At 32.6% G+C, this 144,179-nt stretch overlaps 2 protein-coding genes and 1 long non-coding RNA gene across 3 annotated transcripts; 1 reads left to right on the forward strand and 2 right to left on the reverse strand.

Moving 5' to 3' along the window:
- The first annotated feature begins 19,958 nt into the window (after window positions 1-19,958).
- Window positions 19,959-32,200, forward strand: LOC306647636. The gene is made up of 2 exons (XR_013760144.1): window positions 19,959-26,724; window positions 26,780-32,200. It is a non-coding gene; the product is annotated as an uncharacterized lncRNA (long non-coding RNA).
- TRIQK (triple QxxK/R motif containing) lies at window positions 29,354-95,691 on the reverse strand. The gene is given in 6 exon segments (XM_079117127.1): window positions 29,354-32,407; window positions 32,409-32,414; window positions 37,611-37,688; window positions 58,967-59,055; window positions 86,248-86,407; window positions 95,497-95,691. Coding segments are annotated over 4 exon segments (231 nt in total). The 5' UTR covers window positions 59,035-59,055; window positions 86,248-86,407; window positions 95,497-95,691; the 3' UTR covers window positions 29,354-32,328.
- Window positions 95,692-101,373: 5,682 nt separating this feature from the next.
- LOC306656814 (eukaryotic translation initiation factor 2 subunit 2-like) lies at window positions 101,374-102,561 on the reverse strand. The gene has a single exon (XM_079132328.1). It carries the CDS (start codon window positions 102,461-102,463, stop codon window positions 101,609-101,611), a length of 855 nt encoding a protein of 284 aa, XP_078988454.1. The 5' UTR covers window positions 102,464-102,561; the 3' UTR covers window positions 101,374-101,608.
- Window positions 102,562-144,179: the final 41,618 nt, after the last annotated feature.

The following is a 144,179-nucleotide window of genomic DNA, read 5'->3' on the forward strand; positions in this document are numbered from 1 at the left end:
TAAAAAGATAGTGCACCATGATCAAGTGGGGTACATTCCAGGGATGCAAGGTTGATTCAACATATGGAAATCAATAAATGTAATTCATCATATCAATAGACTTAAAGACAAGAATCATATGATCATCTCAATAGATGCAGAAAAAGCATTTGACAAAAGACAGCACTCCTTCATGTTCAAAACACTAGGAAAACTAGGGATAGTAGGGACCTACCTCAACATTGTAAAAGCTCTCTATGCTTAACACGCGGCTGCATCATTCTAAAAGGAGAAAAATTGAAAGCATTTCCTCTAAAAACTGGAACAAGACAAGGATGCCCTCTATCACCACTTCTATTCAACATAGTCCTGGAAACTAGCCAGAGCAATAGACAGACAAAAGAAATTAAGGGGATATGAATAGGAAAATAAGAACTCAAACTATCATTTTTTGCTAATGACATAATTCTATATTTAGAAGAACCAAAAAAATTCTACCAGAAAACTTCTAGAACTAAAGAATTCAGCCAAGTAGCAGGATATAAAATAAACACCTATAAATCAAATGCATTCCTATATATCAGTGATGAATCCACTCAAAGAAAAGTTAGGAAAACTCCCCCCATTCACAATAGCCTCAAAAAAATAAAATAAAAACTTAGGAGTTAATTTAACAAAAGAGCTGAAAGACCTCTACAATAAAAACTACAGAACACACACCAAAAAAAAAAAAAAAAAAAAAAAAAAAGAGAGAGAGAGAAAAGAAAAGTAAAGAAAAAGATTGAAGAAGACCTTAGAAGACAGAAAGACATGCTCTTGGATAGGCAGAACTAATATTGTTAAAATAGCCATACTACCAAAAGTGTTATACAGAGTTTAATGCAATTCCTATTATAATTCCAATAACATTCTTCATAGAAATAGATAAAGCAATCATGAAATTCATTTGGAAAAATAAGAGACCCAGAATATCCAAAACAATGCTCAGCAAAAAAAGTAAAGCAGGAGACATCACAATACCAGAACTTAAATTATACTACAAAGTCATAGTAATAAAAACATCATGGTATTGGCACTAAAACAGACATTTAGAATAATGGTACAGAATAGAAGACACTGAGAAAAACTCACATAAACACAGTTTTTGCATACTAGACAAAGGCACCAAAAACAGTCATTGGAGAAAAGATAGACTCTTCAACAAATGGTGCTAGGAAAACTGGAAATTCATATATATGTAACAGAATGAAATTAAACCCCTATCTTCACCCTTCACAAAATTCAATTCAAAGTAGATCAAAGACTGAGGCACTAAAACAGAGACCCTGTGCCTTATAGAAGAAAAAGTAGGCCCAAATTTTCGCGTCAGCTTAGGAACCTACTTCCTTAACAAGACTCCTAAAGGACAAGAAGTGAAAACAAGAATCAATAAATGGAATAGATACAAACTAAAAATCTTCTTCTCAGCAAAGGAAATAATCAATTATTTGAAGAGAGAGCATACAGAATGGGAGAAAATCTTTACCACACACACCTCAGATAGAACTTGTAACTCCAGGATATATAAAGAACTCAAAAAACTCAACATCAAAAAAAAAAAAAAAAAAACCCAATCAATAAATGGGCTAATGAACTGAACAGACACTTCACAAAAGAAGATATACAACTGATCAACAACTGTGAAAAAATGTTCAATATCTCTAGCAATTAGAGAAATGCAAATCAAAACTAAGATTTCATCTCCTGTCAGAATCACAATTATCAAGAATACAGGCAACAATAAATGCTGAAAAAGGATGTGTGGAATAAGGCACACTCATACACTGCTGGTGGCACTGCAAATTGGTGCAGCCACTCTGGAAAGCAGTGTGGACATTCCTCAGAAAACTTGAAATGGAACCACCATTTGACCCAGCTATCCCACTCCTCAGTTTATATCCAAAGAACTTAAAATCAGCATACTACAGTGATGCAGGCACATCAATGTGGCGAGTTCACAATGAGGAGTGGCAGCTAGGGAAAAATAGAGGTACTTTGGATTAGGCAGAGGGGAATGAAGGGAGGGGACAGGGGGGTATGAGGGTAGGAAGCATAGTAGAATGAATTGGATATTATCACCCTATATACATATATGATCACCCAGCTGGTGTGATTCTACAATGTGTACAATCAGAAGAATGAGAAGTTATGCTCCATTTATGTATGATGTGTCAGAATGCATTCTAGTGTCATATATAACTAATGAAAACAAGTTAAAAAAAGAGATGGAGTTTCTATTCTTTCTCATTGTGCAAGCCCAAGTTTACTTTGATATGGATTTATGTGGATGGGAGAGACATTTAGGAACATGAAGATGACCTAATATCTACTGATAGTCTTTGCCATCCACTTTGTCCCTTCCTGGAGAGGACAGGGACAGCTGCTTTTAGCACAAAATTGGCAGTTTCCCCCAGAGAGGTTCAATTAGCAAAGGTGATTTCTTCACCTCCTCTTGGAGGCAGCCCCCACCTGGTAGGCTGCTGCTCCCCAAAGAGCAATGGTAGCATTTCAGCTGATTTAAGTTATGATGGATGGGGACTGTTGGATCCTATCTGTCAGTTCATTGTATCAATAAGATTGAATTCTCCTTTGGGGTGTCCAAGACAATGGATGCAGCACAGATCTCCCACTCTTTTTTGTGAGGAAGAAACATATTCAACATTCCAGAGTGCCTGTTTAATTATCTTGTTAAGTAAAAGAGGTTTCAAACATAAGTTTGTCTTGCACACTGAAACTGAAAAATCAACACAATGTACATAAACTGACACCTCCAATAATCTTTGACAGTGAAAATTTAAAATTTAGTAACAGAAAAATAAAGCTATGTGTGTGCTATAATCTAGTTATAAATCAGAGTCTAAGTTTAATAGTGTTCATTTTAAAGTGCCTAAAGTAACTAATAAGGAAACAGTAAGTATCTGAAACATCCTAAAGATGTCAGATTACAACTCTGGCCAGAAGATACAGTAGTTAGTGAAGTTACCAAAGCACCACTTTCATTTTAATAATGTATCCAGCTCTGCACCCACATACCCAGATAATTTTTTTTTTTTTATTGCAAACATCTGCATCTGTTGGCCCAGGGGCTTTCTCTGACTCCAATATCTTTCTCATTTCAGAGACAAGGAAGGCCTGAAGTGAGAACTGGAAGATGAACACCCCAAATGTCTCAACCTTCAGATGGGTTCCCCTGAGTAGTTCTCTATCCAGTTTTCCAGAAGTCCCTAGGATTGAATTCCAGTCACCCATAAATGGTAACCTGATCATTGACATTCTTGTGGACATTAGTCCCTTTCTACTCTCATGTCTCCACTCTCTACCAGTCCTTCCAATAGTTATTCCCCAAATACATTACTTGTGCTCAGATCCCCATTTCAGAGTCTGCTGCTGAGAAAGCCAATCAAGGAGAAATAAGAGTCTTACGTTGCTAACGCTATCTGATTATAAAAATAACATTTGCTCATTGGAGGTATTTTGGAAAACACAGAAGTTTTAAAGAAAACAAAATAGCCAGAACATAAAAGTCAAAAAAATCTATTATTAAAAGTTTTATTATTTTCATCCATATGAATAAATATCAAGGAAAATGTTTATTAGAGTTTGTATACCTACACCACCCCTGAGATGTTTAACTTAGCAAATTTTACATCTGGTTGCAATTTCTTAATAGCAAAATGTGTGTACACACACACACACACACACACACACACACACACACACACACATCTGACAGAATTCCTATAAATATTAAATGCAATAAAATATGGGAAAGTATCTAATACAGGGTAGGTAACTAATATTCATAGTTATTATTGTTCTTCATTTCAGGAGTTTTCAATGAAATAGAATATCTGGTCACGACTTTCCAAGCCTAGTTGGTAATCGCTAATCAAATCCAAATTTTTGCTACAATAAATACTTAGAAATACATAGATCAGTGCTTAAAAGAATTTACCACTAGATAAATGCTATTTTTCTACTTTAAAAAAAGTATAGTTTAAAAAGAAAATCACCTGGGAAGCTCATTAAAAGGAAAATGTACAGGTTCTTCTAAATCAGTCTGGGAAGAAGGGCCCAGGGATATGCATTTCACAAGAAGCAATTATTTAGATAAAGTCAGAGAAAGCAGCCTGGGAGGTCTGAGACAGTGCTGTGGGGTTCACTTTTGCTGGAGTCAGACACACGGGAGAATAGCCTGAGAATCTGGATAAAGACTTTGTCTACTCTGAAAAATCATAGCTGTTAAAAGCTTGGATTTTGAAGCCAGAAAGACAAGTTCAAATCCTCGCTTAGCACTCACTTGCTGTTGAATCTTGAGCAGGTTGCTTAAATATTGGGAGCCTCAGCTTCCTTGAATATAAGATACAGGCAATGATGGGGAACCACCTCAGAGGATTGGGAGTGGGGGTGCTTAAAAGAGATAATAGGGCAAGTAAGTTATGAACCACGGCACCAACTACACAATAAATGCCCCATAAATGCCATTGTCTTTATTACCACTAGCATATCCTCTAAGGAAAACACTGGCAATATATGACTAACAAAGTGTTTCCTAAAAACACCCAAAAGTGAAGTTGTGGATGAGTTGTCTCTGCAGAGGAACTATATATTTATAAGATAAATCTTGTATTTATTATCCAATTGGACCACTATTCAGGAGAAGTGTTAAAATTGGTGAGATACTTGGACAATGGAAATCAAGGATCCATGCAAACAAGAATATGTGGTCAGCTAATTTATAATCTATTCTTCATTCTGCAAAGAACTTTTATTTGAATGGAAAATACAACATGGCAGAGTTTGTCACTTTCTGATGGTATCCAAAAATATGCATCATCTCTGAGTCCCCCCCAATTGTAGAAAAAAATCCAGGCTAAAACTATGCGCTCCCATTTTGTATTATATAAATGATCTCTTTGTTTAGCAGGTTGTACTTGCTAGATGTGCTACTTTTTAGATTTGTCTCTATGTATAAACACATAATGGATAGACTTATGAAAAGAGTGTCTTAGCAGGTTATAACATAATTTATGTGGTTGGAAGAAGAAGTATGATACGGTGGAGAATCATAAGTATAGATTTAGGAGAGTTTGATTATTTGCTGGTGCTGTGATCACCAGCTGGCTGTGTGATCACAGGGAAATTACTAGCCTCTTCTGTGTTGCACAGCTCTATCATCTACAAAACGAGAAAAATGTCACCTTCCCCGTGTCCCTCAGAGACTGGTAATAAGATCAAATGAGATATCAGGGTAAGTGATTTAAAAAAGTATGACAAAAGAACATTTTTTCTTGGTAAAAATCGGAGCCTCACTTCTTAAACAGAGAGCACCCATATCTCTTTTTAAGCCACCAAGTAGAATTGAAAGAGGCAATGTATAATTATAATATGGCTCAAAAGATCTGGTCTCCTGGGCCTCATCTTCCTCGCCCTCCCATTGTCGTGGCAGATGATTAATCGTCAGGTTTCTTGACTTCCCTCTTTGCTGGCTCGCCATCCTAGGGTCGTAGACACTTTTCAAATCCATCCTTGGGCTTTGCAACCATCCAGGGCAAAAAGCCTTCCCTGGTGTTAGGGCATGCCAGAGCTGAACCCAGAACCCCCATTAGCCTAATTGACAGCACGACTTTCCCCTGGGGAGAAGAGTGATAATCTAGCTATTTATCTTGTCTGTAGGTTTATCGCCACTGGGCTCAGGCAGAGATGTTTAAATATAAAAATGAGGTAAGGCACATTCTTTCCAGACTATGTGCCATTAAAGCCAGGTTGGGGGTCAGAAGAATGAAAGGGGAGCATCTGGGATTGTGGTCCTCTCTGTGCTGCTTTATGTCTCAAGTGGCCTTGGAGTAAGGGGCTGTTCATGAGGGCACCAAAGGACATCTCTTTGTAATTGGGAGCAGGCTGGAGCTGCGTGGCCACTGCTACCCACGGAGCGGCTGCCTGCAAGCGACTAGACTGCTGCTTTTCTGCAAGGCAGGAGAGGCCCATTAGAAACATGAAGGGGCGGTTTAATTCTGCAACAAGATGTGTACAAATGTATGCCTCCTATCAAAAGCCATGCAACAGCTTCCAAAGTTAATTAAAAGCTAATTTTCTAATGAGGTGGCAACACTGGCAACAACATGCTAGCAGTATGAGAGCCACAGCCAGCAGCCGGTGAGGGAACAAGCAACCTCCCTCTTACAGGATGGAACATCCTACCTGCATCCATTAATTAGCCTCCAGCTGTATTGCTTTAATACTAGACACTAGTATAGACTGTCATAAAAATCATAAATTGCTTTGGCATTGCCACACTAGTGTTGATACTTATTGTACAGCAGGACGATTTCTAGCCATAACATCAGAGGCGATGAAATCCAGAAATCCATTCCTGGAAATAGTAAATCTAGGGGCTGTGCCATGGACACTGTTACGTCAAGTGCCATGGGCACTTTAATCCTTTAGGCACTTGTTAATTGTAAGCCAGACTTGCAATTAGCCTTAATAAATAGAGGGAAAGTGCCTTAAATTAACTGCACTTATGTTGGTTTTGCCTCTTGTTTTGATTTCAAACACATAGCCAAGCAGGATGACTCCTGGTCATTATCATAATGATATGGGTCTCCTGGCCACAGTAAGAATGTGCCAGACACCTGTGGCCATTCCTTGGCATTCTTTATGGGAAGTGTGTAATGATGACATGCAAATAGACCCTGAATATCATCAGATGAAAAAAGCATTATTATAGAAACTTAAGATTATGGATACTAAACACATCACTTGTTTGTTAAATTCTATCAACAAATAATTTGAAGACATATCTAGGGCTGCTAAGATAATCTAAGAAATTGAATAAAAGTTTATTTGCTATTATTTAGTAATTTAATGGTGAATAGTAGAATCTACTTTGAATGTACAGCTTCTGCTAATTTGATAGGAAAGTAATTTTTTATTTGTTATTCTTGAAAAATAGGAGAGTTAGGTCTTTTCAGTTAGCTAAACTTCATGTACATCTTATTCTTAGACTTATTCTTTCTCTTCATCTCTCCCTTAGATTGTGTATTCTCATTCTTTCACTCATTCTTATTCTCTACCTCTTGTATCTGTACAGTTTCTCTTTCTCTCACTCTTGCTCTCTTGTACTCTTGCATTCTGTTGTTGTCTATAGCTCTTTGGAACTTAAAATATGATGGTATGGCCAGATTGTTATCAGTTCATAGAAATTTCTAGAAATTCTCCTCACAACTTATTCGCCACTATTATACCTCATGTCTTCACTCAAACCAATCATCAGAAAGGGGAGTGAGATCATAGGCTTAGCTTAGATGAATCAGGACTCATTGCCTGAGAAAGGGATTGGCCTGGCATCCCCAGGAGTAATGGCTGCATGAAAGAGGAGTATAGATGACTAAACAAAACTTGGGTTCTGCTTGGAAGACTGAAGTAGAAAATAGTGGGTAGGCCAGCAACCAGTAATCTCTGAGATTAGGATCATAAGCAGTGTTAAGAGGGAAAGGGGAACAGGATCTGAAGAATAGTTGTCAGGTGTGTCAACTTTACAAGCCAGATGTAAAGTCAGTGGGCTCCTCTAGACAAGAAGATAGTAGAGTTCCATGTTCTGTGAGACCGAGGTGGACACCATTAACAGACATGAGGAAAAGTGATCCTAGGAGGAAGAGGCTTCACTTAGGATTTACTGATCCTTTATTAAATGTTTGCTGAGTGCCTACTGGGTGCCTGGCACTGCAGATAGAATGGACAAGACAAAGTCCTTACTTTCAGAAAACTGACTCTCTAGGCGGGTAAAGCAATAAAGAACAAATGAAACACATAAATAATTGTGAAGAAAGTCACACTGTACAATACGGTGGAGATTCTAATTCTTGGTTTAGGATAGGAGCAAGTGTTGACTAAATATGTCAGGGAAAGCTTCTCTGAGGAATACAAAAATAAAGAAGAAGCTGGCATTGACAATTAACTAAACACTTGGACAAGTGAAACTCAGCTAAAAGGCACTGCCAGAGAATTCTTGTCTTGTAATAGTTTTATTTCTGAAACATTATTGTTATAACTGTGATTGAAATCATTACCAAAGACATACCTTCTGCTAAGAAGCTTGGATACATTATTGACTCATTAAGAGATTTAATCATTAAGCACCCACTATGTGCTATGCACTAATATAACTGAGTTCTAAGGAACAGCTTTAACAAAAGCAAGATGTTCCTGCTACTGGGAAGCTGACATTCCCATCTAATTCCCACCTATTAAAAAACAGACAAGCAAGCAAGCAAATGAACAGTGTGGTAGATTCTAATCTTATTTAGCAGATGACCACAATGTAGTTTAGAGATATCAAGTATCTTGATTAACATTATACTTTAAAGCCCCAAATTTTAAAAATTATCAACATTGCCTTCAATGAACAAACATTATAAAACAGCTGTGGAAGCAAATGAAGGAGGTAACTAAATCTTAGGAAGGCATGAATGAATCATAATACAGACAGACATGAATGCATGATATGAGACTATAAAACAAATTATTAAAATTAAATTATTTATATTAGCTACTAAATTGCTTTAGTAAAATTCCCATAAGTTCAATGAAGATGAAAATGAGAAAATCTCTAATGGGGCTTTTGATCAGGATTTATTCCAGAAGAGTCCATGAATGAAAGTCACTGGTTTATATATGTCCTTGCATGTATATTTGCAATATTTTGGGAAGGAATGTCCAGAACCTTCATCAGATTTCAAAGTGGTTTGTTAATTCAGAACAATCCAGTATTATCAATTTATAAAACACAAATATTCTCAAAGGGAGCTTCCTAATAGATTTGAAAGTAAAAGAGTGTATTACAAAGTGCATTACTCTGTACCCCCTGCTTCTAAGAAATGCCATCATCAGTGAGTCTAAGCCCCCAAATGAACAAAAGTAGGTAAAAATCACTAAGGAAAAGTACTATGAGTTTTCACTTACTTATATTCCAAAGAAGAAGAAAGGGAGGGAAAGTCTGGGTTTTCTGTTGCTCAGGTCTAATTGGATAATACTGACAGACAACAGATAGTGAACAGATCTGATGTGTTCGCATGATTTTTCCACATTCATTGTCAGAGAGAATACTCTTCAGCTAAGAATGGTGGAACAAACACTGGTAAGAGAAAATTGAAGACCCCAAGCCATAAGAGGAATGTCATTTATGTATTTCAGTTGTATTCAGGTTTCCTAGCTTTCAAATGTTGTTTATTTAGAATTTAAGGAAACAAACAATGTTAGTTCATCAATCATCTTGGCTATCCTTAAGGAATCACAAAAAATTGAAGTTTTTCATTTCAATGTTTTGGAGGACTTCAGGTAAGTAAACTTAGTCCTGATGTTCACTAGCCTGTCACGGAACTTAACTCCAAGGAACCTGACTCCAAGCAAGAGTCTACAATGTATTATTTAAAATGTATTTTGAGAGCAATTAAATGGCAGCCAACATTGAACAGTAAAAAACCTATCTCGGATTCTTTATCTTTTGAGCTAATGTTTCTTAAATAAAACATTATGGATGTGCAGTAAATACACTGCAAACCCTGCTGTTTTAATTATTTCCCTGTTTGGGAATATTGGGGGTTTTTTTTTTGGTTTTTTTTTTTTTTTTCTTCTTCCTGGAACCTAGCATATCATGACATTGGATGTTAAATATAAAAACTGGCAAATGAGATGGACATGGCATGACCTTCTCAAACATACCTTTTATTGAAATCAGAGAGATATATAAGTCAAATAAAAATAAGACTGACTCTGGAGTAAGACATTGTTATTTTGGAAAATCGGAACTACTATTTCTAGATTATGACTGAAAAAATTACTTCATTTATCTAAGCCTCAGTTTCTCAGTATAAAATGGGGATAACAATATTATCTTTTTCCCTACCAGATCCTGAGATGATCAAAGAATATAATACACTTAAAGTGCTTACCAATAGGCCTTGGCTGACATAGTGCTCAATAAATGATAACATTTGTTGCTATTATTCCTAGTTAATTAAAGTTAGTAGTTTTGGCACTTGTAAGCCTAAGCAAAGCTCAAAGAAAGGGGGCTAATATAATAGCATAATAAATTTTAAAACTGTTAAAGAAATTATCATATGAGGAATATTAGTAATAAACTCTAATCTCACATGTTAATATAATGCTCCATTAAAATGGTATTAATAATCATTAATGTTAATTTTATTTCAAAGTGAGCTCTGCCAAGGTAGTTAGAGAACTGTGAAATCATACATAATAAATGTCTAAAAACACTGTGAAAACATGTGAAAGAAACAGTATTGGTGTACATATAAATGGTTCATTGAAAGTAACTGAAAGACAACCACTACGATTTGAATATTTGGAAATGTGTTTCTATATATTAATGTTCACATTAATTGGGAAAAGGAATCAATTTCTCTGTGAATCAATGTACATCCACTGCTCAATGAGACATCTCAGTAAGCCCTATCCAACAAGATAGGAGGTAGTCTGCTTAGTCCTTAATTTGAGAGTATGCTATGCAATTCCAGATGTTGCTAACTAAATAACTTTTTTCTAGTGACTGTGCCATTGTAAGGAAACATTCCTGTTTTATTTATTTATTCTTTATTGACACCATTTAATGAGTTCCAGCTATATTCAATGCAAAATAGGAAAGAATTAACTAGGCATGTAGTCAGCTCATGGAGAGACAACAGGCTACATAAATAAGTCTATTACTTATTTGGACTGTGAAAAGTGGCTTGTGAAAGGTATACTTGAAGTGTTCTGAGAAGGAGCAAAAAATGTCTCTTGAGTCTTGAGGCACCAGTACTAGAGATCTGTGACTGGATATGTGGTGCAAATGGGAAAGAACCTAAAAAATGGAAACGGTGATCACAGAGAAAGGGGGGAATGCACAGGTGAGTCGTGGGGAATGAATAAGTTGAACTGAATTGAAACAAGAAGTTAAAGTAGATTAAAGACTTTAAGGAATGCTAAGTGGACCTCAGACTTATTTCTGAGGACCAATGAAGCTACATAATGATGTAAGGAAACATGGCATGACAGATGTCCCCGGAAGAAAGAGCATCAAGCAGAAACTCCACAGGCAGGCAAAGTAAGACTTAAAAAGTGTCCATTGACTCTCTGTCTTCTATTCTGTACCATTGGTCTCCTTGTCTATTTTAGTGCCAATACCATGCTGTTTTTGTTACTATTGCTCTATAGTAGAGTTTAAGTTCTAGTATTGTGATACCTTCTGCATCCCTCTTCCTGACCAGGATTGCTTTGGCTATTCTGGGTCTTTTGTTCTTCCAGATGAGTTTCATGATTGCTTTCTCTATTTTTATGATAAATATCATTGGGATTTTAATTGGAATTGAGTTAAATCTGTATAGCACCTTTTGACATATGGCCATTTTGATAATATTAATTCTGTGTATCCAAGAACACGGGAGATCTTTCCATATTCTAAGGTTTTCTTTAATTTCTTTCTTTAGTGTTCTGTAGTTTTTAAAAAAAAAAAAAAAAGAGTCCATGGAATTGGACAGTTAGGAGGTTACTGATAACCTCAGTTGTAGCAGATGAGGTGGTTATGTGAGGACAGAAATTAAAAGTGCAATTGGTAAAGAGTGGAAAGAGGTTAAAAGGAGAGCTAGTGAGAGTAGATGAACCTTAGGCAAGATGTTTTATACCACGTTGGGTTGTGAAGAGAAGACAGAATCAGTGATGCTAAAGGCCTGACAAAATATGCTCACAGTAAGGAAGAAGAGAACAGGCTGCAAGAGAATAGATATAAGGGAGACAGGATGTGAGGCCAACTCTGCTTGGCAATTGACTGGAAGGAAGGGAAGAAGAATCATGTAGTTAGTGTTATGGTTTAGAGGTGTCCCCCCAAAGCTCTTGTGTAAGACAATGCAAGAAAGTTTAGAGGTGAAATAATTGGGTTATGAGAGTTTTAAACTAATCAGTGCATTAATCCACTGATATATATTAACTGGGCAGTAACTGTAGACAGGTAGGGAGTGGTTGGAGGAGGTGGAACACTGGGGATGTGCCTTTAGAATTGATATTTTGTCTCTGGTGAGCAGAGCTCTCTCTCTCTCTGCTTCCTGTTATCATGTCCTGATCTGCCTTCTTCTGCCATGCCCCTTTGTCATATTGTGCCTTTCCTTGTGTGCAGAGCTATGGAGTCAGCCAACCATGGACTGAACCTCTGAATGTGTGGACCAAAAATAAATTTTCCTCCTCTATTATTGTTCTTATCAGGTATTTTGGCCACAGCAACAAAAAAACTTTTACCAAACAGATATGGTTTTACAGAAAGATGTGCACCTTCAAAGAAGTATGAAACATGAGAAGAGAGCAAAGAAAAAATGTTGATGGAGTCTTGGGATGATCTCAATCTTAGGTCCTTTTAGATCTTATTTTCTAGAGCAATAGTTCCTAAATTGGAGTTTGTGCATTTTAAGGGATTCAGAATATTTTCTGTTAATTTATGGGATTGCCCTGCAGTTTATATGCTATAGTATTGCATGTAGCAAATTATTTAAAAATTAGAATCTCTTTTTTTTTTTGGTACCAGAGATTGAACCCACAGTTGCTTAACTGATGAGCCACATCTCCAGCTCCCCTCTTTTTTTATTTTGAGACAGGGTCTCGCTAAGTTGCTTAGAGCCTCACTATGGTGCTGAAGCTGGCTTTGAACTTGTGATCTTCCTGCCTCAGCCTCCCAAGCCACTAGGATTACAGGCATTTGACACCATGTCCAGCAAAAATTAGAATCTTTATAATACTTTGTAATTAGATTGGAGTTACAGCAAAAAAATCCTTTTATCACGGAAGATACACAGGTTATCTGTATGGTAGTACTTTAAAGGGTGGCAAAACTTAAAAGATGTTGCATTTTCATCTTTTTCAAAAACGCAAATATGCCAAATTTGCTCACCTTTTCTTTGTTTAAACACTCCCTTTGCTTGGATCATAGCATACCTTACTCAGCTGGTTTTTCCTTCTTCTTTACTAACACTTTCTCAACCTTCTTTCCTGGAGTTTTCTTATCTTGATGATTTTTTTTTTTTTTTTTAACATGGACATACCCAAGATCTTTTGCCTAGGATCTTTATTCTTACTCATTTTCACTCATTCCCTGGGAGAGCTCTTCCAACTTCTGACTTAAAATTTTATACTATATGACACCCAAACTTTTATTTCCATCCTTGCCTTCTCAAAACTTGAGACTTAATTATTTAACATCTGCTCTTTAAACATCCAACAAATATTGGCACTGGATTGAACCAGGGTGCTTTATCACTGAGCTACATCACTAGTTCTCTTTTTATTTTTTGAGACAGCGTCTCACTTGCAATCCTCCTGCCTTTGCCTCCCAAATTGCTGGGATTACAGGCATGTGCCTCTGAGTACCAGCATATTTTTTGAACACTTATGTGCCAGGTAATTTTTTTCAAGACTTCAAATATTTTAGTGACTAGGCAAAAAACTCTATCCTTATAGATCTTATAGTCCTTAAAGAAGAGAATGAGCCAGTTGTGGTGGAATATACCTGTAATTCCGGTGACTCATGAGGCTGAGACAGGAGGATGGGCAAGTTCAAAGACAGCCTCAGCAACTAGTCAATATGTATAGTAACTAAGTAAAATATGTAGAATATTCAAGAGTGATATTCCTTAGCAGAAATTATGAGGATAAGTGACTTGCAAGTGCTGGGGAAGGATGGAGTATCAGGTTAAGATTTTAAATGAGGTATATAGGGTGGGTCTTATTGGGAAGATACCCTTCAAGCAAATATTAAAAAGAGGTGAAAAAAATGCCTAATATAGAAGGAACAGTTAGTGCAAAGGTCCCTAGGTTGAACCATTTCTTGGGAAATGAAGAAGAGTCAGAATTGTGGATGTGACAGTGTTTAGTAGAATAAATGGGGACTCCCATTTTCCCTTTTTTCTAGCTGCTTTTTCTCCATATAGCATTTCTTAACACCTGGAATATTATGTGTGTTTGTGTGTGTGTATTTTTTTTGTTTATTTTATATCTGTCTGCCTACTGCTTCATACTCTGTGTGAAGAGGGATTATTAATATTAGTTTTTGTTCACTGCTCTATTTCCATTATTTTAAAAATATCTTGCATGTAGTAGAAACTCAATGAATATTTGTTGATTGGATAAAGAAGAAAGAATATGAAAATATAATGGGTCTGTGTCTCCTACATTTATACACTTTGGTTTAAGATAGCAACCATCTGGGAATTACTATTGTCATGGACAGAGGAGTGGAAACAAGTAAGTTTCATATTTTATATTCATATGAATGTCTCATAAAGTCTGGAAAGCTGAATAGCAGCATAACAAATGCAAATATTTTCAAAGGATATATCAGGACATATAATTTGGGTTTTTTATTAGCTTTTATAGTTGTTCAATAATGAACACATAATTGTATATCAAAGAATGATAAAAGTTTGTATGTGTGTGTATGTATGATAGTTGCTGAATTGATGTGAACTTTTGAAATAGAGATATGAGGATCAGTGTATGTTAAAGCCTTGCTTTGGGATCTCATAATTTTTGGTTCAGTATATGATAATTGTGGTGTACCTCCACAAGCCACAATTTAATGAACCTGGAGCCTCATTTCTAGGACCAAAGAGGACTGGGAACCTGGAGCTCGATAGTGCTGTTTTGTTTCATTAAATGTCCTCACTGTCTGTGTAGGAATAAATGTGACTTTTCCCTGACAGATGATAAAAGGCAGCAGACATCATTAGTGTCCATCACATGACTTCTGACACCTACTGGAGAGAGGGCCTCTGTTTGCTCATGATCAGAAGTAAAATCCTTCTACAGATTGATTTGAAATTGCTTCTTAACTTCAATGTACAGATCTAGCCATGAAGCCAAGAGTGGTTCCTATTCCAACCTTAAAAACCTTCTTCTGAGGTTTTATCATTTCAGCTCTGCATTTCAGTATGTTTCAAGGGACAGCCATGTTCACAAAGGAAGAAGGCTCCGTAGAATGCTTTATTAGAATTTCAAAAAAGTACCATCTCGAGCTGCTCATTACCAGGAACAAGCTGATGCCAAGCAATTTATGATTATTAAAACATATAATTTGCATTTAAATTAAGTGAATTAATAAATAGCAGAGATTAAAATAATGTGTTATATTTTCTTATTGTTTGCCGCTCTAATTTTTACACATGCTAAAATAAAGAATAAAATTTATGGTGTTCTTTTTTATGTAGACGGTGTTAAGAAAAATATGAATTGGAGAAATTAGTCTCCATTATTTCCAGTTTTGTCAGGAGAAAGTGTTGTTAGATGCATGCTTCTTTAAAATATAATTTCTTTTTAGAAATTGAACCACATTTTATTTGTTCTGAAAGATAATTCTCAACATTAATCTATGTAAGAAACTTTAAAAAAGACATTTAAATAACTCAAATGTTTTGCTTATAATTTCCTATGTTAAATGTTTTCCCTCTAACAATGAATAATAACCTTAATAAGCAAATAATTTATGTTTATGGAGAAACTTTCATATGTAAATTATTTTGCCAGGTACTGTGGTGAAAATCAAAATGACAAGATCCTTTTTCTCAGAGTATTGATTTCAATTATAAATAGACAACTTAAAGGCACAAAATCATTTTAAAATGCAAAACACAACAGTCCTATAGAAAACAATTCCAAAGTGATTTTACTATATACATTTCCCCTGGAAAACCATCAGTTCACACTCTATTCCCAAGGAAATTCTGGGACATGAAATAATAATGCTCCCCTGACCCCTGAATCTCTCCTCAAGTCCTCCCACAAAATGATAATGTCAAAAAGGAGTGCAAATAAAATTATAATTGACTGAAGATATTAGCCATGCAAGAAAACATAAAATACTATCAACTTCAAGTTAGCTATATAATTCAGATATAAATAGCACATTCTAACAGGAGTCTTGATATGATACAATTGTAAGCCCAGGTGGGCAGAAAGTGGAAAAAGAGAAACTTTAAAAAAAAAAAAAAAGAAAGAAAGAAAGAAAGAAAGAAAGAAAGAAAGAAAGAAAGAAAGCTTAAGAAAAGGTGGAGTGGATAGACAAAGCACAGATCCCAGAAAAAGAAGCTAAAACAGTAAATGGCAAAAGACTGCATCTGGTATTTGGCAGTCCACAGATTCAGCTATGGGGAGAGGTCTGAAAATTACAAGTATTGAAGATGCTAGTAGCTTCAAAAAGCACTGCCCTTGGAAAGAATCATAAAAAATAGAGAAAAGATCACTCCCTTGGTGATGTAGCATAAATGAGAAAAGAGAAGTTAAGAGGAGAAAATGAAGAATCTTTCAGAGACTAAAATGAAATTAGGCATGCCAGTCCCTACTTCTCCCAACAGCATTCACTAAAGAAACTGGTCTCTGTACTGACAGAGGGATCATTTCTAGACTAGGGACTCTCCCCACAAAAGGCCTGAGAAGAGAAAAATAATAAGGTCTATTCCACAGAAAGCAAATGAGACAAAGAACAGAAAATTTAAATCAAAATGTTTCAGTGATAAAATGTTCTGTACTGAAGAAGAAGAAGAAGAAGAAGAAGAAGAGGAGGAGGAGGGAGAGGAGGAAGAGTTCTGCTTAACTCTTGAATTTAATTAAAAAATCCTCAAGCATTTGGAGATTAGAAGTAGATGATAGATGAAAGACATATATAGAGCTAGGCAGATAGACGTAAACTAGAATCAGAATTTTTAAGACAACATAAGTGGAAAAGGGGGAATAATGCAATAAGTATTGATTGATCTCACCAAATAAAATGAAGAAAAGGACAAGTCTATCTCAGAAATAAGAAAATATTAAAACATACTGAAAATATAAGAGATGACAGTAAAATCTCAGTAAGAGATTTTTGAAGAAAAGCAGGAAATCAATTAATCAAAATGAGATAAAATACAGAAGCTCCTCCTTTTCCAGGAGAGATATCCAAAATCCCAGTGAATGCCTGAACTGCAGATAGTACTGAATCTCAAATATATTGTTTTTTTCTTATACAGACAAGCATTGATAAAGTTTAATTTATAGATTAGGCACAGTAAGAGATGAACCAGAACTTATCTTGGATCTCAGCAACCTCAATAATTTCTTTTCTACCCTTCTTGAGAACTTCCACTTTTTTATTCAAAGGAAGTACTTCATGGCTTCTATTTGGCATCTCTGACTGCCACATCATTATTCTTGTTTTTATTTTACTGTCAATAAAGGTTACCTGAACACAGACACTGCCAGAGCATGATAGATATCTGATAACTGATTCAGATACTAAGTGACTAATGAATGGGTGGTATATATAGTATGAATATACCACAGAAGGGGATGATTCGCAATGTGGATGGGGCAGAAAGTGCAGTATAGCATGAGATTTCAAAATGGTCCTCAGAATGGCACGCAATTTAAAAAATTATGACTTTGCCATTTCTGAAATTTTCCATCTACTATTTTTGACCCACAGGTAACTGAGGGTACTGAAATCACACAAAGTAAAACTGTGAATGAGAGGGGAATACTATAACCAGTAAAGGGTCAAAGAGAAAATTATGGAAATGGAAAACATGCAAAGAAAATTCAACAAACATACAGGACTCTGAAGAAAAGTAAAACTATAAGAACACTTTTTGGTATTAAAAAATTTATCCTTACATATTCAAAGAGCTCATTGTGTGCTTCAAAAATTCAAAAATAATATTCTTGAGATATGTTCTGGAAAAACAGAATTTAAAGACAAAGAAAAATGTAACCAAATATAGAGGCAACTAGATCAAATTACTCACAAAGATGAAAAAAATAAGCTGTAGAGAAAGTAGAATGAAATCATTGATATTTTATAGGTAAAATAGGAGAGTCAGAGGTTACCATGTAAGATCTGTAGTCTCTTAGTAAAAGGTTATTTATGAAAATATATATTAAGGACGCTAATAAGGTATGAAAGAAGAGTAACCCCTAGAATAAAAATGTCTAATTTCGAAAATACCAAAATAATTTCTTCAGTAGCAAAGAAGTAACAAATGGCAAAACATGGTTTATATAACAAAACTAAAACATAAACTTATATGTAGAATTGGTACTAATACATGGCCATATAAAAAATATAAATGAGTTTAACTCATTTATTTCAAGAAAAATTTTCAAATTGACTCATAGAGCAAATATCAACCATCTGTCCTATGCAAGGGATACCTAATGTACAGTGATTCAAAAATGCTTAAATAATAGGGATGGGAAAAAAAATATCAGGAAAGCAAATAATACGACTGCAGAAATTGCTGTATTGACATGAGAAAAAATAGAATTAAGACCAAGAAGCATTAAGAATATTAAGCTGAAAGTTGCAACTCACAATACAATATAATAGCTATTAATATCAATACACCAAATGACAGAGCTACCATCTTCCAAAGGAAAAATTACAGAAGACACGAGGAGAAACAAAAACACAGTAATAAAAGACTTTACATTCCACTCTCAACATAAACGGATGAAAATCAAATAAAGATAAGGAGATTTATACAGCATATTTAATAAGACGGACTTTATATATCAATACTAGATAGCTCCTTTATGATAGAATACATCCTTTTCCCTTGTACATGAATCAGAAAAACTGATCCTATATTAAGGTCAAATAGAAAATATCAGCAAGTTCCATAGAATATAACAAACAATGCTATTACAATGCAGTAAAACTTGAACTTAAAAAATTAAATTTTAAATTAAAGGCCCATCACACACACACACACACACACACACACAAACACACAAATGTTTTAACTCTTGCATGAAAAGGAAAGGTCAAATGAGAATTATGGAATTTCTGAACAATGAATAAACTTAAAACAGAGATATAATATTTGTTATCTTAAAGATTTATTTCAGTAAAAATGAAGCAAAACAAAAACAAAGCATGAGCATTAGGTAAAGAACAAAAAATAGATCACATTAGTATACAAAATATTATTCTTAAAAAACAGATAAATCAGTAACATAAAAGGGAGAAAACCTAAGTATACAACATGAGAATGATAATAAATTGGCATAAATAAAAAATTAAATAAGAGAATATGTTATGCTAATAAGAGACTTCTTTCTTATGTTACTAATTTTGAAGATCTAGGTGAAATGGATAATTTGTTAGGCAAATACAACTTACAAAATCAACCTCAGTAGAAATAGAAACTTAAATGGACAAATTCCCATAGAAGAAAGAAAAAAAAATTCAAGACATACTTCACAAGAGCAATAGGGTTACATGGCTTCACATAGGAGTTCAAGCTAATTCTAAGAAGGAGATAGAAATATAGTATCATAAACTGATACAGAGTATACATAGTACAGAAAAACTCCCCAACTTTTTTTATTAAAAAAAAGTAACACTGATTTCTAATCTGATTTGTAATAATGATGGTTAATCCTTGTGTTCAAACAACAAAACTAAAGACCGATATCATTTATGAATATTATATAAAAATTAAAAATAAGTAACAGATCACAAAATATCATTAAAACATAACCCAGCATGACCAGGTAAGATTTATATTATGCAAGGATTATGTAACAATAAGAAATTTATTATTTTTTCCCTAAAAAAGAAAATGTAATTTTTCTCTCAGAGATGAAACATATGATTATCTACATAGATGCTGAAGTACATGAAAAAATTTAATAACCATTCTAATAAATCTTGAGAGACTTCCTTAACATTAGTATACACTGATATATATCATTTATATTTATTTTTCTATATGTATCAATTTTACATAATCGAGTACTTGTTTTATACAACATTTATATATATATAAAATATAAAGATTCAAATTTCTATGTATTAAATGTATATGTAATAACTCATATATAACATTAATATACATACTCATATTCATTATTTATATATTCCATAACTTTACAAATTAAGTGATAATTTGATAAATTATGTATAATCCATTATGTGTCTTATATGTGATTGATGAATAATTATATAACATTGATTACATATATGCTTACAGGCTAAATTTCCCTAATCTGGAAATTTGGAATCCTACATGCTCCAAAATTTAGCATTTTTTGAATGCCAGAATGATACCACAAATGGAAAGTTCCACACCTGACCTCATGTGATGTGATGAAGGGAACTAAAATATTATATAAAATTACTTTCAGATTATGTGTATAAGGTGCATATAAAATGCAAATCAACTTTGGGTTTAGACTTGGGTCCCATCCTCCAAAATCTCATTATATATATGCAAAAATCCCTAAGTTCGAAAAAAATCTGAAATTTTAAACAGTTCTGATCCTAAGTGTTTTACATACATAATCTGTAAATGTACACACATGCACACACATAGTTCTAAATTAATGCCAGACATGAATAAGAAAGCAACAGAGTAATTTCTCCTAAGGTCAGGAGTAAGGATGAACACTATCTCAACTAGTATTTAATATTATAGTAGTAGGATGACTCAGTCTTCTTAGGCAATAAGAATTATCAAGATAAGAACTGGAAAAGAACACCCTGAAACAACTTGAATTGTATCAATTTACAGATAACAGAAGAGAATACTTGGAAATCCTTAAAGAAATCAACTGTAAGGACAGGCATGTTGGCATGTACCTATAATCCCAGCAGCTCAGGAAACTGAGGCAGGAGGATCACAAATTTTAGCTCAGTCTCAGAAACTTAGCAGGATCCTGTTTAAAAAGAAAAAGAAAAAAATAAGGCGAGGTGTGTGCTGGGGATGTAGCTTGGTGGAGAATGCCTTGGGTTCCATCCCCAGTGTCACTTAAAAACAAAATAAAACAAAAACTATGTAAATCAGTGATAATTGTTTGGCAAAATTGGATATAAATATCCAAATTTTAAGTTATCTAAACACTTGCTCAGAATAACTTAGGTAGCAATCTAGTCAATGTCTCGTGATTGTGGTAAATGAATAATAAAGTGGCACATAAATAAAATATAACTGTGCCAGGGGGTAATAACTGTTAGACAAATAAAAGAGATAAGTGGGTGAGAAGGTCTAGAATGAGTGAAGATTTGCAATTTTAAACAGGGTAGGCCTCACTAAGAAGATGACACTTATGTAAGGCTTGCAGCAACATGACTGAAATGCCTACTCAACATTTGTATGGTACAAGGTGCTGAAGGTACTAGCTCAAACTGTGAGGGTGGGAAAAAGTAAATAGTACTACAGTTGGAGATGAAAAAAATTTATCATTACTTGAATACAATTTTAAGCCCTCATACAAAATTCAAAAGAATCTGCAGACTAATTATTAGAATTAACAGTTCGTTTAACAATATTATTCCAATAAAGTTAACATACAAAATTCCTATTTCTACAAATCGGCAATAAGCAACTACTGTAGTTTAAAAATAAATATTTAGCATAACACAAATGTTAAAAGGTATCTGTGAATAAATCTACCAAAAAACAAAGATTTTTGTGAAGAAATTCATAAAATTTTGCTAAAGTAGTGAAAAAAACCTGAATAAAGGTTGAATATATTAAATGTGATAATTAGTCCCAAGTTGATTTAATGGACTTTCAGTAAAAATTTTGTCAGCATTTGTCAGGGAACCAGTGAAGCTGTTTTGAATACTGAACAGAAGTTGAAAGAATCACAAATAACAGTCACTTCTGAAAAACAAGGTGGTGAACTAGCCCTATAATAGCAAATTAATTATAAAGCACAGTTATTAAGACAGTGTGGTGATGACATGGGAATCCACAATGAAGTATACAGATCCGTGTGTCAGAATACTCCAGCAAACCAGAATACAGAGTCCAGAGGGAGCGATTGTACTTGTTATTTACAGGAGGGAGCAGCTCAATAAATAGTACTAGGACAACAAATACAGAAGTGACATAAATAGCAGTGTTTAGCACTCCTTGAAAATTAAGGCAGGTAAAGGGAATATTGCCCAAAATGTGTAAAGGAATTATAATTTTACTTAGGGCGATCTAGGTAGGTCTCACTGAGAAGATGGTATTTGAGCAAATGGAAAAAAAAGAACTTGACACTATACTAGGCATGATAATGAATTTCAGAAGAGAATTAAGACTTAAATATAAGAGAAAAATCTGTAAAATATTTAGAAGAAAACAAAGAAAAATATTTTCATAGCAGGGAGCAGTGGTGCACACTTGCGATCCCAGAGACCTAGGAGGCTAAGGCAGCCTCAGAAACTTAGTGAGATTCTCAGCAACTTAGTTAGATCCTGTCTCAAATTTAAAAATTAAAAAGGAATGGGGATGTAGCTCACTGGTCAAACACCCTGGGTTCAATCCTCAATACAAACAAAACAAAACAAAACAAAACAAAGGAAAAATATTTTCATGACTCTGCGGGGAAATGCCTTGCTTCTTTATATCTTAATAACTTAAAAAATTATGTATTTGATCACATTAAAATCAAGAACTCTTTGTGAACAGATACCCCAAAGAAAGTGAAAATATGACACAAACACTAATATTATATTTGAAACACACACACACGCACACACACACACACACACACATAGTGTTACTGAAAAGATTAGTCTTGAGATAATATTTAAAAATTAACAATTCGTCATTTTTAAGAAACAATATCAAAATATTAAAAATGGACAATAAAATGATCAAAATTTCACAAAGAGAATATAAATGATGAGTAAAACATAAAAAGGTGTTCAACTTCAACAATAGGAAAGTAAATATTTGACAGTAAAATAATTTTGTACACTACAAAATGCCACAAATTAAACTAACAAGGCAATACCAAATATTGATGTGCTGGGCACTGGGTACCTGGGTATTAATTTTATTACTATTCATTCAACAACATATATTTTTACATGGGAACATATATAATATATGTATTTTAAAAATATCTGAGTCATTTCATATTTAAGAATAAAGAGAAAAGGAAGATCAGAAATAATAATTCCATCCATGAAAGTGTTTACACAGAAAAGTTTCAAAAATTTTTCAAAAGAATCAAATATGTTTCTAAGATATTATTTGGATAGCTATGCATAGAATTTCTTTGGCTGCATTGAACAAAAATTTGTTAATTAAAAATTAGTATTACGATAGAGTCCAACAATTAATGTAGACTTAGGAATGCTTGGACAAAAAAGAATACAAAGTCAGTGGAAATTTCCATTCCAATTTCATATCTCACTCATTGGAATTGCAACTTGCACAGACCTAGGACAGTGGTTCTCAATGGTAGATGGTGGGCTATGCTGATCCCAGGGGAAACATCTGGCAATATCTGCAGGCACTTTTGGTTCTCATAACTGGGTAGGAGAGATGCTACTGGCACCTACCTGCACACTGGCATCCAGATCCTGCTAAACATCCTACAACACACAGAATTATCTGAACTTGTACAAATAATTATCTGGTCTCAAATGCGAATAAAGACAACATTGGGAAAATCTATTCAGGGAATTAGGTATAGTACTTAATTATTCAAAAATATTTAAAATACTATTTAAATAAATAACAGTCTGAAACTGTGTTAGTATGGCAGATGCAGCAATACAACACAGTTTCTTCCTTAAGAAACTTGGAGTCAAGGTGGAGAATCAGTCACATGAATAGATAATTATTGTGCAATAATTTCTATGAAAGACAAAAAAGAATCACCTAACTTAGACTTGGGTGTCAGGAGCTGGACCTTGAGCAGAGTATTAAAAGATAAATAGGAATTTTTCATATCAATCAAGAGAACATGGTTTTAAATCACAGAAAGAAAAGGTTAACAGTGAGCATAAAGGAAACCAACAAACTTTGCAATCCATCCTGCTGCACACATTCTTTGTGACACCAGCTGGAGCAAGCTGGCACTAATAGGCATCTACACTCACTGGTTTTCCCTCATGTGGAATACCTTTCCAACCACGTTTATTCCTGCCTCCCTTTGATGAAACCATCATTATCTTTTAAGATCATGTCAAGTCATTAGACAGGAGTGCTTTATTTCTTTGTTTTTAATATTCACTAACTTGTTATAAGCACAAAGAACAGTCATTGGCATTTAGCAAATCCTCAATATTTTTAATGAAAAAATAAATTCAAATATTCATTCCTTTCTGAAGCATTTTTCAATTTCTCATTGTGGAAAAGCAGAATTGTATATTTCCATAGTGCTTATGTTGAGGAATAAAGACATATTTATTCAATGGGTGGTTAAAATTATGGAAGATAGAAGAATATAATGAAAAAATAGAGACATATCTACTAGGTGTTGGGACTCAAGATGTATCTCTGAAAAATGTTTCCCTTCTAGTCTTCCTGAAGCATGGAAACTGAAGGCTCATTCAATACAAAGTAAAAAATTTCTTGTAATTCATAACCAGAGACAAATACTCCTTATGTCTTGCTAAATATTCTCCCAACAAACTTAAAAAGATACATAAATACACAGAGACATGAATTAACAAATAAAATTATATCACATGTAATGTTTTATAACTATTTTATTTCTCTTCATGTCATTAAGTATAAATATGTATGATTTTAATGAATTCATCATGTTTGTTTTACAGAAGAAAATTCATTTAGAAAGACTTAGGTTGGACATTTACATTACTTTTTCTTTGATGCTACAAACAACGCTGTGATGACATACTTTGCTCATTTTTGCATACTATTGGCATTTTAATCCAATATCCATAAATACTTAAGAAAGTTACAGCTTTGGAAGAATACTGTAAATGCATTTCTAGAAAGTGAAATTACTATTCCCTCAAGCAGCTTACAAAACAGGCTCATTTCCTCACAGTCTTCATTAACAAACACTAAGTACAAGGCTTTATTCAAATTTAATATACTATAACTTAATAGTATTTCCAGTATGGTTTTTGACTCATGAATCAATGTCTAGAGATAACTTTCCCACTAACAGATTCTCAAAATGTGTATCTATGGTTTCTTCTAATAATTTTTATGAATGTGTTTTTCATATAGAAATCATTAACTTTCATCAGAAATTAATCTTGGTTTAAGTCATGGTATTGAGTGTATTTTAATTTTCAAAAGGATACTCAATTGTTAAAATACATTTAATAAATAAGCATTCTTTTCATCTTCACTACATATGATACATTAAGTAAATGTTTATATTTTTGTCTATTACTGGACACTGCATTTTTTCTGGTGGTCTGTCTACATTTTCCCTTTGAAAATATTTTGTTATTATAACTTTATATTGTACTATAAGATTTATAGATTAAGTTTCACTATTTACTTTTCTGTTTCCAGATTAGAAGGAAATTTGTATTTGTATAATTGCATCTTCCTGCCCAGGAAGACCATTGGTCTCTTTTTAATTAAAGCTTCATTACATTACCCTGTAGAGTTTTTTTTTTTTTTATTTAGAAGGATCATCACTAACTTGTTATTTTTTTACATAGTCCATAATTCTAATTGCAGTTGTGAAAGATACTTTTCAATTATCATGTTTAACTAATTTTTATAATTACTGTTTATATATACATAGATAGAAAAAACTATTGATTATCACATGGTTTTTTTCTAAAGGAACACATTATATAAATCTCATTCAATATTTTGTTAATTTTCTAGTGAGGCAAATAATCTGAAAATGTTAGGTTTTTCCATTTTTGCCATTTATTTCTGTTGCTTTCAAAATCCGATTGCACTCACTATTGCTTTACGAAAAACAGAAAATAATGCAAACACATATAACTTTCATGATTTTATGGAGGATACTCTATTGTTAAGTACTACAAAGAATAATGATTATAACATACTGAAATACATCAAATATATTAAATCTATGATTTATAATGACATAATAAAAGCAACAGCAATAACAATGGCAAATCTTCATTAGTCACCTTTAGAGAGTGCTAACACACAAATGTGAAAGGGAGAAATTCAAATATTTATTCTTCTTTTCCTGTACAAGGTACATTTTAGGGTAACCAAATAATTGATAAAGTTATTTTTAATAATTCCACATAAATGGAATGGGATAGTAGTCACTAGACACTGAGAGGGAGAGGGAGGCAGGAAGATGAAAAGAAGTTAGATAGGATCATCAAAACACAAAGAAGAATCAGTTCTGATTTTCTACAGCACCATACAGCAACTACTGATGAAAATGATTCATGTTTGAGGAGATGGAAGTACTTATAACCCTGATTTGATCATTGTACATTGTATAAATGTCTCAAATTATATAGCAATGTACAAACATCATACCTTTATAATAAAAATAATTCCATTTAATCAATGTATAAGGAATGACAGAAAATTGCCATTTTGCAGTGCTTAAAGAGATAATAGATGTACGAAACAATTGTGAATGGATGTTAAAAAGATATAAATAGAATGTTAATAGAAAACTTTATTTTGGCATGAATCAGTTTATTAGTACGTGAACTCACTGATATAGTCTAGCAATCCAGTGAGAAAAACAGATATTATGTCCCTTATTAATTACTGTGAAATATGCTTGGCTTAAAAACAAGTAACAATAACAAATAATCTGTTTGGATCTAATCTAGCCTAAGACCTAACTACAAGTTAAAAGAAAACATGAAAAATAGGAAAAAAAGAGGAATAAAATGAAAATGATGAAAAAGACCAAATCTAGAATACTGTTATATTCAAAAGGACCTATAAATCCATGGCATAAAATAAAAAGGTTTGTTATAGAATAAAAGAAATTTAAGAAATGCTCAATCAAATGGAGTAAAAAGGTTTGTTATAGAATAAAAGAAATTTAAGAAATGCTCAATCAAATGGAGTATGAACTTTGTTTCAAAATCTATTGCAAATAGTTATTTTGGAAACAAGGACATTTTAATTTTAACTGGTATTAGATAATATTAAGGAATTTTATTTGATTAGCTATACTAATGGCTTCCTGGTAATACACATCAAACAAACAAGGAAGCAAGCAAGAAGCAAATTTTCTCTTAGTTATGTGAGCATACTGATTTATTTACAGATAAAATGCTACCATATGTAGAATTTACTTTAAAATACTTCGTTATAAAAAGTGGAGGAAATTCATGTAAGAGTGACAAATATTTATAACTGCTGAAACTAAGTGACGCTATATAGAAGTTCATTATATTATTCTCTCTACTTTTGTGTAATACAAGTGATTAGTAATAAAAATGAAAGCAGTTAAGAAATGAGAGTCAGGAAAATAGGTGAAGAACAGTGAGGATTGTAAGTAAAGGAGCAGAGGTAGTTAATACTACCTATAGGTAATACTGGGTATGCATATTCATGAAGTATGAAAGAGTACTAACCCATCAGAGTACCACTGGGGTTCAAACCAATAGGGAGGGAACTTTGGAGACTGCCCAAACTAAGAACAGGGAGACAGTGGGTAAAAGGTGAAGAGTTGGGGAAGGGAGCGGAAGCACTCAAGTAAGATGCATGAAAGAACAGTCCCTGTGTGGATCACAAACTGGCACTAGCATCATCAATAGTTTTTCACGTGTGGGTTATTTCTCTAGTCTACCAACTCTCACACTGGTGTTTCAAGTAAACCACTCTAGTAGAGGCTAAGATATGATCTGCTGAAGGTCATTGTATCAAGCATTATATCCACCAACTTTTGTTCGTAAAACCTCATCTGAAAAAGAAACTAACGTCGGCAATTTAAGAGACTTTAAATATCTTTAGCTCATTTTATAAGTATAAAAAAAGTAAAAGAAAAAAAAAAAAAAAACCCTCTGAATTTTATGGTACCGTAGGACATACAGAGAAGGCAATCCAATGAAGACCTGCCTTGTCACATTCAATAGAGCAACTGTAGAAGCAATTTGTTACAAGCAGATGGATAGTTGAGCACTAAAAGGGATGATAAACTAGAAAGAAATTAGATATTGAAATCAATTTCTTTTAGGCTTATCTTGAAACTTCAGTTTCACACAAACAATTGTATTTGAAGAAGTCAGAAAAAAAATGCCATACTAAGAGGGGTGCCCGTGAAAACAGAACTTTACACATGCTATAGCCTTATAGTCACCATTTACTTGATTGGTCCAAATATTTATAGTTCATTGTTATGACTGCCAAAACTGGCAACCACAAGGATTGTTGTCTCAATTAGGACAGTAAACAGATTGTCTCTTTTTTTAATGAAAAAATCTAAAATGTAATACTTCACAGTTTAACATGTTTATTCATCTAAACGAGCTAAAAAATAATGGTGCGACATCTGTTCGAGAAGCATTGGTACCTCAAATTTTGGCTGCCTCCCTACCAATTTGGTTGTTGTTTTAAAAAATGAAGAATAGGAGGGGGTACTGTCATCAAAAAAAAAAAAATCTTCTGGCATGTAAAGTATCTTATTTTTCTTGAAATAAGGATCTCATATCTGTTGCTAAGGATAAAAAAAAAACTGTATAACAAGGAGACACTATGCTGAATACGGCTGCAGTTCAATTGTTTTAAATGAATTACTGATCTGCTATGGATATTTCCACACGAGTATAGTTCTTTACATGGTGCTCCAAGTTCCCTGTATACTTACCTTTTTAGTTAAAAACCTCGAAAAATGATAAGAATGTTCCTGTAGGTTCTGAATTCATCTGCTACAATTTTTTTCTATTGGTTGTACTGATTCTAGATATGGTGTCAGAGGAACAAAATCTAGCAAACATCATTCTATCCAGACTACAATGGAATAATTCTAATAAAGAAGGCAGTGCTGCTAAGGGAGAAGGGGTAGGAATCTTCTCAGAGAAGCCTCAGGTAAGTGTAAAGAAGTCTAATTGTTGCTAAGGAGAGAATATAAAATTATCTTAGGTTGTCTCTTGTTCAACAACCTTATGTTATGGATGAAATACATTAAAATTGAATAAGTTTAATTTTAAAAAAGTTGATTTCTGAAACTTATTTAAAACACTAGTCACTCTACTGAATCAACATGGACTATATACTTTTAGAACCTGCAAAATTCATAAACATAATAAAATTTTAGTTTTATTTTCATTTGGAGGGAAGACGCATGCTAAGTTGAATTCAAATATTGAGCATTTTTAAAACAAATATGCATACTTGATTTACTAGAAAAGCCAATGTTTCTATTTTATAGCAACCTTAAGACTAGTTGTCTTAATTTTCAAGAGAATCAGAATGAAAAATACCAATATCTATATTTATATAGATATAAATATATGTATCCCAATACAACCAGTTCATAAATGCTAAATGCTGTTGATCAATATTATGTTTAAATTTTATTTATTAAACTCAAAGAATTTTTGATCATCTATACATCAAGAAATATAGACTGAGAGAACTAAAATACATTAACTTAAATATTAACATGCATTTATTAAATTTATGTGCCGATTATTATGCGATTAGACAGAAATGAGTAAGAAGATACTTTCAGGTCTTACATCATTAGTTGGGGTGAGAACATTTCTTCTGTCTTTTTGAAAAACTGATAAGAGATACTCTATATATTTTGCTCCCTTAAAACAATCACCAATCCTATATTTTTATTGAAATAGTTGGTTTTAAAAGAAATACTAGATGAGGTTAGATTTTTACAATATTTTCCCTCAGATAATTTATACATTCTTTACCCTAGTCTAAATTTACATGCAAAATAAGAACCAGCAACTCTTCATACTTCATTCACAGTATTTCATACGCTGTATTTTAAGTTTCCTGCATTATTTGGAAATCTATTCTGCACAGTATGTTAATAAATAGATTTGAACATTCTGAAAAGTCATTATAATTTTTTTCTGTTTTTTGTCTTCTGAATTATTCTAAGCAGTAAATTATTGCAGGCAAAATAGCCATGTCTAAAATTTGTTTGATGCTAGTCTTAGATGTATGCCAAATGCCACTCACTATTCAAAAGTGCAATCCCCTGAAACAGTAAAAGATATCACCTTTCTGTCTTCAAAGATTCAAACCAGACTTTCAATCTGAGATTTCTCTTCACAATATTGGCTGCTTCCCAGGTAATGTGAGTTCACAAAATTTGTATTTCACAAAAACTGTTGTGTAAACATATGTCATCTCATGTTACCTGCTACTTGCTGAAATCAAAGCTTTTAACCTTGCGGATTTAGGGTTTTCTGAGGCCATCATAAATCAATCAGTCATACAAATGTACTAGCTTTGGACTTAGGATATCAATAAAACTAGGTCATGAAATTTGCCTATATTTACACTATATTAAGGTTAATATTTATTACTATCATTTTCCCCCAAAAGAACTTCATGAATACAACAGAATGATAAAGTTTGCTCAAAATGAAAAAAATTTCAAACATTTCCAAGAACATAATTATCTATTTTAAATACTGTAAACTCAGTTAATATCTCACTTGGATAGGTATCTAATAAGCAATTATTACATATCTTCTCATTTAAATTAAAACTGAAAACCAGGAATAATCTTTATTTAACATGACTGTTTTTAACACCATATGGGAGGGAAATAACTAAATGAAAATTGTTCACGTAAATGTGATGGGAGTGGAGGAAAGCAGTATTTCTTGACATGTGGCATGTCACTCAGGAAAGTAAAAGGCCCATCATATCCAAAATGCCAGCTTGGATATTCCCTTGCCTCCCACTTTGCGAACAGACATACCACATGGCACAAAATGCTGCAACCTTTCCTAAAAATGCCACTTGGATTGGTCCACTGTGGTGAAGATATAAGAACTCTTGGTCTGTCTCTTGAGTTGTGAGTTCAAGAGAGAATCCAGTAAATAACACTGGCTAAATTTTGTCCTCAGATGTTTGGCATAAATAATCTGTGAGGATATTGGAACCTTTGGCTGTTTTCACACTGATGAAATAAATTATGCTACTTTAAAAAATTCTACAGAGCATAACGTTACACTGTCATATTCAACTTTTTGCAAAAGTACCAAAGATTTTTTTTTTAAAGAAACTGCTTATAAAGCCATAATACTTCTAGGGTACTTATAAAAACTTTTGTCACTTGACCAGTATTATAACAATCTGAATATTGTATTTGTTCTTCATATGTGAACACTATGAATCACATTACGCAGATATCTCAAAATATCTATTTTCTATGTATCTTTATATAAGGTAATTAACAACTCTTCTATGAACAGATAATTTCCAATTTTTTAAGCTTTATGTTTTTGTGTCCTTTTAAAATGTAGTAAAATTTGGTTATCAAAAAAATTTTGAATATACTAGGCATTATGCTCCAAAAATGTAAAGTGCATTTGAAAGATCATATAAAAAGAAAATTACATATGAGAGTAATATGAGGCATATATTTTCTCCTATTATTTCCCCTAAAGAATTCTAATTGATTAACTCTTAAGAAATAAAATGTAATTTTGTAAAACAACTTTGTATTGTTCAGATTTAGGAGACAACCCAAGAAAATCATTCTGAATAGGTAAGACTTCTGCTATTCTGCACTGTGAAAAAGACTGCACAATTAAATGACAGATTGTTACATATCTCCCTAACAAGAAGGGCAAACTGATACTGCAGGCAGCAAGAACAACATAATTAAAATAGAATTCCAAGTTTGTATTAATAGAGTAATAAGTTAATTAAAATCAAGATCAAACCGAACTTTCTATTTACACCAGTTCAGGCAGCCCAAGAGGGAAGGAACTCTATTTTAGAGACATATGTGACTCTTTGAGCTTCTGTCATCCAGGTGCCATTTCTGACGGAGCACATGTGCACTGAACAGTTGGCAAAGAAGGAAAAGATTACTGTAGATGTATGTGCAGATAGTCTCTCTAATGATATAAAATATGTCTGGAAAGAAAGCAGGATTTCTTTGTAAAAGAAATATTTCCCATGACTTCTCCATCTTTCCTAGGTTCTGAATATGATTTGGGTATGTTTCTGAAATGAGAATATATACTTTTACCTATGATGTATACAGAACATAAACAGATTGAATAATCTGTAAGTGATGGAGTTACACATGTAAGTTAGGTAAGACATCTGAAAACTTTTGGATATTATCCATTTTATATAAATACAACATGTATAGGGTGCCTGTCAAAGTTGACAGATTTATAAATGTATCTGGTAGCCTACATTACACCACATTGCTACATAAGGTTCTTTCTTGATATCCTATACAAGTATTTAAAAAGATATCTCCACAAACTGAAAGTACCAAAGAAATATTGAAGATGTTGTAGTTTCAGTACTTCAGAAAGTATTCGTCCCAATAGGTGCTTTTATAAAATTATTTCCCTTTCAAATATTGATTGCTGCTCACTAATCTTCATCTGGGTCCAGATCAGGTTCAAACATCCGTGGACAGTCTGAGATAAAAGAAAGCATAGAAAGCCAGCAGGAGGGCCAATATAGCTGCAAGTACAAGCCAACTTCCTGGGGAAGAAAAAAAAGGTAGACTTGAATTGATGGAAAGAGACCGGTTAATGTCATCAGTTTTATAAGATAAAATAACCATATTATTCCACAGTGTGGAATGAATCATTTGAAGCTAATAATCACATTCTTTCTGTTCAATACTTTTTGCTATTAAGAACTTATTTTGCTCATGTCAGTACCCATTTCAATGGCAAGTACATCAGTAGGGTGAGTCATTTCTCGTTATTACTTTCAGTTAATCTACTATTTTTCCTAATAGTAAAATTAAAAATTATTGTTTCAAGAACTTTTCATAGTTTATACATCAAAATGTTGGATGTAAGCAATGTAGTTTGTGCATATACATTTTATCTGTTTTCTATTTGAGTTTATTTGTTGCTTCAAAAATATATTTGCTCTTGGTGATAGCATTTGCACAATTTTAGAAAAACATCATTCTATTTTTAGTGGGAAAAATGGCTACTATAACCAATTTCTAGATTATATATCCTCAATAATTACTTTGTTCAAATTCTAATTTTTAGATTTTAAATTCTATAGCTTATCTTGTAGGTGAACAAAAACTTGGTACTCAACTCATGAAGCATGATAAAATAAAATTTACCACAACTGTGTAGCATGATACTGGATATTTTTATTGGCTGATTTGAAGATTATATTAGTCAACTACATTAAATGACCAAATTTTACCATATATATTATAAAAATCATATTTTTTTCTCAAAAAATGTGTGTGTATGTATTGTGAGGAAATTTTTCTCAATATTACATGTCATTTGGCTTTAACAAAAAAAAAAAAAAAAAAAAGGAACAAATAGAATGCTGGTTTGGTATTTGAAAAGACCCTGATATTCCCTTCTTATTTTCACTTATGTATCACACCCCTTCCCTCACATTGTTTTATGGGAAGGTAATTCATTTGCATTCACAAGAATATATTTTACATTTCATAAGAACATAAAGTAATTCAACATATGCTACTTAATAAACTTTAAGAACATTAAAATGAATTTGGTTTATAGTAAACACAGAATTTTTACCTGAGTGTTGAGATTACAAATAGATATTTTATACAGTTTTAGCTTCATAATTAAATCTATTTATTTATCCAAGCTATGAAACTAAATAATAAAAACCGTGGGGTTGAAAAACTCAGTGTCAATTTTTCTAAGACTTGATTTTTAAAATCTAATATATCAATATAATGTCAAATGAAAGTGAATTTTTCTTTGTTACAGTTTGGAACACTTTGGCATCTCAAAAGGGCAATGGCAGCATCAGACAGGTTTCATTTATTTTCTTATATCCACAGCTGTGCTCCCAGACCCATCTGGTTACACAGCTACTAATTTTAAGAGGATGTAATAAACAAGTGACACACAACTGCAAACTCCATCTGTTCTGTATAGTGGACAAAAAAACCTGATCAACAGCAGTCACCATTCACCCAAGCTTAATACAAAAATAAAGTTTTTATTCTTGATTGGAGGCCATGCTTCTCATCTTATTGATAATCGACTTTAATTGCTACTTTTCAACTCCTCTTGTCTTTAAAACAACTCTGAATTCTTGTTACTGTATACTTCTAGGATATCCAGAGGCATGAAAAAGAAATTTAAGGGTAGAAAGCAGACACCTAATCAATAGACTACAACTTCAGAAGGTCCATTAATTCAATTATGTCTGTTCTACATATGGCAGGGGGATAGTTTAGGAAACATTGGGTGAGGAGGTAGAACAAATAATTTTCTTCAAAATGTCCAAAAATTTGTTGAGGAGACAAACACTGTGGAGAAGAAAGTTTGGGGGGTTTGAAAAATGGTAAAATTTGAGAATAATGCTTTCAGGATGCTGATGACACTAACCATAACTTAAGAAACTGGTAGACTTTTATGACTTCCCTGCCCCTTGGACATTTTTAGCTTTAAGTCAGAAATAACGAAAAAGAACAAACGTAACATTTCAAGCTGCTCATCTCAAGGGGTTGTTGGCAGGAGCTGGTTGACACTGAATATTTTATTTATGTAGCAAAACTAAATTTTTGATCTTATTATGATTATGCCTTTTGAATAAACCTTTTAAACAGCAAATTAACTAACAAATTTACATCCTTTTCCTTCAACATGCTAAGGATCACAGATATTTGCATTCTAAAAAAAATTTTAGTGATGCTGTGATTCTTAAAACATAATCTTTTAATTGAATAGTAACCAAATAGCAAACTTAGCTATGCAAATATTTTAGATGGCACTCATGTCAACCCTCCAGTCTTCATTATTTATTCCTATGGCATAAAGTAGGACATTTATTTACATTTATAGACACAAGAAGTAATGACTTCTCAACTGTAAATTAATTGTAGATTTTAACACAATCTACTCATGTTTTGCTGAAAACACTAACTCCTCCCCAAACCATTTTCTATTATTAAATGTCTACTTACAGAAAGCATATCTCTAGCCTGTGATTTGCAATCAGTACTATTGATTTAATGTGATGCTTAAAATATAGAAGTGACTTCTTATCTAAGTTCTTTCAAGAAAATCACGTCTTACTCATATTTTTTCCATAGATTTTACAATATTGTGATATTTACAGTAATTTCTAAACACATGATGGTTTAAGTAATTTTTATATGATCTTTATAAGAAGGATATTAAGTCCTTTAATGCATTTAAAACATTACAACACTAATCCATAGTACTATCCCACAACAAATCTGACAACATTTTCTAACATATGATAGAGTCATACAATGCAGAAATAGTTTCAAGTAAAGGAAGGCCACTGGCAAACATTTAGGAAGTCTTATTTATACGAACTAGATATGGCTATCTCTAACTGCATTTTCTCAGTCAGCTAACAATTCATAAATGGACTCTATGTGCTAATTCAGTGTTTGATGTTGTACTGTATATGGGGTAAAAGGCATAATCTCCAGTTTACAAATGTTGCAGCCTAGACTCAGCTAGACCATGGCAATGATGAGGACTGAAAAGGGGATGTGTTTCCAAGGCCTCCTCATCATATGTTCAGAGTTGTTTTCACTGGTGTTATTTTCTATTCGCATGCACCTGTTCATATTCTCTATAGATTCAAAATTGTTTAAGTGCATAACTATGAGTCATTCAAGGAGTAAGTAGTAAAGTGATAAAATAGTATAATATTTATGGTCATTCTCTACCAACTAGATAAGAGCCAAACATGTTTGAATGTTCATTAGTCCTTAGTTGCTTCTCTGACTTATCAATAGGATAAAAATCACCTCACTAGGGAAATTAAAAAGCATTAAAATGGCAATTGCGTGAAAGAAATTTTGTTATTTAAAATCCTATGCCAAAATGACAAGGCAATCAAAGTTTGACAGGGCAAACTAATTACTATGCCAGATTTGAAATGTAAAACACCTTCATGGTTCTGATTCTAAAAAGTTTCATATCATCTTAATGGGCTCTTCCACATAAATTTTCAAGCTAAGTAAACAATATTCAAAGTTAAGGTCTTTGTTTCCACAGATTTACAAATCAAAATGATATGCTAGCTTATTAAAAAGGAGTTATATTCTGAATGTCAGAAACTCTTCTGTATGTACCTTAAATTATAAATGAAGTCTAAGAAAACATTCTCAGAAAAAGATAAATTTTATTACTGCTTTTAAAAGGGTTCATTAGATCATTGTACTCTAAAGGAGACTTTATCTCATACTAGATCACAGTTATTTCTTCAAATTAAAACAATAACAAAAATTATAAAGCAAATGAAGAAAAAAGGATGTGATGTATGTAAAAGAGTGGAATATAAATAATTGAACACCTAGACTATTTCTCAACTCCTAATATCTGTTAACTGCTAATTAAACTTTGCCACAAGTGGATTTTGTTACCCCAGTATTTTCCCTAACAAGCAAATAAACAAAAACTCCACTGCACTGTGAAGATAAAAGTAAGTGACATATTTACTGGAGGACAATGACAAAGGGCTGTTGATAGAAGAGAAAATCATCAAGTAACAAAATATAAATTAAAAACCTAAGTACTGCTTCTAGAAATTCACATCATTGAATATTATAAAAGATGAATGAATTTCATATGGAATTAGAAAAAACCTTCAAAAGATTAATCCCTTTTTTCAACAAAAAGATAATTTAATTTTTTCGTTAAAAACTGACACACAGCACTGAGGAGAGTGTGTTGTGAAAACCATACCACATCACACAGCAATGTCTGATCAAAATCAGCAGTCAGAAGCAAAAAGAAGGCACTCTTTCCTGATCATAATAGCAAATTCTGGAAGACAACCAAATATATCATCTGGCAGTTCAACAGCTGTTACAGCTTGGTAGGTAATACCTTGGCATTTTGCTATAAGCCTATAACTTAGAAAAATTGATTTCTCATCTGCCAGATAAAAAACCAAAATCTCCTTTTAACATTTTAATATTTAAATAAAATATATGTACTGGTCATTTTTTTATTTTACACATTAGGTAGTAAGACTGCCAAATTAATTTTTCTAGTTTACCTCAACTCTAGTACTTGGCAAAAAATAAGTAACATGGGTAATTATAGAAATATAATTTTTGTAAAAGTTTATTGTGCTAGCACATTGAATTAATAACTGTTAACATCACTCTCAGTTGCATTTATCCCACTTAAGCAGATAAACACTGGTTTTCTAAAAGGACAAGTTTGGGAATGTCATTAAAATTTAATCAAGAGTACTGGCAACAAGAACAAAATAGTAAAATTATATATATATATATATACACACACACACACATGTATATGTAATATATATGATCTAAGTTTATATAATTACAACTTAACCAACTATAAAATGAAATTCACTGAAATGAAAGAAATTTTTTTGACTTAAGCCAGATATATCATGAAATGTTTGAGCAATACACAAGTAGCTAGAGAAAAAAAAATACATTACAAATTTAAGAATAACTGGTCTTCTTAAGTAACACTGTTTTAATTTAAGAACTGCCCCCCCCCCCCGCCCCAAATCTCAGGTTAAGAAGGATGTTTTCCATTAAGTAAATTCTTTGCAAAATTCTTTAATTCTGGCATGATGTTTAGATTTTGAAATGTCATAAAACATTTAGAATTCATGTTTATGCAATCCAGTTTTAGAAAATGAAATGGCATACACATATCAAACTATAAAGGTTATCAAATAGCGGTCTACCTTATGCCTATTGCTGTTTTCTTTGCTTCTGCTTTTAATTTGGTTGCTCGTAAAATAGGTTTGGTTTTTTTTATAATCCTGTTTGCCTAGAAAGAAAGAGTTTCAGACAATGAGTTATGCTTATATATAATTCAAGCTTAACAGTCATCTGAAATGTCGAAGTATGTTTAAATAGAGTAAAAAAGGGACACAGCTTTGCAAAGCTGTTCCCAGTTGTGATAACCATAAACTTGTTACCCAAAGGTCAACTTCTCCTCTCTTACTTCTCAGGAAGAAAATTCTGACAGACATCTTTTATTTGTCTGACAGATATTTTTGATCTGATGTATAATAAATGTTAAAAAATTATAACTTCTTTTGTAGAATAAGTTTACAGTAAAGAGAGTAAACTACTGGAAAGAAATTGGAAGCAAATGTATACATAAAAATATGTAAGATCCTATTAATAGCTAAAATTAACTTTGTCTTCATAATTGAATAATAGCTAATTATAAACTTTTATAGATACATTTAGTATTCATATAATCAATTTGAGAAATATTCACTAGTTTTCATTGAGACTGAAAAAGGAGTGTGTAAATAAATTTTAGTCCTCCCAAATTCATTAGAAAAATATGCATTAACTTTTGTTTCCTCTTAATATATATGACAGAATTAATGTGTCTAAAGACATAGGACCCCTATATTTTTATATTAGGCTCAATCAATTCTTCCATGTTTCACAGTCAAAAATGAGCAAACCTGAATTATTGTCACAAAATTTCTTTTTTGGTGTACCATCTGGTGACATCACCAATAAGCTACAAAAGAGGGTAACATACAGCCTGGGCAAGAAAATAGATTCAATAACAACCACAAAGGCATTAACTAGATAATATACCTTCAGTTACCCAATCTCTCAACTAGGAACAGAAGCAAAAGACCCTCTAATATAATAGTTCAATATATTGTTCTGGGTGGGAGTTAACATGGTCAGATAATCTATTTCACATTCTAAATTTGCCTTTTAGTTTCCATCTTAATCCTTTTCCCTTTAAGGATCAGTTCCTTTCCAAACCTTACCAATACATCTCCTTATCTAAATGATACAACTTCTAACTTTAATTACACATCTCCCTTGCAGTTTATCTAAAGTATATCATAAAATTTAATGTGCAATAAATCTGTTTCTTATATGTCTTCTAATGATTCAGGAGCATCTTTAAAATTTCATATAGATTTTTTAAATTAGGAATGGCAGAGATAAGAGAATCATTTGGATGGAAGCAATGTAGAAATGCTATAGTTGTATTCACTGGACACATAAAATATGTTTGGATAAAGAGTTATATATTATTATTTTTAAAGGAAGAAGTGTGGTTCTTTCTTTAAGCACTGGAGTATACCAGATATTCTGAATCGATGAGCAGAAGTTTAATAAATATTATTTGATGATGTGGTTTAATGATCCAGAAATAAGCTAATTGTAAAAATGTATATCAAAAGATCTAAATTTAAGTTATGGAATAAATAAAATGCAGAAAAATATCACTTTGACCCATTTTAAATTAGCAACATTTAATTTTACTAAAAAACTTTGACAAGCTTTCACTCTGATTTCACATCTGAACAGTCAAATTATTCATGTCATTATTCCTGCTGAGCTATAAACAGTTTCAGAACAATGAAATGGTGACACATCAAACTCCTCTACTCAAGGTTACAAAGCACATTTCTAATGAAAATCTAAAAGGAAATTTGAAAATTATAAATTTGAAAACAAAAGGTAATTTATTGTTTTATCCTATATACATCTTAAAATAACCTCTGGTGCAATGGAGGAAAAAATAAGTGAAGAAAAAGGATATTTTAACCAATACAATTTCCATGCAGATATGCAATAAGTTGGGTTTTTTAGAACATATCATACAGAAATTTTTATGTCTTTTTAAATTTTTTCCCCCATTTGTTATTTTTCACTGGTACATTATAGTTCTACACCAATGGTAGGATTAGTTGTTACATATTCATACATGCACACAATTTAACAATATATTTAAACATCATTCCCCAGTATTTTTCTATTCTCTCCCCTCTCCTTCTCCTGAGTTCCTTTCCTCTATTCTTCTGATCTCCCTTTGATATTCATGAGATCCACTGCCAACCACCCCTGCCAAGTTGCTTTCCCTTTTTCCACTCTAGATTCCTCCATTGTGCATGTGTATGTATCATATTTTCTTTATCTATTCATCTGTTGATAGGCTGTTTCGTAATTTGGCTATTTTGAATTGTGCTGCTATAAATATGGATATACATGTATGATTATAGTATGCTGAATTTAATTCTTGAGAATAGACACTTCGGAGTGGGATAGCTGGGTCATATGATGGTTCCATTCCCAGTCTTCTGAGGAATCTCCATGCTGATTCAATAGTGGTTGTTACTAATTTATAATCCCATTAACATGTAAAAGTGTTACCTTTTCTTCACATCCTCATCAGCATTTATTACCATATGTGCTCTTGATAGCTGCCATTATAACTGGATTAAGATAAAATCTCCATGTAGTTTTGATCTGCAGATATGTAATATTTTTAATAATTATGACAGCATAAAAGAGACTCAAATATACCTTAAGAGTCAAGGTGAGAATTTATCACTCTACTCCAAGTAGAGTACCATAAAATCATTGGTACATACTGTATTATATTTCAACTAAACTCCTCATCCTCTTATGAGAATAATACTTCTAGATTTGTATTAAAACTTAATATGAACAGTTGAAACTATATTTCTAATAGATGAATGTTAACATGATTGTATACCTGGTAGTTTTCCAAACAATGCATCTGTCATTAATTTAGCATTCTCCTTGCTGACTACGATATCCAAAAGTATATGTTTCAAAATGTGGTTTTGGTCTACTAAGTGAAAACATTGACAGGGGCATCTGTTAAATTCTTCATAAATGAAACTGTCATTAACATTGTAATGACAGAAGTTTACAGCATGTGAATTTTTGTGTCCTTCAAGAGTAGATATCTATGCCTATATTATTAAAAATATAAAATATAAAATTCCCTATTTCCTGAGTACTAATACCTAGAGGGAGAAAAACAATAATCTAGATTTTATCTGTAGACTGTTCGTTGAACTCAGTTATACACATAAGGGAACAGAGGGTGCCGTGCAGCTCAGTGGTAAAAACATGTGGTTAGCATACACAAGGCCTTGGGTTTGATCTTCAGTACCATAACAAAAACAAAGTATCTATCCAACAGTTGCTTATTAAATTTTATATAAAAGAAAAAACTGATATTCAAGCCTATAAAGCCAATCTGAGGCCTCAAGTCATCCGGTTTCTTTGTCCTCAATGATACCATTCATTACATAATTTCTATATTTTTATTTCCTATCAAAGGTTTAGGTAACAAAGTTTTCTCAACTGTACATTTCTGATCAACTGATTTATGCTTCATCCATCCAATCTAATTTCATAATACTGTTTTATTTTGAATTATCATATAGTGAAATTCACATTTTTCTTTTGCTATACATTTCTTTAAAAAGTAATGCATGTATAGATTGATGAACTACCAACAAAGTTAAGATACAGAATAGTTTGCAGAACCCCTCAAAACTGCAATGTATTATATATTTATAGTCACTACTTGTCCACCAGTAATTCCTGGCAACTACTGATCTATCATCCATTTATATAGCTTTTCCTTTTCGACAATGTGGCAATAAAGTGACAACACCTTCATTCATTTAGTGTAAGTACTTTATGATTTATTTGTCATTTATCAACAATTCATTCTTATTTATTGCTAAGTAGTATTCAATTGTATGGAGGTAACAGAGTTATTGATTCAATCAGTGAAGAGAATTTGGGTTATTTACAGTGCTTGGCAAGTATGATTAGAGCTATTATAAACACAGATTACTGTGGTTTTAGGTATGAGGTGGTCCCCAAAAGCTCATGTGTAAGATGATGCAAGAAAGTCTAGAGGTGAAATGTTAGGTTTAGGAGAATCTTAACCCTAATCAGTACATTAATCCACTTGATTAACCCAGTGGTAACTATATACAGGTAGGGCGTAGATGGAGGAGGTTGGTAATGGGGTGTGTGTCTTGTGGGGTTTCTATCTTTTCCTCTGGTGAGTGAAATTCTTTCTACTTCCTATTTCATTTCCTGAACTGTTTTTCTCTGTCATGCCTTCCACCTTGATGATCTGCCTCAATTTGGGCCCAGAGCAAAGAAGCTGGCCTCTATGGACTGAGACCTCTGAAATCGTGACAAATTTTTTCTTATCTAAAAATTGTTCTTGTCAGGTCTTTTGGTCACAATGGTAAAAAAAGTCAACTAAAACAGAAATTGATACTGAAAAGTGGGGTTGTTGCTGTGACTAACCTGACCATGTGGTTCAGAAGCTTTGGGAGCTTTTTGGAATTTGTGGCAGGAATTTTGAGAAGTTTAGAGATGCAAGATGGAAAGGTTTAAATGAAGCTTAATGGATGATTCTGGTGAAAGCTCAAAAGACTCGAATGCTTCACCTCATCTGAGAGCAAAGGAGTCAGCTACCTATGGTCTTGATCTCTGAAACTGTGAGTCCCAAATAAACTTTTCCTCCACTATGGCGTTCTTGTCTGGTCATTTTGTCACAGTGGAGAAAAACCTAACTATGTACAGATTTTTGTGTGAGCACAAGTTTCTTTATCTAGGGGTTAGGCAAATTAGACTACTGAGTCATAGGATCAATATATAATACATAACGTGGCAAGAAACTGCCAGCCGACCCATTTCCAAATAGTTGCATCATTCTTCCTCTTGTTTGCAAGCATATTAGTTAACTTAGACAAAACAGTACAAGTATTAGTGAACTTTGGGTCCAGGGCAATTAGTGATGTTACCATGACTAAACTTGGCACTGTTTTGTCTAGGTTACTAATTTGGGCATACTATTATTTATTGTATTCATTATAATCCATTTTATTTCTGTACACTTATTCCTAGTGTCAGGAATTTTGAATTTTTTTGTCTCTTTTAGGTAGTCTAACTAAAGTTTTAACAATATTTTTAATATTTCTAACTGATATGCTTCTAGTTTTGTTTGATTTTCTATTGCTTTTCTATTCTCTACTTTGTTTATTTCTACTTCAATCTTTATTATTTCCTTTTTTTTGTCTTAAATTTGGTTTGTTCTCATTTTATGGTTGATTTACATATAAGGATATTGATTTAAAATGTCTTAAAATTAATATTGTCATTAACATGTATGAATTTCCACATAAGTAATTGTTAGAGAGCATTTCCAAAAGCTTATGCGTAAGACAAAAATGTTCAGAGGTGAAAGATTAGATTATGTGAATTATAAACTAATCAGTGGATTCGTCCACTTGAATGAGCTAACAGGGTGGTAACTGGACAGATAGGTATGGCTGGAAACAAGAGGTGACTGGAGACATGCCTTTGGGGCTTATATTTTGTCTCTGGCACTACACATGCTCTCTCTCTCTCTCTCTTTCTTCCTCTCTGCTTTCTGGCTGTATAACTGAGTAGATTTCCTCTGCCATGCCCGTTTGTCATGATGCTGTTCTGCACTTGGGTTCAGCATAATGAACTTCACCAGCCATGGACTGAATTCTCTAAACCATGAGCCAAAATAAACTTTTCCTTTCTAAGTTGTTCTCTTTGGGTCTTTTGGTCACAGCAATGAAAGCTAATGAAAAAAGTACTGCTTAGCTGCATCTCTTAATTTTCATTTTTGTTTATACTCAACACAAAGTATCTGCCTTATGATTTCCTTGCTCTTTTGTTATTTAGAAGAGTACTATTCAATAAATATTTTAAATTATATAAACTGCTCCTGTCAGCAATTTCCTAATTTTATTCTTTTGTGTTAAAGAATAAACTGTATGACTTCATTTGTTTAAATTTTTTGAAACTTGTTTTATGGAGAATGTTCCAGTTGAGAATATGTAATCTGTTCCTGTGGGTAAAGTGTTCTACAGTCTAGTGGTAGCAGTTGCTTAATGTCTTCTATTTCCTTTTTGATTCTCTGCCTACTATTCTATTAATTATGGAAAAGGAATATAGAAGTCTTCAACTATTATAGCTTAACTATCTATTTCTCACTTGGATTATGTCAGGACTTGTTTATACATTTTGGGGCTCTTTGCCAGTTGCATACATGTTTATAATTGTTGTATCTTCCAGAAGAAATATCCCTTACCTTTATAAAATGTCCTTTCATTTCTACTAACAACTATTTCATAAAGCTTATTTTGTCTATTTTTATAGCCATAATGGCTATTTGGGGTACTGTTTTCTTAGTTTATCTTTCTCATTCTTTTATGTTCAAATTATTTGGGTCTTGAATTTAAAGTGTGCTTCTTATAGACAAGATCATGTAGTATCTTTTTATTCTACTATTTGTCGCCTTTGGAGTGGAGTGGTTATTCCATTTATACTTAATACAGTTAATGATAAAGAAGGATTTTTGTTTGGATTTTTGTTTTCGATATGGCTTATGTCATTTTGTTTCTCTCATACTGTTTCATGTTGTGTTCAATAGATATTTTCTAGTCACTTTTAATTCCTTTGCTTTCTTTTTTCTCTCTCTACATTTTAAAATGTTCTAATCATGTCTGCTACTGAAAAAATCATCTTGCTTTTTTGTTCATCTAAGAAGGGCTTTTCTTTGGTAGTTGTGCTGATATAGAACTCTTATTTGATAGTCCTTTGTTATCAGGACACCATAAGAAATGGGTACTCTTGTTCCTCTCAATCTTCAATCTCTCTCCTTTTTTTTTTTTTTTTGGTTCTTTTTAGTTATACATGACAATAGGATTCATTTTGATGTAAGTACTAAGCACAGAATATAATTTGTACTAATTCAGTCCCCAGTACTTTCCCTTCTCCCTCCCCCTCACTTCCTTCTACTCTATGATCTTTCTGCTGTGTACTTACAGTTGTTTTTTTAATTAGTGTCTTATGGATGTACATGATGGTGAGATTCACTGTGGTATATTCATATGTACACAGGAAAGTTAGGACAGATTCATCTCACTGTCTTTCCCTATTTCACTTACTGCTTTTATGTAGAGCAGATTTTCAGCCTCCTTCCCTTACTTTTTAATATCATTATATTTGAAGCAATTTTCCTATATACATCCTATATTTGGGTCATTTAAAAAAAGTTCAATTTGAAAAAAAAATCTGTCCCTTTAGTATGCTTAGATCATTTATATTTAATGAAACTACTGAAATGCTTTATTGAGAACTATCATTTTATTGATTCTCTTTGTTCCCTTTGTTTCTTAAACACTTTTAATATTTCATTTAAATCATATATTTTGATTTCAACTATATTTCATAGAATGTTTTCACAGTTGTCTTTGAGACTATACTTTCAGAATTTAATTCAAATAAGTTTTATTCAGTTTCTTATTTTTTAAAATATTACAAGTTATTTTAAAAATTATTTTTAACAATTCAACAGATTTTATATTTTAATATAGTAGAAAGAAGCAGTGAATTGCTCTGTAGTCATAGTTTAGCTAATTGTTGTTTATCTCTTCTGACTTTGCTATTCTTATATTTGAATTCTGTGAACATGTGTCATTGTCTAGAGAAGTTTATCTAGATAGTGGACTTTTAATAATTCACACCTTTGAATGTCTGCACACAAAGAATTATACAAGTGTATATATTATTGCAGCACAGGTATGTTTTGATTAATTAAATGTCATGCAAGACAGGGATGGCCCTGCTTATAAAACTACCAGACTATGATGTGTGTACTCATTATAGTCTCATAGTTTCAGACTATAATTCAAACTATAAGTAAAGTGAATAGAAAGGAGTGAAAGGAGGGCAGGGTGTATGGAGTAGGAAGGATAGTAGAATGAATTGGACATTATTACCCTATGTGCATATACGATTACACAACCCATGTAACTCTACATCGTGTACAATCAGAAGAATGAGAAGTCATGAACCATTTATGTATGATGTGTCAAAATTTATTCTGTCTAATTGAACAAATAGAAAATAGTTTAATCAGGAATTAAAAAGGTGAATGGTAGATAGATGACAATTTTTATCATGTGATAAAAAGCACGAAAATGAAAAGTAGAGCAATGGTAGACATAAGGCAGGCAACTAAGGGGAGATATCTGCTGTTTCTGATAGGACAGTCAGGGAAGTTTTCTTTAATAAGATGTACTTGAACATATATTTGAATGAAGTTATAGGTCAAGTCTATATGTTAGAAGCAATTCCAAACACTGAGAACATTAAAAGTAAAAGAATTCAAAAGACAATAATGTGGAAGGGAAGAGAGTTTTAACAGGCCAGATGCTTAAACATACATATTTCCTAGTGATAGACTCAGATCAGAACTGACTCTATGTTCATTTTTTAATTTATGAATGCAAAGGGTCAAATGATGACCTTGGAAATAGAATCTCCAGCTTGGTTTCCTGATGTGGAATAGAAAAGCTATTCTGAGAGTAAGGCTGAAGCACTGATAATATTTCCCCTTCTTATTAGAATGATGTCAAAGACAATGCCTACTGTAGAAGAAATTTTAGAGATTGACTACATCACCAAAAGTTTAAATACATAGTCTCCCTATTTTCACAGACCTATTCACTTCATCACTGTGGCTAGTTGGTCATGAAAATCTGCTGAGAACTTTTGAAAATTCTTACTGTAGTGGAATAACAAAGTTCTTATCATAGGTCACAAGTATGTACTTAATCAAGCTAATATATTTTTCTAAGTTGTGATCACAGCTACTGTAAGAGGTTGCCTTTCTTTAATGGAAGGCATAGTTGTATACTTATAGTACTAATGCAGAAGTAGATCAACTGTACATCTTGGTGTTCAATCTAAATCCCAGAGATTTTAAGAGCTTCAGTACTGTACAATATATCATAATAACAAGGATATGAAATAAGCTTTGGGGAAGACTTTGAAAGTGCTCAGAAGACTCTTCAGATAAATGCATAAGAGGGAGAAGAATGAACCTTCTGTTAAATTGGAGATTTGTCACCTAAATCTTATTCACAGAAGTACATTGATTTAAAGCAAGTCAGGATTGTCTCCCAGAAGTAAACTTGCCATACTCTGCAATCCACTGGCCCCCTGAAAGGGGCATAAATACAACTTCTTAAAACAAACAAACACCAACACTGGAATTACTTGATAATGCCATGCATCCATATCTATGATCCAATATTTTTCTACTCATATATATTATAAAGGAACTCTGGTACATATAAACTGATAAGCAGACATGTCTAAAAAATTTCACAGCTGTATTGCTCATAACAGGATACAGACGAAAAAGAAGTTAATAACTTGAGAATAATCTAATTATCTAAAATCAGAACAGGTAGAAAAACAATAGTATATACAAAAAGGGAATGTTAAAAGGAATTGAAGTAAACTATATCAATATGCATCAATAAGAATAAAACTCAAAAACATGATATGAAGCAAAGTACATAATATATACAATGTGATTTTATTAATATAAACTCAAAACCTAAATAATATATTTACATATCTAGGTAGCAAATGAATAAAGAGACCTAAAAAAATTCAAGATCATGGTTGTCTCTTAGAGGCATGGAGAGTTGTTGCAGTAGGAAAGAGACATACTAATAGCTTCTAAGCTATTGGGTAAATGTTCTAAGCTAATGGTATGTTTTATGATGGACACATGGCTGTTCACATTATTAACTGTTTTTTTTAAAAACTCTATAGTACACAGATTTGTGTGTTGGCCTGAAAAGCTAGTAGTGTTGAGTAGGGCATGGGACAATAAAAAGTTATCCAGTAGACTGCCAGATAAGCTACTCTATCTCTTGGAGCTTATGATAGGGCAAAGTCAATGGAGCCTGAAGACTTTATAGCTGAGACATAGAAATAAGACTTTAGTGGTTCCAATAAAAAAGAAGTGAAAAGTCACTAAGGTTTTGTAACAGTGCCATACCTTCTTCAGCAAGTACAGCTGTGAAGAAACAACTCCCAGATTCCTACCAAACTGCTGGAGATGACTACTTGGTCATAACACTGAGTCCGTCAGGTTTAAGCTACTAGTCATGAATTGGGGGTTATTTAGTTTTTTAAAAAATCATAAAATTGGGCACACAATTGTAATATTATGAAAATGTTTACAGATACTGTTTCTAATGTTTGGACAACAACTGGAAGTAGACTGCTATGCTATTATTGCTAACCTTCAAAGTGAAATGTATAATTTGTTGTGCAGTTTACCTAGAAAGAGTGGTAACTTAAGAAAAGACAGAATAATAGTTTTCCTGAATAGGAAGCTGAGCTAGTTCCTATTCAGTTTGGATTTTTAATGCCTATAGGTAAAGAGGAAAAATGGGAAAAAACCTGTGTTGGTTAGGAAAACGTATGCTTGTTATCAAAGATAAATACTGTTGTTAATACACAGTCAATATCAAAAGAAATATGGGGAGATTTGAGGGAACCCCTGGGGTAACCACTACGACCAATCTTAAATTTAAAGCTACTTCCATGTAACTTTATAACCAGGGGAGTCACGAAGGGCTTACATTTTTCAGAAATGAAGATAAGGATATATTCTAAACTCAAAGATTTTAGCAGATAAAGATGATTGTTAGGGAGAGGATACAGAACAAATGTGGAAGAGGGAGGTCAAAAATTAAAACTGCTATGATGAGCTAGAGAAATGAGAATAGTAGCCTGGATTTACATTGTTTCTCTTGTTTCCTACAAAATCACCATTATCAAAATTAAAAAAAAAAAATCCTTCTTCCTTTAAAGCTAATTACCATAGCACTGTCCCCTCCACACCAGCCCACCCACACCACTCCAAAAGAGGTTAAATATCACTTGCAATTGTAGACTTAGAGGACAGAAGTTCAGGTTTGGTTCAGACATGTACCTGGGCAGTTGCTGAGGATGCCACAGACATCCTCAGATTCTGCTCTGAATTATTTCCGTTGTTAAGTAACAGAAATCCAACTTGAATAACATCCAACTTGGATGCTGCAGATATCTTTAGATTCTGCTCTGAATTATTACCATTATTAAGTAACAGAAATCCAACCTGGAATAAATGAAAAAATGAGAGAGGGAGGGAGTGGGGGATGAATTTTGTCAGGACTCACAAGAATTGGAGTCTTGACTCTGAAGGACTTTATACCATCAGTTTCTATTTCTTGTTGCCCTGTGAAAGCATAAGAATCATTTTCTATCTCTGGCTCATGTTTTATAAAACAAAGTAGAACAGACCTGGACACTTTTCCCTGAGATTACTTTAACCATTTTTATCCTGCACTAAAAGATTACCTATAAGATTTCTCTCAATTATAGAAGACTAAGATTCACTCAATAATATGGGTATAGATTCCAGTTCAACCAATTTTACCAAGCCAAACAAGTCTGCCTCTGTATTCTACTGTTAAGTTAAAATATCAAAATATACTTGCAAATGCATGATACACAGTATTAACACAATTTCCTGCTTTGTCTTAAGAGGGGATAGTATCAATTAAAAGCAAAATCATAATTAAAAAGTATACATTAATACAAAAGATCTTCAATTATGTCTGGAGTTTTTGATAGCAAAGATTGTAGCACTAATATTCATAATTTTTATTTGTATCTAGCTTGCATATAATCTTTACTATCTGAAGAAAATACTTAGCTATCTTAAGTTATAACTTCCAGAAGATATTATGTGTTAGAAGTTAACTTGTTTATTAAGTATGATTAGAACATATTTAACTTAAGCATAAGCACAATCTCTACAAAGAACCACATATTTAAGTAGGTATACAACATACCTACTTAAACATATATTAATGTTTATAGGTATAACAACATATACTTAATAAATCTCATAAATATTTCAGTAGTTAGCATTTATCACTCCCCCTTTTATAATATTTTAAGAAAAAAATTTACATGCTCTACTTAATTCAATATAAAACCTAGGGGCTGGAATTGCACATGTGAGGCACTGGGTTTGATCCTCAGCACTACATACAAATAAATAAATAAAATAAAGGTACTGTATCCAACTATAACTAAAAAAAAAATTAAAAATATAAAACTTATATTTATGTCAGAAATTATTTCATATTTAAAGAAATAGTTTTAACTATTACATTGTTTTACATGGGAGTTGCCTTATTTTAATAAAGGATTACTTAACTGCTTTCTGTGCCTTCCTGTTCAATTCTTTACCCCTGCCCAGAAACAAGACTACATGTTTGCCCTTTGTTGATATTGCTGCCCAAGCTCATTATCATGTGAATATTTGGTTATTGTTTTATAAACGTTCATTTTTTAGAAGCTCACCTTTTTTCTTTCTCAACATGAACTTTATACTACCCACATTCATTATCAATGTGGCAGCACTGCTCTTCCTCTGCCTTTGCTGCTTTAAAAATTAATGCACTGTTATTTTCTGAATACTGCATAAGCTGCTTATGAGTACATTATGCTATCAAGCAAGCACATGCAGAAAAGCTTCCTAAACTGTTATTCTTTCAATGAAAATACAGCTGGTTCTGCTTCAAAGGCACATCTTTTCACCTGCAAATGGACTTGCTCCTACACTTATTCCTCAATTCATTGTCTTTTATTTGTGTCTGGAAATCTTTAATTGCCTTTAATTAGAAAAAAGTAAATTCAGTGCTTTAATCTTGCAAATACATTCAATCATAATTCTGTCTGGGATGAATACCAAGTTCTATTCACTGTCTGATCTCTATAACAAAGATATATAATTTATTGTCCATTTATATAGACCACACCAATTAAGATACAATAGAAAAGCAGAGAGATAAGAGTCAAAATATTTGAAAAGAAAAATTTGCAATCTAAATTTAATTACTCAAATGAATTATTGGAAGATGAGTTATTTACAGCATGCCAAAGATACTGACAAATAATATTTGCTAATCAACAGTAAAGACTTTTATATTGCCTTCAACATTTTTAGAATAATTTCTCATCAACTGCTTCAAATCCCTCCTCCCAGCTTCATAAGGCAAAACACTACTTGGAATCTTACTTCTCTCATATTATCAGAATTAAATATAAAAGAACAATACAAATTGTTGTATAATTTCCCAACTGCCATATGAAAACAATTTTTAGTTACTCTATTGCAAATTATATAAAACAACAAAAGATTCATTACAAAACCAAAAGTTCATAGTCTTTCTTAGGGATCCCTATAGTAATCCATAGTAGCTATGTCAATAAATACATGGTCTACATTTTGATACCTTCAAGATGGACACAATTATAAATATAAGAAAACAGCTAATTAAAAATAATCAAATAAACAAAAGGATAATTATTATAAAACTGGAAACGATAAAAAAAATGGTATCAGTGGACTGCCACCAGAATAATACAACTTTATATATAGCCAAGCATACAAAATAACATGATTCCAAAAAAGAAAAAAAGGAGATATTATCTATATAAACATGAAATTTGCAAAAAGCATTTTCTCAAAATTATTGGAGATTACCTGCACTACAGAGAGCAAACTTGTCAATTAATCTTGAGAAATGAAAATCTCTTGCAAACTTTTTATTTTAAGACATTATACAGTTAATTCAAATAAATGATAATTCTTCAATGTTTAGACAGAAAAACTTGGCACCAATCATATGTTACAAAAGCCACACCATCATTTAGCACAGTATAAAGAAACAAGCATTAGCCATTGTGAACCAGGAAGTTAACCTAACAAGTTGCTAATAAGCTATACTTCCCAAAAAAGTCACAGTAAAATACCAACCAACAAGCAGCAAGTTATACATGGAGGGTGTGAGCAATAGAAAGTCCATTTTCAGAAAATAGTATTTAGCCTTAACTGTAAAATTGGAATTTAAGAAAGACAGTCCAAGGGGAAATATAGCAGAATGGAAAGGTACACCACAGTACCATACATAGCCTGTGGAAGTGGCAGATCCAAAATTCATGCATCTGACCAGACCCATGACAAATGAGGTGGTGGAACAGAATGTCCTAACCAAAAGACTTAAAAATCTCTCTGTTAAGAAAGGGTAACTTAGGTAGAGAAGTAAGAACTGTCTACATATGAAAATGCATGCACCACAAGAAGGCTTTCCATCGCAGGAGAACAAAGGGTGGTAGAAACAACAAAAGGTATATTTCTTTAAATAACCCAGGAGAAGACAGTAAAACTTAGGCAACATTTGGGAAGACTATACACCCCATAGTACTCAGCCATGGAGGAACCAGGTGAGTATAAAATATTGGTTTTACTGAGTGTGCTTGCTTGCCAGACTTTGTTCAGTAGCATATCCTTCTGCAGAAGTAGTTTGCTTTTCCAAGCTACTTCTGAGTAAGTGTGTATTAAGCCTCATGGCAGCCTGGTACTTCTAACAAGGGGAAATGTAGTTAAATAAAAGATAATCTGAGAGCACATCAAATTTTAGTTTGTACTTAGCAAACAAGAAAAAGATCAAGAAGTATATACAAGGTACCCTTGGGGATGTAAGGAAGTAAAATCAAAGAAAAACAATGGGATAACAGGAAAGATAAACCAAACTTCAAAAAAGTTATATAAAACATATTTCAGTAAGTTTTCAGGTTTGTTAAAGACTCTACTTATTATTTCAATAAATATGACAGAGCAATCAAGACTAATACAAACACCAGGTTAAAAAAACAGGTAAATAGAATTTTAATTATCTGAGATTAGGGAAGTTGCTTTATTAATACTGAAGTAAATATTTATTAAATGCGTTCCATGAAAATCACCAGAAATGGAAAAAAAAAAAAGGAAATTAGGAGCTTCTGCCTTCAGGAATATTTAAATTTCATAAATACAAATAAAAAAGACATGAAAAATACAAAAGAAAAATATATTTAGGAGTTTAAAAATTAATACATTTTATATTAGTCAAATATACCAGAAAAAAATGAGAAAATAAAAAAGGAAGAAAGAAAAGAAGAAATAAATGAATGGAAAACATAAAAATTTTAAAGTAAAAATAGCTCAAAATTTCCAAGAAAGAAGGTTCAGATGAAGATTAGCAAGGAAAAGTCACCACAAATATGAAATACAAAATAAAACTGGGGAATTTTAGATTTTTAACTCACAATAAATGTTACTGGACTAAAACTGTTTTAAAAAGCTTCAGGCTATATCAAAAACATGAAAACATTAAACTACAGATGAAAATAAAAAATAAAAAAAATCAATATACTAAAGAAATATGATTTATCAATATTAATATAAAACGAAACGAACTCTAAAAAACTTCATAAGTACTTCATAAATATAGAGCTCATCATAATAAGAAAGGAGGAAATATAATAAATCTATACCAACTTGCAAATGCTAAGCAATAATAACCTAGTTTCGAAATATATAAGGCAAAAAATGGTAAAAAAGAAATATAACAATTTAAAGCTTCATAATTCTCCTTTCTTGTAAAAATTACAACTAGATTATACAAGTACAAAATAAATCAGAACACCACGATTAACATAAGTATTACTGCATCCAAATATTTGAAAATACCTATGCCTTTCAAGCACAAAAGGAATGTTAATAAATTGACTACATGCTAAGTCAAAGAGAAAAGTTTAATATAAAAAATTTGTATCATACAGAAAATACTCTGAACAAGAAACAAGGTTAAAAATCATTCTGAGGAGAAAAATACTGAAGCATTTTTGTATGGAATTCAAGTTAAGTTGTTATCAGCTTAGACTCTACCATTATGTGTTATGCTAGCCTCATGGTAACCAAAGAAAAAAATAATGGTAGATGCAAAAAAGATAAGGACTTACGTATTTCACTATGAAAATCATCAAATTGCAAAGAAATATAGGAAGAGAGGAAAAGAGCAACAAAAGAAACATAAAACACATGGAAAACAATTAACAAAATGTCAATAGTCATTCCTTTTCTATGGATAATTACTTTAAGTGTGCATGGATTGAACTCGCCAATCAAAAGATAGAATGACAGAATGGATTTTAAAAAAGGATCCAATTACATACTGTCAATAAGAGACTCACTTTAGATTTAATGACATACACAGGCTGAAAATGAAGACATGGAAAAAGGACAGTATATGCATGCAGTGGTAACAACAAAACAGGCAGGTGTAACTATATTTGATAAAAATAAGCTAGCATAAGGAAAAAAGAAGGACATTACGTAATGATAAACGATTCAGTTCATCAGGAAGATGCAGTAATTAAAAATGTACACAGTTGTGCTTCAGTTTTCACAGGAATTGCATGAATTAAATGCCAAAATCCATGGAAGCTTAAGTCCCTTTTATAAAATGGTACAGTATTTGCACATAACTTATATATCTTCTCTCATATACTTTAAATTATCTCTAGATTACCTATAGTTAATAATATGAAGAAATATGTAAATAGATGTTATACTGTATTATATTATTCAAGGATATTGACAAGAAAAATGTCTGTACATACTCATTACAGATACAGCTAGTTTTTCCAAATATTTTTATCTGTGCTCAGTTGAATCCATGTATATGGAACCTATGGATATGAATGACCTACTTACTATATATGCACCCAGCATCATAGTATATATGGAACCGAAGAGAGAAGTAGAAAACAGTAGATCATCCAGACAGAAATCAAGAAGGAAATAGTAGAATTAAAAATCCTATAAACCAAATGGACTTTGTATATACACACATATATACAACACACAGAGACACACACATATATGACATTCTACCCAACAGCAACGGAGTACACTTTTTTTTTCAAGTACATGCTAACATTCTTCCAGAGAGATCACATTCTAGGACACAAAACAAGTTTCAACAAATTTAAGATTAAAAACACTCAAAATATCTTTTTTTGGCCACAATGGAATGAAATTAAATATAAATATATATTAAATATAAATATATATTAAATATAATAATGAAAGCAAAATGGAAAATTCACAAATGTATAAAATTAAATGATTAAACATCCACTGAGTCAAAGAAAAATCAAAAGGGAAATAAGTAAAAATTTTAGACAAATAGAAATGAAAACACAATGTGCCAAAATTTATGGGGTATAGTTTGAATGTCACTTTTCAAACTCATGTGGAAATGTAATCCCCAAATTCGTGTTGATGATATTTGAAGGTGGGGCATAAGGGAGGTAACTGGGATTACATAACGGCCATCAGGGTATACCCTCATAATGGAATCTGTGATTTTATAAGAAGAGGAAGAGAGACTAATTTGACACATGTTTTCTTTGTTTTACTGTGTGGTGCCTTTTTGCCATGTCATGTGGAGCAAGAAGGCTGAGATGTGGGTACCATGCTCTGGGACTTCTCAGCCTTCTGAACAATGAGGTAAAAATCCTCTCTCATTTATATATCACCATATCTCAGACAGTTTTTACAGAAATAGAAAACATACTGAGACAGCAGTACTAAGTGATGTTTATAGTAATGAACACCACATTAAAAAAAAGAAATATCCGAATTAAACAGCCTAATTTTACATCTCAGAAAATTAGAAAAAAGAATAAAATAAGTGCAAAGTTAGCAGAAGAAAGGAAATAATAAAAACTAGAGATGAATAAATAGAATAGAGAGAAGAAAAGTAACAGGAAAAATTAACAAAATGGAGTTTTTTTTAGAAAGATAAAATTGACAAACTCTTACCAAGATTAAGAAAAAAAAGAGAGCATTCAAATAAATATAAACATAAATGAAAGAGCAAACAATACAGGTGAAGCCATGGAAATGAAAAAGATCATAATGGACTATTATGAATAATTATATGCCAATAAAGTGAATAATCAGAAGAAATAGGTATATTCTAGAAATGTGGGCACATTTTTAAAAATTTAACAAGGATACAATTAAAAATAAATAGAAAGTCTATACATACAAATAACAAATAAGGACACTGAATCAGTAACCAGAAACAAAGAAAATCCCAGTCCCCATACCAGAAGCCTTTACAGGCAGATTCTCCCAAACATTTAAAAGAGAATAAAACCAATCCTTTTTAAATTCTTCCAAAAAATAGAAGAGAGAACACTTCCAGATTCATTTTATGAAGCCACTGTAACCTGGATTCCAAAGCCAGAAAAAGGGGGGAAAAAAAAGAAAGAAAAGAAAATATAAAAAAAGAAAACCACTGGGCAACATTTCCAATGAACACAATTATAAAATCCTGATCAAAAGTAAATTTCAATATCACACTAAAAAGATCATTCATTCACAATGGCCAAACATTTATCCCTGAATTGCAAGGATAGTTCCACATATACCACTCAGTCAACAAGATACGGTATCCTAACAGAAACGAGGATAGAAATCACAGGATAATTTCTACAAATACAGAAAATGTATTTGATAGAATTCATCACTCTATAGAACAACACATCACCCTATCTCAACACAGTAAAGGCCCTATATGACAACAGTCAAGATCATATGCAATGGTGAAAAAACTAAAATTTTTACTTAAAGCAAGGATACTCACCACTTCCATTCAACATGTAATTATTTAGAGCAATTAGGCAAGGCAAAGAAATAAAAGGCATTCAAATTGGAAACAAAGAGTAAAAAAATGTCTCTGCAAGTAGTATGATTTCTATAGAAACCCCTGAAGACTCCATAAAACCACTGGTATAACTGGTAAATGAATTCAGTAAAGTGGCAGGATATAAACTCAACATAAAGAAAATTAGTTGTAGTTGTATTTTTCTACACTGACAATGAACTTTATGAAAAAGTAATTCAAGAAACAATCCATTTTAACAGCATCAAAAAGATTAAAAGAATAAAATAGGGCTGGGGAGATAGCTCAGCTGGTAGAATGCTTGTCTCATAAGCACAAGGCCCTGAGTTTGATCCCCAGTACCGCAAAAAAAAAAAAAAAAAGAATAGAATACACAGTAGTAATAGACTTGTACACTGAAAAATCATAAAACATCGATGAAAGAAATTAGAGCAGAAGCAATTAAAGGAAAGATACTCCATGTTCAGGGATTGCAAGAATTAGTATTGTTGAAATGTCCATGCTACCTAAGATTGAATACAATACCTATCAAAATTTCAATGTTACTCATTACAGAAATGGAAAAAATAATTCTGAAGTTCATATAGAACCACAAAAGATTCCAAATAGCCAAAGCAATTTTGAGCAAGAAGAAAGCTGGAGGTGTCACACTTCCTGATTTCAAATATATGTTACAAAGCTACTATAATCAGAACAGTATGCCGCTAGCATAAAATCAGATATATAGACCAATGGAACAGTTTTATATAATGTATGGCCAAGTGATCTACAGCAAAAGTGTCAAGACTGATCAACAGGAGAAAAGCAGTCTCTTCAATAAATGGTGCTGGTCAAACTGAATTTCAACTTACAAAATAATGAATAGTTTCTTATCTTACACCACATACAAAACCAAGTCAACTAGATTAAATACTGAAAGTCAGACAACAGAAAAACAAAAATAGATAATCTAAAAATAGATAAACAAAACTACTTTAAACTTAAAAGTTTCCACAGAGGATAGAAAACAATGAATACAATGAAAAAGCAACATATGGCATGGCTAAAAAAAAAAAAAAAAATTGAAAACCATATATTTGAGAGTTAATGCAAAATACATAAGTAACTCACACAACCCAACAGCAAAAAAAAACCTGATTAAAAAATGGTCAAAGAAGGTCTTTTTCTAAAGACATGAATATGGTCAATAGGTTCATGAAAATGTACTCAATTTCCCTAGTGAGATATAGTTTTACTCCTGGTAGGAAAGATATAATAAAAAAAAATAATTAAAAAACTGAAGGTAACATTAGTGGTGACAATATAGAGAACTGCAAACACTGTACCATTGGTGGAACCATCATGGTGATTCCTCAAAAAATTGAAAGTGAAACTATCTTTTGACTCTTCAATCCCTCTTCTAGCTATATACCCAAAAGAAAGGAAATCAGCATTTTGTAGAGATAGTTCCTCTTCCATGTTCAATGTAGCATTACTAACAATAGCTAAGATATGGAAACAACCTCAGTGTCTGTTGGCAGATGACAAGATAGAAACTGTGGTGTGTGTAACATAAATAAATACATACACACATATCTATCTATATATCTGTACACACGCACAAGTATACATACATATAATGAAATGTCATTCAGTCTTTAAAAAGGATCTCTTGCCACTTGCAACAACTTGGATAAACCTGGAGGACATTATGGTAAATGAAATAAGTCAGACACAGAAATATAAATGCTTCAAGATCTCTTATATTTGGAATTCTGAAAGGGAAAAAAAAAGTCAAACACATAGGAAAAAAAGTCAAATACATATAAAAAGAGGGGTGCTTACTAGAGGTGAGGGAGGGAGCAATGGGGAAATACAGGTCAAAGGGTACAAAGTTATAATCACGTAGGATGAAAAAATCTAGGGATTTAATGTACAATAAGAGGACCATAATTAATAATGTTGTACATAATGGAAAATTGCTAAGAGTAGACTTTTGATGCTCCGAATACACACAAAAGAAATAACTATGTAAAATGATGACTCTGAATTGGCTTGACTATAGCAATCATTTTCCTATATGCATATATCTATGTGTATACACATATTTATGTATGTGTACATATACATCACTTTTCTACACCAGTATATTGTTGTAAACAATAAAAAATTCTTAATTGACTATATATATTTCAAATTATTATTCTACTTTTTCTGCATGTCCTTTGTTTTACAGAAAAAATTTTTAAAAATTTATGGTATGTACATTTGTGCCATATTTATGAAATAAATATATACTCTTTTTTGGTATCAGTTCTTCTTCATTATTTTCTGACTTCTCCTGGAACTTCTTTATTTATCCTTCAGTTACTTAATGACATGTTTTTATTAATTTATTACATTTTTATTTCCAAAAGAATGAGAGTTAGTAGGGATGAGAGATACACAAAAGGAGTTGTGGGTGGGGAGGAAAAGTTGCCCTTTTTCTTCTGATTTCTAATTTTCTACACGTTCTTGAAGGAAAACGGTCACTGAATATTGATTCTTTAAACTCTGAGGGTCTTTCCTAGAGATCTAGTATGTGGGTAAGATTTCATAAATACCCATACATCACAAGTACATGAAGTATATATATATTTTTTATGGTAAGCATGGCTGAATATACTTTTTGCTCCTAAAATCTCTATAAAGTTATTTCTTCATATATTTCTATGTATCATCTGTATTGGAAAAATTATGTCTTAATATCATGCATAATTGCTTTTTTCTTTATCTTAACTCACAGGAGTGTATCAAAGGGAATTCACTGCTTACCAATTTGCTTTCTGTACTGATCAACAGGAAGTTTTATAGTGGAAGCATCTTTTCTACCCATCTTTGATCTCCAAAATGCCTGCTGAAAAGAAAGAAAACAATTATAATGAAATCCTTAAAAAGATTATCTACAAACTTCAGGAATAATTTATTCCTTAAAATTTATCTTTAAAGCAATGAGTAAAAATGTCTTTGACTTATTCCCATTAGATATCTATAAAGAACTCAAAATTCTTTCAAATAAATTATCAAGGATACAATTGCTGGTAATTAAATTTTCCCATCATTTGTTCTTGGTAATATTTATTTTACCCAGAACTATCAATGCTCAATTAAACCACACTGTTAGATAACATTATCTGCAAATGTGAAAATCACATATTATTGATTCAAATGGGCTAGGGCTGTAGGCATGCTCTAGGTCATATGTTTTGTTCCAATTATCTACTGTATTACATAAGATAAGAAGGCTAAAGTTTGGATTTCAGGAAGTTTGTATTTTGTTTGTAGCCAAAATGGATGGTTTGGGTTCTAGTACAGCCCCTCTTATGGTAAACAATAAGAATACTACCATTTATTTATATTCTCAAGCATACTGTATGTACTGCTTCATTGATGTTCAATACTTTCTTTCAAATCCTACTATTTTGGTTTAATTTTAATATTTAAGTAAAGATTATAATCTGCTCCCCAAATGCGTATTCTACTTTTTTGCTTGCCCGAATAGACTATATTTCCTAGCCTTAATTCAAGTATATAATTGAGTTCTTGCTAAAGAAATTTGAATGGAAGTGATATTCATCACTTTCAAATTTGAGCATAACAATCTATCAAGTATAATCCTGCATTCTTTTTTTCCCTTCTAATAGGCTCAAATGGAAATGTACTCCAGATATTCTTCCAAGTCACATTTGTACAAACAGAAATTTGGTCAGATTGGGGATGGAGAAGAGTATTCTCATGAACTTCTTTACCACATGTGGTAGCCAGCTTTTATCACTTTGATCAAAATACCTGACAAGTACAACTTAGAGGAAGAAAAGTTTACTTGGGCTCATAGTTTCAGAGGTTCAGTTCATAGTCAGTTGATTCCATTGCTCTGGGCCTGAGGTGAGGCTGATCATCATGGTGGAAAGAGATGATGAAGGCATGGCAGCTGGGAAGCAGAGAGAATGCAAAGAGCCAGGAAGAAAATATAATCCCCAAGAGCAAGTCCCCTCCCACTTACTTCCTCCAGCCATATCCTACCTGCCTACAGTGACCACCAAGAAATACATTCAAATTATTAACCCATCAAATGTATTAACCCCCAGGCACTGAAGCACATGCCTGTAATCCCAGAGACTGGGGAGGCCGAGTCACTAAGCAACTCAGGGAGAGCCTGTCACTAAATAAAATACAAAAAATAGGAATGGGGATGTTGCTCAGTGGTCGAGAGCCCCTGAATTCAATTTTCAGTCACCCCCCCCCAAAAAAAGTATTAACCCACTGATTGGGTTACAGCTCTTGTTAATATAGTCATTTTATTTTACTTCTGATCATTCCTGCATTGCCATATGAGCTTTTCAGGGGACAGCTCATACCCAAACCATAATACCACCCTTATATCCTACTATGAGAAAGAAATAAAATTCAATTGTAATTGATTTCTTATACATTTGGATTTGTTCATTATAGACATAAGTTTTGCTAAAATAATACCAACATTGGTGGCTAGAAATTGTTCCTCATTGCTTTCAGTTAAGGTGATATAAGAAAAAGATAAAGTGAGGCAAGAACTGGTCAACTCACAAGCAAAAATATTAGGAAATACAGAGTCCAGTAAGTTATGGACTAAAGAGGGTGGAAATGCAAACTGCTGAAAACCAAACAGCAAGAGATAAAACTGAAGAAGACTGAAAAACAAAGACCTATTAATATTTCTCAGGTCGAGAGAGAGAGAGAGATAGAGAGAAAGTAAGACTAAGGATGTTATTGTCTCACCTGAGCCTATTACTTCAAATTACCTCTAAGTAGACATTATTGGGTAAAAACACAGAATCATAGGGCTTCTGAAGCATAGAAACAAAGCAAAGATTGAGAATTACATGTAGGAAAGAAATTATAATACAATTACTGGCACAAGGAACTCACTAGAAGTGGTAAGAAGGTTTGTAAAATTTGAGGGAACTACATTTACCACAAAAGTAGAAACTTTCTTTAAAAAGGTCTAAAATTGAAAACCAATGCTTGGATCTGTATATTTAAACATGCAGCCACAAGGAAGGTAAACTCCACTGAGTGTACTATGCAATTTATATGTGATCAGGAAAGAAGAACAATCAAGAAGGCAGAGCTATAAAGAATAAAAAAAAATAAAGGAGTTCCTCTGAAAAGATAATTGTGGTCTAAGCAAGAAACTTCTTTTGCTGTGGCTGGAGGAGGGTGGGTAAATTTCATAGTCTGTAAACCTCAAGTAACCACATCCCAACTTGAGAAGACTGCATTAGCATTACATCCTTGGTTTCAAACTGAATGCAGTAAATTATAAACTCTATCAAGTTTTCTCTTACCGAAGAGGCAGGGAAAAGGATGTACATGGCTATTTTAGGGCCAGAAAGGTCAACAATAGTAAAAATTGTTGTTTGCTCACTAAAATACATGTTCTCCATTTTTCCCCTAGGCATAATTGGCTACATCTCCTAGCTTCCTCTGATCCTAGTTGTGGGCATATCACTGATTTCAGCCAATAGAATGTGAGTAAATTGCTTCCTACTTTTCAAACTGACATAAATTCTTTTTCATATGTACTTATTTATCTGGCTGAAATAGAAATGGGTTAAGAAATTATATAATGGGGATGGAGACTCTGTGAGAACCTAGATCTGGAATGAGTGCATGAAGGAGAGCTATCCAACTCTCCTTTCACATTACTTATTTTTCACTTTTGTAATACTGTGAGAATAAGAAATAAACTTGAGGCACTTGAACCACTATACATTTCTTATATCTGCTTGTTACAGCAGTTGTTATTATTTCAACTAAAACAAACAAGTAGTGATGTCTCCATACAAACCGATGCAATTATCAAACTGCAAATGTCCTAATAAGCATCATTAAGGTTCTGAAACACCAAGTGAATTTGAAATCTGTTCAGATCAAACTGCATTGTGTGTGTGTGTGTGTGTGTGTGTGTGTGTGTGTATTTATATCCACCTAACAGAGTAAAAGCCATCTCCAATTTAATAATTTCTATTTACATGTAAGAAAATTATAAGTTCAGCTACAAACCTATCTTTCCAATCATAATAATCTTCAGATTTATAGTATTAAAGCAATATCTAGGAATGTAAATATTTCTACAAAAGGCAGAAAGTCTAAAAAATTAAGCCTCCCACTCTAATAAACCATTTCATTTTCCATGTAAGATAACACATTTTTAAAATTTTATAAGTGAAACCAAGATATCACTAATCCTACAGTTACTTGTTATAATTCAAAACATTCAAAATAATTGTCAAGACAAGTACCATAAATAATGTTGATAGATACACTATAATTTATTCATATAGAAAATCCATTTGCATAGTGCTTTTGCATTTATTAATTCTAGAGTCGTTATTTTTATCTTAATTGTGAGGGGCTAGGAAAGATATCACTCAACTTATGAGAGAAGTTAATTTAAATGAATAAATACACAAGATAATATCCCTTTTTCAGTGTAGTTTTGTTTTTTATCTTTATGAAATATGCATAAATTTGCAAAAAAAATAAATCAGGTTACTAAAGCTATCTGTCAAAATGGCTACTCACAATTTCCTTCCTGGTCATTTAAACCAACATCCTGGGCAGAGATAACAATTTAGTGGCCATTATTTTATTCATTCATTGTCTGTAGTAAATAAAAAGTAAGGGGTCCATTGAGAACATCTCTTCACTAAAGGAAACTGAATTTCATTAATTTGTAAATGTGCTATATGACAAAAACAGCAAAGTATTTACATTTTTATCAGAGCCTGTGCTTTATAAACAGACACATTTTATATGTATAATAATAATCTGAATAATTTTTAAAGAATTTTCACCAAGGAGATATATTATCAATTGATTTTCAATTTTTGTTCTTAACTATTTTAATGATTGCTAATAATAAAATTTCAAGAATTAAACTTTACTATTGTATTTGAAATTATATTCTATTATGTAAACAAAAATCATTTCACCAAACAGTAAAACAAAACAATCTACAGAATACGCACTTTAAAAGAACTTACATTTAATTAGCTGCAACAAACACAAGAAAGTGAAAAATATTTTACTTTATTAATGAACACATTGAGGCTATTTTAAATTATCTAAATGAAGAGATACCCATTCATCTGTATGGTGCAGACTGTCAATGTCTCATACATCTAGAACCTCTAAAATGTCCTGACTTTTCTTTGTTCTTCAAAGCCTTGCAGTAATCATCATTCATTTCTATTGCTTTGATGGTTAGATAGAAAACTCCCAAGAAATCCAGGGAGACATTAGCACATACAGCCGCAATTTCTAATAAGACAGCTATTTGCATACAAGATCAGCCACAATTTAAAATGTGTTGTGATAGATGCGGAAAGGGAATAACAGATTTATATTAGCATGTACAATACCAAGATTGTTTTCACAATTAATTCCTTAGAGATTATGTCTCATCACTTCCTTTTATAAAGAATACTACATTCCCTGAGGAGTTAACTTGCTCTGAGACCCAGCTAAACTAAAATATGGATTAATAAGATAGTATTTATTATTTATGAATTTTGCTGTAGGAATGATTTCAGATTAAATCATCAGAGAAGTTTTTAACATTCTTGAAACTTGATAACACATATTTAAGGAAGAAAGAATGCTAATTTTATTTAATGCCTAAATTGCATATTAAAATAATTCATTAATTTTTTCATTAATTAAAACTTTACACTCTAGAACTTTTAAGATTTAAGATAGCATTTTTGTTTTTAATATGCTTTCTTAACCTGAATTTAACATAACAATTTTGCCACATGTATTTTTATGCACAATATGTGACCTTTTAAAACAAACAAAGGTAGTATTATATTCAATCACATTCCAACCAAGTCATTTTATTGCTCATTTATACCTTTTTTATGAAATCCAGAAAGAACAAGTAAAGAAATAAGAAACCCAAAGCCTTCACATATGTCTCTGCTTCCGGAAAAAGCATTAAATCCAGACTGTGACATTTAAATATATATCAAAACACAGGTTATTAAAAGATTCAACCCATGACCATGGAAAAAATAATTATCTCAGTTTTTAAAGCTAAGAGAAAACTCTTACCTAAGAAAATCCTCAGTTTAAGCACGAAGTTATAATTACATAGAAATATTTGATATGGCTGGATCAAAATTGAGAACCAATCAAGAAAATACAACCATATGCTAGATGTTGGAGATATAATGTTGAACAAAGAAGATTATTTGTTCATGATCTTATGACACATTCACGTTTTCAGAGTATTCAAAATGGAAAAGTGTTCATGTAACTAACTTACTGAAGTCATGCAAATGATAACATATTTCTTAAAGAAAAATCTTTAGCATAAAGATTCATTTATAATCTGAGTTTGCTGTTTTTTCCCTACTCATGTTCCAGTACACTATCAATTTCAGCTTTTAGTTCCATGAACAAACTAATGCACATTTTCATGAATTTACTCAGGCTCTGTACTCTGCTTTAAATGTCCTTTCAATACATCACTACTTGTGGAAACTATATTTTAATAATGCACACCAGTATCATCTCCAATGAATAATCGTTCAGACCTTGCCTAAGAGACATCATACATGAATTAGGTCTCCAAAGAGAACTCTTCACATTTAAGGAAATGAAAAAAAGAAAAGATGATCTAAAATACTATCAGAGTGTGAAGTAGACAATGTATGTTATTATAAAAATTAATATTATGTTAAATAATGTTAGTTATTTCAATCAATCCATTGATTGTATTTATTAATATTAATACTGATTGTAAGCATTTTAATAAGCAAATATAATACTTATTCCTAGGTATCCATGGAGGATTTGTTCTAGGACCTGTCAGAAACTAAAATCCCCAGAAACTTTTATAGAATGGCAAGTCCCTTTTATAAAATGACATAGTTTTTGCAGATAGCCTATGTACATCCTCCCATATACAGTAAATCATCTCTAGATTACTTGCAATCCTTTAAACAATCTAAATTTAATACAAATAGTTATACTCACTGTTAAGGGAATAATAAATGACAAGAAAAAATCCTATACATGTTCATTACACACACAATTTCTTTTTTTCAAATATTTTCAATTTGTAGTTAGTTGAGGCTATAAAAGTGAAAACCTCCGATATGGAACTCTTGAATACAGAAGGTTGATTGCATTGGGACAAGTCATTATTATGAGAAACAAATTTTTATATAAAACTAGAGAACTAAACAGTAGTCCTCCAAAGTTTTCAAGAACAAATTACCTTTATTTTATGTCACTTTTATTATCAGCTCACTTTAATTTTGCCAAATTAATTTCATTTGTTGCTGTACAAAAAAATTAACCAAAATTTTGAATGTGAAAAGATTACTTCTAAAATCCTAATAACTTGCCAACATTGATATAAATGTTCATAAAAGTAACTATATAATAGTCACCTGTGTAAAACCAAAAAGTTATGATCCAGGAAAAGAATCCTAATTTCTGGGTTTCACCCTTCAGTCAAACTATGGAATTAAAATGAATGCAGTACCAAAAAAATAGTTCTAGAATTACTGTATTTCATTATGAACAGCAAAATAAGACAAAACAAAAAACAAAGGAACTCAAACCCTATCTCATACCATAAATAATTCAAGATAATCATGACCTAAACACAAGAGCTAAAACAATGAAGTTATTATGGGAAAAAAAAGAGATCATATTTATGACCTGGGAGAGGCATATATTTCTTAGATATAATAATAAAAATAGCAAGTAACATAAAAAGGATAAAATGTGTTAAATTAAAATTAATTTTTGTGCATAAAAACATACTAGAATAAGATAAATGGGGCAAGTTATAGTCAGAAAGGATTTACACTACCTATACCTGACAAAAGAACTTGTATCCAGAATATATAAGGAGTGCCCAATAACATAAGAGATGCAGGCCAATTTTCAAAATGGGAGTAAAAGGTTTGATTAGTAACTTCACTAAAGATAATATATAAATGATGAACAAGTACATAAAAAAAGTTCTTACAGCATTTGTAATCGGCAAAATGCCAATTAAAATTGGAAATAGATACCATTACACATCTACTAGAATGGTTCAAATAAAAAAGATTTCATACACAACATACTGAAGAGGATGTGGATCAAGGGAAACTGACGTTTGGAGTGTAAAACCATACAGCCACTTCAGGAAACTGTTTGGTAGTTTGTCACCAATTTAACTACCAGCAATTCTGCTCCTAATTTCAGGGTATAAATATACGTTGCCACAAAAACATTTTGTACAAGAATGACCATAATAGCTTTATTGATAATAGCCCAAACTAGGAAAGAGTACCAGTGCTGATCAACAGAATTAATACACTGTGGTTGAATTATACTGTGAGTAGAAGCTAGAAGTATGATAGCAAGACAGGACAGGGACCTCAATTTCAAAAATTCTGTGTATAAAGCATCTGATCAGTCAGACAGCACATGAAAAACTCATGATCAACATCGTGACTGGACAGGGGGCTCATGGTCATTGAGTGTCACATTCTGATTGGATACAAAAACTCTTTTCCCTAAAAGTCATCAATCAGCCAATAGCTGTAAAGGTCATCTCTAGTAACATTATATAAAATCCTAGACAACAGCTACTCAGCAGCAACCCAACAGGAACCCCTCCTTTGTCTGAGCTCAGCTTCCTGTTTCAAAAATAAACTCTGATACTTTACTCTTATCCTCCATTGTCTGTGGATCTCATTCTTCGGATCCATAAGACAAAGAACCTACACCTTGCTGTGTCTCAATACAGTGCAAAACAGCAACAATAAGAACAATAATAGGAGAATTTCCAAAAGTGGCAATAAGTCATGAAAATATGCTGAGTGAAAGAAACAATAGTTTCTTTGGACCCAAATTAAATAGGCAATCATCAGTTTTATTTGTCCTTGTAGCATCATTTGACCAGGGTGATCTCTTTAGTAAGTAGAAAGGAAGTAGGGTTGAGGGAGAGTTTACTCTTTTTGTTGTTATGCTTTGTTTTCACTCTTTTTTTTTTTTTTTAGTGTTCAATGGACATTTATTTTTTATTTATTTATATGTGGTGCTGAGTGAAGGGTTATGGAAAATAATACTCTGAGAATCAAACCCAGTGCCTCACACATGCTAGGCAAGTGCTCCACCACTGAACCACAACCCCAGTCCTGTTTTTACTCTTGAGGCTTGTTTCTAAATAATGACGGAAATTTGAGTTGGTTAAAATAATAACCAAAAGGAGCCAGTAGAAAAGGAAAGGATGAGGGGAAAAAGTAAAACTGGATAAAAAGTAAAAATGATTGAGAGTTCCAAGTAGACAGGAAGGGGTAGAATCCAGTACATATTTGACTGAATAATCACTTTAATAGAAAAAAGGGAACCAATGGTTAAAATACACACACACATACAAAAGAAGTTTGAGGTTTGGTAGTCAAAAGTAGAGAGAGTTTGGGTAGCTCTGCTTTTCTTATGAAGTAGAAGGCAAGATTATCTCATATGAAAGCGAGGTAGAAAGTCCTGAGATTTGAAAATGAGACTGGAATAGATGGTGTGGAGGAATGCGGAGTTGTCTAAAAAGAAAATAGGTTGAAGGAAAATACTAAGAGATCAAATGGTTTTGTTAACCACAAACCTACAGTAGCACAGAACTACAGGACTACAAATGTATTTCTTTCTGAGTGCTCAGGTGCCCAGTGCAGGCACAGGGAAAAGTAATCAGGTGAAGCAGAATTTGGGTTCTTCCAAATGGGCATGACAGAGGGCAGTGAGGCAAAAAGAAAAAAACAAGTTTAGGATAGTACAAAAAATGACTGAAGTATGTACCATGATGTCTGAAGCTAGAGAAGAAATTGAAGATAGCAGGGGTTTAGATTTAATCAGAAACTTGACCAGCTTTTGGATTTTAAGGTTTAGATGAAGTCAAACAACCAAACTTGGGAGTAAAATACAATTTAATATTGACAATAGAAGAACTACAGGTTCTTTTATTAGAGAAAAACTAACGTTATTTAACAGTTAGTATGACGTATTGCTATTATTGAGATAGTGCTTGTTTTGGGTAGAAAAACATGGCAAACAAAGTAAGGAACTAAGAGAAAGGATAATGCATATATTATTACACACAGGAACAGTGAAAGCATCAGGATGGTGACAGAGTTTGCACTTGGACACACACAAAAAAATTGTGAATTAGGAAGACTGAGGAGGGACTTGAATCTCATAAAAACAAAAAGAGAGAGGGTAGTATAGTTAAATGGAGTGAACCACAAAGGAACTGGGTGTTTCAACATGCTTTGCTTGCTTCTTTAGAAGCACAGAAAAGTAAATGATCTAGAGACAACAATATAGAAATAAGATAACAATCAAACTCTTGCTTCACAGGTATGTAGACAGTTTAAAGAAAGAATATTTGCCATTTAAAAATGCTTCAGGAAAGTGGTGTCTATAAGAAGAATCAAGTTTGATCTCCCAAAGTAAAAGTAGTACTCAATGAAGTGCTCGATGATGGAGACTTCAGGTGGGATATAAAAAATATAAAGAGGAATGAGAAAAGCAGGACTGTGATTCATGAAAAAGAACAACAGCATAACGTGGGGCATAAGCACTTGCAAGACAGGAATGTGTAGTACCTTGGACTATATTTATCCCAAAACTGTACTGAATGCTCAGATCTCTCAGGAGTCTGCTGTGGCCTGGGGAAATGCCAGTCAATCTGGGCAGGATCAGCAAGCTAGAATTCAGCACTGTATACCTATAACCAAGCAATGCAAGGATGTAAGTCAGCATTTGTAAAACTGTGGCCACCACCCCCAGTCTCAGAGATGTCTGGAATGCTCATTAAAATGCATGCTCCTGGGCCCCATCATCGTTCTAAATCAGAATCTTAGGGGCTAAGGCCCATAGATCTCCAATTTTGCTTTTCTGTTAGATTTCCCAGGTGATTGTTATGACCATTAAAGATTGAGAACCACTGCTTTCTTCATAACAAGATCACAGGTTAATTCTTTTGCATGCTGTAATTTGCAAAGTCCCGTTGGAAGTAGATGTGAAGCTTGAGCAGGGTCTGTGAGATCCCTTATCCTCTTTGATGCATGGTGAGGTCCGGTTGGGGCAGCATGTGTAAACTGTGGTAGTTTTTCAAGATTTGCTTCTTAATATTTTTTATTAAATAAGGTTTTTCTGAATGCAACAAGAAGTCATCAAAGGGTTTTGTATGATATGATAACTGAATCAGATACTTTTTAATAAGATTAGAAAGACTGAGAATTTTGAAGATAATTAAGAGAATTGGGAAAAAACTAGCTAAAATCCAAAGGCAATTCACTAAGGGAGATATGTAGCAAGTAGAAGGTAGTGATATTTGGTGTTTGACTTTTTTAGAATTTAGAAACAGCCTCAATGGGGGCATGAGGCAGAGGGAAAACTGACAGTAACAGTGCTTTTTTTAAAATATTTTTTTAGATGTCAATGGATCTTTTATTTTACTTATTTATATGTGGTGCTGAGTATCGATTCCAGGGCCTCACACATGCCAGGCAAGCACTCTATCACTGAGTCACAACTCCAGCCCCCAAAACAGTGCATTTTAACTAAAGTATAATTGATCAAAATACAAAGTCCAAGACCTTATCCTTTAGAAATAGAAAATCTGGGGGAGGGGGTGACCAAGGAGGCAACATGTTAAACAAGATCAACTCCCTGAGAGTTTTCAAACTTATGGTAATGTATGTATTGGGTAGGTGGTGAGGTTGTGAGGAAACCCTAAAAATCTATATGATAAAATGTTTATAATTGCCATAAGAAAACAATGTACTTGTTTTCCCCAAAACCTAACAGAATTAGTTGATCCAAACATAATTGCATTGAAAATTCCTTGGCCCCCACCAAAAAATACCCACAAATATTTTACTTACTTTCATTTTAATGCCTTTTTAATGCACAGATTGTTGTGGCATCTGGACACATGACACACTTGAAAACAACACATTAAATTTATACTGCCCAGAATAGACAAAAAGCTGCTTTGTGTGTACCATTAACAATGCTCATCATTGGAGGTGGGGGGGGGGGGTGCCACGTTAGCAGAGTCCACTGGAATTATTATTTTTTTAACTCTGAACTTTGCACAAATATAAAAGGGGTAGCTACTTCAAACCTGAGAAGTCATATAAAGAAGAGAATTTCTATTGAGTAAGTAATAGTTTTCCAAACCAGGAAAATAACTATTATAATCACCAAATGTTTTATTTCAACAAAACAGGAAGTACACTCTAGTTAATTTCTTGTATATTTGCAAAAGAAGATCGGTAAGTTAAGCTAGGATTAGTCTATGAGATGCCTATTATGAACTTGTAGTCATCAAATTAAAAGGTCATTAATCACACAAATTACACTATTCTCTAAATAAAGGGTATTTTAAAATGAAAATTAGTCTTTCAAAAAAGTTTCTGAAGGTTACAATGAGATAGTGTCAAATTAAAAAAAAAAAAACAGCTGAACCTGTTTTTACTATTACAAAATACTGATAGAGACATATATAAAAATGTAACACAGACTTCTATAATTCTGACATAAAACCAGTTGGGTGGGCGGCTTCCCACAAGAGCCTAATGAGTCAAGAGGAATGAGAAGAAGCAACAGTATGTTTGGCTTTAGGGATTCTGAGGTTGAGAAAGGACAGTGTCATATCCATTTGGACTATTAACTAACCCACCTTCAGCCTGGTTTTCCTTATGAGACAAAGAATAACTAAAAACATTTATGAATAAAGGTCACAAATCGCAAGTTTTTAATGTACATAACCCCTTTATGTACATAATCCCTTTAAACTGGGATATTTTAAGAGTTCTGGGAGACCCAAGGTTGCTTCAGCTTTCACATAGATATAATACAATCCTTACTTCCACAAGCTGGTACCAAAAACTGGTGGCTAAAGGATGAAGGAAAGTTATATGCTATAGATGGAAACATCTCAATGGCAACTACTTTTAAGTTTCCAATATTTTTTTCTGAAACAAAGATTTATTAGCAAAAAATACATTTGTATCTGTTTAGCCCAAATGTTAGATGAATTTGATTAGGAATTTCTGAATAATAATGTTCTCCTATACTACAAATAGAATAATATGTTAATAAAGTCTACTGAAAAGCCTCTACAAGTCTGTATAGGTGCTTCGTCAGTCTCCAAGAGAGGACTTAAATATGCCACATTTCCCAATGTTATTTGTCCAAATTTTCAAATTATGTATATCATCCCATGAAGCCTCTGTTTCATGGAAATGTTAGATTATTATAAAAAAGTTGAATTGGAATTATAAGGCAAGGGAATAAGCGTTTGGTTAATGAACAAAAAATATTGATAACTGGCTGTGACCCAGGTTTATTTATTACTTCCCCAGCTTCAATAATCCTATTGACAGAGGCTTATAACAGGGTGGCTGTACAATTTACCATCCAAACCAGGACCCTTTTGCGAATGCAAGGGGCCCCACTACCCTAAGACAAATGTGTAAACTAGGACAACTGGGACATATCCTAGCCACAACTATGGAAACACAAGGACAATTTACAACACACCACAGCTCAACTAGTTTTACTGCAATAAAAGGAAGGCGTGTCTTCTTTTGGAATACTTATGTTTCAGGAAACATTCATATTTTAGACATTTCCTGCAGCAAATATAAGAGAACATTGTGCAATGAGGAAAAAAATGTCATTATTTACAAAATTACTCTGAGGCATGTGGCACCATTGAGTACTTAGTCCTAAAACATTCAGTTGTTGGTTTCCATGGTAACACTTTTCCTGATTCTTCCCTCCATCTCGATGTTTTTTCTTGGCTTCCTTCATAAGCCCTCTTCCTCTGCTGTGCAACTCTGAGAGTTGATGTTTCCTGTAGTTCATCTGTTCCATATAACATGCCCTTTTTTAGTGCCTCATTCTTTCAAATACATAATAAGGTCCTGTCCCCCTAGCCCTGACTTCTTCTACCATATATTCAGAATCATTCTGACTGAGAATGATCAACCTAATTTTCTCATTTATTCTTTGTCTAGCTCTTTTTTCCCCTATTTTCTCCCTCAATTTTTGGTTTCAATTTAACTCACAAATATGTCAGAGGAATACCATAAATATAGTGTTCTTATTGCACGATATCCTCAATTGGTGATGCTAACTTTGATCACTTGACTAACGTATTTCCACTCAATTTCTTCACTGTGAATTTAATCTTTTCCCTTAGTAATTAATGTTTACAAGTTTAAAAATTTTTATATCTTGTTCTTTATCAAATTTGCAACTACTAGTTTACCAACTATTGATGTTTCTTGAATTAATTAAACTCTGACAGTTATCACATGATAATTTCATCATTCCTACCATGTTTATTAGTTGGTGTTGTACTATGTACAAGAGCATTTGTTTCTCCCCATTTATTCATTTGTGTGTTTACAATAGTATATAATCATAGACCATTGTTTTATTCAATGAGTTAGGTTTCATTTATATCATTTGTTTATTTCGATGTCAAATTGTTTTGGAATTGGCCAATGGAAGATACTTCAAAGTGATCTGTGTTCTTTTGACATATGACCATATTTTTTTAAGCACTTCCTTATTGTCTAGCACTTAAAATATTCGTAGATCATCCTGAACATTTCCTATGCCTGCTCTTGAATCTGTTATTTTTCCAAAGGCCCAGTATACTTTTACTTGAAAATGGTATCTAGAGACAAAGATCTGGAGTATGATATGCTCATTTCTAATGGAGAGATACTGTTCCCAGATCTTCTAAATGAACAGTGCTCAGAAATATACGTATTGGGGTAAAATGATACTTCCAATCCAATATCACCAAGTTCTACAATTATGTAACTTTCTTCTTTGACACTAAGAAATCTGTTGGACTCAGTTATCAATGTAAATTTGTCATACTGGATATACTGTATAGTATTTATTAAAAGGAAATTAATACCCAAGATTTTTTTTTAAATTGTGAATCACTTATGAAAAATTGATAAAAGCCCATTTAAACCAAATGTACCAAATAACTAACCTGGGAAGATATGGACCAATTGGAGGATGGCATTACTATCCAGTATTAAATACCCATTCAGGCCTATCACATTATTTTGTACATCATGGACATATATGTTCCACTCGATGGCAAGGAAAATGAGACTTCTTAAACCACCAATACCTAACTCTTGAAACTGACAGTGGGATCTGCTTCCCCTAAGTATATGGTTGTCTTCAACAAAATTGAATAACAATGTAATCAGAGTTATTTGAAGATAAAGGGTAAGAATTCTAAACAGGAATCTACATTTTAAAATGCAGCCACATACTGTATATACATGAATATTTGTACATTAAAAATAATTTGGATATACCAAATTGCTAACTTTCAAGACATATAGTGTGAATTATGAATATGTAAATTCATTCATCACTTAATCTAGGATTTTAAAACAGTGACTGTAGAAGATAAAAAATGAGATTTTACTCATTTTGAATCCTTGATCTATTTTAATGGCAGCCATCACTAATTGTTAGTCATTTCAATGTCTATTATCTATTTCAAATAATTCATTTTCAGATATAACAAAAACATAAGAAAAGTCACTTAAGCCCATACAAAGGGAACAAAAAATAACACAGATTTGTCTTTCACTCTCTATATATGGCCAACTACTTCGGAAATAATAAACTGACAGTTAGTTGGCTATTATTCTTTTACCCAGTCTGAATATGTTTAAATGTAAGGTTAAGACCATATTATTTACTGTAATTATAGATTTGTTTGTGTTTAGATCCACCATCATGCAATTTACTTTCTAATTGCTCCATCTGCCTTTTTTTTTTTTTTTTTGTTCTCTTTTTTACCTGCCTCTTTGGAATTAATTGAATTATTTTAGTGTTTTATTTTATTTTATATTCACTTGTAATTTTTTAGTTATTCATCTTGTTTTACATTTAAAGTGGTTACTCCAGAATTTAGTATATATATATATGTAAGAACTATCACAATCTATCCTCAAGTAACATTTACTACTTTACATATTAATATAAGATCTTGCAATAATAAATTTCCAATCCCCAACCCATGTTCTTTGGGCTATTGTTATCATACATTTTACATCTACATATAAACTATTACTAATATTTTTGTTTTAAACAGTTAAGTATGTTTTTAAAGAATATAAAGTTGAGTAAAAATCTATTCACATATGTACCATTTCAAGTACTCTTCATTGTTTTTGTAGGTTATCATTTCCATCTTTTCTACAAAACTTCCTTGAACATCCCTTAAAGTGCAAGTTTTGTGTACAAACAAAAGCTGTTTGTCTTTGATTTCTGAATATTTTCGTTGGGTATAGAATTCTAGGGTCACAACTATTTTCTTACGGTACTTGAAAGATACAGTACTTGTCTTCTGAGTGGAATAGTTTTGTGGAATAAATAATCTTCAAACATCTTTGAATGTTATGTTAAAGTAGTTAACTAAAAAATAAGGACTGCATATATTCAAGGTATACAATGTGATTTGATATATGTACATACTATGTAATGGTCATCATAATAAAACATCAATTGGCACCCATTTTAAATTTATTTTTAGCTGATATTCCTTCCCCACTCTTGCTATGTTTGAATATTTTTATCATTGTTTCAGCAATCCAGTTTTTTAAAAAAAATTTTAAATTGTGGATGGATACAATACTTCTATTTTTACTAAGGATCAAACCCAGTGCCTCACACATGCTAGGCAAGCACTCTACCACTGAGTTATAACCCAAGACACAATCTGATTTTTATTCATCGCTTTGTTGGTTTTTCCTTCTTGGGGTTCCCGAACTTCTTAAATCTATGGTTGTGTAGTTTTCTTCAAATTTAGAAAAAGAATGTGCCATGACTTCTTGAAATGTTTCCCTCTCCCCAACATTCTAGGACTTCAAGTATATGTATGATGTGTTATTGTAAACTGAGACTCTGTTCATATCTGGAGGGGAATCATTTTCTCTGTCTTTAATTTTGTTTTGATTTTTTATAGTAGGATCTTCAAGTTCACTGATCTTGTCTCCTACAATGTCAAATCTGCTGTTAAAAACTTTCAGTGGAATTATTAACTCATAAATTGTATTTTTCATCACTAAAATTCTTTCATTCTTTCTAATGCCTTCTATTTTCTCTGATACTACAGTTTTGTTTTTTTTTTAATCAATTGGTTTTTCTCCTGACTAATGATTACATTTTCCTGCTCTATGTCATGTCTAGTACTACTACTGGTTAATGAAGAATGTAATTGTTACATATTGAATATTTTGATATTGTTTTGTTTCTTGGAAACATTTTGGGCTTTCTGTTAGGAGAAGGGAAGAGCAGTTTTATCAAATTTTGAGTTTTTCTAAGTTGAACAGGATTTTACCATCACTCCAGGAATAGATCATCCCTACTGCTAAAGCATTACCCCTATTGGGGTCTCATGCCATTCTGATCAAAGCCCTACTGTCTCCTTACTCTGTGTGAACTTACAGAAGTGGTCAATATAAAACTACCTCCTCATTCTATTCCCTGCTTTACACGACATATCTTGTATCCAATGAAGATTCAAGGGAACTCCTATGCATATTTGAAAATTTCCTCTATACCTCTGCCCTATAATATGCAATGCCTCATTTTCCCCAAGCTTCAGTCTCTATCACCTCCTCTTGGTAAGATTGCTAGACTGTTTGGGTTCCTCCTTCATATATCCAGAGTCAGGAGAGTAACTCCAGGAAGACAGCCAGGGAAATTGCAGGGTTTAACTGGCTTCTTCCCTTTATCTCAGGAACTACAATTCTATGCTGTGTGTGGACCAATGTTTCCAAACTTTTATATATACATATATACACACACACTCTTGCACTTACATATATACTTATCCAATATACTGTATACAATTACTTATTGTTAGCTGTTTACAGTGTACAAATTCTAGCCCCTGTTACTTACCATCATGGCCATAGGAGGATGTCTTGTAATTTTACTTGTAATTTTACTGCCTAATCTTAGAAATGAGACAGATGTTTATAATATGGATTATATCTCTTTTGATAATAAAATATTGTATTATTTAACAGATAATATACTTATTCATGTACAATTGACTGGTACAAATTTACTGATCATGTATCAATCCAGTTTGTTTACATTTATTCAATCAACTACAACATTGATAAATACCAAATAATAACAAAATCTTTCTGTAAGAAGGTATGTGAATATTATCTGAATTCCTAATAATTATGAAAATTCTTCATCTCAGACATTTGATTTTTGTTACACCTGTAAGGAATACTACTGAATGAATACTCACATTTGTAAAGCAAAACATCCAAAAGATCAATGCTTTTCAAATTAACTCTAGCACTCAACAAAGGATAGTCAAAGAAATCATATCTATGCTTCTGACAATGATTATATTCGATTCATTCTCCCACCATAAAAGAAACTCCTATCCAAACGTTGAAAAGATTCTAAGGACCAAAGAAACTATGTTATCTAAAAATTAAACAAATGATGAGTGCTAACTGTGGACCAGATAAAATCACATTTACATATGATAAATAAGGCATCTTTAAAGAATTTGGCCAGATCTAACCATTGCCACCTATCATCCTGTGTTGCACCCAGTTTATGTTCTTGCCCAAATTTACTACATACTGAATTCTTAGTCACCTGGCAATGCACTTAGCAAGCATCAGTCACGACCTTCAACTTACCTTCTAAAACCACTGACTGGCATAGCGCTCCCTGGGGGTGAGGGAAGAGGCACAGCTCCAACATCACCTCCACAGTCACAGCAATACCTAGACCCTGACCCACAGAAACTTGGTTTTTCCTACTACTTCCAGATTCCAATGACGCTCCACAGCACACAGTGTGGGATCTGACTTCCCTAACAACTGCCCACAAGGATTTGGGGACACAATCTGAAAGAACTAGGATGGTATATACCATGAGAAGAGGTTTGGCAAATGAAAAACGAGAGATGGGAAGATGTTTTCCTACCTCAATTTAACTGATCAATTCTGTACAGTTTGTTTGGAAATGCTTAGCATGACTGACTAAGCAAGTGACTAAACAAGTGTCTGTGTGTTTCCTTATACATCTGAGGCCTGCTTAGTCATCAACTTATTTTTCCTTTCTTCCATTCCTCCTTTACTCTTTCTCTTCTACTGTTGTACCCAACCCTATGTTGTGCCTCAGAATATGTTGTCTGGAGAACCAAGGTAAGAAAATCCATTATTGTGTTTCTGCTACATATATCACAGGGTTCTTTTTGTTTTATCTTGTTTTTTGTTTGTTTGTTTGTTTTGTACAATTAACTGAGATATTCTGTGCTTTCTGAAAATAGTTTTGAATGTAGACCCAGAATAACCCTCCCTAGGAATTAAAGAAAGGCAAGAAACCTCAAAATGTGGGTTCCTGATGTCTATCCTACTCTAAACCCAGATAAAGAGAAAACTATAATAGTAGCAGCAGAGATGTAGAGAATGGAATGTCAAATGTAAATATAAAAACGTTGTATGAGTAAAGCAAGAAAGAGCTGTGATGAAGTTTTAAAATAGGAAAATGATTCCAAATTACTCATTCAATTAAAATTTTCCTTATACTCATCTTGATTGGTATTACTTTTATCAAAAGTGGTAAGCAGTATTGTAAGATGACTCCCAATGACTCTCACCCTTGCCTAATTGCCTCCCCACGTTGTGTATGGGTGGAATTCGTGACTATGATGAGATTCTGTGGTTGTGTCACATTGAACGGGAAGACAGGTTAAAGACATTAAATTTTGGTCTAGAGGTCAAAGTTAGAGAAATAAGAAAATTTCTAGCTGAAAAAGATTTGATCCAAGAAAAATTCTTCAATGCCGGATGGCACCAATGTTGATCAATTCCTCCTTCAGAAAAGCTGATACTTAACTTCTGTATTGGGCTCTAAGGAAGGATATTTCCAGAAGAGTGTGACCATCAGCATTTTGTTATTTGCCTCAATAAACAGACAGAAAACAATCACCAATGCTTATAATAAAGAGCTGCAAGCATAGGAAATATGTACTTTCTGAATTTAAAAATCAAATCATTTTAATTTAGTTAAATGTGTTTTATTTCACTATTATACAATGATACTTCTATATTTATATGATTAAACACATAATCTCCTTTAGCCATGTCATATTTATTTCTGTTCTAGCTCTTCCTACTGAACTTATGTGTCATTCAGATATATAAGATTCTGAAAGAAGGAATATCCTTTCATTTTTTATTTTCAAAGGATTTGATAGTATATACCTGGGATCTCCTGGCTAGATGAGTAGAAAATGAATATAGACAAAAACATGTCATATGGTCCTTAAACACTTGCTCAAATAGGTATTCACTGCAAACAAACAAAAAGAACCATATAGCTGTAACAAAAAGAATAAATAAAGGAGTGAAAATGTGCAACATTTTTATTTGTAGTTTTATGCCTTCTGCAGAATCACTTGCTTTGTTATATGGTGAATATATAGAATAGAATACTAGAAGTTTTAACTAGTTGTGTCATGTCAATTTGTTTCTCTATTTTGAAAATTCCATTGAATTTTCCAAATTCACACAAAGCAAATGCTCATTCAAGGAATGGCATTTGTGCAATGAAGTATTCCACTTGTGTGAAAGAATCACTTATAAAAAGGAAGAGAGTTGAAACACCCATATTCTTTACTTTACACTTCTGTGAGCATCATTAAAAAAGAAAGGATAAAAGAAGCGGAGTAGATTGAAGTGATAAAATTTACTGAAAGGACTCATGCACTCTAATAAGAGAAAAAAATGAATATTTTGGGATCTAAAGATTGAAACTTAAAACATTTGTTCATAAAACAGCAAGAAATCTCTCTGGTGATAATTAAAGTGTTGGCTACTAGAGATGATTGGTTTCATAGATTTAAAATATGCTGGTGTTCATGATGTTGAAGCAAATGATGAAATTGTTGAGTGCTGACAAAGAGGCAACAGAATATTTTAAGTAAAAGTTGTTGCTTCAGGATTTAAAAGGAAAAATATATATGTCTGACAATCACAATTTGCACAATGTTTTCATATTCAAGAAGATAATCCCTACATAAATAATGGAGTTGCTTTAATTTGACAAGCATACTGTTTGATAACTTCACATTAATCAATAGTTAACATATTTATTCACAATATATTAATTATAAAAATATTCTTCTTTATGGAACATTATATATGTGTTGGTCCTTATACACATATACATATGTATAAAAGTTACATGCACATGTAGGCATGGATATCCATTCTTTAATATTTACACATGTCCAAAGTGAGAGTTTCATGAATTGTTTATAGTATAAAACAGTTAATTTTCAATTAAGCTATAAAAAGGGATCTAAAATATGTCCAGAGAAATACAGCAGTATTTATAATTAAAACTATAATCAAAGAGAAGAAAAAAAGAAAATATAACTTAAAATAAATGATATAATTATAGGCAAAAAAAAGAATTCCCAGTAAAAAAGACACTCTCAGCAGAGAGAAAAATGCCTAAAATATTAAAATGGAAAATGAGAAAGTGGTTGGTTTAATATAAGTGGTTTGTTAGTATAAGCTAACTCCTCATGAAAATCTACATTTCCTAGAATACTTTGATGATATATAGAAAATGATGAGTAAATTATTTCTCAAGTGTGAAGTATCGAGGAAATAGATCAGTGAAACAAAAAGTAATATCACAGCATACAAACAGAAAATTCACATATAGACAGAAAAAAAATCACAGTTTACATTGCATTCATATTTAAAATCAAACATCACTTTTTCGCATTTTGAAATCTCCCCCCTCAAATATGGAAAGAAAAACAAGCCAGGACTTCAATATAATATTTTTTTTCCAACCTGGAACAGCTGCAAAAAACAAATCTTGCTGGAGATAAGCTTGGTTATAAATATCAACATTCCCTTTAAATAAGGGAGTCCAGTTTTCATACCATCTGCCTCTTTCTAAAAGGGAAAAATATGAAAATCATAAACCAGGACATTCCTTTCAAATAAGGCATTTAAAAATGAATGTAGTAAAAAAGCTATGAATTATTCTGAGTTCCTGCCTTTAAACTAGTTCTGGTTAGCTCAGATCAGAAAATGGGATTTTGTGAAAGTAAGCAACTCTTATTTCATGAATAAACTGCCTAAAGCTATTAATAAGCAAAAAAAAAAAAAAAAGGAAAAGGAAAAGAAAATGTTGTTTTCCAACTTTTTAATCTCTGGACCATATTTCTCCTTAATGTGTCATGTAAAATACAGTTTATTTTTTAACTATATGTGTCACTTTTGTTACCTCTAATTTTTCCAAATTTCTTTTAGAATCTTGTTCTAAACATATTCATGCTATCTCTTTCAATACAAAAATCTAATTACAAACAGAACTTTTCTTTCAATATAGATTCCATTCTCTGCAAAAACCCTGGATATGCCTCTTTCAACACCCAGCTCTTTTTATATTCAACTTGAGTTTGGATTTTATCTTAAAACCTTCTTTCTTCTTTTGCCCTTAATTATTTTTCATTCTTTGTTAATGACCTTGTGATTGAACATTTTAATTTTTCACTCTACCATATCAGTACTATTTTAGTGAGGATTTCATAAACTATATCCATTATTTAACCCCTTAAAGCACTCACGAAAAATAATTAATGCAAGATGGTTTACCAAATAGAGGGTTTCAAGTGGTAAAACTAGACATGCTTGAACACAAGAATATACAGTAGAGTAATACCAAGATTACTTGAAGAAAAGTAGAACAAACAGAGAAAAATGATATGATTTATTTTAATATTATGTAAATATTTAGTCAATTCCCTGCATTACATTAGTAGGATTCTGAAAAGCTCCTAAAAAAAGTTACCCAGGGAGCCCCAGTATAATTCATTCTCATTTTCATATTCCTTATCTCCCTTCTTTTTTCATATATACACAAAGACACGCCCATATATTGCAAACAAAAAGAACAAAATTAAATCTTTAATCATGAGCTTATGCAGATATTTTAAGGTGCTAAGACTGTACTTAAATGTGTCCTTCATTAGAAAAATATATCCTAGGGTCTTTTTAAAATTCGCTTTCATTGTTTTTAAGGCAGGAACCACCTAGGTCTGTAATTATAGAAAACAAAGTTCCCTTAAAAATGACAAATGATATTTAATTGCTTCCTTGGAATGCTGCATCTTCAGTGTGTAAGGAGGGAGAAAAGGGAGAGATTTCTCCATAGTAATGGTCAACATTATTTAATTTCAAATTAATTATTTAATAACCATTTACAGCACTCAATATTTCATACTTTGCATGGTGTGGTGTAGGCACGACCAAATGAATGAATAATCACATTATCAGTGTTAAAACATAAGTTATTTTACCTTAGATCTATCAAAACTATGTTTAAAAATATTTAAATAATTTTTTCATATTAAACTTGGTCTATTGTTTATTTTCTGACTTCTCTTGACTAGAATGCAGTACCAAAAGAACAGGGATCTTTGTTTTGCATACTAAAGATTCTCAAAAAATCAGGACAATATCTAGCACAAACTAGTTACTCAACATACATTTTTTACTAAATATTCTCCAGAAGATAATTATGTTAACTTAAAACATGCATATTTGGTGTTCAATAATTATAAACTTTATTTTTAAAATGTATTGAGTTTTTAATTGTTACTATAAACTATCATAAGAATATGAGTATAATAAAGTGTAGTTTAACTCTACTTTAACTTGTTTCCTTTCTGATTCTGTTCTTTTTAGCTATTGACCCATGTAAGCTCATTTTACATTTTTTAAATGTGTACAATAAGAACACCTATCTCATGGCTGTATTACAGTGGTTAAATTAAATAGATAAATCATAAAAAGTACTTAAAATGATGCTTCTCAAACAATAAGTGCTCAGTACTACTAATACTACTACACTGTGCTGGTTTAATAAGTTACTGTTGAAAGTTCAGAATCCAAATGATACCTCAGATCACCCCCATAAAAATACCCTGACCTTACCCCCATGCTCATTAAAAATCAATAAGATCCATTTTATATAGGTTCTTAAGAATGACTTTAGAATATACTAAGCCTGTAACAACTTAATTACATGTAATTGTACAGTTTCTGCTACTACTTGATCTCCTAGCCATCTTTTATCAACAGCTAAGTGTCTTCAATAAAACTTCAGATAACTTACAAGATGCCAAATTATGTATGATTTCTTATAAATGTTGGACACTCTGGACAACATAGTATCACTTACATGCTTATGGTATACATACATAATGCGTAGTCAAACAATTTACTTTCTAAAATGAATGCTTTGAAACAAACAAACAAAAAAAGGCATACGCCCTAGTCACCATGTTTTATTAAACTGGCAACTTAATCTCTAATTGTGTGAAGTCCCAAATTATCCTTCTGTTTAAGAAAAGAAACTTCTGCCAATTCTTCCTTATGTTCTCTCCTTGATGTTATTATTACTAAGTCCACAAGTCACAGTTTTTCTAATATAACTGCCACATGCATTGTGCATGTCAATACAGTTTAGAGCAGTAGCCTGACTTTAGGTTAAACTGGTTCTATTATAGAGGCCTGTAACCTTTCATTTGCAATGACACATGTAACATCTCAATACTTACAATAACACTGAATCTAACATACAATGGCAAACAAGAAGCCCAATTTTAGAACAACTCTTAAATTACAGTAATATCTATTAGAATGGACAGAATCCAGAACATTGACAACATCAAATGCTGTCAAAGATGTGAGGTAAAGGAAACTCTAATTCTTTGCTGGTGGGAATGCAAACCAACATAGCCATTTGGAAGGTAGTTTGGCATTTTCTTACAAAAATAACCATACTCTTACCATATGAACCAGAAATCATAGGCAGAACACAGAAGTTTCCCTCTATATAATACTATAATGGTAGATACATGTCATTATACGTTTGTCCAAAAAAAATGTACAAGAGCAAGCGTGAACCTTAAAGGAAGCTATTGATTTTGGGTGCTGTTGTATCAATGCAGGTTCATCAGCTGTAACAAATATGACTGGTAGGGAATGTTGCTAATAAGAAAAGTATACATGTATTGGGACATGAGTTATATGGGATATCTCTATACCTTCCTCTTTGTTTTGCTCCGAACTTAAAATTGCTCTAAAAAAGTCCTTAAAAAACAGCTAGTACAAAAAAATCTCCATTGAAGTATTAGATAATTACTTAAATAGTTTTAAAATTTTTCCCCTATGATGAAATGATTGGGGTTTTCTTATTACATTAACCCAAAATTTTTATCCAGGGCTCCCCTAATAAAAACCACATGCACATTGTTTTTTCAAAATTCTACATACCTGTTAAATCTATACCTAAGGTATATATTTTCAAATCACTGCTGAGTTATAAACAATTGAAAGAAAAAAGCAACTGAGTTTCCCAAAGCAACTTTTGCAGTAAAATGTGTAGTCAGTATTTTATAAATGCTAAAAATTTCCAGCAATCCCTGTGCCCCAAATCTGCTGTGTCTCCCACTTGACTCCAGCCATCCCAATTCGTACAGACCTCCTCAAAGCCCACATTCATATTCATTTTAGTCTGGGCACTTGGGTTCATTTCCTAACTCAGAAAGAAAATACAGATCATCAGGTAAGAGTCGGTCAATTTGCAAGCTTGCTCTAAGCCTCTCACAGACACCAACACACAAATCTACACATAGACCTAGCATGAAACCTGTCTGCATCAGTACTTCTACTTCGATTTCAGGGTAAGAAGTATTCTGTCTTTTGCCAAGGCTTCCCCTGTGCACAAGAGATTACCTCCAAAACGTACCTTCTATATGCCCTGTCAGTGCCTCTACCTGGGGACTCACTTGCAATACTGACTTTGTATCACAATTGATTTTTACTATCTTCAGTCTTCTTTCCCACAAATCTATCCCCATGGCACTTAACAGGACAACCTTTTATGATTTAAATTTACTTCATTCCCCTGAAGTATGTTATGTCATTGAATATTTCCCCATATCCTTTAAGATGCAATTCTTACTTCATATTTTGGTATAATCTGACCCATATTGTTTCCAATCTTTTTAACCTGTCTTTATCCCACACATATACTGTGATCCAACTATTTGGAATTAAACACAGTTTGCTGAAATTATTATCCTACATAATACCTTAATGTCTTTGCTCATGCTCTTCCTTTCTCTGAAAATGCTTTGAAATATTCTTTATTAGGATATGTTATACTCTTCCTAAAAAGAGAAGAAGGGTATGATAATCATTAATTTGACTTTAATCTAATTTTCCTTCCCCTCTGAGTAGAAGGCAATATTGTATTTCACAGTTTCCCATTTGAAATTAAGCAATTTGCTCTGACCAGTCAGACTCTAAAAGTCAATACATAAAAAGCCAGTCTTCCCACTGCTGCACTGATCATGGAAATACTTTCAGATGAAGTGTCAATGTCTTGGGTTCCCAAGCTTCCCTATCAACCCATTTTGGGCAAACAGCCTACAAAAGAAAGAAATGTTTGTTGTGTCATAATACTGAGATTTGGGCTGGTTTCTCCTGCAGCATAACCTAGGCTATTTAAACTTATACAGAGGGTTACTTTTGGTACACTTTCATGAGTACAATATAAACTGATTTAAATGTTGCTTCTTCAAGTGTTGATAGCATTCTAGTCATATTCTTATTATAACACAAGAATGTAGTAAAATGGCTGTTGCAATTATCTATTTCCCTGATTAAATTGTACTCCTAAAAGGTAGAACTATGTACTTTGGTCCTGCTTTTTCACCATACACTGAGAATACAGTGTTTAGCTCATAGTGATTGTTAAAGGTGTTTATTGAATTAACTGTTCATTCATACATTCAGTCATCAAGAACAAGCAACTATTCTAGGTGGTAGAGACAGAGTAAAAACAAAGGAAACAAAAATCCCTGCCCTCTTAGCCTTATATTTTTGTGAGGAACGATGGCAATAAGCATGAAAACTACATATAAAATAAATCATATTTTATTAAATAATAATAAATCCTATAGAGCAGGAAAAGACTATCAAGTGTTACATTAGTCAGATAAGACCCCTAATTTGAAGGTGACCTTTTTAATACAGGTACAAAAGAAAGTAAAGAGATTAACCATGCAGATATCCAGGGCAGGAACAATTCAAAGGAGAACATAAGTACAAGAACTCTGACATGGGAAAATGCCTGGCACGTTCAAAGAACAAGAGAGTCAGTGTGCCTGAGCAAGTGAATGAGGATGAAGAGTATTTAGAGATGAACTTAGAAAACAAGGGGTCAGGTCTGTAGAGATATATGGGCCAATTTAAGAGCTTTAGCTTTTATCTTGAGTGAAATGGAGAACCACTGAATGGCTCTGCATAGAGTCAAGGGTGGGAAAAGACAGTAGAATATGAAATCAAAGAAATGAGAGCCCCAAATCTTCCATTTTATGTCATATTTCCTCTCTCTATAATACATGTGCAGCATCTTAAAACATGTTGAATAACTTTAAAAATGTTGAATAACCAATATTTTATGTACATTAAATACTATGCAGCAACATTGAGTAAAACCAATATGTAATTACCAAAGTATTTTAATGTACCAAAGTATAATAGTGTATCAAATATTGAGACACTAAGTACTTGATGTTGCAACAAATCTTAGTAGACAAAAATATAAAATGAATTAATAACCAGATAAAGATTTATGACTTTATGAATCTTGTTTCATTTACTTAGATTTATCCAAATACCACAAAATAAATACAAGTAAAAACATTTCGTCAGTGTAATATTGCTTTCTATAAGAAAAAACTGTGTTCAGAACCCAGGTTCATTGCCAGAACCAAACAACCCAAAACAAGAAAACAAAGCAAGAGAAAACAAACTACAAATCAAAACACCTTTGGTCAAAGGTTAAATCAAATAAACACCTTGCGTTGTGTCCTCGATGCTGCCAAGTCTGAACTCTGGAGAGCTGCCAAGGAGTGAGATGTTTCCAAAACCAAAGTCTTTACTGAGGAAGCTGTGCTTGTATTCCTGGCAAATTCAACTCCAGATACCAAAAATAATATCCTTGGTTGCTTTTTCTTACTGGAATTCAAAATAGAGCATGTGTAAATATTGAATGGATGATCTCCAGTTCCCTCATTGTCTATAAAATAGAATCACAGTGAAAGCATTCTAAAAGTTTCTTGGGTTGCTAACTACAATCAATCAAAATAAGTTTATATGGTCTGAATAGACTCAGAAAATATTGCATTTTATGCTCATTTTCACAAGGCACAATTATATAAGGACTCTGAGAAATTATATAATAGAATAGTCTATTAAAATTTACTTCATCCAATATGTCTGAAAAGATTATCTGAAAAGTAGTAGGACAGATTTCCACTGTGTTCTAGAAACAAGTAGGAATAAAGAGACTAATTTGAAATTATTTTCTGTTATTTCAATTTGTACCAGGCTAACTCAAAATACAATTATATTTTTAATTATAAACTTGCAAGTATATAATATTTTCTAAACAACCACTAGAAATCAACCAGGAACAATAATCAAGTAATGCATGATTTATTCATTTTTGTTCAATGAATATTTACTAAATACCTATTTATGTGCTCAACACTAAACTTTTTTTCTAGATTTACAATGTAATAACTTCCATATATATAAGAATATCACATTTAAATGGTTACAAACTACTGTCTAATAATAATAATGAACTCAAAATTTAGAGAATACAAATTTCACTAATTCCAATAAGATCATTAAAAATAGTTTGCAGCTGTTAGGCCATTCCTAATCACTGATGATAATCCAAGTCAATAGGAAAGTATAGTGCTTTTAAATAAATGGTGTTACAAAAGAATAAAGCTGGGTCCTTACCTCACACCACTGACAAAAATTAACTCAAAATGAATCACAAATCTGAAAATGAAGGCTTAAACTAGAATACTTAGGAAAAAGTTCAGAGTAAAACTTTACGATTCTGAGTAAGGCCATAGTTTCTCAGATATACCACTAAAAACACAAGCACAAAAAATTAAAAAATAGATAACATCATCTAAATAAAACCATTATTGCTTCTAAGAATATGATCAAGAAAGTAAAAAGACAATCCAAAGAAAGGTAGAAAACACTTTCAAATCATATGGATGATAAAGGTATTGTGAAGAACCCTCACAAACCAGCAATGAAATAAATCAATAGATAAATTGTTAGATGGACAAAATATTTGAATAGACTTTTTTCTAAAAATATACAAATTGCCAATAAGTGCATAAAAAGACTTTCAGAGAAATGCAAAGAGAAATTATGAGGTTTTACTTTCACTCCCACTAGAACTACTGTACCAAAAGACAAACAATAACAAGTGATATGAGGATGTGAAGAAACTGGAGCTTTCATAAATTGCTGATAGGAAAGTAAAATAGTGCAGTCACACTTTGGAAAATAGTTTGACAATTTCTCAAAAAGCCAAACAGTTACCCTATGATCAACAATTCCACTGCAACAGCTTTCACTGCATAAAATAAAATGAAAACATCTCTACACAAAATATTGTAGGTGAATGTTCATAACAGTATTATTGTAACAACCAAAAAGTGGAAAAAAATCCATGATGAACAGATAAAATGTGGTTGGTCCATGTAATGGAATATTATTCCGTCATAGAAAGGAATGAAATATTGATACATGTTGTAACATGGATGATCCTGGAAAACACTGTGCTAAGTGAAAAATCAAGACAAAAATGATGGTTGAATACTATTAGTCTCTTTATATGAAGTATCCAGAATGGGAAAATAAAGACAGAAAATAGAATAGTGGTTGGTTAGGGGATATAGGCAGAAGGAATGGAGAATGACTTATAATGGGTATATGGTTTGTTTTTGACATAAGGAAAATATTTCAAAATTAAATAGTGGTGATGGTTGTGTAATTTCAAATATGCCAAAAACCAAACAACTGTATATTTTCAAATTGTAAATCTTATTTATAATTGTTAATTATATTTCAATAAGATGTTAAAGATGCCATAATAAGAGTTCTACAGTCTTTACTTAAAATGTTTGGGCCAGATGTTTCTCTGAAGTTTTTAGATTACAGAAAAGGCAATACATCCCATTTATCATAAATACATAATACTCCTAAGGGATGTGAAGAAAGAATGTTAATATTTCATAGAAAAATCTTGTGCCCATTAATAGTATTAGTTCCATTCAAGGCCGGTTTTTACCTCAGTTGAATTTGTGCAAAACTTGGGAAATTTTAATTTTGTAGAACTTTTGGATTTTTCAAATGTAAATAATGGACACTGGACCCTTAATAATCCTCATAATAATAGTAATAATAAAATCAGCAGTTACCAAAAGTCAAATGGCAACTAATATGGCAAACACTGTACTATACATATTATACATGGTCACATATATGATCAGAAATTCTAACTTTCCTCTGGAATACATACAATTAAGCCCAACTGAGGAAACACTTTCCTTATGATTTAGTAAGTTAATTGATCAATATAATGAAATAACTTTTATTAAAATAGTATGCAGAACATAAAGGTATATATAAACAAGAGACAATATTACCTTCAAAACTATTCATTCTATTAAGTAATAAAGGTTCAAAGTGGGATTTTACCTTAATCAAATTCCCTGAAAACAAACATGTTGATTTTATTAGAAGAAATGCTAAACATAAGTATTAATTTTTAAATATTTAAAATATAAAATCCAAATATCTTCAACTAGCCCATAACTAAACTATCATCTTAGGTTTCCACAAACTTTTTATAAGTCCTAGGTAAAGAGTAGGGCAGTATGCAAACATACACATTATGTTTTATCTTAAAGAAGATATATCTTTTTATCTACTGATGTGAAATCAGAACAGATTACATTTTTACTTTACAGGAAATTTCTTAATATTCTGAAAATATTAAATCATTTTTATTTATTTAACATGTTTATATACCACATAAATTTATATAACACAGATGTTTCTAAAATAACTAGGGAACTATTAATATACCTTCCTTCAAGGAAAAGTTTGTTATAAATAGAACATTAGTAGACATTTTCCAAGGCAACTTTTATTTGTGTAGTCAAAAAATTAATGAATTTTTGAGTATGTTGTACCTATAAAATTTGAGAATCAACATTCTAAAATACTAATCGGATCATATTATTCTACCATTTTGAAAGCTAAAATGGGTCCTCATTGTCTACAAAATGCAAACTGCTTTGCATGGTGTTCAACAGCCTTCGCACCTTAGTCCAGCAGGTTTACATTGCCTCAACTCCAACCACTTTTAACTACATCATATTCTACCCAGTAAACTTTTTTATTTCCTAATCACATGATTCCACTATAGCTTAATAGCTTCACAAATCTTGTTCTTACCTCACTGTAACCTTATCCCTAGTCTTACCTACCTTGAATTCATAGGCATTCTCCAAGACTGTTTCATTTATATATGTTATCTGTATAATATAATTCATCTACACATGTCAGACAAATCTGTGATTATCTGATTGACATATAACTCCATTAAATACTGCACATGCTTATCTCTATAAGCACTCATAATTTCAGCACAAAATAGTAAAGTATTCATCATTATGATAATGAGATATTAACATATTTGTCTTTGGAAATGAAAGTATGAAATCTTTGCATGAGATTTGTTCCATCTCTACAGATGGAAAAGAGAAGTTTCAGATTATTAAATGTAAAGAATAAGATATTCTTGATGTTAACCCCAATTCATAAAAGATCAAAGAGATACTGGCATAATAAAGCATTGAAGGGCAATAATCGAGTAAATTTGGATCCCTTAAATTGAAAAGAAAATGTAATATTATACACTAAAGTTCATAGTTCAGTTCAGAAGTTGTAAAAGTTTTTCTGTTTCCCAGATACAAATATTTTACGCTTTGCATGCCAAGAGGCAAAATCAAGTTACTACTGTGTCACTACTATTTGTAGTATGTACAGAAGCAGCAATGAAAGTGACACATATGCATCTCTGTGGCAATTACTCAATTCTGATGCTCGAGTGTAAAAGTCACCATAGACAATGTGGAAATATATGAGGCGGTTGTTTTCCAATAAAACTTTATTGATTAATAATAAAATTTGAATTTCATAAATTTTCATTTCACAAAGTGACACATAATTATTTTTAATTTTTTAAAATCATTAAAAATTTTAAAAAACCTTTCTAAGCTCAAAAGTCATTTGATAGATATGGTGGGCCAGAGTAGGCCCAATGGTTACAGTTTGCTAATCAATGGTATGGTTATATTTTTAAATCTATTCATGCTCTTGAATTACTAGGTTTCATATCTGGAATAAAAGAGAAGGTCACAAAATTTTATTTAACTATACAATGTTGTCATTGAATTAAATTTTGCAATATATATCTTCTTATACAAGGAATTTTTTATATTTTTTAGTCAATTTTTAACTAGATTGAACAAAACTATCTGAATGTGCTTCTATACTCTAGCAATCTATAGTATACCATCAGTTTTATACACAGATACACCATAGTTCTTTTGTTCTTATTTTATCCTTTTACAGTAGGTATCTCAGTGTTTTTTCCCCTTATATACACATGGTCTCATGTTGCCATCCTACCAGAAATACAGTCTGCACAGGAATATTTTTTTAACTCAAAATGTTGTTCTGTTGCCTTCCAGCACTTTATACTACAGAAAAGAAGTTGGAAACCAGTCTAATTTTTACTTCCTGATAATAACATGCTTTTTTCTTTCCTTTCTATGTGAAATAATTTTTTTATTTATCATCATTTTAAAATTTTGTGATATTTTCTCTTTTGGAGTTGTCTTATATAAAGACTTTCTGCATTCATAGATCTTTCTCAGTTTGGGAAAAGTTTTATTTCCCATTATCTTTTTGTTTATTACCTTTCTTTCAAATGATTTGTTCTATTCTTTTGGAAAAATTATATTCTTGTCTCATCTTCAGAATCTACAAATATTCATTAAGTGATCTTCATTCTTTATACACTATATATCATCTTTTTATGACATAACTTTTAGCTATGACAACTTTTCAAGATTATACTTTATCAACTAAACTTTATAACAGGATCAGTTCTGCCTTTTACTGCTTCAAATACAGATTTTTAATGTTATTGTGTTAGACAGAATAATACTTCCCCAAATCAAAGATGTTCTGTCCTAATTCCTAGAATCTGTGAATAAGTTACCTTATGTGGCTCAAGGGATTTTGTGACATGATTAAATGAAGAATCTTGAAATTGGAAGATTTCCCTGGATAATCTAGATGTGTCTTGAAAAGTGTTTGCTACATTCAGAAGAGGTGACTACAGAAGTCACGGATGTCATCTTGCAGGCTACGGAGATGGAAGAAGATGGCAGTAACAAAGAAATGTGGGGAACCTCTAAAAACTGGAAAAGGCAAGGAAACAAGATAGTCTTACAGAGCCTCCATAATGGAATACAGCTCTGCAGATACCTTTATTTTAGCCCATTGTGGTGTATGTCAGATTTCTCACCTATAGAACTGTAGGAAAATAAAACTGTTGTGTTAAGCCAGTTTGTAGTGATTTGTTATAGCAAAATAGAAAAATGTATACAGCTTTAATATGCTTAGTTTCCTTGTCACCTTTTTCTTTTCCCTTACTATCTTCCTACTGTCAAATCATCAATATCTGTCCTTTTAAAATAGATTTTCCTATCTATAGCGATCATGTATCCTTGAATGTGTTAAATATCAAAAGAACTCCCTGAAATGTTATTCTTTAAGCAGAAAATTATTTTTAGGTTTTCACAGGTATGCCTCAGAGTCTTCAGTTGATTTCCTTTACTTTGATTTTGTGGGATGTTTTATTCCACTTAATTCATTTCCAAATGCTAAATTTATTTATTTGATATTTTTAAAAGAATATGTGCTATTTCTGCATATTCTAATGTTTTCCAAATATGTTTAGGGGAGATAGATGTGGAGGGGAAAAGAGGAGACAGAGAATGGACCCCTAGAAACAATCAGAAACTGATCTATACTTGCCCATACTAAGGGGAAAAACAACAACAACCCTGACATGCCCCTAATGAGAGGAATTGAGTGCTGCATTAAGTCACTATGAATAATGGGTGTGTATTATAATGTTCAAGTATATGGCTCAAAAAAAATGAAAGAGAATCACAAATTTTCAAACCTTCCTACATAATGAACTTGATCACTAGAAATGTTATATTATCCAAAAAATAATATATCTATGATAAGAGCCAAGTCTAAAACCTTCCAACCAGTGTATCTTCTACCATGTGTAGGTTATAAACTATAATGGAAAATTAGGACCTTGTCATAGGTATTCACTTAATTTGTTATTCCTAAGGCCTAAAATATTTGAATATTTTGAACTTTCAAAGTATGCAAAACAAATGTGCTTAAAACACAGTCAACTCTCCTCTTTTTTAAAATTTTAAGTTATTAGATCTAGCATTATGCTATTTTTACAACTATGTCCCTATGTAACATTACCATAGAACTAAATTACTTTATTACTGTTGCCATTCTCCGTGTTAAGTGGTTTAAAAGCTATGAACTTGACAAAAGTCCCCCATTTATTTACCTTCTAATTCTACAAAACAGATTGTTAAACCTCTGGCTGCAAAATACTTATCTTTTTATTGTTAACATTTCAATTATTTCATAAAAATATATGCCTATCTCAATTTCTGCAGACACTTAACATTTCTACCATATAGGAAGTTAAATATGTGTAGTACCTATGAAAAATAATTAGTTCTAGGACTAACAATCATTATCTCTTCAGTAAGAAATTCTTGAGGGTACCAAATACAAAATACATCTTACCAGTTAATATCATTTAATTATTCCAAAAGAATACTAAAAAATATAATATTAGGCAGTATTTTTTAAGACTTCACAATTGCAGCCAAACTATTGGTATCAAAAACGAGGAAAGTAGGCCCTAGCTTCATGTTTCTACATTAAGGAACTCCTGGAGGAGCAGTATTTCCATGGAAATGCCTTGTGGCACTGGAGTGGGAGAAGAAAATTCTTCATGATTCTTCATAATTCTTCTTCTACCTAGCCAATATTTTATATTCCTAAACTTCAAGGTCCCCACAGCCATTACTTACTTTAAAGATACTTCAATAACTCAAAAGTATTACCACATATTTCCAGCTACCCAGAGGTATCAACCATAATGAAAACCAGAGCACTAGGTTAACAGTCCTAGCCTAAGACCTCTCTTCTTGTATAGCTTCTCCACAGGGGAGTTATTTGATCAGTGCCTGGAATACACTGGTGTATATTACTCCAATGAATACAGCAAGCATGGAACACGTATAGCAGTAATTCTGGGTAAATGTATCTGTTCTGAAAAATGAAATTTTTCTCTCAGTTTAATTTTATCAGGGGATAGAAGGAGGTAGGAAATACTAGTACTTATTTTTGGTCTCTTATCGAAAGCACTATTCTCAATCAGTCTGTTAGTAACAAGGCTGATGTAAATTTTTTACAAATGCAAGACATGTCAGAAAGAGCTATTACTGAACCCCTAAAATTGCTAAGTCTAATGTAATGCTCTTGAATCTATTTTTCCTCATCTAGTTTTGCTATCACAAAGAGAGTTGAATAAGGAAAGGAAGAGTCAAATGTTGAGTTCAAATTAAAGTGCTAAGGAAATAACAGTTACACCTATACACCCTTATATTTATTACAAAAGTAATAGATCTTTCCCTCTTCAATTTCTTCCTTATCCAATAATAACGTCTTACATCTACAATTGATACTACTATTGATGCCTACTTTTATTGGTGACTTTAGCAAACAAAATAATGAACTCTATTTACAGCCTTATAGAGTTTAATCATTACTGGATTAGAAACATGCTCTTTCATCTTTTCAGGCTATATATGCAGTGATGGTGGTGTGGGGGGAGGGCAGATTATCCTGCAAGACATTTCAGAACAAACACTGAATCACTAATGGATACAAGAGTGGCTTCTTGCTCATTTCTAATCCCAAAGATAAAAGAAAAAAATCATAAGGAAAAATTGAAAGTACTTTTAACTGATGACTGTTCCCACAAATCCAGATCATATAGACAGATTATGAGTATAAAACACTTGTGTCTATACAGCTTATTGTTTAAATATATTTTCAAATCCGTTATTCCTTCTTTTTAGGGAGGAAGGGCACAAACAAGTATTCCCACTTTAAAGATCATTAAGAGTTATGAGGATTAATACCGAAAGACAACTAATCCTGCAGTTTCCTGACTTGTAGGCCAATGCTCTTCTCAGTGTTAAGGACCTGTACAAGCTTCCTTCTTGAGGATTTACACTGTAAACCTGGCATGGGGGAGTGAAAATAGACTTTTAGCTCCTTTGTTTTTACTTTGAAATGTTTGTTCTGCTGAATCATTTGGGGCCAAGTGATATGAGCAAAGGAGAGGCCATCTGAAATTGTTGTGACCATCTCGCCATTGATCGTCAAATACACACCCAGTATAGGAGTTGAAGGGGAGAGCCTATGCTTGGGAACCTCCAGGAACGAACTGTCTCAATTTTCTGAGAAAACTCATTGAGCTCAAACAAGCAGCAGAGAAAATTAACTGCAAGTGAAGAGAACAGATTTCTAAGCCCCTCTTTCAGAGTCATCCACATGGACACCAACATCTCCTGGGTTCAGGGATTCACCAAGCACCAGGTCAAGTAACCCCGCTCCACCACCACCACCAAGCTGTTCTTCTCTGCAAGTATTGTGGTCTGCATATTTGTTCACTAATAAGGAGAAACAGGAAAACGAATAAGGAGAAATGATATACCAAAAGGAGGCCTGAGTGGGAAATGCAGAATCAACAGGGCAGCACAGAGAAAAAAAAAAGGGGGGGGGGTGCAAGTTAATTGACAGCACAAGGGTACCAATCCCTAGCCGAATGGAAAGCCTCAGGAAGTGGGCGGGACTAACGTTTCCAGGGCCCAGCGGCCAGAACCAGACACGCTGGCAAGGCGGGAATCGCGCGTTCCTTAGCAACCGCAGCGGCCACGCCCACCCTTCGTCCAAACCCTGCGCCCGCCATCCCCCACTCCCACCACGAATGCCTTGCTCCCGGGAAAGAGGTCATTAAGTGATAACCGTACCTACTAGGTTTCCCGAGCTCCGAGTTCCTCTTGCAGGAACGCCCCAGCCCGCCCAAGGACCGCTCCCAGGGGCGGAACGATCGTGTCCTAAACGTTTTGAGGACTCAATTTAGGAGGTGCGCCCGTTTCCAGATCCGGACCCAGAGCTTTCTTTGCAGGGTCTCCCCAGCCCCTAGCCCCCACCAGATACACACACACACACACCTCCGCTCAGCCAAGGCAAGGGCTGACAAACTTCGTGTCCGGCTGGGAATACTGCTGTCCACGGTCCTGTCACTCAGAGGCAGGGGCGGGACGAACCAGCCGCACGCTACTACTCCCACAGGGCGGTTCGTAAAATGGGCAGGGCTCGGTTGGCAGAGGCGGGACCAATCCTCAGTCTTCTCTCTGATTGGTTGGTCTCTCTCCCGCCTCTATGCGGGTCCTGAAGGCAAATGCGCGCCTTGAGGCCTTTCCTTTTGAAGTGAGTCAGAAGCTTAATACCTGTTTGGCAAGGTGACTGCAGGAATGTGAAGACTGACTTGTTTTACAGAGATAAGACGAAAACAAGTCATTGTGACATTGAACACTTCCCACCTCACACACCCTTGTACTCCCAAATTCATACTCACAGGTAAGTATCCCTAGGTGGAAGTCTGAACTGTATTTGAAAACAGTGTATTGATTGCACCTTTGGCCAGCTAAAAAAAAAAAAAAAAAAAAAACAAAAAGAGCGAAAACTTTATGTTAACTTTAACTTTTTAAAATTTTAGGAAAGCTAATTGCTGAAGTAAGATTCACAACTAGGGTTTGGTGGTCTGTTTCAGGTACTTAGTTTTCATATTTATAAAATAAGAATGAAATATTAAGATACTAGTTATTATTTGGAATGCAGTTGACAGTCTCTTTATTCAGTATATTTATATAATCCTTACAAAACCCGCTGAGAGATGTTATTATCCACAGCCTATGTACAATGAAACACAGGCTAGGAGAGATTACATTTATTTAATCATTCAACAAATCTGTCTCTGTAGTCATTTTTATACTTCAGTAAACTCAATTTAAAGTCCTTCAGAAAAATCGTGCAACTTCCAGTTTAATTTTTTTCTTGATGAAGTATGTTACCTTACTCTGGCTAGTCCATCATCTTTTAAAAAAAAAAAAAAAATGAGAAAGTAGCATGCAAAAAACAGAAAACTATAAATAGACTAACCAGAAGGTTCTCTGAAATTTCCCAGGATATCATGGCCAGGAATTGAATCCAAAATGTAATTTTATTTTGTGTCCTCCTAAATCATTTTCTGGTCTCCAGTTACTCTACCAGAAATAAAGGTAGAGTTAAATGTGATTATATTAATATCCTTAATAAGGTTCGTGGTGTGTGGCTTTAAAATAGCAACCCCCCCCCCTTTTTTTAACCTATTAAACTAAAACCAAGAAAAAAAAGTATCTCTAAACACGTGCTTTGAGATTCAATTAAAATGCCCGCCATATTGTGATAAAATTTTTGGAATAAAAGAAACACATTCCAATTGCAAATGATTTTATTTTCTTGTCCTGCTGAATTTCTAAAATCTGAAAGCTTGCTAACTATGAATAACTACAAAACTTTCTTGATTTGTATGACTCATGGTCTCCTTTATGTTTCTTTAATCTTTCAAAAATATTTGGTTTTCATCTAAAAAGAGTTATGATTGTATATTAAGTACATTATATAAATAATGCAAGATTTGGATTAAAGTGTTGAATGTATTTATTTGAATGCTTTTTCAAATGACTATTCAAATAAGTATAGCAAATGCAATTGAATATTCTCATGTACATGAAATAAACTTTTAAATAAATGTATTATGTGCTTATAAATGTATGATCATTGAAATGAACACAGTGTATATTCCCCATAGATACAGCTCCAGATGTTTGAAACATATATTCAAACTTTTGAAATGCTATACCTTCATTTCTAGGTACACACCCAGTAGAAAATACTGGGCTACATATGAATAAGAATAAAATTTTGAACTATATCCCTGTGAGGAAATAAGGCAAAATGAGCAAATAATAAGTCTGCCCTTGAATTACTTGTGAACATACACTTAAGAGCTTGTCCTAACTAGTTATTCTACATTTTAGTGATGTATAAATGAGCACTAGCCAACTCATCCTATATGAATATAACTATTGCAAAGTAGTTTTACAAGTTTTTCAAAGTGTGCTCCAAAAAATAATGTTTCCCATTAACTTTTAATATTCTCCATACTTGTAGTAGGAGAGTTTTATGCTATTCTCATCTCAGTTATTTCTATTGCACATCATGCTTCTGCTCCAAAACTTGGAAAATGTGTGATTTGAAATTCTCCCATAGTCACAAATGTACATCGGAAAAAATCATAAGGAATTAATATAATTAACCAAACATTAAATATATTTTAGAGTTATACAATAAGAAATAAATGGCTTAATGTAAAATTAAAGCATTCAGTTATGTATCATGAATATACTTATTCTTTACCATGTAATGATATATATTAGGTTCTGTTTGTGACATACTGAAATATAAACTAAAATTTAATAATTATATATGCTTACACCTCTGATTTAAAATAATACACTTGAAAGCTTCAAGGAATCAATTTAACTCATTTGTAGAAACTTGTTTTAGTAATCATGAAGTTTAAATATCTTAAAATGATGATTCTGCCAAAATTATTGTGAAGTCTACTGAATACATTAAAATGATAAATATAATATGAAATTACTTAATTATGTTCAGAAGAGCTTTATCTTAAATTTTAATGGTTGAATTACGTAAATAGCTGGAACTGGTTACTTAATAGGGCAGACCATACTGCTGTTTCCTTGGAATCATCCTAGCACAAGATCAGGGAAACATTTAGGCTGAACTGTGTTTAAATTATTTAAAGAAATTATTTTTCATACGAATTTATTTAAAAAATCTCTGGGATCCTCAAAGATTATGTGTGAAAGTCATAGTTTTGCCTTATAGTACTGTATTTCATCCACTTATTAGAAACTTGAAAATGGGTATGGTTTTCTTAAAGAAAATCTTCTTTTTCAAAAGCCAGAAAATTAATAAACCAAAGAAAATGTTTTCTATTGACTTGTACAGTGATTGAAATTATAGTTGCATAGCACATATAATAAATGGATTTGATGGGAAGAATGAACCTACATTATTAAGTCATTTTTCAACATTTGTGGTTTAATAATTGAATGCAAAATTGTTTCTGAAATCAAGAAAAATTATCTATTATATATGATATATTATAGATAACATATTTAAATAATGTAAAAACATGCATAGAGAATAGTTTCATATAAGTGAAAGAAAAATGGAGTCACAAATCAAATACTATAAGGATACAATTTCAAATATGCAGCTGCCTGCTGCATCTTTGAAAAATGAAATGTAGATAAAAGACATATCTTACAGCCTAGCTAGTTGAAATGTTCACATTTACTCTTTTTTCTCAGTTTATTGAACATTTAATATATGTCAGTGACTCTAAAACATTTCCCAAATCATGATGCAGCTTACGAATAATTCATAGACAGCGTTTTCTCTCATTCTATCGTACACATACTAATAATGGCTTTTACAGTCAATAATCTTCTAATGTCCAGGTGCTGACTCAGTAATCAAAGCTGCTTTGATTTTGTGCTTCTTCCATCCCAAAATGAGCATTCCATATTCCTCGCAACCAGTGAAAACATCTATTGCAGAATCTCATAGGAGCTTCATGCACCCTCAGGAGAGAACTGGGACTTATCAGCGTATTATCTGGGATGCAGTTCTGCCATTCAAGATTATTGCTAAGATTCATCAATATTATATTCATTTAATACTACAGTGCTAAGAGCAATCTCCTTCTTCTCCTTTTATAATACCCTAGTTTCTCTCTAACTCCAGTATCATGCTTAATCATGATATCATGTTTTCTAACTCCTTATCATGCTTCATTTATTCTTTTGTTCATAATATTTCATCACTTTTTAATGTACTTTATACATAATTCATGTATTTATTATGTGCATTGTTTATTATTTGTCTTTACCCAAAAAATATAAGTTGCTTAAGGGTTTTGATCCTTGTTGGTTTTATAAACTAATGTATCCCAAGGGTACCTAATAAACACTCAAGAAAGGTTTTTTGATTAAATTGCCTTACATAGCTATGATTGATTTATTTAAAAATATTCTAGTGCTTGAATATACCATAATTCAATTATCTGTTCTTCTGTCATAGAATTTTTGGATCATTACTAGATTTCATCTATAACAAATAAAATGGTTATATAAACACATGAATTTTCTGGTACAAAATTTTCAGATGTTCTTTTTATAATTCAGAGTAGAATCACAAAATTTGTATAGCAAGTTCATATTCTAAATTACCAATTTTTTTCCTGAGGTATTCCCTTTTGCCCTTCTAACTGAAGTATTTATGATATTTAAATATATCACTTTTTTTCAGAAAAAGTTTTTACCTTGATAAGTTTATTGTTTTTTATTTCATTGATTTCTGTTCTTACCTTTGTTATTTATTTTCCCTTACTACATTTTCTATTTTACTGCATCTTTAAGGTAGAAACTAAAATAATTGATTTAATTTTTTTTTCTTTCCTAATATAGGCATTTAAAACTAGAATACAACCACTAAGAATTGCTTTGGTGGTATCTCATGAACTTTGAAATGCAGTATTTTAAATTGCAGTCCTCTGGAAATTGTTTTAATTTCCTTTGCGCTGAATTTTTCTTTTATCATTGGGTTATATATTTAGAATTGTGTCGTTTAGTTTGCAAGTTCTTGAGGGTTTTCTAGTTACTACTATTGACTTTAATTTCATTTTGATTAGAAAACAAACTCTTTAAGATTTCAATTGTCTGCAAGCTATTGATACTCCTTTTTAAAAACCCAGCCTGTGGTTTATTCTGGGGGAAAAAAAAGTATATTCTGCAATTGTTAGATGTAGTATTGTATGAATGTCTATTGTAGTCTATATCTTTATTGATGTTTTCAACATATTCTATCACTTATTGAAAGGTGTTAAATCTCCAACCATGCTTATGCATTTCTTTGTCTCTTTAATTATATTAATTCTTGCTTCACGTATTTTGGAACTCTGTTATTAGAAACATACACATTATAATTTATGTGACTTTCCTGATGAATCAACCCATTTAGCTTTAGATTTTTTTTTTTTTTTTTTTTTTTTTTTTTTTTTAGCTCTCTGGTTATATCTTGAGGTCTACTTTACCTGATACTAATAAGGTTAAACTGCATTTCTTAGGCTTATTGTTTCTACTAAATTCATTTCATACCTTTATTTTTAAGCTACCTGTGTCTTTCCATTTTAGTCTATCTCTTTTAAACAGTATTTTGTTTATTCACTTTTTAATACAGTCTGAAAATCTTTAATTTGTTATTAGTGTTTACTCCATTTACACTTATTGTAATTTTTGATATGGAACATGTAAGTCTATCATCTTTCTAGACATCTTCTCTTTTCCAATCCTATTTTATCTTTTGTTTCTCCTTTCATGATTTTATTTGGTTCAATCAAATATGTTTAGCCTTTCTTAATTTTATTTTAATAAAGTAATGGCTTCTAAGGGCTTTTTATCAATATTTATTTTATTATGTTATTTTTTTTGAAAGAATCACTGTTATAATAACTTTAATTTATCTTGCATTTTACAGAAGTCTATGAACGATTTTAAAAAAGCACCTCCTTACCCCATCATGTTTTTCTGACAGTTGTTAAAGTAGGCAATGAGTATGTCAACAGCTTGAGCATCTGCATCCTGCAAGGATTTCAGATCAACCAACCACTCACCCAAGAAGTTGGCAGCTTTTCTATCTTGTTTTTAATACAATGTTTTTAATCAATCCACTCTGATGGTAAACCTGTCCAGCCAAATCTCCACAACACACTTTGCAAAATCAGTGGTGATTAGCAAATTAGTTAGCTTTGGCACGGAGCTGTGCTCACTTGCCCGTGACAGCCTGGAAGCCGGTTTTGATACTGGCAACAGAGCATCGAGAATGACAAGTTTCACACTGTAAGAAATAGAGTCGGGTGTCCTTCTGCAAGATTGTGTCCGGTGATCAGCATGTGTGGCAAGTGACGTATTCCTTGATATATCTTCTCAAGACATTTTCTATTTGTTTCTGTTGGAATCTTCCTTTGATTACAAGTTGGTTATTACCATCTATAGAACCACTTGTACCCAATTCTGCCAATAAAAATGCAAGGAGATGTTTGGGCTGACGATGTAATAGTTTACAGATATCTGTAAAGTTGACAAAAGAAGTTTTCTTGGTTCCTACTCGGACAACCTGTGGAGGTTTCATAACAAATTTTCTTTTCTCTCCAGCAACCATATCTGGATTCTTTTCCCTCATGATGTTGAACACTGGATTCAGTAGCTCCTCATAGGTGTAGTCTCTTTCTGAGCCTGCCCACGCAGGACCTGTCTGGTTACTGAATGAGATTCCATCATCTTTTTTGCTATCTTCATCTTCTAAAGCTTCATCTTTCTCTAGTATTTCATCCTCATTTGGGAACTTGACATTCTTCTTTTTCTTCTTTTTATTGCCAAGCATAATATCAAGATCATCCTCTGGCTCAGCTGGCTCTTGAACATCACTTTCAATCTTAAGTTCCTTTACACCTTCTTCAGCTTCATCAATATCAAATATCTTTTTTGTTTTTTTCTTCTTTTTCTTTTGATTAAAGAAGTTCAAGTCATCTAGATCATCAGAAGCATCTTTTTTCCTACTGTCTTCTTCATCAGCTTCCACATCTTTATCCTCAGTTGGTTCTGGTTCCACTTCTTTTGTTTCAGAGGGCTGAGTTTCTTCTGTCTGGGCATCCCCTTCCTCATCTAACATAAAGGGCTTCTTCTTCTTCTTTTTCTTCTTACTCATTGTAGGATCAAAAATCATCTCGTCCCCGGACATGGCTGCGGTTCGAGTGGGCTCGGCACGAACGAGAAGTCAGACCGGTCAGCCCCTGGCTTCGGCGGCAGCGCTGCTCCTGCTGACACCTCTCCCAGCACCGCACTCTTATTATGTTATTAATGGTCATTTTGGAGTTAATCACGTGTATCCTAAAATCATTGTTAAGATTCATTAGCATTGTTTCCATTTAATGTTACCCTGCTAAGGGTGCTCTCCTTGTGTTCCTCCTTCATGGTATCCCATTTTCTCCTCAACTCTAACAACCAGAACTGGAGTTCACAGTTTCACATTTCACACATAATGCTTCACACTTCCCATTCATACATCACACTTCACAAATGTAAGAAACTTATGATAGTATAATTCCATTTATCTGCTTCCTATCTTGTTATATTTGTTTCTTTAAGTTAGAATAACTCAAAATGCAGTTACTTTTTTAATAAAGTAATTGACTTTTTTCAAAGAAATTAAGAGGTTTCACTTTTATATTTACTATTTCTGGTATATTTTGTTCTTTCTTACATTTCTAATTGTATCATTTACCTTCATATTAATCAAATTATTATTTTTTGTAGTATAAATGTATAGGTAGTATTTTTCTCTCAGCTGTTATTTGCCTGAAAATATATTTATCCTCTTTTAAAGTTATTCTGATTTCTATGTTGAAAGCTTATTTCATTTCTCGCAGCATTTAAAATATGCGATACAACTGTCGTCTTCCCTTCATGTTTATAATGCCAGGTTAGTCATTACTTACATTGATGTTCCTCTGTTTGTAATCTATTCTTTCCACATCTGTCTTCAAGATTTCATCTTAGTTTCCAGAAGTGTCATTACCATGTGCCTGTGTGTATAAGTTTACTTTTACTTGTATTTATCCTACTTTAATTTTTCTGAAGCTTGATATATAAGCCAAAATTTTATATCAAAATTTTATATTGGGAGATTTCATCCATGATTTTTTTCAAATAATTTTTCTCACGCATCATAATTCTTCTATCATTCAGTGATTCCAAGTACAGGAATAATAATTGTGTCAACCAGGTCACTTCACTAAGGCTGTGTTGATTTTTTAAGCTTTCACTCAACTATTCTTCAGATTGGATGTCTACTTATCTCCCTTTAATTTGATACGAAGCTGATTTAGTGAAGCTTTCAATTCAGTTACTGTAGAATTTCTAGAATTTCCATTTATATGTTATATTTGTAGTTTTCTACTGAGATTCTTCACATATTTCACTGAGTCTTTGAATATGTTGATAGCAACTGCCTTATGCATGTTACCTGATCATTAAAATATCTATGCTTTCTTGAGGTCACATTATATTGACTACTATTTTTCCTGGCTATGGGTCATGTTTCCTGTCTTTTTGCATGTCTAATAATCTTTTATTTTATTTGGTACTTTCTGTTACCATAACAAAATACTTGATACATTCTAACTTTATAAAAAGAAGGGGCTTATTTAGCTCACAGTTTTGGAGACTGAAAGTTCAAGATTGGGCATCAACATTGATTTGAGCTCTGGTGAGAGCCTGATGGAGAATGGCAACATGACAGAAGTATATATGGCAGGAAGAGACCTCCTCACCAGATAAGAAGCCAAGGAGATTGGAGTCCCCTTGTCCCTTCCAAGGATTTGCTTCTAATTGACCTAAGGACCTCTCAATAGTTCCCAGCTCATAAAGGTTCCACATTACCTCTGCATCACCAAACTGAAAACAAAGCCTCTAATACATTAACTCTTGGGGGACAAACCATATCAAAATCATAGCATGGGCTATTGTAAATGATATGCTTTAGAGACCTGATTTTTTTTGTAGTCTTCTGAAAAGTGATTTTTTTCATGATCATCTTGCATTTCTATAATACTGATTTTTATTCTCTGATAAGGGAGATTTGTTGACATTTCAAAGTATCTCCCAAGACACTCATGCTACCCTTAAATTACAAACTCTTTTCCCCCTTCTATCTCTTATCAATGCTTGGTTTTAAGCTTTGTTAGTGTAAGTTACAAGTAAGCTTTTCTTTAAGGTATGGTGTTTGCACCCATTTGCATCCAGTGTCTCAGGTTTTTGCATGACATGTTTCTGTGGTTTCTTTGCTCTGCCTGGGCTGGAATTTGATCTCTCCAGCCCAGTTAATCTCTCATGTCATTTTTCATCTTCCAATTTTATAGTAACCAGTCTTTAGCAAGCCTTTTAACATCTTTCATGTTAAATGCACAACCTCATTCTTGGCCAAGGATTTTTAGGAAACTCCCAAACTTTCAGCCCTACCTTAAGTACTTCTTTCTTCTCTCCAATACCCTGCCCTGCAGAAACTAGCCATTTTAATGGTGCCAAACTCTGAAATTAGACTCCAGAGACCAGTGGGTCTGGTATGTTTTGTTTGTTTTCCAACTACTTATATTGTAATCAGGAAATTGGTCCCAAATGGAGAGATACAGTGAACATGGGGATCAAATGTTTCCCTTCTCACAGGGATCAGTTATGTACTGACTCCTATCTAATGCCTGAAAAATGCCATCTCATGTTATCTTGTCCAGGAACTTACATAAAAAAAACTAGTCTATTTTCAACTGTTATGACATAGCATGAAGTAGAAATCCATATTGATGTTTGAATTTTTATTTTGTATTTTGCAATTCTACTGAAGTTCCCTTTAAATATTATTTGTTTTCTATACAATCATTTTCTCTATAAATAATGGCAATTTTGTTTTTTCCTTTTCAATACTTTTAATTCATTTTCATGGCATAGCCTCCATTACTATGCTGAATAGAAGTGATGGTGACAGGTACTATATTCTTTACTCTCAAGTGGAAAGCTTCTGACACTCATTATGAAGTATTTATTGATCATGAATTTGTTGTTATTTTTTAAACTAGGGTAAAGGAATTCCTTTTTCTTTCTAGTTTTCAAAGACTTATTTTTAAAGACCATAAATGAATGTTAGCTTCATCGAATTTTTATCTATGTATTTTAAAATGATTATAATGCTTTTCAACTTTATTCTGTTGGTACGATGAATTAGATTAATAATTTTCCAATGTTAAAGTGTACTTCAAGTACCCTTCCACTATCCCACCAGGCTCAATTGAAACCCTGGCTTTTAGTCCAGGTGAGCAACTGCCATTACACAGGGCTGCAGGGGATTATTAGGAACCAGAACCTTGAACATCCTCAAGTATTATCCACATAGCACGACCCCACCTAGGAGGATGACAATACCATCTTCTGTATCTAGGTCAAGGAAACAGGAAATCCCATCAGGTGGAAGGCTACCTTATTTTCAGCCCTTACAAAGCCAGAACATTAACTGTAACTTTTCTGGGCACCACAAGAACCTGTAACTCAGGGCCAGCTTCATGATGAGAACTGTTTAGCATATGGTACATCACACTTAGGAAGTTCCCATGTTTAGTTAATGCTGTACTGTTGTCATCTTGAAATTTTTCATAATTTATCTTTGAACTTGTCTTTTGTAAGTGAAATTTAATGGGATGATTAGAGCATGTGCATGAGGAGAGAAGATAAGCACAAGATAAATGTTCACTACCATTTCTTGATATCTTACTTCATAAAGAGTTCATGATGCCATGAGCAGAGAATTTCTGTGGATCCACTATGTAGAGTTTCAGTGAGAATTAAGACAAGTGTCAGGTAAGTGTGTTTTGAAAGTCACTTGGTTCTGTACAACATTGGCAGAATGTGCGCATATCAATCAGTAAGATAGGAACAGTTGATTTGGATTTTGCAGTATTTCCATTTGTTATGGTTTGGATATGAGTTGTACCCCCAAAGCTTCTGTATTAAAACAGGAATACTCAGAGGTGAAATGATTAAATCATGAGAGCTGTAATCTAATCAGTCATTCCTAGTTTGAATTAACTAGGTAGCTGTGTGCAGGTGAGGGATGGGTGGAGGAAGGGGATCACTGACGTGGTGCCCTAGAAGGATTCATCTTCCCTGTGACCCCTTCCTATTTCTCCCTCAACCTTCTGACTGCTATAAGGTAAGCAGCTTCCTTTCCCTGCCACCCTTCTGCCATAGTGTTTTACCTCACCTTGGGTGCAATTGGGTACAAAGTGATGAAGTTGACCAACCATGTACTCAAACTTTGGAAAATAAACTTCCTCCTCTAAGTAGGTATTGCCAGGTATTTTGGTTACAATAACAAAAAGTCAACTAACACATTACAGTTTCCGCAAGGACAAAATATGAGTTATGAAAAATGAATTGTGTAATTTCAGTAATTTTGTACATCAGTAAATACTGTTAAATGTTCATTTAAAATTAGCATTGTGTAATATGAATTAGATGAAATTCTCAAGCTGATGACATAAAATTCTATTTTTTCTTTACTTAGAATGGTATTAAATAATAAATGAAAAATTGAAAGAAATATTTTATATTTTTCTACTTTTAATAGTACATTATTCCTGTTTTGATTTTGTTTTGTTTTCTTCTTATTTTTCTTTTCATTAATTTAATTTAATTTAATTTGTAACAGTAGGCCTCACATGCTCATTTTCCCCTTACACCTACAAATTATAAAGCTTAGTCTGATATCATTTCATTACTATAAGATTTAGAAGGTTGGCTCTCTTGATCCCACCTCTGCAGAGTCACAGATCAATGAGCATAACATATTTGGTGTGAGGGATGAAAAGGAAAAGGAAAAGTTCACAACAATGCTATTAAGTCCAAGCTTCATGATATATTCTGGTCCCCTATAGCACTCTCTTCTTTACCCAGAAAGTACAAATGACTACCATCTTGTGTGGGTCTGGGACCTCTCACTCCAAACTACATGATTCTGGCGTACTTACCTTGTGATATTACTGGCTTTGAGGAATTACTTCCTTCATACACTGCTGCTGGCTACCAAACTGCCCTCTGTGGAGAGCCAGCTACAACCTGGATGTCCTCATTAGCTCCACATCAACTCCTTGAAGATCAAGTTCCAAATGAGGTTGACAACACCATGCCATCAGCAGCAGAACAGCCTACCTGTTTGCAAGCTCCTCTATAGCCAGCTAGAGTCTATACAAGAATAAGCAGCACTGTGAGGCTAGAAAAACCTGAAATAGGACCACATTCCTGACCCTCAAGGTCATGCCCAGTAGCAAACAGGACTTTTACATGTATCACCTTGGATTGTTGGTTCATCCCTGCTCTAAGGTCAAGATCCATCTACCATCTACCTATACCAATATAAAGTGTTCTGAATTTGAACTTCTGCCTTCACCAATAGCTCCCACTCCAGACCAGTCCAATAGAAGGTGAAGACCAAACTCTTTAGTCCCAAGCACTTTTTCAATGAGTGCATCCTATTTCAGGGAGGTCAGACCGACACACAACTATCATTTGTCACCTGCTATTTTAGGGAATGGTATCTTCACTATACATCCTAGAAGAAAAAACTCATTATTGTGTGGGTGGTATATAGAGTTTCTCCAGCTTAGTTATTGGTAGAGATCTTCTTAGGAGAGTTTCTTAATCGACTGATAGTATCATATGATTCAATATGTCATAAGATAGAAAAGTTCAAGGAGCTCCATCATATCTAGTAATCTCACCTGTTGTAGGGTAAGCCCTGATTTCCCCTCCCACCCCTCATACTGAGTAGGGGATCTGACTTATTCAGCCACTTGGTACTTCCTGGAGGGCTGGAAAAATGGATGTGGTGGTGCCATGGTACCCATGGATATCTTACTATGTCAGCCTTACATATTATTCCTACCTTGTCTGGGATTAGGAATTGAATTTGAACCAACAGAAGAGGAAAGACAGGCATAGAGCACTATATTTTTTCCAACAGAAGCAGAAGGAGAAGTTGAAAATTGTTTCGGTTTTAGAGTTCTGCCCTCCCAGATCAGCCTCTACTGTGCCATATCTGGGGGCCTGACTCTTATTTCTGGTTGGGACACTCACCCTCTGTTCATGTCCCTGCCCCAGTCAGTACCAGTGAGCATGAAAGGAACATCAACAATTAAGAGTACCTGGTCCTATAAGGTTTAGTAAGGTTTATTGCCCCAGCCTGCACTTACGGCTTCCCCAGTTCCTGCTGACTGAATGGGAAAGGTTTTTTTCTGTTTTTTTTTTTTTGGGGGGGGGGGGTTGGGGGGTATTTTCTTTTGTTTTTTTGTTTTGTTTTAGTTAGTTTAGGCAGAAGATCATTGATTAGACAATTTTCTCTTTTCTAATATAGAAAATTAGTGATATTAATTTTTCTAATTCAGTTTAAGTTTCTTCCCATGAATTTTAATATTTGCTTTCCATTTTAATTTATTTAAAAAAATTTTTAATTATTCTTGATTTCTGATATGACTAATGGGTTACAAAAATATTTTTTCAATTTAAATAATTGGAGATTTTCCAAAGATCTTTGGTTTATTAATTTCCAATTTAAATCTGTTGTGATAGAGAATATACTCTGCATTAATTTCATTATTTAAAATTCATAGAAATCCATTTTACGGCCCAGTATATCTGTTATCTTGGTAGATATTTCGTGTGCACTTGAGGAGAATACTGCTGTACTTCAGTAAGTTTCAACAAATTTCAATTATTTCTTGTTTAATAGGGGCATTTATGTCTTTATATTTTTCTGATTATATACCTATTTGTTTAAAAATTACTTAATTAATTATAGATTTGTCTATTTGTACTTGAAGTTTTATAATTTTTTGCTTCATATATTTAAAGCTCTGTCAGTATTTGCATATGATATGTCCTTTTAGATGTGCTGACCCCCTTTGTGATTGTGAAATGACCTTTGTTTCTGGTAATAATCTTTGCTCTGTATTCAACAATGTCTGATTATAATTTAATCATGTCAGCTTTTGTTTAATCAGTATTAGTATGATTTAATTTCCCATTATTTTACTTGTAACCAAATTGTGTTTTTATATTTTGAATATTTTTATAGACAACAAGTAATTGAGGTTTTCTTTTTTATCCAATTTGACATCTGACTTTGAATTGAGGTACAGACCAGTTATATTAACGTGATTCCTAATTTGATAGATTTAAATGCACGATCTTGCTATTTGTTTTCTATAGATATGTCTGTTCTTTGTTCCCGTTTCTTCTTCCTCTGACTGTTTGGATATTATAGACATTTTAATGATTCCATTTTATTTTGTTTACTGGCTTAGAAGTGACAATCTTCAATGATTCCTTTATAGCATACATACTTAACTTACTATCACTGTCTTTAAGTGATATTACATAATTTTGCATGTAGCAAAATAACTGACTAAATATATTTCTTCAGCCTTTACTATTGTCATATATTACATTTCTATATATGTTAAATCTAACAGTACAAGTCATATTTTCTGCTTTAACAGTTTGATCTTCCTTTAAAGAGATTTTTAAAATATGAAAGAATTATTTTATATTAACCCACCTATTTACCATTTCGCATGTTCTTATTCCTTTGTGTAGATCTGTATTATCATTTGCTTCCACTTAAAAGCCTTCCTTAAACATTTCTTATGGTATATGCCTACTGTTTATGAATTCTTACATCTTTTATGTCTTGTAAGTTGTTATTTTGCCTTTAGTTTTCAAACATAACATTGCTGGGTATAGAATTCTAGGTTGACAGTTTTTATTTCAATACTCTTCCTTCTGGCTTATGTATTACCAACAAGAGTTCTGCTGTTATCTTACATTTGTTCCTTTGCTACCAATGAGTCTTCTTTTTCTGGTTAACTGTAAAATTTTTCCCTTTACCAGTCACTTTAAGCAGTTTGATTATAATATGGCATGGTGCATATTTCTCTATATTTCTTTTGTTTAGGATTTGATGAGCTTCTTAGATTTGTGGGTTTCACATTTCATCAAAATGTGAAAATTTGGGGTGTTTTGCATAAAATTTTTTTTATCCCTTCCACTTTTTCCTTTCCTTCAGTAACTTCAAATACATATGTATAAGGATAAGTGGTCTCCCCATGTTTTTCTATTTTTTCTTTGTATATATAATTTTGAAAGGTTTCTATGCCACGCAGTGTATTTCTTAGATAAGACATTGTTTTCTACATTTAGAAGATTAAATTAGCATTTTAAAAATATCATCATTGTCTTTCATTGAAATATTTTTTCTTTTATCTACCTTCTTGAACATTTGAAATATAGTTATTTTAACTATTTACCATTCTTTCTACTAATTTGTTATACCATCTATATCTGGGTATGTTACTACCAAAAGAAAGATTTTTTATTCCACAGTATATCTTTCCTATATTTTTTAATGCCTGGCATTTTTTTTTAATTGAATGGCAGACATTTTGAATTTTACCTTGGTGAGTGCTAAATATTTTTGTGGTCCTACAAATATTCTTAAAATTTGTTCTAGAATGCAGTTGTTACATAGAAACAGTAATCTATTTCATCTGGAAAACAAGAGAAATAAAAGAGATTAAAAGAATTGTAGAGACTCCTAGGAGTATATTTTTAGGGTACAAGCATAGAAGCAGTGTGTATCATTTTCATATTTCTCACATTGCACTAGGTGGAACTTAATCATATGATCCCATCTACTGGGAGGAGGAAGGCTTAGAGATATAATTGAACTGTGCTGGAGATGGAAAGAAAATATAGGGTTTGGTAAACACATAGCATAATTTCTGCCACTGATATGATTTTTATCGGATTCTGGAATAAGGGCTGGGAATCCAGTGAACTTTTCCTTTTAATTTCCTCACCAACATTTTTTTATGTTTTTTCTTATTGCCTTAAAAATGAACATCTAATTTTTAAACTGAGGAATAAGCACAAAATGCTTTATGATGTTCTCATCAGTTCAACTCAGTTTAGCTCAGTGCTAAATTTCTACACCTAGGTCTTTGTTAATTTGTTCAAGTCACTCAAACTTTCCAAGGTTCACTTATCTGAAAAATGTCCATCAAAATCACAGAAACAAGAATGAAACTAAACCCCTATCTCTCACCCTGCACAAAAATCAATTCAAAATAGATCAAGGACCTTGAAATCAGACCAGAGACCCTGCATCTTATAGAAGAAAAAGTAGGTTCAAATCTTCAACATGTTGGTTTAGGATCAGACTTCCTTAACAGGACTCCCATAGCACAAGGAATAAAAGCAAGAATCAATAACTGGGGTAGTTTCAAACTAAATAGCTTTCTCTCAGCAAAGGAAACTATCAGCAATGCAAAGAGAGAACCTACAGAGTGGGAGAAAATCTTTGCCACTCATACTTCAGATAGAGCACTAATTTCCAGAATATATAAAGTACTCAAAAAACTCTACTTGAAGAATACAAATAATCCAATCAACAAATGGGCTAAGGAAATGAACAGGCACTTCACAGAAGAAGATCTACAAGCAATCAACAGATATATGAAAAAATGTTCAACATCTTTAGTAACAAGAGAAATGCAAATCAAAACTACCCTAAGATTCCATAACACCCCAATTAGAATGGCGATTATCAAGAACACAAAGAACAATAGTTGTTGGCAAGGATGTGGGGAAAAAGGTACCCTCATACATTGCTGGTGGGGTTGCAAATTAGTGCAGCCACTCTGGAAAGCAGTGTGGAGATTTCTTAGAAAGCTTGAATGGAACCACCATTTGAGCCAACTATCCCACTCCTTGGCCTATACCCGAAGGACTTAAAATCAGCATACTACAGAGATACAGCCACATCAATGTTCATAGCTGCTCAATTCACAATAGCCAGATTGTGGAACCAACCTAGATGCCCTTCGATTGATGAATAGATAAAGAAACTATGGTATATATATATACACATGGAATATTACTCAGCCATAAAAAACAATAAAATTATGGCATTTGCAGGCAAAAGATGAAGATGAAATTGGAGAATATCATGCTAAGTGAGATAAGCCAATCTCAAAAAACTAAAGGATGAATGATCTTGCTGATAAGTGGATAATGACACATAATGGGGGTGAGAGGGGGACAAGAATGGAGGAAGGAGAGACTGTATAGAGGGAAAAGAAGGGTGGGAAGGTTGGGGGGGAAGAAAAAAATAACAGAATGAACCAAAAACTATTACCCTAGGTAAATGCATGATTACAAAAATGGTATGCCTCCACTTCATGTACAAACAGTAACAAGATATATCCCATTTGTTTACAATAAAATGAATTTTAAAAAATCACAGAAACAGAAAGTTAAATTGAAACAGAAATTGTGTTTATAAATAAGGAAGCACATACTAATAAAAATTCTTAAAAATTTACTATAGTAGAAATTGGCTACCGCACTGCCACTGTGCACTATCCTCATCAAAACCATTAGCATCCCTGTGCAAATGATATTTTTAAGTATTAGACACATATTTGAATGTCACATATATGTTTAGTTAGCATGTTATATTGAGAGAATTCAAATAGATTATGATGTAAAAATATGAGGTCATCAGAGTGCACAGGATCCTACCATTACATATGAGCCAAGGATTTAGAAGACAAAGATTCAGATGACATGAAGGTGAAAAGGAGTTTTTAGAGGTCATGTCGGGCAGGAGTCTGAAGAGTGAAAGATTCAATTGGTCATAAACATTATTTACATATGAGATTTTAAAAGAAACTTAAGAATATAATCTCACTTAAGATAATTCTTTATCAAAGAATTGAAAAGAGGAACTTAATTTATTCATTCACTTCTTATTCTGTTATAGACAATTTGTCTCTGCAATAAGTCTTCACTTATTTAGCATTCATTAATTTGTTCCATATTATTTAAATGAAAAAATGTTTTCCTGAATATGTATACATTTCATATATTCTTGTATTCCATAAAATCAGGAAGCCACAAAAAAGGTTAGTAGACCTATTATGTATAATTCAATACTTATTACCTCTAGCTGAGCCAAATTCTGAAAATAATTTATTCTGACAATCATCATGACAAATTTGTCTCAGCTTGTTTTGTGTATAAAGGTTAATAAATTTATTGTTTTAATTTTTTCACTAGACTCAAGTTGAGCACTACTATGGATTTGCTTCATTTTAGCTGACACTGATTTTCAATGACTATTATTGTTCTCCAATGGTCTCTAATGTTTGAGATCATTTTTTCAAAACATAACTTTTGGGGCTTAAATGTAAGATTTGTTCTCTCTCTCTCTCTCTCTCTCTCTCTCTCTCTCTCTCTCTCTCTCTCTCTCTCTGTGTGTGTGTGTGTGTGTGTGTGTGTGTGTGTGTGTATGAGAGAGAGAGAGAAAGAGAGACAGAGAAATGAGAGTGTAGCTATACAACAAATGCTCTGACCTCCATTTGTGATAGCTTCTAGATTCCACCTCCTTTTTATTCTTTTACTTATCTTTTTTTCCCCAGTTTTCTTTTTGATATCTTAGTAACTTCCACCATACACTAAGCGGTGGTTGAAATTTATGAACATATGTATTCTGGGTACAAAAAAACTGAGGCATAGCTTAATTTAGAGACATTAGAGGAGATTTAACTTAACTGTATTTTCAGTTGCCATCTGATGGAAAAGAAAGGTTAAAATTTAATCTTATGCACTTAATGTTTATATATATATATATATATATATATATATATATATATATATAATAAAATGTCCTAAGGTCTTTCAGGGTTTCATCAGACTTAATCATTACACAAATTCTGGCAAACATGACCAAAAGCGTTTGTTACCCAAGAAAATATTTGTAAAATGAGTCTTTTGGTAGTGGTGGTGGTGATGGAGGTAACATTTGTGGTACTTATGGTTAAGGAACTATATTACCTATTCTGTGCACAGGATTTGGCTAGTAAGAGGCTTAAAAAAAAAAAGTAGCCATTAAGATAATTCAAGTTCTAATCCTTCATATTTACAGTCTAAGAATTTTAATGTGTTAGTGTGCCCAATTAATAAGAATCCAATTTTCTGTCACACATTACTAAAGCTCATAAAATAAGATGTATAAAATGTAGGTATGAGTTTAATAATGTACAATAAGTCATTTAAATTGCTAAAGGTACCAGAGACTTTTTTCTATTTCACTAACATGTTTTCTGCCTATAAGAATAACATAAGTCAAATTACCAGAACGGTCTTCGTTGTCTTTAATCATAGGGAGGCAGTAGTTGAGCGATTTGAATGTATAATAGTACTTGGCTGAGATCCTTTCAGATCTCTTGGGGTGATTCTACACATTTCTGTAAGAATCAAATACATATTCAAGCATCCTACTATGTTATATAGGATAGCTTGCCAGCAAAATCTTTTTTGGCATGTTTTTGAAAGGTACCACACTATTTTCTCAAGTATTAGCTGCAATAATTATTTCGTTTCATATGGTTTTGTGACTCTAATTACCAGATACATACATTTTCTAAAATTTACATTAGAGCATTGTGCTTTAAATATTTTTCTATAGACGAAATTCAACTATGTGGGGAGATAGTTTAACCCAGAAACTAGTAAAATTAACAGTTATATCTATAGAAATAATCAAGAATATATTTCTTAACAAATTTTTAACTTAGTAACTGCAACATAATTTGTAATGAAAATTTTACTCATACTTAATTAGAACACACCTTTATAGTTCACTCTCTTTGAGACCTACAACTAAGGTAATTCTGTAATGTAGAACATGTGAAAACTAGAATCTCTCCAATTATTTGAAGTTGAAATCATTTCTTAGTGCTTCATCTCTACTTAGTTCTACTTTCCTATTTTATACATGGCATAAGAAAAGAATAGGAATAATTTTCACTTTGTAGGACTGAGAGTATAGCTAAATGATTGAGCACTTACTTACCTGGCAACTGTGAAGCCCTGGATTTAATCACCATCACAACCAAAAAAAAAAAAAAAAATTCACTTTGGTAGTTTTCCAAATAATTAATGAATTGTTTGTAAGAGAAATCTGAAATGGAATAGGTACCTTACCACCTCTTCTTCCCTTCTTTTCCATTTGGTCCTGTTAGTTGATTATTCTTTTCACTTTGAATTGCAATGGACATGTCATAAGTCAGGTAATAATATTCGTATGAGTATACATGCTAAAGGCAAAAATTTGATTCTATAGAAGATCTCTGCCAAATGCAGAAATTGAAGCCTAGATGTGAACATGCAGATATACAGATATATATCTCTGAAGAGAAATAACTGAGTGACATCTAAAGATGGTTAACTAAGGTAGTTGTTCTCTATGTATCTGGAAATAAGGAAATAAAATCAAACTTTGAAAGCCAAAGTATAAATCAACACATAACACATGACAAAGATCCAGGTAATAGACCAACTTCCCCAAGTATGTTTCTGCAGTGGAGAATAGGCTGCTCAACTAAAAGATTATATTTCTCATTGAAATTTTGAACTGTGAACCATCATTTAAGACTTTCCATTCTAGTGATTTAACACATTATGGGTCAGCCTCCCTGAGTCTAATCAAGTATGGAGCACTAACGAGACTGTCATTTGTATTTAGTTTTATTTTATGAGATATATTATGTATTAAATGCCACAAATTCAAGAAGGTAATGTCATCACATAGGCCTCCTGAAGCATCAGCAACTGTCTTGTTGACATTTTATCTCAAAGTCCTCTCATACCTCCAATTGACAAATGTTTTCAAGGGATGACTCTATAAATATAACATTATAAACAGATGTCAGAAACTTTCTGGAATCTCCAAGGAATTTATTCATTTCCTTAAAAAACTCACTAAAAGGAGAATTTGTTTTCTTATAAAGAATGGAAACTCTTTGGAGAGTTATTTAGCATATAGACTTTTATGTGTATGTATATTGTTTGGTTTTATGTGCTAAGTACTTGGGTTTCTCCTGCTGTATTAGCATAGATAGAATGAATGAATACTATTATTGTCTTTGAATACCAACAGTCTTAAAGAGATACTTAGCTTATTGGTGAGCAATTACCAGAAGCAATTTCTTGGTATAATTATTAATAATCAAAATTATAACAGGTGAATATGATTCATCAAATAAAATTATTTTTGAAAACAATTATTATAATAATTATACTGATTTTAATGCAAAGAGTTTTACAATACATTCATATTATAGGATATAATGTATATATTTAAATCTTATTTTTGAAGTATTTTTAAAATGTAGATAATTTCTTTGTGAAAAATCAAATAAACTATACATTTACTTTGATCTAAATATTGACATAGATATATAGAGATACAGATAGAAAAACAAAAGGCACAGGCACAAATATAAATATGGTATACAGTTTTATGTTTTATTTTTGGATGACACAATCGTGGTAATTTTATTTTGACCTCATACTCATTTTTATTTTCTAAAGTCATTTTATCCTAAAAGGTAAATTTAATATTTTTTATTGCTACAAAAGGAAGAAGGGAAGAAAACTATGTGTGTTTGTGTATATATGTATGTGTTTGTTTAAATTTCATACTGTTTTGCCTTTTCTGGAATTTAAATGCGTAAGGACACTATGTGAATTTGATATGTTTATTTTTACTAAAAACCAAAGTCGAATTTATTTGAAAGTGTAATTTGATCAGTGATGCAACTCATTTTCTAAAATTATTCTATTTCAGATGGTCTCTGCTCTAGTTAATCCCCAACATTTACTTGCATAACCTTTACTGTTATGGAATTAAAACTCACACACTATCTTTCCCCAGATTTTCAAGATTCCCAGATTGGTCAATATATCAGTTCTCTGTGTTCTCAATCATGTAAGAATACTTTTAACAATTAGTAAATTATTGACAATAAGGTTCTCAATATCAGGGATTACATCTTATTTAACTTCTTATATCTTGGAACATTACATGATAGATCCATATTTAAGTGAATATCATAAAAACATCTACCCCTTTCCTCCAATTTGTAGTTTTCATTCCTTTCAATAAAAGTAATTGGCAGGAAGGTTGAAGATGGCAGACGAGAGGGTGACTGCATCTCCCTTTCGCGCCAGAACTCAGGATTCAAGAAGGGGAGGTATTGAGAGACTTGGACCAACATAGAGCCTCCAGGTGAGTCTTTCCCACCGGATGAAGCTCGGCCCAGGCGGCAGCCCCCGGACAGTGGTTAGCTTCTTGGAGCAGGGCAGGGCAGAGTTAGAGATACTAAAAAAAAAAAAAAAAAAAAAAAAAAAAAACAGAAATCCTTGAAAAGAAGGAAACAATAAACCAAGTTAAAAACTCCACAGAAAGCATAACCAATAGGATAGAACACCTGGAGAACACCTGGAAGACAGAACCTCAGACATTGAAGACAAAATATTTAATCTTGAAAACAAAATTGACCAAACAGAGAAGATGGTAAGAAATCATGAACAGAATCTACAAGAATTTTGGAATATCATGAAAAGGCCAAATTTAAGAATTATTGGGATTGAAGAAGGCTTAGAGAAACAAACCAAAGGAATGAACAATCTATTCAATGAAATAATATCAGAAAATTTTCCAAATCAGAAGAATGAAATGGAAAACCAGGTACAAGAGGCTTATAGAACTCCAAATATACAAAATTACAACAGACCCACACCAAGGCACATTATTATGAAAATACCTAACATACAAAATAAAGACAGAATTTTAAAGGCCACAAGAGAAAAGAATCAAATTACATTCAGGGGGAAACCAATAAGAATATCAGCAGATTTTTCAATCCAGACCCTAGAAGGGCCTGGAACAACATTTACCAAGCCCTGAAAGCAAACAGATGCCAACCAAGAATCTTATACCCAGCAAAACATACCTTCAGATTTGACGACGAAATAAAATCCTTCCATGATAAACAAACGCTAAAGGAATTTACAAAAAGAAAGCTGGCATTACAGAACATTCTCAGCAAAATATTCCATGAGGAAGAGATGAAAAACAATGATGCAAATCAGCAATGGGAGGAACTAGCCTAAAGGAATAGCCAAATAAAGGAGAAACCAAATCATGTCAAAAAACAAAAATGAGTCAAATGACTGGGAATACAAATCATATCACAATAATAACCCTGAATGTTAATGGCCTGAACTCATTAATCAAAAGACATAGACTGGCAGATTGGATTAAAAAGAAAAATCCAACAATATGCTGCCTGCAAGAGACTCATCTCATAGAAAGAGATACCCATAGACTAAAGGTGAAAGGATGGGAAAAAACATAACATGTACACGGACACAGCAAAAAAGCTGGAGCATCCGTCCTCATTTCAGATAATGCACTTCAAGCCAAAACTAGTCAGAAGGGATAAAGAAAGACATTACATATTGCTTAAGGGAAGCATAAATCAGCAAGACATAACAATCATAAATATCTATGCCCCGAACATTGGCTCATCCATGTACATCAAACAAATCCTTCTCAATTCCAAAAATCAGATAGACCAAAACACAATAATACTAGGTGATTTAAACACACCTCTCTCACCACTGGATAGATCTTCCAAACAAAAATTGAATAAAGAAACTACAGATCTCAATAACACAATCAACAATTTAGACTTAACGGACATATATAGAATATACCATTCAACAAAGAGCGAATACACTTTCTTCTCAGCAGCACATGAATCCTTCTCTACAATAGACCATATTTTATGCCACAAAGCTACTGTCAGCAAATACAAGAAGGTAGAGATACTACCTTGTATTCTATCAGATCATAATGGATTGAAATTAGAAATAAATGACAGAATAAAAAACAAAAGTATCCAACAACTGGAGATTAAATAATACACTATTATATGATGAATGGATAACAGAAGACATCAGGAGGGAAAAAAAAAAAAATCTTAGAAGTAAACGAGAACAAAGACACATCATACCAAAATCTCTGGGACACTATGAAAGCAGTACTTAGAGGAAGATTTATTTCATGGAGCGATTCAACAAAAGAAAAAAAAAATCAACAAATAAATGACTTAACACTACAGCTCAAAGACCTAGAAAAAGAAGAGCAGACCAACATGAAAAGTAGTAGAAGACAGGAAATAGTTAAAGTCAGAGCTGAAATCAACGAAATTGAAACAAAAGAAACAATCGAAAAAATTAACAAAATAAAAAGTTGGCTCTTTGAAAAAATAAACAAAATTAATAAACCCTTAGCCACACTAACAAAGAGAAAGAGAGAGAAAACTCAAATTAGTAAAATTTGGAATGAACAAGGAAATATCACTATAGACACTTCTAATTATGTTTTGAAATACAAAACATAATTAGAAGCTCTTTTGAAAATCTATACTCCAACAAAACAGAAAACCTCAAAGACATCAACAGGTTTCTAGAGACATGTGAATTACCTAAACTGAACCAGGAGGACATACTCATCTTAAATAAATCAATTTCAAGCAATGAAATAAAAGAGGTCATCAAAAGCCTACCAACAAAGAAAAGTCCAGGACCAGATTGGTTCTCAGCCAAGTTCTACAAAACCTTTAAAGAAGAGCTCATTCCAATACTCCTCAAAGTATTCCATGAAATAGAAGAGGAGGGAACCCTCCCAAACTCATTCTATGAAGCCAATATCACCCTGATACCTAAACCAGACAGACACATTGAGGAAAGAAAATTTCAGACCAATATCCTTAATGAACATCGATGCAAAAATTCTCAACAAAATTTTAGCAAATCGCATACAAAAATATATTAAAAAGATAGGTACCACGATCAAGTGGGTTTTATCCCAGGGATGCAAGGTTGGTTCAACATCCAGAAATCAATAAATGTCATTCACCATATCAACAGACTTAAAGTTAAGAATCACATGATTATTTCGATAGATGCAGTAAAAGCATTTGATAAAATACAGCATCGCTTCATGCTCAAAACACTAGAAAAAATTGGGATAGTGGGAACATTTCTTAACATTGTAAAGGCCATCTAAGCTAAGCCCATGGCCGGTATCATTCTATAATGGTGAAAAACTGAAAGCATTCCCCCTAAAAACTGGAACAAGGCAGGGATGCCTTCTTTCACCCCTTCTATTCAACATCATCCTTGAAACTCTAGCCAGAGCAATTAGACAAACCAAAGAAATTAAAGGGATATGAATAGGAAAAGAAGAACTCAAACTATCACTGTTCTCTGATGACATGATTATATATTTAGAGGAACCTGAAAATTCCACCAGAAAACTCTTAGAACTCATAAGTGAATTCAGTAAAGTAACAGGTTACAAGATCAATGCCCATAAATCCAAGGCATTTGTATACGTAAGTGATGAATCCTCAGAAAAAGAAGTTAGGAAAACTACCCCATTCACAATAGCCTCGAAAGAAATAAAATACTTGGGAATAAATCTCACAAAAGAGGTGAAAGACCTCTACAATGAGAACTACAGAACACTAAAGAAAGAAATGAAAGAAAACCTTAAAAGATGGAAACATCTCCCATGTTCTTGGATAGGCAGAATTTATATTGTCAAAGTGGCCATACTACCAAAAGTGCTATACAGATTCAATGCAATTCCAATTAAACTCCCAATGATGTACCTTACAGAAATAGAGCAAGCAATCATGAAATTCATCTGGAAGAATAAGAAACCCAGAATAGCTAAAGCAATCCTTAGCAGGAAGAGTGAAGCAGGGAGTATCACAATACCAGACCTTCAACTATACTACAGAGCAATAGTAACAAAAACGGCATGGTATTGGTACCAAAATAGACAGGTAGATCAATGGTACAGAATAGAGCACATGGACACAAACCCAAATAAATACAATTTTCTCATACTAGACAAAGGTGCCAAAAATATGCAATGGAGAAAAGATAGCCTCTTCAACAAATGGTGCTGGGAAAACTGGAAATCCATATGCAACAGAATGAAATTAAACCCCTATCTGTCACCCTGCACAAAACTCAACTCAAAATGGATCAAGGACCTCGGAATCAGACCTGAGACCTTTCATCTTATAGAAGAAAAAGTAGGTCCAAATCTTCAACATGTCGGCTTAGGATCAGACTTCCTTAACAGGACTCCTGTAGCACAAGAAATAAAAGCAAGAATCAACAACTGGGATGGATTCAAACTTAAAAGCTTTCTCTCAGCAAAGGAAACTATCAGCAATATGCAGAGAGAGCCTACAGAGTGGGAGAAAATCTTTGCCACTCATACTTCAGATAGAGCACTAATTTCCAGAATATATAAAGAACTCAAAAATCTCTACACCAAGAATACAAGTAATCCAATCAACAAATGGGCTAAGGAAATGAACAGACACTTCACAGAAGAAGATCTACAAGCAATCAACAGATATATGAAAAAATGTTCAACATCTCTAGTAATAAGAGAAATGCAAATCAAAACTACCCTAAGATTTCATCTCACCCTAATTAGAATGGCGATTATCAAGAACACAAAGAACAATAGTTGTTGGCAAGGATGTGTAGAAAAAGGTACACTCATACATTGCTGGTGGGGTTGCAAATTAGTGCAGCCACTCTGGAAAGCTGTGTGGAGATTCCTCAGAAAGTGTGGAATGAAACCACTATTTGAGCCAGCTATCCCACTCCTTGGCCTATACCCAAAGGACTTAAAATCAGCATACTACAGAGATTCAGCCACATCAATGTTCATAGCTGCTCAATTCACAGTAGCCAGATTGTGGAACCAACCTAGATGTCCTTCAATTGATGAATGGATTAAGAAACTGTGGTATGTATATACAATGGAATATTACTCATCCACAAAGAATAATAAAATTATGACATTTGCAGGCAAATGGTTGACATTGGAGAATATCATGCTAAGTGAGATAAGCCAATCTCAAAAAACCAAAGGACGAATGATCTCACTGATAAGTGGATGATGACACATAATGGGTGGCAGGAGGGGGTAAGAATGGAGGAAGGAAGGACTGTATAGAGGGAAAAGAGGCCTGGGAGGGTTGGTGGGGAGAGAAAAGTAACAGAATGAATCAAATACATTGCCCTATGTAAATTTATGATTACACAAATGGTATTCCTTTACTCCATGTACAAACAGAGAAACGACATGTATCCCATTTGTTTACAATAAAAAAAAGTAATTGGCATTGATTTACATACTTTTGACAGTAGGCAGATAAAAATGATCCTAAATTTTATTTTAGAAGGTGAACAAACAAGAAGAGCTAAAATGATAAGTATTTTACAAGTGCTGTAGTTTATGGACAAATGAGTGGAATAATAACTGTAAACTCAGGCATAGCCAGGAGAATTTTATTTCATGTGTGATAAAGATAATATGTCAGGAATAGAAGAGTAACCTGTAAAATATATTTTTATTTTTAAATAATCAATTTAGAACTACAACTCATCCCCAAGATTAAAATGGATTCTAGATGTATCAAAAATTACAAAGAAAGCATGGAAGAAATTATGACTAGAATATAATGTGGTAGAATATCTGAATAATTAGAAACATCTAAACATGCAAATAAATGAAGAAATCAGCACAGAATATATCAATATATTGACTACATATTGTTTAAAAAACTCATGTGTTAAAATAATTTTAGAGAATTGTAATGTAAGCAACAAATAGAAGATTGCCAGAAGAATTAATGACTTTAAAAGTGTTTGTAATAAATTATTTTTTAAAAATACTGCTAATTCAAAAGTTAAGATCTTGCAACGACAATTAATAAAATAATTGATTGAAATAGAGTTGTGTTACAACAACTTAAGTGACAGAAGTGGTAAGAAGGAAACATAAAGTTGGGTTCACCAAAGAAACACTATCTTATGCTCTTTGCATTGCTTATTTTTAAAACAATAAAATTAAAGAAGATTTCATAAAGATTTTCTCAAGTGTTGGGAGCTTTTTTTCTTATTTTCCATTTATAAGAAAATTAAATTAGCCAGAATATCTATTTCTCTAAGAATTCTAGTCAATTATATACTAACATGAATGCTCTTTTTTCAGTGATGCTCTTTTTTGTATCCAATGTTTTACTTTTTGATTACATCTATATGTATATATGTATGTTTATATACACACACATATCAGACTTGACAAATAAATCTGTATTTTAGAATTAAATTTTTTTTTACTCTTTCTGCTCAGTATGATGTGTTTATACCAAGTGACAAAAGATAACTGATTAAATTAAGCTATAAAAATAGGAAATTTGTTACTGAAGTCATAGAGTTGAGAAACATAAATGAGAGGATCTCCAAGAATCTCAGGAACATAAACCCATGAACCACTTTTTAGAGCACTATTAACAGTGGTTCAACTCCAGTTGTATCTACTCCTATAGAGATTTAAATTCCCCTCCAATTCAAATTCCTGAGAGAAAGAATCTAAATCCTTGCTAAATTACTCGTTAATTCTGGTAGATATACTTACTGTTAGTTTTCCTGAGATATGCACTCATCCAAACAAAGAAATAATTTTGTCTCTTCTAACCCGACTTTCTTATTATTATATTAGTTATTACCTCAAAAGTAATATGTTATAAATTACTTAATTTGTTCAATTTTTCTTCTTACTTAATTTTTGTACCAGGTACTGTTCCAGGCTCAGTGGATATAACAAAGAGCAAAAGAGTCAAAAACCTCTGTCATGGAGCTTCCATTCTGGATGATATGATAGACAAGAAGCCTGAAAAATAAGTAAAATATTCAGAGTGTTATGCTTTTCAATGCTAACAATAAAAATAAAATACTGAGGGGCATGGACAATGTTGCAGGTGAAATGAAAATAACAGTAACAGGAAGATTCATATCTTCTTTCTAATTAGAAAATAGTCTCACTGCTTAGTGTGATTTTGATTGTTTTTGCAAAATCAACCTACTTTACGTCGTACTGGTTTTTTCAATTTCAAATTTTAAAATTAAGAATAACAGCTAAATTTTACCAAATTCTTTCATGAATTTACTTATATATTCATCAGGATGTTACCTTTAATCATTGATTACATTACATTTGTGGATATCATCACATTTTTTCCTTCCTAGATTAAATTATCCTTTTTTATTTTTTTATTTTTTAATTTTTTTTGGTAATGGGACTTGAACTTAGGAGCACCCTGAACTACATCCTCAGACATTTTACTTTTATTTTTAAGCAGGATCTTGTTAAATTGCCCAAGGTGACCTCAAACTTATGACCTCCTGCCTCAGCCCCTTAAGTGTCTGAGATAACAGGCATGTACCATTATACCAGCCAAAGCATTTTTTCAAACAGCTTGTGATTATTTTTAATATATTGAAATCAATTTGTTCATACATTTAAAATTCTGTGATTCTATTTTTAAATAAAATTGGTGTATTTTATCCAGTTTTCTATTTTTTCTTAAAATAATCAAATGTTGGTATTATTTCAATGGTGCATTTTTCATCTTTTTTCCATAGTCTGGAATTCTTTAAATAGCATTGGGTTATATCTTCTCCGATAATGAAAGTAACTAACATTTATATGACATCTAATATATTACAGACTATTTTAAAAGTTTATATATGTAAACAGGGGATTATCATAGCAACACTATCAGAAAGACATTATCTACATTTTATAGATCAGAAAACTTAAACACTGAGAGATTACATAGGCTATAGGTTTATTTGACTTTGGTGACATATATTAATGGTTGATATTAAATATGCTTTCAAATATCTCATAATCATTGATCTACTCGTTCTATGTGCTTTATTAACATAAATTTTGCTAGAAAAGCTTCACTTCCTCTAGTTTTTCAAATTTTTTACCTAGAGCTGTAAATTATTTTTTTACAAATTTGTATTTATTTCATATCTGTGATTATTTTCACATTCATATTTAAATCATATGTATTTTTCCTTCAGGGCATATAGGTTTTTTTTTTTTTTTTTTTTTTTTTTTTGGGTCTTTCCAAAGAATTCACCGTCTATTTAAATTTTTTTTTAGATTTTAGTCTATTTTCCTATTTTATTAAAAATTTACTAACATAAGTATTATTTCATTTATTATTTTCTATTATAAATATTGAAGGATTTTTAAACCTGTATTTCCTCTCATTAGAACTTTTAGGATTGTGTTTGAAATGCTCTCTTTTTCATTACCTTCTAGTTTATAATTGTAGTTTTCATTTTATAACTACTCATTATAAGGAATAATTAAGAGTTATTCCAAAGGGAAAAAAAAAGGGACTTTCTGGTCCCTTTTCACTTCTCAAGTGGTCTCTACTAATTACAGGTCATCTGTTTGCTTGTTTTTGTTTTTTTGTTTTTTTAATTCTAGATTGTGCATATGATATTTGTCTTTCTATTTCTAGTTTATTTCTTTTAATATGATGATCTCTAGTTCTAACCATTTTCCTGTAAGTGACATGATTTCATCCATCTTATAGCTGAATAATAGATGCAAAAATCCTTTGAATTTCTTGGTTGGACAGATAAATTTGGGACTTTTACTCCAGAGTACTATTGGTTTTCTACAGATTCCTTCTTCAAAAATCAAACTTAATATATATTATTGTTACTAATTTATTATCACAATAATACTAAATATAGTCACTAAATTATTTTTTAAAATATTTTAAATTGAAACATAAAAATAGTATATATTAAGGGCTACCATGTAATGTTTTGATAGATACAAGCTTGTATATTGATGTATATATTGCACAATGTTTAAAGCAGTTCAAACATGTTTTTCTACTTAAGCTATCTTTAGAATTCAAGAATTTTATCAATTATTTTTTTCCATCTACCCTATTTGGTATTTGGTAAGCCCTTTCAGTCTTTAGGGGCTTCATTGTTGAAGTCAAGGGATCTCTCCATTTTCTCCTGTTATTTTAGATAACATCTTCTGGATGTATTTTTTTTTTTTTTTTTGTTATTTTTAATCTTTTGTTGTTTCTACGTCTTATTCTCACTTGGTTTTGAAGTAGTTTTTCCCACTCTTCCATACCACTTATTTGGTCATCTTCTCTTCATTTATCTACTAATATCTTTTAATTTAAAAATCATACGTTTGCTCCAGAAAGTTATTTAAATGTTATAATTGACTCCAGCTAAAAGGATTTATGTTTTGGGTTGCAACTGGTTAACATTGTCCTCTAACGTATCTGGCTATTCTAGCTCAAAGGGGTCATCTGTTCTTAGAATTCTTCTTGGTTCCTTTGTGAGTACTCATATTTTCCTTCATCTACTCATGTCTTCTTCAACCCTAGTGGTTAGATCTTCTTTCTGGATTCATATGATGGGAAATATAATCATAATAGAGGGTACTACCAGTGCTTTCTATGAGCAGGTGAGTTGCAACTTACCAACTATCAAGTCACTGTTGTGGCACCAGGATGAGACCTCTAATTTACATCCTCTCTAGTTACAGGTCTTAGTGTGTTACAATTCTTTAGGAATTTTCTCAGTCCATTTGTATGATTCCTCTGACAGTCTTTTTGGATCCTAGAAAATCCAAAATTTCAGACTCCCCTCCCCACCTTTAATATACTCTACCTATATTCTCCCACAGATATTTTGGTAAAGCCTTTAAACAGGTATGCATAGTCTCAGCCCCATCAATTACCCATCCTGGGAGATACATGAGTATCACAGACTTGTGTATAAAATTTCACTTTCCCAGAATCTCCAAGCTTATAACAATGTAAATCTGATGATGTTACTTCCTTGATTAAAATTCTTCAATAACATTGCATTGCCCTTGATGTAAGATAGGATGCTGGCCAAAAAGGGATCAGGCCACAAGCATTTATAAACAAAGCTTTATTGGGATTAGCTCTCTGGCAAGATTCACTGGTCCACGAAGGTAAAGAGCCGGAGAAGTCGCACTGGGGCTCCAAAGGGGTAGTGTTTTTGTACCCTGGGGTAGGTGGGGGTAGGCCTAGGGGTGGATGTTTATTCCTGCAGTTGGCCAGAGGAGGCCCTGTTGGGACCTGTGTCCTTTTGGGTTTGTCTGGGGATCCCGTTGAGTGACAAGCGGGTGCCAGATGCCATTAGGATTTATGTGTCCACTTCTGATTTGTTGTTCTTTGGCACTCACGGGCTGCCTGATGCCCTGCCCCCATTCAGTCACTTCTGACCACCCCAACACTTGGAATGAATTCTAAAGTACTTCCCCATGGACTCCAAGTAAGATGCTATATATTTTCCCAGTCTAAGAATTCACTGTGCTAGACTACATCTTTCCATTCAGTTTTCTGTTCTCCCAAAATAATTTAACATTTCTGGTTCATTAGTTGTACTCTTTATTATTTTCCAGTGTTTTTCATAGTATTTATATTTAATGTTATTTTGAGTTTTTTCAATAAATTTTGAAAACTCAGTCCACATATTCAGAGCACATCTTCAAATCAAGAAATCAAGACGTACTTGTAAGTAAAAATAGTGTGTAATATCCTATAAATGCAATAATAGTTTTGTGTGAAGAATATTGTTGAACTTTAAGGAGCATGTGGCTGCTTTGTATGTGAATTGTATGGTTTATAAGAAAATTATAAAGTAAATGACATGAACTCACAGGCTTTTGATATTAGGAACTATGATTAATTCTACTTTGAATCATCTCAGTACTGATTATTTGTAAGTACAAGATGATGATGGACATATTAAATAGTGAAATCTCTACCCTTTCTGAATTCTGGGAATATTCTGCTGTATTTTGTTATTAAGGATTTTAGACTTTGGGATAATTTCTCTATTTAATTTATTTTTTTTTTATTTTCTTAGAAAGTTTAATAATGAGACTTAGTGAATTTATACAGACAGTCCTAAGATAAAGACTAGGGTGAATATTGAGAGCTAGTTTACTCTTCAAAATAAACAAAACTTCTTAGCTCTCAGAATTTTGAAAGAGTGCTGAAAAAGCAGAGAAATGAGATAATCACCTCAGTAGAGGGAGAGGACATAATATGGAGACAAAGTGTGATCCACGGACATTGGTATCTACTGACACATACCTGGTGTTGAGGATATCTAGGTAATTTTAAGATGACCAATATTCAGTCATGCTGTGTTTCTATTTCAGTGCTATGGATGTAATTTCCTTTAATTTCTTGCAAGCTTGCAGTAAAAATATGTTACAAATAAAAGCCTTTTGCTAGTAATGCCTTATGAATGTTTGAGCTGAAAGAAATTAAGAGAAGAGATCCACAGAAAGTGAGTCAGAGGCACCAAAAACAAAAATCAAACTCGCATTAGGAATTCAGATTGTAGAAAAAAGCAAAGAAATAAGTCCTTTGAGAAATCCTCAAAGATATCATAGATCTCACTGGATCTTCCTTAGAACAGATGATAGGACTTTGAAATGTATTATTTGCATATTAAAAGAAAAGGTAACCAAAACCTTATCAACCTCAGAAAGCTAAAGGACTCTGGGCATTAGAGCACAAAGGAATTAGAGATATTTAGTTTATAAATTTTTGGGATTTATTTAAACAAGCTGTTATTACATCTTAAATACAGCTCAAGTTCTGTCCTTATTTCTGTAGTTACCAGTAGTGAGACCCAATTTAATTTTAGATTTTGAAGCACTGGGGAATATTTTCTCAATGTTATAAAATCTAGTAAGCCTATATGAGGAAATAGTAAAATGAACTAAGATTTTAGGACCTGCTCATGGTGCACTTTGATGTATATTAGTTGAATGAATGAGCTAATCAATCAATCAATCAATGCATGAATAAGTGAGTGAAAGAATGAATAAAAGAATGAAAGAAGGAGTCAGATAAGTTGGGTTTGATTTTGAATGCACACATCTTTTTGGGCTTTTGTCTACAAATGTAAAGAATTTAAATTCAATTTCTAAGCATCTTTTTATCTCTAATAGATCAAGAAAGAGTATTAAACATTTCAAGCAATAAGATGATACTTATAAAAGTGAAAGAGGTAAGTAGCGAAAAATTATAATACCAAAAAAACAAATTAATTACAATATTGATTTTCCAAACATGTACATGAGGTGTTTCAATATATATAATTAATATAATAAACAAGAGCAATTATCAACATAAATAAAAAATGTAAATGCTTACTTAGCCCCAAAGCTAAAATGTTCTGCTAAAACTTTAATAAACAGTAACTTTAATTTATCCAACCCCTCAATACAGTGTCTGAACTTTAGTGATCCCACAGTAAATGTTTGTAGGATAATTAATGAATAATTAATGATTATATTATATAATCAAATATTAAATATCTGGCCTCCTTAAAATCAATATATATTTAACTTTATTTCCATGTTTATTTTAACTGTTTATATTAATATTCAGTGCTATTTTAGAAATACAAAGAGAAAGGAAAATGTGTTCAAATTTTGGTTCAGTACAAGGGATTTATGTTCATCTTAAGAAATGGTGAAGAAAGAGCACTCTAGCATAGAGGGAAAGTTTATTTTAAATGTTTCTAAAGACAACTAGTAAACCTCTCAGGAAGGGGAATAAGATTCTAGTAAAGGGTTATAGACTCGTCAGAATATCAGATTCAAAGTCATCAAGTCATGAGAAAGTTTGTTCAAAAATAAAAATGAATATATATTTAGTACCTACTGTATTCTAAATGTCCACTGTATACTGGACATACAGTGAAGAACAAGCCTGAGATTGTCTTTAGGTTCAGGAAGTGATAAGGTAGAGTTTGGTAAGATTTAATAAAATCATGTTTCTGAAAGTAGGATTTTATATATCTGGGAGAAAGGGAGGGAGACAGGAGGAAAGAGAGAACAGATAGATATAAGCCCCATCATAGATTTTAGGGAAAGGGAAGTTGCTGCTTTATGGTCTACTTTCAACATTACTTATAAGAATGAACATTTAAGGCTAATGGCTACTCTTTGCTAATATTGACTGCAGAGTTCTGAGTGTCATAGATGCCCAGGTGGGTCTTGAATAAACTGGGTGTATGGTTCGTATGTGTGCGTGCATGTGCACACATGCCTACATATATTTCTGATGACCCTTCTAATTACAGGGACCCTTCTTGTCCCAATTTAATGGCAGTACCCTCTGATCTAAAGCAGTAGAAGTAGACATGAACAGTATTTGCTGTTTTAAATATAAAACTCACAAGTAAAAAGTAATTTCTTCATTAAGAAATGAAAATACAAAGTTGCTGTTGTAACATTTAAAGTACAAATCAAAGATGAGCTTTAAACAAAATTTATCTTTTAAAGAATATGTCAAAATAGAACCACAAACATTTTTCAGTTCCCCTTCCTGGTCATAAGTGAAAGAAGAGATGGTAGGGTAGAAATCCTATCAATATGGTCATATAGGGACTAAACTTATGGAGAGAGGAGAAGGAGACGATAAAGTAAGCATTAACTATATGAAAAACACTGGTCTGTATTTTACAAATGTTTTATGATTCAACTATTAGCACAAAACTGTAAAATGGACATTAAGTCTGTTTTACAAATGAAGCAACTGAGGACCAGAGAGTCTAGGAAACCTGAACCAAGTATTGAATTGGTAGGGATGTTACTGAAACTGGTCTAAACTGAAGTCCATTTTCTTACCTACTATCCTTCTACATAAGATATATCAAAACCAAAATACATGCAAATTTAGAGAGCCCAAGATAGAAGTAGATGATAAAGAGAGGAGAAGTATCCATAAACTGGAGAAAAGTATCTAGAAAGGTCACGAAGCAGATATCTAGTATTAAACTATGAAGACAAGAATGAAAAAAAAATCCAGGGAAATGAGATGGAATTCAAAATGGGTGGGAATGTAATATAGGTTAATTTTGGAATTTCAAAATCAAATGAATCAATCACACTCTGTAAGTCTTCCCCCCACCCCCTTGATCCTAGAGATTCAGGGCCCTTAACCACTGAGCCACACCCCCAGCCCTTTTTTTTTTTTTTATTTAGAGACAGCATCTCACTAGCTTGCTTACAGCCTCACTAAGTTGCTGAGGATAGCTTCAAACCTGTGATCCTCCTGCCTCAGTCTCCCAAGCTGCTGGGACTATACTTGTGTACCACCATGCCTGGCTACACTTCTATAAGTCTTGAACCAGAAACTTTATTTAAAAGTCAAAGGACTTTTTTTTCAGTTTTTCTTTTTGCATTAAAAATAATTACCGTTTTGTCTTTGTGCTAGAAAATATGCTAAATCCAATTGAATGCACAGAAAGTATCTTTATTAATGATTAGGCAAAACACTGAGTTTTTCCAAGATGCTGCACATTGGTCAAAATCTTATGAATTCATAAACTGTAAATAGTGGTTGTAGCCCCACGTAGATGCAGTGGTTTCTAGAAATTAAACTTTCTGTTATGATTATGAATGTTTTGTTCTCTACTACCTTAATTGGTCATTCTCAGTTATGGAAAACTGACTGACCAGAAAAATTACTAAAAGTTTTGCCTGGTTTCTAGTTTTGTATTTTAATTTTTTAAGTTTTAAACTAGGATTTAGATATATTTCAAAAGTTTCCAATAATTGTACATAAGACAATAAAGCGGAAATGATTTGCCATCTTCTAAGGCTTCTTATATCTTGAAAGTCAATAGCATTTTCAGTAGATTTGGTTTCTTTATAAACCCTCCCAACCAAAGAATAGAAAATATTCCTAAATGATATGATGCAGCCATTCTCAAAGTGCAGTCTTCAGTCCAACAACAGTAGCAGCATCACTTGAAAAGTTTAGAAATGCAAATTTTTAGACTTTACCCTTGATGTATCGAATCAGAAAAGAAAGTGCTTACAAGGACTCAGTAATCTGTGCTTCTACAGGCATTCTAAGTGATTCTGATGCATGCTAAATTTGAAAACCATTGGTGTTCTTGATCTTTCTATGTGTATATGTGCAGTATGAAGGTAATGTCTAAGAAATCTGACATCTTACACAAGAGAAATCAATCACACTGGCTTTGCTAAATCTTTTCAGAATTGTCTGTGATATACTAAGAGAAGATTTCAAAGACTAACATTACACTAATCTTTGATCCCTCATAGTGGTTACACGGGAGGGAAATACACAATCCCCTCAACATTCCATCTTCAGACGATTGCTAATTAATAGACAAATATTCAATAAGCTTTCTTTAAGTAACACTTTGACAATTGGGCTTGACTTTCATCCAATTTAAAAAATAATTCATTGTTTATGTTAGCTTGTGAGCTTCTGATAGCTACAGATCATAACTTACAGTCCTGGGACACAGGATGTGGTCAATAATTGCTAATGGAAGCCAGGAAGACAGGAAGGAAGGAAAGATGGGAAGGAGAGAATGAAGATTCAACCTGAATAAAATAAAGGAATTGAAGTAGGGTTTTTTGACAAGCAAACTCAATAATGATTTTACTGTGATACATGGATTTTATTTTCAAATAGAGTGGTCCATGAAATGGAAGCATCCCTCAAATTACTCAACATATAATAAAATATGAAATATAAATATGTGGTTAAACAGATGCTGTCAATGTTTGTAGGTGCCAATTTTTACATATCCTGTAGTAACATTATTCATGCAGTTTTCCTATGTGTTTTTTACCACAAAGCAATCCATTTTTCTCAAGTAATAATAATTGTTAGCAGCCCAACTCTAATAAACAATCCTACAATAATAAGTCAGTACATGTTCATACAGAGGAAAGAGAAAGGATTACTTCAGAAAACAGATGTCAGCTTCAAGCTTCCAAGGACTTATTATAAACAGAAATGAGTAAAGAACATGAAAAATACTTTTGGCAGTGCTATTTGAATACAGAGCTAATGAAAGGCTATATTCACCATCAAATGTATGCTAACAGCCAAATTGCCAGAAAAATCTACTGTTTCAGGAGAGGTCTATGCCAAAAGACAGACTACAATTATACATAAAAAATGGTTAAACAAAATGTGAAACAGCAGGATTAACTTTCTACTGGGAAATCTGTTTCAGTATAATTGCATTCTGTTGTGACAAATAGGAAATATATGCAAATAATGAATTAGAAATCAATTTTGGATAAATAAATAATGTTACAGAAAAAAGAAATTCTAAGAGTAAAATTTGTAAATTAGCCTTTATCATGAACCATTTCTTTCTCTTTAATATTCATTTCAATAAACACTTTAATAATGCAGAGTAATGAATGATATATATGTAAGCCCATTATAGTTAACTCAGAAAACAATCTTATCATTTTTCATGCTGACCATTTTGCTGCATTAACAAAGACTAGGCAGAAAATTTTAACATTTTCATTAGGAAAATTTAGTATTTCTAGAGACATAATGCTATCTAGTAAATCTTTTAAATAAATATTTTAATTTTGCAGTTCTGTGAGTCTTACTGGTTTGATAATTTTGTTTGTTGCTATGTTGCTGATTGTTATTATTGACATTTCTGAGCACCAAATAAATGATACCATAAAAAGTAACTTTATAAGTTTTAATCACATATATTTCAAATCTCAAATAGACTATTTAGACAATGTACTGTTTGGAAATCTCTATTATAATACACAGTAGTGTGGGATGAGGAGATGCTACATTTATTTTAAGAGAGAAGAAAAAAATCTGTATTTCATTTGTTACACTGCTAACTTCACTTTAGGTAATTGCATTCAGCTTTATTATTGCCCAGAGCAATAACTGATTGTTAGTTATTGAAGTCTGAAATGATTTTCTCATTTCCCAGGGGAATCTAGAGATTTACATGGTGCACAGCAGTAACTAATAGATATAATCTGGTCATAATGTAGCCATATAATGTGTTATTTACTTGTGGCGAACATAGATGTTCAACATTTTAACATTTCCTCAAGAAGAGTGGCATATTTTACTCAAGATATATAAACATTAACTGTATACTGCTCTACCTTTTAAAGACCATCAAAATATCAGCAATCTTATGAAGAAGTTGACCAGACATAGTATTTTCTTAGAATTTATGAAATTATGCATACATATGTTCATATAAGAATATGAGTAGTTTTTGCTTCTGTGATTTTTAACATTATATTTTACTTAAAGGCTTTTCATAAAGAACTTTATATTATTTTAAAATTCCTTCACAAAACCCTAACATATATTTAAAAATTCCAACTAAGTTATGGGATTTAATATGTAATCAAAGTAAGATAATACTACAAAATAAATGTAGTATGTGACTATCTTTTCAGTTTTTTTGAAGAAGTATTTTCCCCAATCATACATATTAGTTTTATAGTTTCACTTACTCCTCCCTCAGAAACTTAAGCATGAGCTTTGTCTGTTTCCTTATCATATCAATTTAAGACCAATAGCTTAAACCCAAATTAAAAATGACACACAAAAGCCAGGACAATGGAAAATCAGGAAGTTTCTACCAAAATCCTCACCTTTCATGTGTGAGAAACTATCTTTCTTTATAACATGAAGGCTTTGGCATGTTCTCATTTTGTGCAAAATGTACATATAATGCAAATTTATTGCATATTATGCTTGAATAAATAAAATTCTAAGGCAGCATAGTAAAATAGGGGCAAATGTTTTATTAAAGGAGATTTTTCTTTTCCCTTTTTTTTTCTATCCAACTGATATAAATGTTTTATGAAGGTTTCAGAGTATTCCTCCTGGAAACATTATGGAGCCTGTACTTTTCACAAAAAAGGCAGGGAAGGTTTTTGCATCTTACTCTCATTAACCCTTCTGAGTGCTACCCACAAAACACCTTCTTCATCAGAAACAAAAACATCTTTTTTCCAAATAAGAAATAATAAAATAAAGCAATACTTCCTTGGGCTATGCATAGAGATTTATATTCCTCAGAACTGAACTTAATAAGTATGATGTATGGTAAAAACATACTAATTCTTCTACTAATTCTGGAATTCCTCTCTGAAAACTGATGATCCTGAATATTTCTCAACAAAGATTTACTAGCAAAGAACTTGGTAAGGACTCATAGTACTCTGACTATAAACTACAGTATATAGTCTCATCATAAATTATTTAAACTTGAATACAGTCATCACAATAAATGAACAAAGTACATTTCACAAAGCAATTCTCTTGCTTTAAAAAAAGGTACCTATTGGCTAATTCAGAACAAATTTCCAACTATCTATTCATGTGTCCTCCGGCATTGATATCAGCAAGTTTTTTAATCAGTGGGCATTTTCTAATCAGAAATTATTCAGTGCAATGTGTAAAAAAGGGAATATGAGATGCACATTTGGCTTCATTAACAGCCAGTTTTCTAATCCAGTCTTGGAGAAACAGAGCTACCAACAACAACTGAAAAAAAAGTTTAATTTTGCTAAGATCTATTGCAAAGAATCTACGAGGCATGCCTCACAGATATTTTACTTTTATATAGAACTTAATCAAGTTTATAAAACACTTTCAAATTCAGGTCTTCTTTTGGAAGTGTGGATCCTTACAGAAATCTGGGAAAAGCAAGATTGATGAGGATCAGGAAAGATTTCATGAAGGAAGAAACATCTGAACTGAGTCCTAAATTTTGGAGTTAACCAGGCAGTAGCCACTAAAGACACAAATGGAGGATAAGGAGAGAAGAGGCAATTATTCCTGGGGAAAAAAATAGGAGGTGTAAAGCCCCAGAACTGGGCGCCAGAGATGAAATACAATTAGAGGTAAAGATGTAAGGCTAGCAAAAAAAAGTTCCACAACAGAAGGAATGAATAAAATGTTTAGATCATATTAGTATGATGTAATGTTACACAACGATTAGAAACAAACTAGCTGTACACAGACTAATACAGATAGAATTAAAATATAGATAGAATTAAAATTCACTGGAGAAAACTGGCTATAGAACAATATGTATTATGTGGTGCATTTATATGAAGCTAAAGATCATGATTTTTTATAGTTCAATACAAATATAGTAAAAAAAATATATAAATATAAAACAAAAGAATGTATAGCAACATCAGGAAACTAATACTCTGGAGAGAGTGGAAGAGGAATAGAATGCCAGGTTTTTGACAAATCCCCATTAGTGACTCTCCTTCACTCTAACAAGTAAAATAACAAGTGAAAATACAGTGACTAGAGACAAAAATATCACTGTTATTAAAATCAAATCCACATTGAGGGATGTGACAGGAATGCAGCAAAATTGACTTCTTCCTATTGAAATAGACACAGTTGTCTGCACAGCTCTGGACTTAGGCAGACCCACTCCCACAAGGGCAGTGCCTCCCCTGAGGAATAAATGTTTTGTGGATGGGAACACATACATGTACCACAGGCATACCTGTCTGAAGATAAGGAAAAGCTGAATACCCAGTTCTTTCTTCCAAACTCGCCAACAATAGAAATAACTTCCCCTGAGAATAAGCGCAAGAGGCTGGAGACACAGACACAGCCGATGGGGGTCACTTCCAACAGGAGGAAACAGCAGGACTGGGCAGCAACTGCTTCTCTAAAAGATTTGAATATAACTTAACAGCGAATGCTAGCTTCCCAAGAACAGTGATTGGGGTCTCTTTTGCTTATGGATAGATCCCGAGCACCAAGAGTGGCTGACTTGTAATAGGTGCTCAAAAAATAGTTTTTGATTAATGGAAGATCTTATTTCTTCATGAGAAAGAAAATGTGATTTGCATATACAATTGAATACTACTCATCCTTTATAAAGGAGGGAATTCTCTCATTTGCAACATGGATGTATCTAAAGTACAGTGTACTAAGTGAAGCCAATCAGGCACAAAAAGACAAATACTGCCTGACTGCACTTAAAAATCTATAAAAGTTGAACTCAGAGAGAATAGAATGGTGGTAACCATGGCCTAGGTAGAGGTAAGTAATGGGAAAACGTTATTATATGTTACCAAGTTTCAGTTAAACAGGAAGAATAAATTGTTGATGTCTATTGCACATCATGATAGCTATAGTTAATAATGTGTACTTCAAAATTGCTAAAAGTAGATTTTTCATGTTCTTACCACAAAAATAAGGATGTGAGGTGATGTGTTAATTACATTGATTTAATCATTCTGCAGTGTATGCATATATCAAAATATCATATCACACCCCATAAATATATGTAACTATTATTTGTCAATTAAAATGAAAAGTTAAAAAAGATATGAATAAAACATCATAGAATGTTAACCCATTTTTTTTATGAAGGATATATGGTATTGTAATACCTGTTGCATTTTTCTCTAAGCTCGAAGTATTTCCATACAAAATTCTGTAAGGCTGGTTATATCTTAGCAGTACAAGTAGGCTAGAAACAGATCTTAAAGACATTTGAATGCTTTGAAAGTGGGTTAGGTTCTAATAACAATTCGCAAAAATTCATTGAAGTCACACCAGTGCTGACTATGTTAGTCTTAGGTCCATTTCCTAGGTTAAAGATCATTAGGGACACAAATGAGGAAAAAGTAAAAGAAATATGATGAAAAAAACTTTGGCACCAACTATGGTGCTATTTTTGCACCCTTCCAACTCTGCTTCTTGGCAAGTACTTGTGGAAATCTCTCGTCATGGAAACCATGAGTGGAGAAGAGATGTCAACCCTCAGAGTGTCTGACTTCAGATAGGTGCTGGGACAAAAATACCGTCAAGGTACTAAGTAATCCAGTTTGCGTGGGATTTAGTTGTGCTGGAGACTCTTTCATGAGCCACTATTCCACCAGTGGCAGAAGAAATAATCTGACCTTTAAAGAGACTTCTTCTACTCCAAATACAACACAAAGAATGCAGATTTTTATAGTAAAATGAGTAGCAAAAAATGTTGAATCAAGTCTCACTGGCATTGTATTGAAATAGTTTTCAGAGAGTACCTATACTATATAGAAACACACACACGTACAAACAGTCTTGCTTACTTCCACTTTTTCTCAAGCCCCACACCTCAAAATGGGCCTAGCATGACTTTAGCAAGAGTCAGATTTTCTTCAGCAATTTATGGAACACAAGAATTCCATGGCACTAAGACCCAGATGGGACAAAGTTATTGACATTTATTTTTTTTTAAAGTGATGTTTTCAGAAACAAGTTAGTGGATACTAGGGCAATAGCAAAGATGGAAGAAAATACTTTGCATGTTGTAAGGTGTATACATGTGTTTAGTGTATGTAACAAGGAGGATTCGTATTGGTAGATCAACTAATCTTCCTACAAATATGTCCTCAGAATTGACTTCCCTAACTGTTTCTGTTTTTTTTTTTTTTTAAAGCTTCTTTTCTTCTGCTTGAACTTTTAGTCATCTAAATATTGAAGGTTAAAAAAATGTTTTCTCAGCCAGATTACACTGATAAACATTTCTCAGAGATAGTATGGTACAGTGATGAAGGCATTGGGCTCTGTGAAGTGACTTAATGCAAATAATTTAACCTATGACTTAGTTTCCTTATCTGTAAATGGAGCTAATTAATAGCCATTAACTCATTGGTTTGGGACATTCAAAGAGTTAATGCATCAAAATAGAGTATGTAACACATGGTAAGCAGTCAGTAAATGTTAACAAATAGGTTATTGACATTTTAAATTATTAATAATAATTTATATGACTGCATATTTATGAAATATCTATTCTAAATGATAAGTATATAATACCAAAGTACATAGGTATAATAATGATAACCAACAAACTGATTTGAGTACATGATTCTTGACCTTCTCTTTTAGTTTAATTCAGTGAAGCAAGTAATTATTGTTTTATTCTATGTTGGTAAAGTTTCACTTGGTAAATCCCCAGAACCTCAAGTCCTATTTTCTTTCATCCACTTTCTATAACATCAGATATTGATTACTATTTTTAAAAATTTTCGGATGGGTACAAAAGTTAATTCACTTGCTTTTAGTTTTAATTTTGTCTGTAAAACTGAGGCATCTTAAGAATAATCCACCATTTTATTGGATCAAGGGTGCTCATTCAGCAAATGATGAAGATACCATGTCATATACTGGAAGGAATGATAGAAGTCAATGTTAGTATTTTAGTAAGTTTCCTGTAAAGACCCCAGGCAGTAGCCTTGTCATGGGTATTCACATTCTTTACCACCTGACCCTGCCATCTTGACCACAACAATTTAATTGGGGTGGTGACCTAACTTCAGGGCTACCAAAGGCTTATGAGATGGCATAACGTAAGAGTCTTACCTCCCAATGGTATTGACCTCTGAACTAATCAGATTTTCCTCCTGGGTGGGATTGAATAGGACATGTACAGAGGTAGTTCAGGGTGATGAAAACATGCAAAAGGAAGCCAGGTGGAAATTGGATGCTGACTGAGTAGGGATGGGCCTTGGGCAGCTAAGGAAGCAATGAGGTAGCATAATTGTGGACTTTACAAAGGCTGCATTCCAGTTGCCACCATGTCTGACTGTTCATTGGTTCCTGTTCTGTTCATTGGTTCCTATTCTTGCTTAAAACATTTTTTCCCCCTGGCTTTCCTTCAAGAGTAAGATCCCTGTTTGCCTTATTTTTATAGGATTTCTTGTCTGAGGTGACCTGAATGAATTTTTGTTCCTTGCAAAAGAATGAACCTATATAAACACCAAAATAACACCAAAGTTGGTTAATTTTTTGGACTTAAAGTATGCATTACATTGATGTAGTTTATTATTGTTCCTATGTTCAGTAATGAAAAAAATTACATTTACAGTGTTTTAGTACTGGGAAATCTTTACTTTCTACAGTGAAATTTTTTTTGTTTGTTTGTTTGTCTTCTGTGCCTAATCTGTGGAGGAATTCAAATGTATTTCCATTAACAGTCTACATTTTAATCACTTATTTGGATACAATCCATTAGTTATTTTATTCTAATCTCATATATTGATATTATAATTATTATGATAGCATTATTTTATTTGCATTGTTTATATTACAGGAGTTTAAGGATATGGAATTCCTAAATAGTATTGTGCTTAAACATATAAATAAAAAAGTGATTAGTCTTCCCAGCTATTCAAAATTGTATATATTCAACAAATTGTGTAAAGCAGTTTATGTGAAGTCTTTGTTCATTTTCTGCAAATTTTTCTCGGATATCATTCTATTTGAATAGCTTGTGTTTTTGTTTTGCTATATGTAGTATATATAAACATTTTATTTGTAAACAACAATTTTTAAATGGGAAACAACAACAAAAAATCAAACTAGGCTGTTCTCCCAAGTGCTCCCATAGCATTTGTGAATTTCTTTCTATTTATTCAATTAACTTATTTGTCTGCATGTCAGTGTCCCTCACTAGTTTGAAAATTCTTATGGAATAAAACTGTTTTCTGTATGGTGTATCCCATTATCAAGAACATACCAGGTATTCGATAAATGTTTTTTAAATAACACAAGTAGAAAGGTAAAACATAATAACTACATTTTAAATGACTTTACATGTACATATATACTCATGGCAGTGACTAAGTGCTTCCATTGAATATGTACTTCTTTTTAAGCTGCTGTTAGGCCTATGAAGCCATTATCCTCCAAAGATGCTCCTGCTTTACCCCAGGAAGGGGAGCAAACATTGTCAAAGTCTGTCATCAGAAGTAACAAATTAATAAGGCATTAAAAACATCATTTGTACTTGGCTATTAAGTAATTTAATTATTGATGATAATTCTGATATTAGAGACCTTTGGTACTGAAGGATTGAAAACATAGCAAAAACTGTCTTTGTGTGCCCTTTCTTTCTTGCGCATTTAATATGGAGCACTACACTTGCTCCACTTCATGCTGATGGAGGTGGAAGGGGGAGACGGAGGTGGAAGCCTGCCACTGAATTTGAATTATGTAGGGAACATAGCCGTGTTGTACTGTCTTGTCAATATCTCCTTCCAGCTGGTGCTGACATAATTAGGCACATCAAGCACAGAAGAAGACATTTTAAATTCAAAGCACTGTTCCAAGTCCTGTGAGTAGCTATGAAAGGTGCCTGAAGTAATCAATAACACATGGTAAGGTGTGCAGTTCTAGTAGGTTATCCACCCACTTTGCGTCTATTATAAGACATGAAGTAGAAAAGCCAAGATTTCTAACTTCTTAAAGAATGGCCTTGTTTAAAGTATCTGACTTATTAGAGTAAATTTTCTTTAAATACACACATATATATATATATATATATATATATAAAACACACACACACACACACACACACACACACACACACATATATATATATATATATATATAAACATTGAATCTTCCACCACCAACATAAATGTAAACTCCCTAAGACCAGGACCTTCACCTTTCACCTATACATACTCCCAGCATTTAACACAGCATGTATTAATTAACAACATTTCAGTAAATGTGTTTTTCACAGTATGAATATATAAAGAACCTTGAGTTTACTTTTCTTTATCATTAAAGTGGAACTGTATCATACATTAGGTGATTTCCACGTCTATTAGAAATGAATTCGATATAACATCTGCAATGTAAGTTGATGTACTATTATGGGAGTCACTTTAATTATAATACATAGTTGAAATTATAATGGGGCATATCATACATTTTGGCTTTTCAAATGTAATTTGGCCTTCTGTCCCTCACTGTCTTGCCTGACTCTTGTTTGCTTTTTCTTTCCCCCAATCCTTTTTCATTCTTTTCCAAGTCTCTATTTCTTATACATTTCTTTGGCAGAGCAGGTTCCTTATCACTTTTAAATTTGTCTTCAAAGCTCATGACTTGAATGTCTCAAATGCCACTCTCTAAAAGACTTATCAAAGTATTTTCCTAAACAAAGACAATTGTCTCTCAAGAAAAACTTTGGTGCCAGCTGAGATTAATTTTTCATCCGCTTCAGATATGTAATTTCTACTGTCATTCATAGAAAGTTCTGTCACAGTTGAAAAAAGACACCATATGGAACAAGGTCCGTAAATACCTTCCTACAGCATGTGGGGGTATAAATTTAGTTTGTGATCCAAAAGATTGCAATAATCTAAATGGTCGTTTTCAAACTTCAAGGTAGAATTCTAGAAGTAGCTGGGGGAAGTGAGGTTGTGTGATTGAATCTCTGGGTACTTAAATATACTTTTATTCACTTAATAGATAGTATTTGTTTATTGGAGGATCCATACTTAAAAAAGCAAGATTTGAAAATCACTATACTAAATAACTTGGAGAAATAATCAGAAAAGTGTTGCACAATAAAAATTCTATGACATAAAGCATTAGCAGAATATAAGGTAAAAAGTAGTGTTTAGTGGCAATAAACCTTTGTTTTTCAAGATGATATAATCTATGAAATAAACTGGGGCCATCAACTTGGCTCATGTACATGGTTTTGCAACATATCTGAGCATTCCACTCATCTGTAATTTGAAACCAAACAACAGAGTCCAAACTTGTGATATGACATAAAATAGTATTTTTCTTTTGTCTAATAGATGTCAATGATGGCCTGCAATGGTTGCAAACTGCTTAACAATTAAAAAAAAATTTTAAAAAAAGCCTCTCACTAATAAAAAAAAAGGATAAAAAATGTATAAGATGAATAGTAGATATTTATTCTACATGTTTGGAGAGAAAAATAACGAAATAACGATTATTATTGTAATCTTCTGATAGCAGTTAATGCCCTTTCCACATAATTAAGAGCCCATTTTCCTACCATATATGTTAAAAGAGCTTTCAAGGATTAAAAAAAAAAATTTCATGTTTGTATCTTCTAAGAAGAGGCACAAGGTAGGGTTTTACTAAGGGGAGACATAGAAAAGAGAAAAGGGAGGAAGCAGACGAGGCAGAGAGCCTTCAGACGCCGATGCAAGTCTGAATTTCCAAAAGAACAGGAGAAAGGAAGAAGGCTGAGGCTAAAAGTGTCTCATACTGCAGCACAGTAGCGTGAAACTTTTGCTGAAGCCACTAGTGTTCTCAAGTGAAATTGTCCTTCAAAGGAGAATTGTTTCTTGTAATAACCAGCACAGTACCCCAACTGGGAGCAACTTGGAAGAAATATGGCCCTGAGCAATCACTGATTATGGATTAACAGAGATAGTAGCTGGGTATGTCAGCCAACGATGCACCCCAGCTAAAGACCTGAGCAGTGTTATTTCCACGGTCTCTACATTTTTCAAGTAGAGAGACTGTTTAAAGAACCTGTTAACAATTCTAGCCTGACCAGATAATAAATCCACCTATGCCTTTTAATCAATCTGAAAAACAATGTTTGTTTTCACAGAAAAATCTCTCCTACAAAAGAATCTGTCTCTAGACAGAGTCTTCAGCTTAAGGACTTATGACTGTATTTTCTTGGTTTGTAAAGTTTGTTATTTTGTGGATGTATTTATTTATTTAACAAACATAAAGTCATGAATTAAGTGCCTACTGAATGCCAGGTAAAGCAGATATCATTTTTGCTAATTCTTAAAATATTATTATGTGCAGAACTTGCAAAGAATTCAGCAATTGATTTTCAGAATCCACAGTCTAGGGATGCACTGCAGTTATAAAATGGTGTACTTAATATGTGGTGAGTGAATGGATGAACTGGCACCATTCTGTGCAATTGGACTCATAGATACCTTCACCACTTTATTTTCAGAGGGGTCATTCTCCTTATGAGGATCTATATCCTGCAGTCTTTATTCAAAATAATATATTTAAAATAATTGATTGAAAATATTATGACCCATGATTCAGTAATACTTTATTTTCAAAAAATTCTGCTTTGGGAAGATATATTTGGTTCCATTTTATAAATTTTTAAATTTAATTTTTATGGCTATGTTTTCCATAGTTTAATCTTTGAGGCTAATATAAAACCCAGAAAACAAACCACATAATTAATGAAGAGATTTCTTTGAAACCAGAAATGAATTTATTTAAAAGATAGATCATTTCAGTCTGACTTGAAAACATCTGATTTTCCCTTTTCCAGCTGACTACATGGCTTTTTAAACTGTTTCCAATAGGATCATATTCTATTAAGTT

This window comes from Sciurus vulgaris (genome assembly GCF_902686455.1).
Source record: "Sciurus vulgaris genome assembly, chromosome: 1".
In the NCBI taxonomy this organism is placed as follows: Eukaryota; Metazoa; Chordata; class Mammalia; order Rodentia; family Sciuridae; genus Sciurus; species Sciurus vulgaris.

Excerpts from the sequence above, each read along its gene's own strand:
- LOC306656814 (XM_079132328.1), bottom strand. The coding sequence starts at position 102,463 with ATGTCCGGGGACGAGATGATTTTTGATCCTACAATGAGTAAGAAGAAA.